The sequence below is a fragment of the Quercus robur genome, chromosome 8 (genome assembly GCF_932294415.1).
Source record: "Quercus robur chromosome 8, dhQueRobu3.1, whole genome shotgun sequence".
Lineage (NCBI taxonomy): Eukaryota > Viridiplantae > Streptophyta > Magnoliopsida > Fagales > Fagaceae > Quercus > Quercus robur.
In genome coordinates this window covers 60244450-60388628 of record NC_065541.1, presented here as the reverse complement: position 1 = coordinate 60388628, position 144179 = coordinate 60244450, and the positions used below count along the sequence as shown (strand labels likewise).

Here is a 144179-nt window from a genome sequence, read left to right as displayed (position 1 = left end):
TCTTCACACATACTTAGGGTTTCCAAGATTCAAGATTATGTCAAAAACTTGGTGATCATTCAGTTGCTGCATTCAAGAAGCTTAAAGATACACAAGCGGGTGTGCTTGTACTTGCTGGGAATCCAAAGAAAGAAGAAATCTGTGGACTCGGAGTTATCATGGGGTCAAGGTAGTAAGTTTCCTACTTGAGGTAGCAATAGGATGTTAGTGGTCTAAGTCGCTATTCTGTAAACTTCAATTCTTTCTAGTGGATTTGTTTTTTACTTTGAGGCTAGCTAGATTAAATCCTCCCCAGATTTTTTACCGATTTGGTTTTCCTGGGTTATCATATCGTTGTGTTCTTTATTTTCCGCACTTGTCAATGATATGATTTATATGTGTTAACCTAGATCTGCATAATTTACCTAAGTTAATCACTTAGCTAAATAACTAGGTTAATCTGATTGTATTTTAAGGGGTCTAAAAACAAACAAAAGTAAAAAAGAAAAAATAAACACAGAAAGTAATTAATGGACTCATGCACAGAAACCAAAGAATGATTGACTGACTTACCTCATCGATGCCCAAATCGACCACTTTCTCTTCAAGAACCCCTACATCCTTGACATTAAACCTGTTAAGCAGAGTGACACAAGAGATGGTGGACATGGGTTTCACCACTAGGTCATCCATCACCATGTATGTAACCACTCCTTTCACGTACCCTTCCTCACTGGAGGAAGAGCCCACATTCGTTGCGCGTGGTGGGTCTACGAAATTTACATCGTCATTCATAGAGCGCAGGCACGAAGGACACTTTGCGCTGGAGTCATTACTCACATATGAGTAACAGCTATAGTTTCTAGAGCACCTATACCAGTACCTGGAAGTGGAAGGTGATTTAACCTTTGGCAATAGGAGAGTGACTCCAGTACCACCACCAGAGATATGTACTTTGGACTTCAGGAGAGTCTCTTTGTTCAAGTTTGGTTGAAGGCAAGTAATATTTATATTTTCAATGCTTTCGTAAATGTTTCCCAAGCTCCCCACCATTCCTTGCTTTGTGAGAATCGTAATGAAAGTTCCGACGGGCAGGGACAAAATGTGAAAGAGGAAGTCGATGAAGCTCTTGTCTGCTTCAGCAAAAAGCACTCTTTGGCTTTCTGTGTTTATCAGAAGTCTCAAACTCACATTGGTTTCTTCCATGGACTTTGTTCGAAGATTATCGGACAAATGATATGGCATCACCGTGATTCAATGGACAGCTTATATATGTACATGTTGCTTGGCGGATCAACTTAAGAAATTCTGAATAGGCACTGGCTCCTATTGGGTGAAACCACAGTTCATTGTCGGTCACGAATTATCTCTTAGGCTCTTAGCTTTTCCTTTTCTTCTTTTACCTTTAAAACTTGGGTTCGTTTGCTAAAGCAATTATGTACAAGAAGAATTTCATAAGCACTGCACTGCATGTACGTACCCTTTAATTTGTAACCCTTGGGAATTTTTCTTTTTCTCTTTGTCAAAAGGAAAGAAAGCAATACTTCATATGAGAAAGCTTATATTTATTGCAATAAGATAAGATTCTCTTCTATTAAATCTTTCAATTTTTTCACATTTTTATTTAGATTTAAGTCATGTTTTAAAAATCAAATAAATACTACATGCATGTCAAACATCTAGTTAAAAATGAAAGGTAATTGAAGGATTCTATTATAGGGGATCCTTTCCCAAATTGTGAAGCAACTTAAGGATGTGGTGCCATATTTGCCACATTATCAAGTTATATTTGGTGATATTATTGTTCATGTCATCAAAAACAGATTCCGATAGTTTCCATACACCACATCAATAAACTATATCGAAATTTTATTGTAAAGAAAAATTGAAATAAAATCAAAATCAAAAGGATTAAAGTAATAAAAAAAAATTGTCACAAGACGAAAATCTAGCTTAAATGTATATATTGGCACCAAAAAACCTATTTTAGTCATTAAAAAAACACATAATAGATATGGCAACACCACTATTGAACAACCGCACCTATAGGTCATACTTAGACGGTGTAAGTTAGACCTACTCCACAAAACCACTTCAAGCCTAAGCCATGTGAACAAACTATACCACACGTTAGCGTTGTCCAAAAAACCCACCTGGATGACTCGACCCAAACCGAAAGGTCATCAAGGATTTTGGCCTAATTATTCGAGCAGAATTGGGTGCAGTTTTCAGGTTTTTACGGGTTTGAATCAATTGGTGGGTTTGGCGATTTTGACACATTGAAATCGACCTAACCAACAAAATGTAATACGCGTTTTTTTTTTTTTTTTTTTTTTTTTTTTTAACACAAGGCGTGCTATTACTTGTGTGAAATATCACCTCTCCCCCTTTTCTCAATTTAAACTTAACTCTCTCTCTTTCTCTCTCTCTCTCAAACACACGGCCACAAATTGAGAACTTATGAAATGTTCTAATTAATTGTAATTATCTCTTTGCTTTTTTTTCCCCTTCAAAACTTCTCCTAGGGTTCATTTGCTAAAGCAATTATGTACGAGAAGATTTCATACTCTGAAACCTCATTTCTTTTACTTTTGTAAAGAAAGAGTAATCATCACATTCCCTTTGTTTAACCTTGACTCAATTCGAGCAGGGAATTTTCTTTTTTCTCTTTATCAAAATGAAAATAAAGCAATATTCATATGAAAAAAGCTTATATCTACTGTGATAAGACCCTCTTCTATTGAATTTTCCACTTTCCTCTCATTTTTAATTGCATATAAGACATATAACATTTAAAAATCAAATAAATATTACGTGTCTCACATCCAAGTAAAAATAAAAGGGAATAAGACATGGACACCCCTAGTTGTTGCCTTCCTACACATTCATCTCCATGAACAATCAAGCTTTACCCAATCTCTAAAACCTCCAAAACCAACCCACTGAAACAATCCAAAGCATGCACAAATCACCCCTCTCAAATCCCCAAATTGCAGTGGTTCCCTTCAAAAGTTCAGCCACCATACCCATAATATATAAGACCTATTCACCTATGAGAATCATAAACCCTCAACCCATCAAAATTTCCAAATCAATTCTAAAGCCATCGCATAAACCCAAATTACACGACTTGAGGTCCCTCAACTCCAAATCAAGTGTACACTTTGTCATTTGTCACCCCCTTCTCCTTACTTTTCTTTCCGTTCAAAATCAGCTAGTGCTTCTGGGTTGGATTAGTCCTTGAGGGTTGATGGGGCACAAACTTAGATAACATGATATCATGCCATCAAATTAAATTGTCCATATTAGGTAAATTAATGTGTGAGCTAATTTCTATGTCAGTAAGCAAATTCCATCCAAAATTTAACAATAAGAGTAATATTGGAATCAAATACAAATGAAAAGAACTGAAATGGCACCTAGACTTGACAAGATGTGGCCAAATAGTAGTCATTTTGTACACCTAGGTTCTTGAACTCCTTTGAGATTTGACCCCCACAATGAAAATTTTCATGTAGCTTCCAACATATTTATCAAATCTACTAGCACCTATTCCTAAAGCTTGGTACATATACTAATCATCAAACATATAAAAATATTTTGAAAAATTAACCAACATGAATCTTCGAAAGCTACAATAATTTTCCGTTTCCAACAAAAGAAAAACAAAACATAAAAGACAATTAAAGATTGAAGGAGAGAGAATTTTGAGATTAAGAGGCCGATCTCTACCAAATTTTTAAACACCATGAAAAAGAAACCACATCAATACTCCATTAACCAAGTAAGCAAGCAATACTATGAAGGAAATTGAAGAACGGACTGGATAGAAATTTTTTGTTAAATTAAACGAGAACTTTTATATTTCAGGACTAAGACAGATTCAAGGGCAACAAATATTTTTCCAAGATGTTTACCTTATCTGGAACAAGGTGATGCATTGTTATTGTTAAGAAAAGTTGTAATTTAATTTTCAATTTTGATTTTGGTGTTAAGAAAAGGATAGAGATTGTTTGATGTGTGGTCATATGAGATTTTTTTGTTTTTTGTTTTGAGAAGATGGTCATATGGGAAATTAGGTGGCTAATGTTGACGATTCACTATGTAGGATATTGGTTTAAAAAAATTAAAGCCTCAAAACATTTTTTTTCTGCCCAAAATATTTATGATTTTCAATTGAGTTGGGCTTTTATTGGTCTAATATTTTGGAGACAATTTTAGAGATAAGAAAAACAACGTACAACCCTTTTTTGTTTTTTATTATCACACAGTACTATAAAATACTAAATATACTACAAATTTCATTACATAATAAAGAGTACAAATAGATGCGTCAATAAATGTGATTGGTGGGATTAGACTACATAATAAATAAAGGATTTTATTAATGGATGGCTTAAAAGTATTCGTTTAGGAATACTTTTAGAAATATTTTATGAAAAATTAAAAAAACTAACTGATTTTTTAACAGTTTTTTTATTTCTCATAGCAGTGACATCTAAAATTTTTTAAAATAGTTCATTATTAAATGTTCTAAAAGCACTCATTAACTAGACCCTAAAATAAAAACACAAAAAAGAACAAGGAACAGAAGATCGGGTGCAGAAGTTTGCGAATGGCTCCCATTGTATATTAGGATTTTAATTTTGTTTTAGTATAAGCTATTGTCTTTGATTAAAACAAAAAACACAAAAAAGTACGAAGAACAGAAGCTTCTGTAACTTTTAGTCTTTTACACAGCCAGCTTCGAAAAGCAAAAAAGGAAAAGAGAAGTAGAGAATAGTGATAAAGCATGCATGCTAAGAAGATGGTATCATGATATATATATATATATATTTTTTTTTTTTGAGAAAAATAGTGGTATCATGATATAACCAATTAATTAAGGTAACACATCCCTCTCATACCTTAGGACCCAATGCCCACTCCACTGACTTCACCACCACTCACGGCTATATCAATTATAAAACCACACATGCCTTCAAAAGATATATTTAACTACAATAAAATATCTAGCTATCAAAGTATCCTTTTGTCACTTCAAAAAGATCCAAGTGATAATATGAAAGTTATTTTGGATAGAATTAAACTATAATAATTTGAGTGAATTACATTACCTTCTCCAATTAAATTCAAACACAATGGTATATTGATTGATTAATAAAACGTCAATGTTGTTATCATTTTTAATGACATTTAAATTTAATGCAACAAGCATGCAGTTGAATTTAATTAAAGAACGCAATGTATTACATCTAAAAAAACTGTACATAATATGGTAAAAGAATGTGATTAAATGATTAAACTTACTATTTTTCAATAACATAAGTTTTGGGGAGAATTGGTAATTTAACATAGTATCAGAGCTGACTCTGAGTTCAACTCTTACCTCTTCTACTATACCTCCTATTTAAAATCTCAAGTGTTAGGCCTTGCCTATTAATTAGTAGGGAGTTTAAGCCCATTCATGTGGGGAAATGTTAAAAGTGTGTGGTTAAGTAATTAAATTTACCAGTTTCCAATACTTTAAATTTTTGGGATAATCAGTAATTTAATAAAATTTTGTCCGAAGTAAAGAGTGTTCAGGAGAGATAGACCTAATTTTGGTATGTATCGAGGCCTTATTATTAATTACAACAATGGGGAGGGAGAATTTGAATCCTGGATTTCCCTCTTAGAACTACCTAGAGGTACAAAATAAGCTACAAAACTTTTGGCCATATCTTTATTGTGCGTGCCAAGAAGTGGAAGGAATAGGATAAAAACAAGGAACAGTGAAACCATCCCTTAATCTATCTCCGTCCCATATTATTGGTTTGCCACTTTGCAACATAAAGTAACTCTTTTTACCCCATATGATGTTTATATAACCAAAAAGGTGTTCATGTTTAATTGGCAACACTTCGCATATGAGTGCAATTCTTACATCTTTGATTCCCATTGTCGATAGGTAAGTCCCCTTCGGTGACACACATTGTTTGTCAACTTAAACATGGATGTATCTATTTAAAAATGGGTTGGATATAAATTTATTTTGTTGCATTTAATCTTTTTTTCAAGGATCACATAATTTGTTACAATTTTTGCCATAATTTGATAAATTGTTCGATTATAAGTGGTGGACAATCATTTTCACATAAACTCATAATCCACAATCAACCACTTTAGAGTGGTGGTAAAATTGTGACAAAATATAATTATGTCCCTACAATATTTCCTAAACAAATCTGAAGAGAGTTGTTTTTTTTTTGGGGGGGGGGGGGGGGGGGGGGGGGGGTTGCCTTCAAGGAGGTGAATGAAGATGGAGGGGCTTCAAGGAGGTGAATGAAGAGAAGGAAGCAGGGGGTAGCCTTTATTATGGGCATTGGTCACGTTGGGACCGATAGAGCATAAGGTCAACAAACTTGTGCCTTAGTCATCGTCAAACATCTCATTATACCAAGCAGCTGATAATTAACAAAAACTTCATATACTTGCAGCTCAATTTTTTATGATACATAATGCTTCTTAACCAAGCTTCCAATAAAACATGCAGAGAGAGAGAGAGAGAGCATATTGCCCTTTACATTTCCACACCAGAGTTGACGTATATTTAAAACATATATGTAACGAAAAAAAAACACACACACACACAACACATTGGCAATGGCATAGAACTCTTGCACTTACATTTCACTGACTCTCACATTGCAGGACTTCTTGTTTCAACATTGGTAGGAAAACATCAGTCAAAACACTCTTTGACCATATAGAAGCCTTGAGTAGTTTCACTCCCTAGTAACAAACCACATAAATTAATGAGCAAAATAATTATTAATTACATTTAGATTCATGAAATACTAAATCTTTACTTGAAATTGACACATTTCAAAGGCAGATGAAGATCCTTTTTCCAAAAGAAGAAAAATGAAATTTTCACAATATTACATTTCTTTGTAACTTTCTTTTTTCTTTACTCTTTTAAAAGATGAACAAGCAAGTGACCTTAAGGGGAAAGAGTAGGAATGAACACAATATTAATTTTCCAATATGGAAATTAAAGTTAAATGATAGCATTTGAATTTTGAACATACTGATCGACTCCGAATTTCGCCTCTTTCTCATATCATGGTTTCGGAATTACGATTTAGGACACGAAAAGCTTCAATCTTTTATACCTCAGTTTAAGCATCTTATTTTGCAATAAATTTCACCTTAACAAAAGAAGTACGCTAATTAAAAGAAAGGAAAAATAGACAAAAAAGAAGTAACAGACTCATGATCAGAAAGCAAAGAACGACCTACATACCTCATTGATGCCCAAATTGACAACTTTCTCCTCAAGAACACATACATTCTTGACATTAAACCTGTTAAGCACAGTGATGCTAGAGATGGTGGACATGGGTTTCACCACTAGATCATCCATCACCATGTATGTAATCACTCCTTTCACGTACCCTCCCTCACTGGAGGAAGAGCCCGCATTCGTTACGCTTGGTGGATCTACGAAATTTACTTTGTCATTCATATAACTCTGGCACGAAGGACACTTTGCGCTAGTGTCATCAGCCACATAGTTGTGACTGTAGTAATTAGAGCACCTATACAAATTCCTGGATGATGTAGAAGATGATTCAACGTTTGGCAATAGGAGAGGGACTCCTGGAACAGTACTACCACTAGAGATTTGTACTTTGGGCTTCAGGAGAGTCTCTTTGTTCACGTTTGGTTGAAGATAAGTAGTACTTAAATTTTCAATGCTCTCGTAAATATTCCCCAAGCTGCCCACCATTCCTTGCTTTGTGAGAAGGGCAATGAAAGTTCCGACGGGCAAGGCCAGAATGTGAAAGAGGAAGTCGATGAAGTTCTTGTCCGCTTCAGCAAAAAGCACTTTTTGGCTTTTTGTGTCTATCAGAAGTCTCAAACTCACATTGGTTTCTTCCATGGACTCTGTTCAAAAATTTTCGGACAAACAATATGGCATAACCTTGATAAAATGGACAACTTATATACATGTTGCTTGTGCGGATCAACCTAAGAAATTCCGAATAGGCACTGGCTCCTATTGGGTGAAACCACAGTTCATTGTCGGCCACGAATTGAGGACTTATGAGAAGTTGTAACTGTAATTATCTCTTAGCTTTTCCTTTTCTTCTTTTACCTTTAAAACTTGGGTTCGTTTGCTAAAGCAATTACGTACAAGAAGAATTTCATATCCTGAAACCTTATTTCTTTTACTTTTGTAAAGAAGAAGTAATCAGCACTGCACGTACGTACCCTTTTGTAACGCTTTTTTTTGGGGAAGTTTTCTTTTTTTATTTGCCAAAAGAAAAGAAAGCAATAGTTCATATGCAAAAAACTAATATATATTGCTATAAGATTCTCTCCTATTGAATATTTCAATTTCTTCATATTTTCATTTAAATTTACAACATGTGATTCTTAAAAATCAAATAAATACTAGATGCATGTTTCACATCCAGTTAAAAATGAAAGGGAATTGAAAGATTTTATCATAGTTGATCCTTTCCTAAATTGTAAAGCAACTTAAATGATCTGGTGCCATTTTTGCCACATTATCAAGTTAGGACTTGGCATGGGCTAGGCAATGGACTTGTTACTGTCAATTTTCTCTATTTTAGTTGCAATGGACTTGTTACTGTCAATTTTCTCTATTTTAGTTTTGTTTCAAACTTTCAATTTAGACTTAACTCTCTCTCTCTCTCTCTCTCTCTCTCTCTCTCTCTCTCTCTCTCTCTCTCTCTCTCTCTCTCTCTCTCTCTCTCTCTCTCTCTCAACGTTACCATTAAAATCATCATCGTCTTGCTTGACAGACCATACTTAGAATGTAAGTCCCGGATAGTTACTGGCTTCTGTTGATGAACAGTAGTTCATTGTCAGCCATTAGTAGAGGACTTATATGAGAAGTTCTAATTGTAAATATTTCTTTGCTTCTCTTTTTATTCTTTTAACCTTCAAAACTTTTCCTAGGGTTCGTTTGCTAAAGCGATTACGTACGAGAAGGATTTCATATTCTGAAAACTCATTTCTTTTACTTTCGTAAAGAAAAAGTAATCATCACCTTCTCTTTTGTAAGCTTTCTTTAATCTCTACTCAATTCTATCTGGGAATTTTCTTCTTTTTTTTTTCTTTGTCAAAAAAGGCAAATAAAGCAATAGTACATATGAAATGGCTTATATTAATTTACTTGTAACCGTTTGTTTTGATAATAGTGGATTCTCGGGAGTGATAACCTTAAATTCACCCGTTGAGTTTTGCCTCGATAGTTTTCCCTATTTGTAAACAAATCACCTGTATCATTTAATTTTCACTGCATTTAGTTATTTAATGATTTATTTGTGCTACCAAGCGCTTATTACATGCAAATTGAATTAATTAATTAACTTGACTAATTAATTGGTTAATTTATCACAAGAGGTCAATACATTCTTGGCCTATCACATATGTATGGGATTACAAGCTAGTTTATTTAAATATAAAACACGTGACATATAAAATCAAATAAATTTTATGTGTCTCACATCCACATAAAAATGAAAGATAATAAGACATGGACACCCGTAGTAGTTGTTGTCTTCCTACACACTCATCACCATGAGCAGTCAAGCTTACCCAACCTCTTAAACCTCAAAAACCAACCCATTGAAACAATTCAAAGCACACACAAATCACCGCTTTCTAATCCACAAACCACCGGCGTCCCCTTCAAAAGTTCAACCACCATATCCATAAGTCCCATTCACCTATGAGAATCATAAACCCTCAACCTAGTAAAATTTCCAGTCAATTCCAAAGCCATCACATAAACCCAATTACGCAACTTAAGGTCCCTCAACTCCAAATTGAGAGAACCCTTTGTTGTTTGTCACCTCCTTCTCCTTATGTTTCTTCCATTCATGCTTTGGGGTTGGGTTAGTCCTTGAGGTTTAATGTGACACAAACTTAGGTGACATGACACCATGCCATCAAGTAAAATTGTCCATATTAGGTAAATTAATATGTGAGTTTCAATGTCATATAAGCAAATTTCATCCAAATTTTAACAATAAGAGTAACATTGAAATCAAATACAAATTAAAAAGAACTAAAGTGACACCTAGACTCAACAAGATGTGGCCAAATAGTAGTCATTTTGTACACCTGGGATCATGAACTCCTTTGAGTTTTGAACCCCCACAACGAAAATTTTCATCTAGCTTCCAACAGATTTATCAAATTTACTAGCACCTATTCCTAAAGCTTGGTACATATACAAATCATCAAGATATAAAAATATTTTGAAAAATGAACCAACATGAATCTTCAAAAGCTACAATAATTTTCCATATCCAACAAAAGAAAAACAAAATATAAAAAATAATTAAAGATTAATGGAGAGAGACTTTTGAGATTAAGAGATCAATCTATCTCTACTAAATTTTTAAAGACCATGTAAAAGAAACTAACAGTTTTTAGACCCCTTAAACAATTGATTAAACCTAGGTAATTAGCCAAGTTGTTACTTAGTCCAATTAAACAAGTCTAGGTTATCACAATAATAAAAATCAAATCATGCAAAACAGCGGAAAATAAATAACACAAGATATGATCACCCAGGAAATCAAACCGGTAAAAACCTGGGGAGGATTTAACCTAGCTATCCTCAAGGTAAACTTGAATCTACTATCTTGAAAGAATCGAAGTTCATACAATAAAACTTACAAGCCCCCACGCTCGACTTCTTATTGCTACCAACCAGTAGAACTTACTGACACGACCACGTGCAAGCTCCGAATCCACAGACTCCTTTTTTCTTGGATTCCCACCAGCTACAAGCACACCTGCTTGTGTATTCTTTAAGCTACAATGGCAGCAACTGAATTGATCATCAAGGTGTAGAAAATATCTCCTCCTTGAAAACCCTAAGTTTGTGTAAAGGAAAACTCCTCTAGATCTCACAAGAGATTTACACAAACCGCAAATATGAGCAACACTAAAACGTGGTTAGAGTTTGCCTTTTATACTTAGGACAAATAAGAAACCCTAAAAACGTTTTAAAACAAATAGGGCTGAGTTGGACGAATCTACAGAAAAGCGATCTGCCCGAGCTTCGATCGGTCGAGCCTAAGCTTCGATCGATCGAGCCAGGCTGAAAGTCACAGTGCTTCCTGCTTTAAACTCGATTCCAACTTTACATTGACATACAACTTTGAGCTAGCTTTAAACACTTCTAAACACATTGTTTTGATCATGGTTTGCCAACAATACAAATTAGAGTTCTAAATACATAAAATCCTAAATTTTAGAACCTAACAGAAACCACATCAATACTCCATTAAACAAGTCAGCAAGCAATACTATGTGAAAGAAATTGAAGAACGGACTTGATAGAAATTTTTTGTTAAAAGAGAACTTTTTAAATTTCAGGCTAAAACAAATTCAAGCCCAACTGATATTTTTCCATGAAAAAAACAACCTAAAGTTTCAAGGAAGTTATATATCATGCAACACCAGATTTAAAACTTTGGAGTCAATACATTCTTCGAGAGTGCATGTATTTTGCCCAGTATCTGTTCCAATACATTTTAGCCCATTAATCATCACACTTAAAACAATAATAAAGTTTATCTCATTTTCAATGTGGAATTAAACATTTCACTAACTACTCATCTTTCATATTAACTCTCATATCTTTTCATTTATGTTGTCATAATTATTCATTTAAACTGTTAAATATTAAAATGCCAAAACACAATTGTCGAGGTGGTGTTTTTTTCATTGCCATATGATATTTGGGAAGCCAAGGCTGAGACTCGACTTTGGGCTTGGAATATGACCCAAAAGCTATCGGTGAAGTGTGGAAAGCCCATTTTTGCTCAAGGTCCGGGTCGCATCCAAAAAAGATTATAATAAGACCCCAAAAATACCTCCTACAAAGATAAGCTAGCACAAAGGATGACCCACCACATTAAGTGCTTAAATAATGTTTGTTTTTAGACCCTTTAAAAGACAACCAGATTAACTTAGTTAATTAGCCAAGTTATTACTTAGTCAAATTATCAAATCTAGGTTAACGCAAATATACCATATCATTGTAAAGTGCGGAAGATAAAGAACACAACAATATGATAATCCAGGAAAACCAAATCAGTATAAAACCTGAGGAGAATTTAACCTAAATATCCTCAAGGTAAAACGAATCTACTATGAAAGAATTGAAGTTTACATAATAGCGACTTAGACCACTAACATCCTATTGCTATCTTGAGTAGAAAATTTACTACCATGATCACGTGACAGCTCCGAGTCCACGGACTACTTCTTTCTTGAATTCCCAGTAAGCACAAGCACTCCCGCTTGTATATCTTTAAGCTCTTGAAATAGCAATTGAATTGATCATCAAGTTCTTGACATAATCTTGATTCTTGATAACCCTAAGTGTATGTGAAGGTAAACACCTCTAGATCTCACAAAAGATTCAAACACACAGCAAAAAAAGCAATATCTAAATGGGGCTAGAGTTTTCCCTTTTATATTTAAGACAAAACATAAAACCTTACACGTCAAATGGGCTTGGGTTGAGTTGGAAAATTATGTAGAAAAACAATCTGCACAAGTTTCGATCAATCGAGTCTAATTCTTGATCGATTGAGCCAGGCAGATTTACACAATAAATCCTGCAGAACACTCGATTTCAACTTTATATATTAACACACTTTGAGCAAATCTAAAACAAGACTAAAAACGTTTTGATTATGGTTTGCCAACATTATAAATTGAAGTTCTAATACATTAGTTCCTAATTCCTTAGAACCTAACAAATAATAGTCCAACGATAAACAAGAGAAACATCCAGCAGTAGATGTCTAGAAAATTAATAAATGTATTTGCATAGTGAAAATTATGCATTTCCTCCATAGTTATTTAATATAAAGATGGGCCCGTTATAACAAGTACACAAGAGGAAAATGATCCAATAGTGAATATGACAGACTTCTAGTGGTAACTTCTGATTAGTTAATAAATGTGTTTACATGATAAAAATCATATATTTCCTCTTTATTATCAAGTCAACATGAGGGAAAAATTCCTTAATATCAAAGGCATCATGGCCTTCATTATAATAGCAATAAACAAGGATAAAAGTCTTCATAATTACAAGTAAAAGAGAAAAAATTAGGACGGAATGAAATGAGAGAAAGAGTGTCCATCTAGTGCATCAAATGTTTGAATAAGATCTCTATGTGCCATATCATGCCCATAATGATGAATATATGTGTATAGTAAATGATAGGAATGACTTTATGGAAAGTATGAGTGAATATATGGAAATATGAAAGAGAGATGAAGTAGTGGTTAACCATTTTCGAGTATGGTGTATGGCTATTTTAAGGTGCTGGGATTTTCTGAGAAGATGGAATGAGATGTTTATAGGTAGGTGTACATGGTTATTTATGGACTACAGGCTATTTTATGAACTAAATGACTAATTTATGAGCTGAAAATAGCATGATATGTGAAGAATTTCATAAGGAGATCTTGTTCCCTTAATGAGTTAATGGTAGTTTCTTTTATAGTGAAGCTTAAATGATTGATAAGCAAAATTTAGAAGGGATCGAGTCTAATAGTAGCAAAATCCCAGAATATCTCCTCTAAAATTTGACCCAAAATGGTGAGACTTGCTTTTAGAGTATTTTGCTTCTTTAGGTAGTTTCAACTGGAGACTAAGATGCTCATAATCTAGGTATTAAATGCTGGGATTTGGAGATTAATTTCGTCCAATGGGACTAGGGCATGTATAAAGACTAGAGATCTTGCTTGCTGCAACTCGGATTGGAGTTCAAGAGGGTTGGTTGATACTCCTAGCCAGGTGTCAACCATTGATGCCTCTATTGGAAGCTTCTGCTGGACACCCCCTTATGCCCTCCTAACCACTTTTCCTTAATTTTCTCATTTTGAGATTCATGAGCTTAGTTCATGAATCAATTACATACGTTGTTAGTAATAAAATAAACTATTTAATTGAGAATTTCATAAGCTTGGAGGTATTGGTTATGGCTTCCTTGAGTTGTGACCAAAACTTGGAGAAGAAGAGTATTTATTGCCCATGAGCTTTTAGGTGTCAGCCTAGCCTCTAGTACTGTTCACATCAGAGTTGGCAGTGGCAGAGAGGCTAATGGGATAGGCGGCCAGCTCCTAATTTGGTTTGGGAGCTTGGTTGTTTCTTGAGGTGCTCTCCAGCGGAAGGCAAAACTGAAGGGAGTTCTCTAACTAGGTTAGTTTACACACATGGGTTGTTTTGGCTAAGATTCATGTTGGGCTTAATCATGAGGGTTGAGTATTTCAGTGGGCGTTTGACCTGGTGGTTCTCTCCACTTGGGCCTATCCTTTTACTTTCTCATTATGAGCCCTACAAAATGGACAAAACTACCATATATTACCATGGATTTTTATTCCACATGGGCTTTAGTTATTAGTCAAAATGAAATATATTCATAAATTTTGGAAGTAAATATTATGAATGTTGTGATATAAAATAAATGGTGACCATGGGTTCTTATTATATAAATTCCATGGGTTTATAACATGGTATGAAATAAATAAATGTCATGGGTCGAAAATAATTAATCATAACTTTCCATGAGCTTTTATAAGATGATTGCCAAGAGTTTTGAAAATAGATAATTGTCATACATTCTATGGGCTTGTAATATTATAGTAATAGGTTTAAGAACTTAAAACATTGTTCATCATTGGACTTTAAGTGAAATACTTATGATATAATATTTACCAAGTATTGATAACCTTGGGTTTTTTACTAAATAGTGCCAAATAGCTAGTTTGAGTTTTTAATATTGTCAACGTGAATTGAGTTTTTGATATTGCCAATGTGAATTGGGCTTTTGATATTGCTAATGATAATTAGGTTTTTGATATATTGTCAATGAACATTGGGCTTTTAATATATTGTCAATGTGAACTAGGCTTTTGATCTTGCCATTGAGAATTTGGCTTTTGATATTGCCAATGTGAATTAGGATTTTGATAAATAAATTGTCACGGGTTTAAACCATGGACTTTGATTATGAATTTAAATTTCATTGATAAAATAGTTTTGCCATAGACTTGAATCATGGGCTTTTAAAATATTACCAAGGATAAGTAGTCTTAGGCTTTAAAAACAATGAGATGTGTGCATTGGGCTCATAGAGTTGGTTTTGGGCTTATCTAAATAATGATAAGATATGAGTTTTTGGGCTTTTTGTGGTAGTTTATATCGTGGCCCAATTTAGATAATGAGATATGAAATATTTGTGAGCCAATGGAATGTGAAATATTCATGGAGACCCAAAATAATTTATGGGTGATATTTTGGTTTTTTTTAGTGAATAAATAAATGTGATTAAATAGGGTTGGAGTACGTGGCATAAGTGAAAAAATTGTACCTCAACAACTATTACACCTATAGAATATTTGAAACTTTGACTGGTCATTTTGATTTTTTGTGCAGATATGACTAGCACTACCTCAAGTTGTGACATGATAGTATCAAAGCTAACATGATAATGCCATGTGGCTTAAGAGATTGTGTTAGGTTCTAAAAACTTAGGTTTTTATGTATTTAGAACTCTAATTTGTATTGTTGGCAAACCATGATCAAAACAATGTGTTTAGAAGTGTTTTAGTCTTGCTTGAAGTTGTGCATTTATGTAAAGTTGGAATCGAGCTAATGCAGGAAAGATTAATGCATTTCGGCCTTGCTTAATCGATCGAAGCTTAGGCTCGATCGATCGAAACTCGGGCAGAATGTTTTTTCTACAGATTTTCCAACTCAGCCCTAGTTGTTTTAAAACGTTTTAGGGTTTCTAATTTGTCCTAAGTATAAAAGGAAAACCCTAACCACGTTTTAGTGTTGCTCATATTGCGATTTGTGAAATCTCTTGTGAGATCTAGAGAATCTTTCCTTTACACAAACTTAGGATTTTCAAGGAGAAGATTTATCTACACCTTGATGATCAACTCAGTTGCTGCCATTGAAGCTTAAAGAAAACACAAGCGGGTGTGCTTGTATCTGGTGGTGAATCCAAGAAAGAAGGAGTCCGTGGATTCAAAACTTGCACGTGGTCGTGTCATTAAGTTCTACTGGTTGGTAGCAATAAGAAGTCGAGCGTGGGGGCTTGTAAGTCTTATTCTATGAATTTCGATTCTTTCAAGATAGTGGATTTAAGTTTACTTTAAAGATAGTTAGGTCAAATCCTCCCTAGGTTTTTACCAGTTTGGTTTCCTAGGTGATCATATCTTGTGTTATTTATCTTTCCACTACTTTGCATGATATGATCTTTGTTATTGTGATAACCTAGATTTGTTAAATTGTACTAAGTAACAACTTGGCTAATTACCTAGGTTAAATAAATTGTTTTAAGGGGTCTAAAAACCATCAGACTGCAATGATCTAATCTCTATTCAATTCTAGCAAGGAATTTTCTTTTTTCTCTTTGTCAAAAGGAAAATAAAGCAATAGTTTATATGAAAAAGCATATATCTACTGTGATAAGACTCTATCTTATTTGTTGAGTTAAGATAGCTTGACCCCAGTTAATTAATTCAATTACACAAGTTGATTAATTTAGTTCAATTGCATGCAAAATGTGAAGGCACCAACAAATCACCAAAAATACTAAATGCATCGGAAAATAAATTAGACATGGTGATTTGTTGACAAATGGGAAAACCTCACAAGCAAAAAAACCCCATTGGATGATTTTAAGGTCACCACTCCTAAGAATCGACTAATCAACAATCAAGTGGTTACAAGTATAAGGAATCTTATCAACTACCCTTAGCCTATCCCGAAATACCAACATATAGTTGAACCTTCGCTCCAATACCCAATTAGACTTTATCTTGTAGTAGCCTTCCTTCCCTTGATACACAAACCTCCAATTTATGACAAACCCTTTGTATGGATCCCAAGTACGTGACTAATTCCAGCAACTTGAACAGATGTTGTTGGCTGCAAAGTTCTTCACTTCATCAACAATAAAAATCTGGAAGCACTCGGTTATAAAACGCTATGGCGTACAAACACAATAGCTTCACGCAGAGAAAATAAGTGTCTTGGTCTTTATATCTGTATATGAAGACCTTTAAAATAAGCCTTATATATCTCTAGGGTTGTGAGAAAAGAAATCTCAAACAAATATACAAGACTAGGCCAAATTTCAAATTTGGAAATTCTAAAATCGTAATTCTTGATAGATCTAGCTACTGTTGAGCTATCTATCGAGCTTCACATTAAGTCTTGATAGCAGGTATTTGTTGAGCTATCTATCGAGACTTAATGAACAGCCAACATATTTCTTGAAGTACTAAACCCATCTTAGATCTACCCAATTACAAGTAAAGTGCAATTTTATCAAAAGTATAGCCAATTACAACAAAATATGACCCTAACACTATTGAATCTTCCAATTTCCTCTTATTTTTATTTAGATATAAGACATTTAACATTTAAAAATCAAATAAATATTACGTGTCTCACATCCAGGTAAAAATAAAAGGGAATAAGACATGGACACCCCTAGTTGCTGCTACATTCATCTGCATAAACAATCAAGCTTTACCCAATCTCTAAAACCTCCAAAACCAACCCAAACAATCCAAAGCATACACAAATCGCCCCTCTCATATCCCCAACTGCGGTGGTCCCCTTCAAAAGTTCAGCCACCATACCCATAATATATCAGAATCCCTTAACCCATCAAAATTTCCAAGTCAATTCCAAAGCCATGGTATAAACCCAAATTATGCGACTTGAGGTCCCTCAACTCCAAATCAAGTGCACACTTTGTCGTTAGTCACCCCCTTCTCCTTACTTTTCTTCCGTTGAAAATCAGCTAGTGCTTCCGAGTTGGGTTAGTCCTTGAGGATTGATGGCTGATGGGGCACAAACTTAGGTAACATGGTACCATGCCATCAAATTAAATTGTCCATATTAGGTAAATTAATGTGTGAGCTAATTTCTATGTCAATAAGCAAATTCCATCCAAATTTTAACAAAAAGATTAATATTCGAATCAAATACAAATTAAAAAATCAAAATGACCCCTAGACTCGACAAGATGTGGCCAAATAGTAGTCATTTTGTACACCTAGGTTATTGAACTCCTTTTTGAGTTTTGACGCCCACAACGAAAATTTTCATCTAGCTCCCAACATATTTATCAAATTTACTAGCACCTATTCCTAAAGCTTGGTACGTACACAAATCATCAAAGATATAAAAATATTTTGAAAAATTAACCAACATGAATCTATAAAAATGTTTTGAAAAATGAACCAACATGAATCTTCGAAAGCGACAATAATTTTTCCATTTCCAACAAAACATAAAAGATAATTAAAGATTGATGGAGAGAGAATTTTGAGATTAAGAGGTCAATCTCTACCAAATTTTTAAAGACCATGTAAAAGAAACCACATCAATACTCCATTAACCAAGTAAGCAAGCAATACTACGAAGGAAATTAAAGAACGGATTGGATAGAAATTTTTTGTTAAATAGAAACTTTTTATATTTTAGGACTAAGACATATTCAAGACCAACAAATATTTTTCCAAGATGTTTACCTTATATAGGACAAGGCGATGCATTGTTATTGTTAAGAAAATTTGTAATTTAATTTTCAATTTTGATTTTGGTGTTAAGATAAGGATAGAGATTGTTTGATGTGTGGTCATATGAGATTTTATTTTATTTTATTTTATTTTTTCCTGAGAAGATGGTCATGTGGGAAATTAGGTGGCTAATTTTGATGATTCACCATGTAAGAAATTGGTTTACAAAAATTAAAACCTCATAACATTTTTCTTTTTTTTTGGCCCAAACTATTTGTTAGGACATATGTGATTCACTTGTTAGGAACATATGTCACTATTTTTTGTAATTGGCTAATGTTTTAACAAAACGCACTTTACTTGTAATTAGGTAGATCTAGGTGTTTTTAATATTTCAAGAAACAAGGTTTCAAGATCAAGTGTTGAAGTTATTCAAGTTTATCCAAGAAACAAGCTGAATAGTGCAAATTCATTAAAGGTCAACAGCTGCATCTATCAAGTTTAAGAAAGCTGTTTCAGCTCATGTGCTCGACACCTTCTCGACAGCTGCTCGACAGCTCCTATCTGTCGAGATTTAAGAAAAACAGATTTTATGTTCTGTTTTCTTAGGATCCGTGAATGTATCTTTGGGCCTTCTTTTCTCACAACCCTAGACATATAAAAGAATTATTTTAAGGGCCGTCAAAGAGTTCACAAGTTGCACAAGTGTTGAGCAAAGTTTGTTTAAGCAAATTGTGACCGGAGACAGAATTTGTCCTAGTTCATCGTTCTTGAAGAAGTTGCTGTGTATGTGCACCGTAAGGTTTTGTGACCAAGCATCTTCTTGATCTTCATAATTAGGATGAACTGAAGAATTTTGCAACCAACAACCTTTTCTAGTTGGTGATTGAAGTCGCGTACTGGGATCCGCGCAATTGGTTAGTCACGTACTTGGGAGCCGTGCATCGAAAGTAGAAATTGTCACTACAGAACAAGTCCAATTGGGTATTGGGATAAGGGTTCAACTGTAGGTTGGTATAAGGTACTAAGATTCTTTTACTTGTAACCGCTTGTTGTGATAATAGTGGAATTTCGAGAGTGGTGACCTAAAAATCACTCCGTGAGGTTTTTGCCACGTAAGTTTTCCCCATTCGTAAACAAATCACCGTGTCAATTTATTTTCCATTGCATACTTAGTTTATTTGTGATTTGTTTGTGCTACCATGCGTTTGCATGTTAATTAACTTAATTAATTCACTTGACTAAATTAATTGGTTAATTTATCATAAGGGGTCAATTCATTTTTGGCCTATCACTATTTATGGTTTTCAATTGGGTTGAGCTTTTATTGGTCTAATATTTTAGAGACATTTTTGGAGATAAGAAAACAATGTACAACCCTTTTTTGTTTTTTTTTTTAACAACCACTTATTATCACACAATTTTATAAAATACTAAATATACTACAAATTTTATTACATAAAGAATACAAATAGATGCATCAATAAATTTGATTGGTGGGATTAAACTACCTAATAAATGAAGGATTTTGTTAACGAATGCCCTTAAAGATTCCTTTAAGAAATACTTTGAGAAATATTTTATGAAAAATTAAAAAAAAAAAAAAAAAAAGAACTGATATTTTAATAGTTTATACTTCTCATAATAGTGATATTAAAAATTTTCTAAAATAATTCATTATTAAATGCTCTAAGAGCATCCATTGACCAAACCCTATAACAAAAACACAAAAAAAGTACAAGGAACAGATGATCGGGTGCAGAAGCTTCCGAATGGCTCTCATTGTATATTAGGATTTTATTTTTGTTTTAATATAAGCTATTGCCTTTGATTAAAACAAATAACACAAAAAAGTACGAGTAACAGAAGCTTCTATAACTTTTAGTCTTTTACACAACCAGCTTCGAAAAGCAAAAAAGGAAAAGAGAAGTATAAATAGTGATAAAGCATGCGAAGAATATGGTATCATGACATAACCAATAATGCTAGCAAGTAGCAACCCTAATGCAGATTGGAGACTCAAAAACAAAACCCAATTAATTACGGTAACACATCCCTCTCATACCCTAACACCCAATTGATTAATAAAACGTCAATGTTGTTATCATTTTTAATGACATTTAAATTTAAGGCAAAAAGTATGGCATCACTGTGATACAATGGACAACTTATGTACATGTTGCTTGTGCGGATCAACTTAAGAAATTCCGAATAGGCACTGGCTCCTATTGGGTGAAACCAAAGTTCATTGTCGGCCACGAATTGAGGACTTATGAAAAGTTGTAACTGTAATTATCTCTTAGCTTTTCCTTTTCTTCTTTTACCTTTAAAACTTGGGTTCGTTTGCTAAAGCAATTATGTACAAGAAGAATTTCATATTCTGAAACCTTATTTCTTTGACTTTTGTAAAGAAGAAGTAATCAGCACTGCGAGTACGTACCATTTTATAACCCTTTTTTTTGGGAATTTTTCTTTTTTTATTTGCCAAAAGGAAAGAAAGCAATAGTTCATATGAAAAAACTTATATCTATTGCTATAAGATTCTTTCCTATTGAATCTATCAATTTTTTCATATTTTCATTTGAATTTACAATATGTGATATTTAAAAATCAAATATGTACTAAATGCATGTCTCACATCCGGTTAAAAATGAAAGGGAATTGAAAGATTCTATTGTAGTTGATCCTTTCCCAAATTGTAAAGCAACTTAAGTGATGTGGTGCCATTCTTGCCACATTATCAAGTTAGGACTTGGCGTGGGCTAGGCAATAGACCTGCCAAAATAAGGATACATGTCCAAAATTTAAAAGGGAATTAAAGGATTCTATCGTACCAGGGGATCATTTTCTTTATTTTAGTTTTGTTTCAAACTTTCAATTTAGACTTATCTCTCTCTCTCTCTCAATGCTACCATTAAAATCATTGTCATCTTTCTTGGCGGAAAAGTTAGAATGTAAGAAGTCCCGGATAGTTCTTGGCTTCTATTGATGACCAGTAGTTCATTGTCAGCCATAAGTTGCGGACTTATAATATGAGAGGTTCTAAATTCTTATTTTAAATATTTCTTTGCTTCTCTTTTTATTCTTTTAACCTTTAAAACTTCTCCTGGGGTTTGTTTGCTAAAGCAATTATGTACGAGAAGGATTTCATATTCTGAAAACTTATCTCTTGTACTTCCGTAAAGAAAAAGTAATCATCACCTTCTCTTTTGTAAGCTTTCTTTAATCTCTACTCAATTCTATCTGGGAATTTTCTTTTTCTTTTTTTCTTTGACAAAAATGGCAAATAAAGCAATAGTTCATATGAAATGGCTTATATTTATTGCAATAAGATCGTCTCACATTGAATCTCTTAATTTTCTCACATATTTATTTAAATATAAGACACGTGACATATAAAATCAAATAAATTTTATGTATCTCACATCCACATAAAAATGAAAGATAATAAGACATGGACACCCGTAGTAATTATTGTCTTCCTACACATTCATCGCCATGAACAGTCAAGCTTACCCAACCTCTTAAACCTCAAAAACCAACCCATTGAAACAATCCAAGGCACACACAAATCACCCCTGTTGAATCCACAAACCACCGGCGTCCCTTTCAAAAGTTCAACCACCATATCCTTAAGTCTCATTCACCTATGAGAATCATAAACCCTCAACCCAGTAAAATTTCCAGTCAATTTCAAAGCCATCACATAAACCTAATTACGCGACTTATGGTCCCTCAACTCTGAATTGAGAGAACCCTTTGTTGTTTGTCACCTCCTTCTCCTTGCGCTTCTTCCATTCAAAATCAGCTAATGCTTCAGGGTTGGATTAGTCCTTGAGGGTTGATGTGGCACAAACTTAGGTGACATGACACCATGCCATCAAGTAAAATTGTCCATATTAGGAGTCTGTTTGGAATTTGCTTATTTTGTTGAAATTGAAAACTTTTTGTTGAAAGTACTGTAGATAAAGGTAAAAGTTAGTTGAAATAATACAATAAGATCCATGAATAATACCAAAAAGTGCAATTGGACCTATGAATAGTAGCAAAAATAATTTGTATAGTAAAATAAGTTGGCAAAAATAATTTTTGCCAAACAGACAATAGGTAAATTAATATGTGAGTTTCTATGTCATATATAAGCAAATTATCCAAATTTTAACAATAAGAGTAACATTGAAATCAAATACAAACTAAAAGAACTAAAGTAACACCTAAACCTGACAAGATGTGGCCAAATATATAGCAGTCATTTTGTACACCTGGGATCATGAACTCCTTTGAGTTTTGACCCCCCCACAATGAAAATTTTAATTAGCTTCCAACAAATATATCAAATTTACTAGCACCTATTCCTAAAGCTTGGTACATATTCAAATCATCAAAGATATAAAAATATTTTGAAAAGTGAATCAATATGAATCTTCAACAGCTACAATAATTTTCTATTTCCAAAAAAAAGAAAAACAAAATATGAAAAATAATTAAAGATTAATGGAGAGAGACTTTTGACATTAAGAGATCGATCTCTACTAAATTTTTAAAGACCAAGTAAAAGAAACCACATCAATACTCCATTAAACAAGTTAGCAAGCAATACTATGTGAAGGAAATTGAAGGACGGGCTTGATAGAAATTTTTTGTTAAAAGAGAACTTTTTTAAATTTTAGGCTAAAACAGATTCAAGCCCAGCAGATATTTTTCCAAGAAAAAAACAGCCTGAAGTTTCAAGGAAGTTATATATCATGCAACACCATATTTAACACTTTGGGGTCAATACATTCTTCGAGAGTGCACATATTTTGCCCAGTATCTATTCCAATACATTTTAGCCTATTAATCACCACACTTAAAAAACAACAAAAAAAGTTTTATCTCATTTTCAATGTGGAATTAAATACTCACTCCGTCTCACTTTTTTTGTCCTCTATTCCATTTTGAGATGTCCCAAAATATTGTCCTGTTTTTAAAAATAAAAGTCATTAATTTACTAATGTTCCTATTATACCCTTATTAATTTACTAATTCAATTTTTTGATAAATTTTTTAAGGGTAGTTTTGGAAACTTATACATTTTCAAAAGGTAGACAAAACAATAAATGATATTCCCTTAAAAAGTTTGACTTTTCAAACAGGACAAAAAAAGTAGGACGGAGGGAGTATTTCACTAACTACTCATCTTTTGTATTAACTTTTGTATCTTTTCATTTATGTTGTAATAATTATTCATTTAAACTGTATAATATTAAAATGCTACAACACTATTACACTAAAAGAATTTCCTCACCCATTTCAAAGATGTATACTATGTGCTTCAATACTATCATATAGGTTTCCAATAATATGTCCACTGTTACTTGCTTTTTAGATGAGGAATTGTTAGGTTCTAAATGTTTAGAACAATTGGCAAATTGTGAACACAAGCTTGTCTAGATACAGATCTTAGAGTCTATAGGTTTTATTAGACAATGCTCGATGTGATTCAAGTCAAGATTCAAGAACATACAAGCTGCAGGAAGAAGATTTCATAATCTGTCTGGTTCGATCGATCGAATGAAAGACAGGCTCGATCGATCGAAAGTCGTATCTGCAGAATTTTAATTAAGCCCAAACAGCAGTTCAAGCCTATTTAGGATTAGGGTTTCTAATCTACTTCTCCCAGTATATAAAGGAAACCCTAAGCACGTTTTTGTGTGGCTTTTCAGAGAGAAAATAGTGTGCCTCTTTTGTATTTAGGGTTTTGTTCCTAAAAAGCTCTCTTAGGTCTTCTACCGGTATTATTCCTTGAAGAATCTCAAGATCCGGTATTGTAGAAGTTGCTGCCTTCTCTAGTCATCAAAGGTGTTGATGATCTAAACCTTCAAGGGTGGTCTTGGAGTCACAAACAGGAGAGTTTGTGTTGCTAAACCTTTGAGTGGGATCTCAAAGTCACAAACGGGGGTGTTTGTGTTTTGCAAAGGCCAAAGAAAGAAGGAGTCCATGGATTCGGAGCTTGCATGTGGTCGTGTCAGTAAATTCTACTGGTTGGTAGGAATAAGAAGTCGAGCGTGGGGGCTTGTAAGTCTTATTGTATGAACTTCGATTCTTTCTAGTAGATTTGCTTTTTACCTTGAGGATAGTTAGGTTAAATCCTCCCCAGGTTTTTACCAATTTGGTTTTCCTGGGTGATCATATCTTCTGTTATTTATTTTTCACTGCTTTGCATGATTTGATCTTTGATATTGTGATAACCTAGACTTGTTTAATTGGACTAAGTAATAACTTGGTTAATTACTTAGGTTAAATCAATTGTTTAAGGGGTCTAAAAACTAACAGAAATGATAGTTCCAAGCAGCTGGCGGTGAATGTGAAAGAAGTCGATGAATTCTGACTGCTTCAGCAAAAAGAACTTTCTGTTTCTATCAGGATTGTTACTGGATTGGATATGAGCGTAGATTATGCACGTGTGTACTAAGTCTCACATTAGAAGTTTATTAATAAGTAGATATTAAAGGTATAAGTGATCACAATGAACACTATTTGTAACTTTGACCGGTCATTATGATTTTTTGTGTAGATATGACTAGCACTACCTCAAGTTGTGACATGATAGTATCAAAGCTAACATGATAATGCCATGTGGCTTGAGAGACTGCAATGCTCTAAGTCATTTGTATGGTCCTCAGAAATTAGTGATGCTAAGCAATATCAGAGATAATCAACAGAAACTTACGACACATTTTGATGAAACATAATGTTGCTTAACTAAGCTTCCAATAAAGACTAAAGAGAGAGATAGAGAGAGGAGAGCAAGCATATTGTCCTATACATTGACTAGCATTTAAAACCAAATTGCAGCCAGAAGGAAAGGGTAAAAAAAACATTTTGGCAATGGCACAGAACTCGTGCACTCATGTCTCCCATTTGACTTCTTGTTTCAACTTCGGGAGAAAGACATCAGTTAGAACACTCTTAGACTGCAGAGAAGCCTTGAACAATTTCACACCCTAGCAATTAACCAAATAAATTAAGAAACAAAATAATTATTAATTATATTTAGATCAGTAAAATATCACTTCTTCACATTGAAATAGGCACATTTCAAAAGCAAATAGATGAAATCCTTCTTCAGAAAAGAAATAGGACAGTCATTTCTTGTTTCCTTTTCATTTCGTTTAGATGAACGAGTGGCCTTAAGGGGAAAGAGAGGGAATACAATATTATATTTTTTTCAATATGAAATTAGAGTTCATTGAAAGCATTTGAACATACTGATTCCATAGCAATCGTACAAATATTTAATGATAGCTGGTACGCAAAACATGTATGGAACAGCTAGAATTAATGGCCCTTAGATGATTCGTGGTAGACATCATGAAACATTGAGGTACAATGGTACACGAACTTTGGATTGGGACAGATCAGCTATCAATTCCAAAATTCGTTTCTTTCATATATATTCATACCCAGTTTTAAGCATATTATTTTGCAATAATTTTCACCATAATGAAAGAAGGGAGTAAAAGAAGTAATAAATAAAATAGAAGCAGTGGATTCATTCAAAGAAAGCAAAAGAATGACTGACATATATAATTAACATACCTCATCCATGCCCAAATCGACCACTTTCTCCTCAAGAACTTCCAATTCCTTGACATTAAACTTGTTAAGCAGAGTAAAAGTTGAGGTGGTGCACATGGGTTTCACCTCCAGATCATCCATCACCATGTATGTAACTACTTCTTTCACATACCCTCCTTTAGTGCTTGGTGGGTCTACAAAATTTAGCTCCATGTTCATAGACCAATGGCAGGAAGGACAGGTACTGAAGTCATGATAAGCCACATGAAGATTACAACTTGTAGATGGGCGATATTTGTTGACATCTTCTGTAGAACATCTATACAATTTCCTGGATTTCGCAGATGATGCGAAGTCTGGCGATTTGAGTGGGACTCCAGAACCACCACCACCACCACCAGAGATGTGTAGTTTGGGTTTCAGGAGAGTCTCTTTGTTCACGTTTGGTTGAAGGTAAACAGTACCTAAGTTGTCAATGCTGTGGTAAATGTTTCCGAAGCTGCCCACCATTCCTTGCTTTTCGAAAAGCGGAATGAAAGTTCCGAGCGGCAGTTCCAGAATGCTAAGGAGGAAGTCGATGAATTCCTTGCCCGCTTCTGCAAAAAGCACTCTTTCTCTTTCTGTGTCTATCAGAAGTTTCAAACTCACATATTTAGTTTCTTCCATGAACTCACTGTCCAGCTCTTTTTAGTTTTTTACAAGTTTTTGGGACAAATGATATTTATCCGTACAGTACTGGTAATCTTATGTACATGTAACATGTTGCTTGGCGAACACGTATTGAGGACTTGGAAATAGGGACGGAACCAGGATTTGAATCTAGGGAACCAAAGTTTAAAACAATTTTTTTTTTAATGAAAATAAAAATTAATATCTATTTCATATTTAACAAAAATACTACATATAAAATAAGTGTTTCTTAAATATTTGATATTATAAAAATGTCAACAAAGTATAATATACAAAATAAGTATTTTTTAAACATTTCAACACATTTATCAAAATGGAAATTGATGCTCTTTTAAGTCTCGAAAGTCGTCTATGATTGATTCTATACCAAATTTTGCAGCAATCTCCTTCTCAATGTACAAAATCATAGAGTCCATTAGATAATCATCAGATTCTTTTTTTTTTTTTTTTGAAAAAATTTAATATTGTAGTGGACTTACTCATGATCTACAAATTATAAAAAATGTTTCATTATTTTCATATTTCGTAGTTCTATACACCAACTAAAAAAAAAGGGACTTCTCAACAATAATAATAATAATAATAATAAAATCTAAAACCAAAATAATCACAAACAAACAAGCACAAGTTTATATATATACTAATATTAGTCACATCACACAAAGTGACAAAGACAAAGTTCATAAGTTCATATATATTTCTAATATTAACCACATCACACAAAGTGATAAAGTCATAAGGACAAAATTTTTTATAAAACCAAAACAACCAGACCAAAGACTTTGGTCAATTGGTCTCACAATAAAAGTCACAAATGACTTACCAAACACTAGTCTCACAGATTCACAAAACTAGTCACGTCCTTGTCCTAGCGGTCCCCCTTTATTTCTTTATAGATAAAAGTAAAACCAAAAAAAAAAAAAAAAAAAAGAAGAAGAAGTTACAATTTACTAACACTGAAACCGGTCCACACAAAAGCCACAATTACAAAGTGGTTGAGAGGAGGTATTGTGCAAATCAGATTCGTTCAACCATTCAAATTAGTTAGTTAGGCACGTTTTCAAACAATTTAGAAAACTAACATCTCGAGTTTTTGAAACTCGAGATTCAACTTAAAAACCGAGTCTCATAAACTCGCTTTCCATTAGTTCTGCACTGCTGAGGTGGCAAAAGTTGCCACGCGGATCTCGAGTCTTAAAGACTCGAGTTTTGCTTGGCACAAACCGAGTCTATAAGACTCGAGATTTAATTATAAGAATAGTAATAATTTCAAGGGATCTCGAGTCTTATAGACTCGAGTTTTTCGTGGCGCAAACCGAGTCTATAAGACTCGAGATCTACTTATCCAAACAATGTAGTTAACTTTGAACAGAACTCGAGTCTATAAGACTCGAGTTCTGGTGGAACTATTTTACAACTCTATTCCGTCCACAGTCAAAAACAGATAACAGTAGTTTTGAAAGGTATTTCCTGGGAATAGATTATTCAGTCCACACTCAGTATCTTCAAACTCTCACCCAAAAACAAAGCATCCTCAACTCTCACCCATACACTTAGCCTCACTAACTCTCACACCTCTCACTCTCACTCACCACATTGCCTCTCTCACTGCTCTTCCCTCTCAAGAATTTCATATTTCAGGTATGGGTTTTTTGATTTGATTGTTATTGTAGTTGGGTATTAGTTGTGTATGGGTTTTGCCACTAAGAGAACTTCCCAATGACTTTATGGGTTTTCCAATGACTCCATGTTTTTTCCTAATATAAGATGTTCTTCTTGTAGTATCTTTTTGTTGTTGATTTCAATTCCATTGTTTTTATTGGCTTGCATGTCATTTGAGCTATATATTATTTGTTATATTTTCTTTGATTTATTACTAATTCACCCAACAATAACGTTTAGTACAATTCATACCACCAAATGAGCACTTGTTGTCACCACATCCACCATTACAACCATTACCACTAGAAGCTATTACAACCTCCAATGCTAGAAACTAAAGCAAAAGACTATGGTTGTCTCAATAGAACCTTGGCCTAAGCATGAGCACAATAATGAGAATTAACATTGGCAGCTGAAGTGAGGGTTTCACTAGAAAGAATCTGCTCTTTAAAACCATGTAGATCAGAATCTAAGGCAGACAGTAATGTAGTAATCATATATTCCTCTCAATATCGCTTATGTTGCTTCAAATCATAGCGTGTGTCCAAACTAAATAATTTAAACCATTTAATTTATTTAAGGTAATTGATGTAGGCATTTATTTAAGGTATTTAAGGTAATTGATGTAGTTAGCACTTTAGCCACAATCTTATAGACGCCACCAATAAGGCTGATCGGCCTATAATCTTTAGCATCTGAAGCCCCGATATTTTTTGGAATAAAAGAAACTTCAACAATCAGGCATCCCTCTTCCTCCATTCATTTAGCACCAATAAATGTTTCTTCCATACTGTCACATCTCCAAAAGTCTCCTTACTCCTATTTCTCATATTGTCTTCCAAGGAGTTGAGTTTCGAAGCCAATATATAACTAAGAGACCCATGGTAGTGATAACTCCCCCACCAATTTCTCACTTTATCCACAAAGCCCTCAGTTCTTAACCGCATATTTTCAAATGTAAATAAGCCCTTGCCCTTGTTGATATCATTACCATCAAGTAACATGGGAAAACAATTTGAATATGATCTTTGAAGAAATCTCTGATTCAAATAGTGAAATTGTTCTTCCAAAGCTAGTGAGATCAAACATTTGTCCAACCTGGGCATTGATGGGTGACCATGATCGTTTGACCAAGTTTAAACACCTTCCTCCAATGGTAAGTCCATTAGGCTATGTTCTGAAATAAACTCCAGAAAAATGCCACATCCTTACCATTGTTCTTAAAGCTCATCCTTTTGCTTGGAAAAGGAATTATGTTGAAAGCCTCCCCTATGCACCAACCAACTATATACCCTTGCCCATTCTTCCCAAAGCTGCTATCTATTTGCATCTGCATTAGGATCATACACTCCAAAAAAAGTCCATTCAAAACCATCAACCACATTTTGAAATCAAGAATAAACTGAAAAATCACTTACTGCCTCTTCAAGTTTATCTATGACTCTTGTGTCATTGGAGAATCTATGCGGTATACTGACAAGGTTTTTACATTTCAGATTTTGTTTTTATTATAAATAATTCCAATCATTGAAGACATTTTTCTTCCATAAGGGTATGTTAGAGCGCAATCAGACGATGGGAAATATATATCGTAGGAAAAAGTAGAACATGATCTGATAAAGGTTGAACAAGCCCTGCATGATGAAGAAGCGGTCTGCCTTCTTTTCCTGGACTCTTCACCTTCCAATGCTTCCAGAGGTTTGATATAATAGTGATATCTGTGCCTACAAATAACGCAATCATTCTAATCAAAACCCAATGCAATTGAAATTTTGAATATGTATGTCATAATAGTTTTTTTTTAAAAAACATTGAATCTAATACTTGCCTAAAACGACTATGTTTCTCAATGAAGGAATACAACTGGCTGCAACGTCGTAGTACTAAGTGCACAAAACTTAGTTATATTTGTGGGGTTTTTCAGTGGTTAAGGTTGAACCCACAACCTCTTTTGGTGAAAGGCACTTGTCATTGCAACAAGGCTTGACCAGTAGTGCAACTGCTAATTCTCACTCTTACCATTTTCAAAACGCATTATTAAAAGAAATTAATTTTAAAAGCCAATCAACCATACCTTAACCCTTTTCAAAAGATCTTTTGCATTATTGTCATGCTTGAACTGTTCTCTTACACGCTACAAATAGACAGAACAAAGATGGTAGAGCACAGAGTTAAGGAATTTAGGTGTTGATTTCAGTATCATTATGCTATGCGCAACTAATAAAGAAAACAGTATGTAGCCCCCTATATGGCAATTTGATACCCCTATACATGCACCCTACCTCGTCATCTTCCATAAAAGTTGAAGATAGTGGATCACTTTTCGACATCTTCTCCTGACCTTGTTGTAAACTGGGTAACATGTTTGTCAATTACGAGTAAGCAAAACAAATAAAGACCACACATAAGCACATTGCATGCGTGGGTAGAACATTTGTGCTGCAGTGAACTCGTCCTCATCACTTCGACCCATAATGTGACGACACCTGCAGCAAAATATAATAGAAGTAAAAATAACGACTACATGACCAGCATATTAAAGTAATAATAATAATCATCATACCATAATTCACGTTTTTATCCTTGAAACCGTATTCCTTTGTGCCATATCCATCACAAGAGGCTAGTGCTCATGAGCTTGATTCGGTTTATCGTTCCACGACCGCAGAAACTCCACCTTCCCTCCATCAGTATCCATCCCAACGGCCTTCCAAATCTGAATGAGGTAGCGCCCAACAACATCAATTTTCCTCAACTGACCTCCCATCTTATTGGTTAGCTGGGCAAACCAATCTACAATCCATATTTTCACTCTACACCCAGCAGATCTCAACTTGTTCACATTTATTTATAATAAAAACAAAATATAGTTCGTAAAAACCTTGTTAGTATACCACATAGATTCTCCAATGACACTTTAAGCTTGTTGGCCTTTGCTTCTGCTTCATTCATTTTGACTTGTAGCTTTTCCAGCAACATCTTCTTCTCTTGTACATCCTCTTTGGATTTTCTTGAAAATACTCCAAGGAATATGTGTGTGTGTCCACACAATAATCAATGGAATTATGACTACTGCTGAACGAACTGAGATTTCTTGATGAAGCTCGTCAACATTCGATGCAGAAGATGCATTTGCTTCAGCACCGTATGCATGAGCGCCAGAACATGCATCGACCAGGAAAACAATCATAAAATTTAAAGGACCTTCATAGTCCAGCCCATAACAGACCTACAGAGTCTAGCCCATAAAGGACCTGCATTTGGGAAGTTAAAGGAATAAAGTTTAAAACAAATTTATGCAATAGGTCTTCCATGCAATAAGAAAAATCAAAATAATTTAGTTATTACATAATAATGCAATAAGTATGGAATAAATTTTAGGATTTCAGATTCTCAATAAAAATGGCGTACTAACCAGCACAGTTTCCCATTATTTACAAGTAAAATAAATAAATAAAATGTTTTAGGATTTTAGAATCCTAAATTATCTTTGTGTTTTACATTTATTTTTTAACATTCGTTATTATGTTCCACGGTTGAGATTCAGGATTTTGGAGTTGTGCAATATTGTTAAGGATAAATTGCTATGTTTAAGGATAACAATATCCAATAGAGTTTTGGTGAAAAATAAATGCATTACTTTTATTGTTTCAGTTAATCAATTGTGATCCTTGAACGTTGCGTTGATAATTTTTTTACAATTTCAAGCAAAAAAAAAAAAAAATTTAAAACCCATGTTTAGGTAATTTTATTCCTAAAAGTTTGCCTATTATTTAGAAGCCATTTTTGGATATGATTTTATAATTATAACTTTAAACAGAAGAGGAAAGAAAAACGTTTTTACCCGGTATTTTTATTCCTAAAATTTTGCCTATTATTTACAAGCAATTTTCTCCATGATTTTACTGGGCATATCTTGAAAGGAAAAAAAATTTAAATAAAAAAACCCCCGCGTTTTAGGTTTTTACCCGTAGAAGTTAGTCTATTCTTTAGTAATAATTGTTCCATTTTTATCTACTTCCGGTGTGCCTATTGTGGTGTATTTGGAGGGAGCGTAATTGGCGTACTTTTCAGGATAGGGACAAGTCCGATGACTAGTTGCTCGCTTATTTTAGTGCCTCTCTTATTGATTGGTCTAAGGCTTGGGGACTCACCTCTAGTGATTCTATCCCTATGTTCCGTAGTTATCTTCTCGGTAATTAATATGCTCTTTGTTGTCTCCGTTTGTTTTCTTGTTTCAGTTATCTCATTGTCTCTATTTTTTGTTTGTTTCCAGGATTATTCTCTGTTCTGCCTTGTGTTTTCATGAGGTACCTTTTAATATATATCTTTCTTACTTATAAAAAAAAAACAAAATTTCTTCCATTTTTCTCTCAATCTGTGGCAATTTATTTTTTATTTTTTATTTTTTTTTACAAATCTATTAGTAATATGTATATAATGGTCAATCACTCTCCTTTGCCTATATATTGTATGCTTCGAAATAGAGGTCATTGCAATATAATTAATTGATACGTGATACTTATCCAAATTGCACAATTTGTATTTCTTGTATAGAAGATCATACTCATCCACATTCCACAGTTGTTGTCTCATAATATTGTAATCAAAAAAGTCACAGTAATAACCCAATAAAATTGCATCTCGAAAAGCAATGACTAAGCTTTAACCTACAATAAAAACAGGAAGTAGTTGATTTGGAGGGAACATTACACCTTCGCCCAGGCTCTTCCTGACCAAATTCTTCGCGAAATTCCCTAAACAACTTGTGTTGAATTCTTTTTTGTTTTCAGACTTGGAACCATCACCCATCATGCCGTAGTCGATGAATTTGACTGCACGACTGGTAACATCGTGCTACAATTCGTCCAGATTAGGTTTCTCCATTCTCTTCTTCTGTGCAAGATAAAACCATTAGCGAAGAAAAGTTACCGACCTTAAAATGTGAAATGCTTAAGAGCATAACTAACATAACTAACACAAACGTAGTAGCACATTCTACAAAATTGCATGATAAGGCTATTACAAGTCCAAAACACGTAAGGTAAGAAAACTTAACAATTGTCTAGAAAGGAAATTTAGAAGCTTTGAGAGGTGTGAAGCGAGCACTTTAGATTTCAGATTGGTGTTTTGAGGAACCACAATTGAATGGATGACCAATGACAGCAGCAGGATTATTTTCATTTTCTTCTCTTATTAGATTTTATTGATCATTGAACCTTTAGAGTTACTTATTGTATACTTCCTGTGTACTTGGGCTACATATGTCTATTTCTTAATAAAACTTATCACTTGATAACACCAACGGTTTAGGCTATGTTCGCACATTTTTCTTCAAAGGAGAAATACATCTTCTACACTGTTCTGCAGTGCTCTTATTGCAGTGTTAAATGAAGAAAAGTATGGTATATGTTTGAAGTTTTCTGTAAAAAAAATTAAAATTGAAAGTTTTTGAAAAAATAACATATGAAATTAGAGAGTATCACAAACTATTAATGTTATAGTTGGCAAAAAAGCAATTAGTGCTATGCTTACTGATTAGAGCAATAGAAGGAAACAAATCTTCATAATGTCACTCAGTCACAACAGAATTACGAACGCTTTATGTAAGTGTACAATATTCTAGGCCAATACCAAATGCCATTTCAGAAACAATACAATTAGATCTTGTTAGATACAGGACCTGACCTACGACCCATGGATTGTCCACATGGATTAGAAGACTAAGAAAAGATTGAATTTAAACTAAGGATGACTTGATAAGCAATGTCAAGTAATGGATGAGACGATTATGTAGATAACTCCTCACTAAGTTAAAACTCCTCTTAACAAGAGAAATCAATGAGTGCACAGAAAATCTTATGTAAAGCTTCTAAGAGAAATCAATGAGTGCTCCAAAAATATACTCCTCTCTCTAGTGCCATCTCTTCAGAATCACCATCAACAGTACCCTAGAACTTGGAGTAACAGAATAATTTATTGGAGAGACCCCGGTAGCCTCTCTGGAGGCTCGTAAGAGAAGCTAAAGGTCCAGTTTGTGGTCCCATTTCCCTAGATTTCATTGATCTAATTTTAGAACAAATTCATGTATCGTAAACCAATTAGCTTTAGCTCATATATTACCTCCTCCCAGGAAAAACTGGGAGGATGGCATGGCTGTAGGTTCATGACCCACAGGATGCTGTGACTTACAAAAAAAAAAAAAAAAAAAAAAAAAAAAAAACACATTTTAAGAACAGATTGATGTTTCCTATGTTTATATTTAACATGATGCTTGGAAAGACCTTCTCACAACCCTGATTAAAGACAACTTGGGGTTATTCAGCCCAAACATGTACCCCACCACCGGCCAATTCTGTTTTAGGTAAAAGTAAAACTGAAAAATAATATAGCCAGGATTCTAACTTAGCTAGTCTGGAAAATTGTGAACTCTAGCAAGGATGTATAATGTGCATCTATATAGTGTTTAGGAATGAATAAATTTGCAAGAGGAAAAGACATAAATGGGGAAAAGAAATATTTTTGCTCTTGTAACTATTAGTAATGGCTCAAAACAATCAGATATTTGTGCTCTAGTTTCTCAAAAACAAAATAATAAAGATATATAACTCTATATATTCAAATTCATTTGTAGTTAGCAATATAAAAGGTTTTTTTTTTCTTTTTTTTTATTATTATTGGTGAGTTTACAAATGCACCTAGTAGTGGGTTTGAACCAGCAATCTTACCCTCCACCCTTTCTTATAAGCATTGTAGAATAATTATAAACATTGCTTTCAGTGCACAGTATCAATGCACCTCAGGAGGCAGTGATCCAAGCATGTCCTTCAATATATATGGTTCCAAAAGCTCAAAAAATGTGTCTGAAAAATGTAATGAAACAAAAGGTAAATCACCGAAAGAGTAATGTCTAAGGACTGCTAATATGGAAAAATTATCGCAAGTGAAGGGCTGCTATATATATATATATATATTGCTCTTACTTCACAAGCAATTAGACCACAGCAGACACTAACTCAACCTAATTTTGCACTAGCAAAGTGTCAACACAGAATACATCACTCTCAAGGTGCTAGGAGAGCTGAATAACACTTGCACCCTTCCTAGTAACAAACCCAATCTTAAAAGGCGAAGGTAAAATAGAGTATAGCATTAGAAAAACTTCATCACAAGGAAAGCTCTCTAAGCAAACAGTCTGACCTTCAAAGTTTGTTAAACTTTCTAGCCTCATGTTATGTAGTTACGGCTATCACAAATTGAGTTACCAAGTTTCACTTAAAAAATGAACTTCAACCTGGACATCAAAGATCAAACTGCGTAGTAATTGAAGCATTCAACACAAGAAGACTCAGAGATGTAATGATACCTCTCTGTTGTACCGCCACAAACTTGGAGAAAATTTCATCAAAAAGGATGTCAGTCCTCTTGATATGAACACAGAATTCCACAGCAACTCCACCAACACAAGTGTATTGCTCTTTTATTTCAGAGTGCACAGAACTGCTTCTACTATTTGGGTTGTCCAGTGGTTCCATTTTCTCAACTTGGTTGCAAAATGCCACCAAAATATAAGAAAATACTTCATCTACATATGACAAAAGCAACTCCACAAGGTAGGGCATTATGGCCTCCTGTACAGCATCCAAGGTTCTAGGAAGGTCAATAACACCATGCGCCTGGCCATCATAAAGTGTCATTGACATGTTCAGTGCACCCATCCAATCACCCGCTTTCCACAGAACCTGAATCTGTTCCTTCCATGGGAGAAGGCGAGAAACAGCAAGATGCATAGGACCAAGGATGTATACTGAAGCTCCTCTTACAGCTATGCAATTGTGAAAAGCTTTCTCAGGATTTCCATAGATATTAATAAAGTGGGTATGGTATGCAACAAGATCATCTCCACCATAACCATCCAGAGAAAAACTTGTTTGGTGAATCATAGTTCCATCCTTAGCAAACAGACAGAGTTGTCCAGTTGATGTAAGAACAACCAGTATCTGGTCAAGTACAAAAATCTCATTACATGCAAAGCATTTACAATTATTTACTAGGCACCCAACCTAAATAACACTATTTAAATACAACAAAAGACAAATCAACAATATATGAATAACTAAATACGTACCTGATCATCCAACCAAGCCACACCTATAGCTGCACTGTCAAGAGACCATTTCCCATATACTTTTAGCTCTGATTTGATTAACTTTGCAACCTGAACTTTTCGGTCCCAAGCAATTGCGAGCAAGTAGACTCTCTCTGATGCTTCTACAGGTACGTTTTCTGTAACAAATTCATATCTTAGAAAGATGAAATGCAAATGTGGCTTTAACACATTTTGAACAAGATATAACCACTAAGAAGAACAACATCAATTCACAAGACAAAAGGTACATGGAATTTGTGCAATCATTTGAGGGCTTCATACCACCAGAGCAGTTTGATGGGTGACAAATATGACCACACCTTCTTCAGCTAAAGAAGAACCTTCATTAAAGAGTTTCCAGCCAGCATCTCCACCTACTACACCTCCCATCATACTACCAAGACTGCTGGATGAAACTGCATTGTTTCCCTGAGAGGACAGGGAAGCACCTCCAGAGAATTCATCAAAAAGGACCGGTGAAGCTGATAGCACAATTCCCGTTTTTTGTCCATCAAGAAGACACTATTTCAAGTAACAATATGATCATTAGTTTGGAGATGATGTCAACTCACAAGCATATTATACATAGTGCCACAATCATAAATCACATATTGATGCATACTAACGTTTTACCTAGGTTTTGATGGAGAACCTATTGAGCAAGGGAACAACTGAGAAAGCATGCAACAGAACGAGACCCTTACTATCACCAGTAACTGCTTTAAATTGACGAGTAACCTGAGAATCCTGCCCCAGAAATAACTGGGAAAAACTGGTGCTGTATGCTCTCCAGTAATAACTTTTGCTGATGATGATCTCTGCACATCCCAAACAGTTATATGACCATCACCATAACCAGCTAAGAGCAGGTCCCCTTGCTGATTGAAGCGCATGGAAGTTACAGGGGCATGAGACCTATCCCCTTGCAGACCGAGCATCGACATCTGGAACATAAACAGCATGGTTTATTGAGTAAAGTTATTTCTGTCGTAACTACAACGTGGCTCATAGCAAAAGCAAATGTACTTAGAAGCTTCACAATTTAATTAAGCATCCAGATGTTTGCATACTGAAATTACCATAAAAAGCCAAATTCCTCACTTAACATGTTCGATTTCTGTAACAGAAGAAATTTAGATATTACCAATCAATGGTATCTTAACGGATAACCATATACTAAGGGCATATCTGAATAAGGGCATATCCGCATCAAGATCAAAGTATCCTAATGTGGTTGATCCTCTCCGTACGCCCTCAAGCCTCATTGGCTGAGCAGCTGCACCCTCTTCCCAATGCAAACCAGTAGAAGCATGCTTCTTCTCAAGCTCCTCAGCGAACTCCAATGGCTTCATAGAAGCAGCCCAGGATTTATTCTCCGCTCTCTTACTAATCCTCCTGCTCTCCAATTGCCCAATTCTCTCTTCCACAAGTTCAGTAATATCACTCAATGAAGATGCCTTAAACTACAAACTCAAGAGGTGGACCACTACCAAACAGAATGTCTATTCTGCTTCATACATTTACAAAGGGGAAGATCCATATCAACTACACTGACCTAATAGAATGTCTAAACCTTTGAACTAGATTGACAACACATAATTATAGGTCAACAAGCTTGAAATAAGTAATGTGCATAATAGTTGAGACTTACCCACAAACTCTCGACAAACTTGAAGATCTAAGAAATTTTCAAACTCAAAAATGTAACTTCCACCCTGGAATAACACATAAATAGAAATTTGCATACATCATCAAATGAGGGAAAATAACATTTACTACAATGGTAATGTATTGAAAGTCAATTAAAATCCTAAAGTTTCTAATATGTAAAGTATGAAACATAATTTTCAAGGCACTTACTCAAGGTTCACCAATTTTGTGTTTTTTAGCCCTCGTGTAATGTTTGTGTGGGGGAGGAGGCTGCGGGGCATCAACCTTAGGGTCATCATCGTGCTGCAAATTCCATTACATGCATGCAATCAATATTCTCCATAATGGTAAGAGTAAAGTGAAGTAGAAAATATATTATTACATTCAAATTAAAGTTATCATACCATAGCGGGGCCTCGGTGTCCTATTTTGTGTCCACCTGTCCCACACGTGGGTGCTCTTCTACTGCGTTGCGGTCTACCTCGTGGGGGTGAGGCCTGATGAGGGGGATTAAGGTCCGGTACATCAATATGTGGCTCTACAGTGTCAATCCCAACCGGAGATCCTAGAGGGTCAGATGAGGATGTGGTAGGTGGGTAATCCTGCTCTATGTAGAGGCCAGGAGTGGGTGCACTAGAGCCAGTGTGTGGGTATGAGGGTGTCTCGGGGAGTATAGGAGGGGTCACATTTTGGTCAATACTGACATCGAAATTGGGCTGCGAAGGTGGGCTGGGTGAAGGGACCTCGGGCTGAGGAGATGCATATGGGATGGGTGAAGGGACCTCATGCTGAGGAGATGCTTGCGGGATGGGTGGAGGCATCTCAAGAGTAGTTACAACCCGAGGGGTTGTTGCACGCCGACCACGGCCCCTAACTGCACTTGTGCTTGGGGTTGCTGTAGCAGGCCGAAGACGACCCCTAGCTGCGCTTGTGCTTGGGCTTGTAGTAGCACGATGACCACGGGTCGGTGTACTTACGGGTGCTGCACTTGTGCTTGGGGTTGCAGCAGCTGCTAGTTCAGTCTCATCCCCATTGTTTGCATGCTCATTTACTGCAGGACCACCACCAAGGCCAGCCACATTATTTAGGATACGCCGGACATGGTTGTGAGCTTGGCTGCCTTCAGGAAGCATCGCCAACAGCGCTAAATGGCTTTGAATCTGAAACGGAGAAAGAACCAACATCATTTATGTATCAATTAATGAATGAATAATATAAGACTTATGAATCTACTCAAAACTAACAGTTCTATTAGAATACTATATGTATCAAAAACTATTTCATTACATGTCAGTCAAAGCAAACCAGATTTGCTGAGAAATTCATAGAAATTGATTTTATGTTCATACATGTACTCAAGTAAAACGAAGTAGGCAATCAAATGTAAGTAGAACACATTACCATAATATCTAATTTAGCGCTGTTGCGGTCGACATACTTTCGAGTGACCGGACGGTACCAGACGTAATAGGCATGATTGCGGGGCATCTCACCAATCTGAGGAGGTGCACGACAAACTTGTTGTCGTCTCATTTCCCAAGAAATGATATACGGTCCATGCTCCTCCCTCCAATTCCTTTCCACCTTCCCACGTAAGTCGATTTTATGCAGCCTATCATCGTAGACAACATGGTCAGGCCGCTCCTGCGCCAAGCCAAACTGTCGAAGGACACGGTCTGGGTGGTGTCTCTCTACTATGCAAAAACACAGAAGCGGCACCCTTGCTGTCCACATATCCCTCCCTGCAACGCAGAACTCAGGAAGGTGGCTGAAGTGTGCCTCGTATGGCTGCCACACAATCTACGATAGAAAAAAAAAAAACAATTATCATAGCATCTTCAAATATGAAACAAGGGAAAATACATATATAAAGGGTAAAAAAACTAAAATTATAACAAAAGATATGTTAAAGGATGAAGCAATCATATTATTAACGAAAATGATCATAACCAAACAAATTTTTTGAATATTATTACCTGTTCTGGTTGCATTGTAACTAATAGCTCGCGATAGTGGACCAAGGCCATGCCGGATGGTCTACTCTTCGAGCTTGGCACCCGCACCCACCTACAATTACAAGCAAGCAAAAAACATAAGAACAATAATACAATTTAGTTACACAAAAATGTACATTGCAGAAGACACTTGGTATGAAGAAAAGACTTACTTAAATGCAAGTGGAGCATATGGCCATGGGCCATAATCACATCCAGGTGGGGGCTCTATCCTCGGGCACAAGAATGGCAACCTTGCCCATGCCCAATACTGGACCAAGGTGCACGCCCCACCAATCTGCGATGCCCCTTTCTCGCTTGCCCGACACAACTCCCTATATAACCAGGCCAGGCAACCACTACCCCAACTATAATGTGGCGGATCACGAAGGTTACGCATGAAGTCCAGGAACATCAAATGCACCCTATCTCCTGACTTGTCCATGAAAAGTTTGTCCCCTATTAGCGCTAACATATAGCACCGGGCATACCGGTGTATCTGCATCTCCGTTGCGTCATGAGGCAATGGCGCTGCAACGGCCTCAACAAGTCGGCTGATGAGAATTCTTTGCCCCACCAATGTTTTATTGTCATTCGGCGGAGTAAAACCCAGCAACTCCGTACACAATCGCCTCCAACCCCCATCATCCACCACAGCAGTCGGCCCAACCAAGACGTCACCGTCTATCGGAAGTCCAAAAATTACCTCCACATCTTCTAGGGTGATTGTCATCTCACCATGTGGAAGATGGAAAGAATGAGTCTCCGGCCGCCATCGCTCAACTAGGGCCGATATTAGGCAATTGTCTATCTCTCTTGAAGGGGCTCTAAACAATCCTTCTAGCCTTAGCAATTTGATAATATCAATGACTCGATTATCTTGCATCTGAATGTTTGCCATCTCCTTAGTGCGACCACGGCACGTAAGTGGGCCCGAGTCCTACAAAATCGATCAAAATGATAGCGGTTGTTAGAACTAGAAATACAACATTGAAAGAACTTGCTAACTAACAATCAAAGACAACGTAAATATTAAAGCAGTTGTTAGAACTAGAAATTTCACCTCGCCATTCCAAATGGCCTCTGATCGATGATATGGCTGTCGTGTCAACAATGACCTCTCACGCGGACCGGGGTCCAAGACCTCTAACTCCTCATCAATCCGAGGCTCCATACTGCAAACAATGCAACTGTGAGATCATTAATAGTGTAGGGGCAAAGGAGTGCTACTGTAAAATAGAATTTTCTTCAAAAAACGTAAGTTCGCAATCATACCAAAAAACATGCAAATCGATGATGTTTACGCAATCAAAGAAATTAGAATTGGTAAGTTAGAAAAAAACATAATGAATTTTTTGGAGTTGGAATAATTTTGTAAACTTTTACAATTAAAAGAAATTGAATTCTGTACCAAATAAAATGACTACTTTCATTAATTCTGCTTTGTGTTGGTTATGAACTTTTAGCATGCTTATTTATCAATTGGTTGAACATATATGGACTGTGTGAGTATCATGTTTCCTGCCACTTATCAATTGGTTGAACAATGGTTCAGAATGATTCTTCCCCTTATTGAATTGTAATAACTAGATTGAAGTCCATAAATGGATATTTAGACGTCTAAAATAGTTGAATTTTGCATATCTATGGTGTTGCCACCACACAAATAAGAATCTGGTTTTTGTAGTACATTTTAGCTTTAGTTGTACGTGGCTTACTGGCTTTTGCCATTGACTGAAAGGAACTTGGTTACTTGATTCCCCCTTGATCTTATGTTCACTAAAGTAGTCAAAACAACAATGAAGGCCCTATCTAAGCCCTATTGCTGTAAAGAGACAGCTTGAGAGTTGGCCGGACTTTCTATGTAATTAGTAAATGACTTTCTTAATTCTACAGGACTCTTCCTCATAGGCGTATGATTGTACTTCTCCCATGTAATGCTTCCTCTTATTAATTAAGGATATCTACTCAGAGTTCCCAGTCTGTGTACTTTTTAAATAATAAATATTGTCATTCAGATTAAATTTGAGTTCAGAATCACTAAATAGAGTGGCTGGGTATATTATTTTGATAAATGAAGGCTCTTTACTGAACTGCATGGTCTACATTCCACTTTCTAAAATTTAATGCACACTTCTTTACTGGTTCTGCTTAATGGTCAATCACTGAGAGAAGGCACCTTTGATGAAAATTTGAGTAAAGCTGCTTCGTTATATAAATTATACATCCTGTAAAGGGACTTTGTTTAGGTGTCTGTAGCATCTTATGTCAAACTGAAGCAGTCTTGATACAGAAAATTTCAAGGGGATGGGAGAAATTTTTTGTCGGTGTAATTAGTTCTGGGGGGCTCAGGTACACAAACATTGAAATGGTGCCCCCTTGTATGTCTGTCCTTGAGAGGCTTAACTTCATTTTATTATCTCTAATGTGTTATTTAAAGGAGGAGATTGCACTTATTTAGCTTGCTATGAGATTGGTAAGATTGAAGAGCATGAGAGTTTCAAGTCTTAAGTTTTAGTTATCATTGAATGATATATCAACTTATCATATTGCATAATCTTTGTCATGCAAAATAAATGACCATTGGGCATGGGGCATGGGGGATGAAAACTGCAGTGGTTTTGGCTGATATTTTATTGAATATTTGGGGTGATTTGGTGATATTATTAATTGCCCATATGCAACTTAAAAATCAAGAGGAATCTAATTTGTTATTATTATAATGTTTTCATGAGAAAATCTAATGCCTGTTTTATTTAATCTATTGGTGACAGAGTACTAATTTTATGATTTTTTTTGGGCAGAACATTTGTTAGTGAAGTAGTTACAGGATACCTTCCCAGTCTTATTCTTCAGTTGTTTCTGAAAATAGTGCCTCCTATAATGGAGTTGCTTTCATCTATTCAAGGATATGTTTCTCATAGTGATATAGAAAAGAGTGCATGTAACAAAGTCCTTTGGTTTACAATATGGAACATTTTCTTTGCAACGGTATTTTCTGGATCAGTTTTATATCAGCTTTCCCTCATCCTTGATCCCAAGAATATTCCTGCAAGGCTAGCTGTTGCGGTCCCAGCACAGGTGAGACTAATTTTCCACCTTTGAAAATTCTACCTTAGTGTTTTATATATATATATATATATATATATATATATATATATAAAATAAAGGCTAGCACAAATAATTCCAGAAAGTGAAACTTACAGAAGAATGATATTTTCTATTTATGGATTTTTTGTTTGACAGATAGTTCTTAATATATTTCCACCCATCTGGCTATGCCTTTTTGGCTAATATATGAAGGGATAATGATAAAACTGGCTGCATGCTTTAGGCAATAATCTGTTGTGTTTTTTTCTTGGATTTTATTGCTTTTTTAAATTTTCAAATGTGATCATTTTATAGGATGTAGAAATTACATGCTATTTGCTGAATTCGTTTCTGTTCTAGACAAATTTCTTAATTTGTCAAGAAAAGAAAAGAGAGATACTTATCAAAGAAAGAGAAAAAGAAAGGATAGTGGTAACATTTTACAACTCTGGTTACTTAACGGGTAATCCGACTACCCTACCTTTTGAATCTTGCCAAGTTTTTGTCCCCTATGCCCATTTTGATAGATACTTATAGTGTGTGTGTGTGTCCAATATAGTTTTAATTCTTTCCCGAATGAAGTAGTGAGTTATAGCATTGTATTTAAAATATGTGGAGTAGGGGGCGGAATAAAGAGTTTCAGATGAAGGGTTGGAGCATAATGGACTTTAAATATTTATATAGATCAAGAAAATGTTTTCAGTGATTATGTAGGCCAGTGAAAATGTATTTCAGTTATTTCTTTTCTTTGCAGATACAATGATGTTAGAAAAATCTTGACAATCATCTCCTAGTTCAGGTGGTTAAAACTTCCTACTTATTTTAGCATTTTCCTATTGCAGGAGCATGCTGCTATGGCTCTGCAGTATTTCCTTGGAAATCAAGCTGAAACAGCTCTACATTCTCTTCTGGTACCATCTCTTTGAGTTTATTGGGCTAATTATATTGTCTACTATTATTTTTTTGTACAATCTTATCATACATATTTAAGATTTATAACTTTCTGCTTTTGTTTTTGTAGCATTGGATCTGTAGTTATCAAACTTTATTTTCAAAAGTCTGCAGGTGTGACTCTGTTTCCCACTTTTTAAGATTTCTTTGATGGTGTTTGACTTCTAAATTTTATGTTGTTGGTGGTGCAGTAAGTGTGGACAGCTAACTTCTAACTTCTAACTTCTAACTTCTAATTTCAGCTTAGTGTTACCTCTGCACAATCACCCGAATGCATCAACTTCTTAATGTTTAGTTACACATGAGGTTCCTAACCTTTGGGTGGTTAAGAATTGAAAAAGACTTTTTTATAATCCTCGTCCTCTTCTTCTTTTTTTCCCTCCCTTCCCCCAGATAAGTAAATATAAATTAAAATTAAAAATGTAATTGCAGAAAACAGATTTGTGGACCAATGTTATATAAGATCCATAGGTTCCGGTTCATCCTGAGATGCAAAACACAGAATCGCTCTTGGTCCAAACACTCCAAACACAGGTATAATCCTCTTCTTCAACTAATATTTTTTTATCTTTCGTTCCTTGGCTTGATTTGAGTATTTTTAACCCAATAAAAAAAAATTCTTAGATGTATTGTTGACTCCATTTCCTTCCATTATTTTTCAGGTGTAAGTTCTCATTTTTTTCAAATGAATATTCTCACTTATTACTTCACAACTCATACACCGTTCATAGAACCATTTCATCAAACCCATAATTTGCTTTACAAACCCACAAACGAAAATACAATCAGAAAATTAAAACAAACCCAAAACAAATCAGTGAAAATACCATGAAACAAGATACACAAACAAATCAAACAAAACCCACAAACAAATCAAACAAAACCCACAAACAAATCAAATGAAACCCCAACAAACTAGATTAAATATCAATGTAATCCAGATATTAACACTTTTTAAACTAATGAAACCCAATCAAATGCTCAATCAGTTTTGCTAACATTAATTTCCCAAACAACCAAACAGAATAATATACATGCATTCACTGAAATGACATGAACAACCAAAACCCAGAAAGATCCGAAATTGAAAAACGAAATAGGAAACATCATGAAACTCCAAAACCTAAGATTGGAGTTCGAGAAAGAGAGAGTACCTTAGGCGCACGGTGGTTCAATGGGAGCAGTACTGACTTTGAGTGCCTCACTGTCAATGGGAGCAGAACTCAGTTTCGGTGGCTGAGTCTCAATGGGAGAACCACCTTCGGCACGGCGAGTTTGACAGAGTTTGAGAGAGTTTGAGAGAGTTTGAGAGAGTGAGTTGATTTTGAAATTTCCACAGTGAGGGGAAGAGTTTGAGAGAGTTTGAGAGAGTTTGAGAGAGCGGTGTCTGAGATTGAGAGATTTTGAACGGGTCTCTGTAGATTGTTTTAAGTGGGAAGGGAAAAAAGCGTTAAAGCGAAAGCGAGTTTATAAAACTCGATTTCCAAAATCGAGTTTTATAAACTCGCTATCCAAGTGGAAACTTTCGCCATGTCAGCAACTGAAAAACAACAAAAACGAGTCTTAAAAGCTCGATTTTTAAATTGGATCTCGAGTTTAAGAAACTCGAGATGCTATTATTACAAATTGTTTCGTAACAGGACAACTAACGAAATACTTAGAATTTTAGGGTTATTTAGCAACGAAAATCTGGTTGAGAGACACAACACACCATTTAAAAAGCCACAAACACAACAGTCAAACCCCATAGTTCATGAAAAAAAAAAACTCATAGGGCAGAGGGCTAACCGGCTAAGGCTTATAGCAAAGGATATGAGGAGTAGTAGCAACAACAGTCCGGATCTAAGGAGGAGCAGCAGCAGCAGCAATAGTCCAGATCTGATTTGAGAAGGAGCAGAACAGCAGCAACAGTGGTGAAGGTTGGAGGCGTTGATGAGGTTGAGTGGAGGAAGAGTGAGGTTAGGGTAAAAATTTGAGAATTGTAATTTAAGCTTCCAGTCTATATTTATTTTTTATTTTGTAGTTTTTAGTTTGTCATTTTTTTTTTTTGGATGAGAGTTTGTGGGTTATTTTTTCAGATTGCATTCGGGTATACCAGTTTTTTATTTATTTTTATTAATTGGGGGGGCTATTAGGACGAACATTTAAAATTTCAACCCATATGTATATACTAGGTTTTTTTTTGGGGGGGGGGGGGGGGGGGGGGGGGAATCCCCCTGCCTTACTGTAGGTCCGTCCTTGCTTGGAAATGTACTGATTGTGACTAATTTGCTTTTCTTTCTTTATTACAAGAAGAATTTAGTAAAGAGAGTCTATGGACAGCCACAACATTCATGGTTTTATGACTCTTGTCTTTGGACTCTGAACAAAAATTCTAATACCACGTACAATTTTTGTTTTAATTATTCAATACATGCACATGCCTTTTCATAAACTTATTTTTTTTTGTGAAACCCTTTTACTTCCTCTGTCTTATTAGTCACAGTTTTTACTACTCCCTTACATGAATGATTGTGATTAGTGGAGAAAGAATGGAGAATTTATTGACACGTAATCAATTACAGTTTAACTTATATGAGAGTTTTGGAACAAAAGTTGTGACTTTATTTGTAATAGAAGAAGAACTCAATAGATAATGCTTATCTCCAAAATGTACAAAAAATGACAATGTTTGGTAATTTATTGCAAAAAATTTTACATGTTTTTATTCCTCTCTCTCTCTCTCTCTCTGGGGTTTGGTTACAATTTTTTTTTTCTTTTGTTGCTTGTGAGTATAATAAAATATTATTTTAATATGTTAAAATGCAAATAAAAAATGAGATGTAAAATGTTTTGTAAAAATGGTTATGTAAAATAAATAAAGTGGTTTTTTTTTTTTTTTTTTTTGGGTAGTACCAAATCTAATAAATGCTCTAAAGTTAGAACATGGCCTCTGAAAAGCTACCAAAATGCTTTAGCACCAATTTTCGAATAAGTTATAAGCAAACTAATGGCTACATTTCAACCAACCTTTGCAGCCAGTGGAGAGGTTAGGAAACAGAAACAAAATACATATGCTTCAAGATGATAAGTCTTGAATCTACAAGGGGTTGCTTGAATTCAAAAGAAAAATTATAAAATTCACCAAAAAATAAATGCGAGAACACTCTAAAAATATTATTGATCAAAAATTGAATTTCCCAAGAGGATATAACGTGTTTAAATATAAAAAGAAAACCAAGAAAATTAACCCTAACTACGTATTCCTATGGCAACAAGGAGCGACTAAAAAATCCTAATTTGTGTTTAGTATGAAATTAGGCTGAAAATATATAAAAATTTACCAAAAATGAAAATTTTGAGAAAATTATAAAATCAAATCCTATGGTTTCCTAGGAGACATCCTAAATTGGAAGTTATAACAAAATAAAAATTCCTTAAATAGCAAAATTGACTAACTAAATGCCTAGACGAAGGAATTTGCTCAAAATACAACATAGAGCTTGGCCATAAGGTGATGGGTTTTAATTCTCATGACAACGTTTGCTTTTGTTGATACTCATTTTCATGACACATTCTCTATAAGCCCAACTCATTCAAGCCCGATCTCATTATGGGCCCAATTTATGTATTGTATTATTATTTTTATTCTTTTAAGCATGGCCCAAGCTCATGCAACATATTAGAGAAATTGAAAGAGTGTGGTTTGGAGGGTATGGGTCAGTTCCTTTTAGACCTTTTGCATGAGACCAGCCCATGCATGCTACCAAGTGGGTAAAGGACACTAGTAGCACCTCTGGCTTATGGAGGAGGTCTTATACCCGAAAATTTCACCCCAAAATAGCTTTTATACTCTGATTGACTATGACTCAAAGTTTCTGCCTAAATGCTTTTGTCCCTTTAAAAATAGTTGGCTCTCATTAGCCAACTCTAGCTTTTAGCCCTCACTTAGGTGAGCCTACCAAGAGTCTGAAGCAACTAAAAATGAGGAGCCAATGGGGGCTTAGTCAAATATTTCTCAAATTATGCATAAAGTAAGTTAACTCTTTTATCCAATTAAAGCAAATTTGAACCAAACATCAATTTAACACCTGGGAGGTCCAAAGCCTCATCTTTAGCCTAAAGACCAATCATTAAGGACACCTAAAAGCTGCTATAAAACTGCTCCTTCAGTTCAAAACAAAGCCAACTACGTTTTCCCCTTAGAGCTGAAACTTGAGAGCAAAAGCCCACTCAGCCAGCTAACATCCTCACAATTCTAAAGCTTGGGGTGAAAATATGGGTACAGGGGAACCTTCTTTCTCTTCCTCATAACCTCTCTCAATTTTCTCTTCTCACTAACTGTGGTTCGAAGTTTTGGGCCTATGTTGTTTTTATACATTTTTCAACATTTTTGTTATTGGCATTTTGATTTCTCTCTTGTTAAAGCACCATTAGCCTTTTGTTCATTATACATTTGAAATTTTGGACTTGATTCTCGACAAATAAATACTTCTAAAGAACCCAAGGGGAGATTTGGGCTAAGCTTGCCTTTTTAGATTTTTAGCCCTTGTCGCAAACATCACTGAGACCTTTCAAGTCACCAAGTTTCACATGAATGGTTTTTGCTAGTATTTTTCTTCTTCCTAAACTTCTTGCATTTCAATTTTTAATAGTCTCTCTATTCAAGGAAAATTTGTGATGTTTGTTCAACATTAGGTAAACAAGTTGTGCCTTGTATCCATTTTTCCAAGTCTATTATTTAACTTAGCTCTGCTTATAATTAAATTTCTAGCTCAGCCCCTCCTCCTATCCCTAGTCATCTTCCATCACCTCATTGTTGAGGTCATCATAAAATGATATCAAAGAATTAATATCTAACAGAAACTTACATATACTTGCATTGGATCTCATTTTGATGAAACATAATGTTGCTTAACTCACACAGAGAGAGAGAGAGAGAGTATTACCCTTTACATGCCACACAAGAATATGAGTAATAGTAACTAACATTTAAAACATATTTGCAACAATAATAATATAAAAAAATAAAATAAAAAATAACATTGTTTTTGCAATGCCACAGAACTCCTGTCATGCACTTAGGTTGCTATTTGACTTCCTGTTTCAGCTTCCATTCTCAGGAGAAAAACATCAGTCAGAACAGTCTTTGACTGCAGAGAAGCATTGAGCAATTTCACACCCTAGCAATAAACCACATAAATTAAGGAGCAAAATAATTATTAATTATATTTAGATCTTTGAAATATTAAATCTCCACTTTGAAATAGACATATTTCAAACTGAAAATTCAACATAGAAAAACAAAAGTCTTTATTTTTTTAGATGAACGGGTGTTAAGGGGAAAAACAGAGGCAATGAAATATTTAATATTTCAATATAAATTAAACTATAATAAGTTAAGATCAAATGAGAATTGACACACAAAACATGCATGTACCAGCTAGAATTAAAGACCCTTTGATAATTAAGTAGTTCACAGTAGACATCACGAAACATTATTTCAAAATTTCGTTTCTCTTAATATCATGGTTTAGAACGGAAAGTAATAAAAGAAGGAAACAAAGAAAATAGAATTAATTACATACTGTAAGTTCAAAAACGTGTACAAAAACACTTTTGAACGTTTAGACCCCCAAAAACCAATTTAATCAACACACGCAATATGTTAAACAACTAGTGTGCGAAAACTTAACATATGCTATAACATGATATTGATTAAACAACTATCTAAGCCACAACAAAATAAACCACAGCAGATAATGTAAAGACAGAGATAGAGAGGAAGGAAGATGCAAACACAGCGATAACACCAGATATGTTATCGAAGAGGAAACCGAAGACCTCGGCGAAAAACCTCTCCGCCGCCCTCCAAGCGGTAATCAATCCACTAGAAAATACAGTTGGGATACAAGGACAGCAATAGACCCTCCAAGCCTAATCTACCCAATGCACCTAAGCCCTCCAAGCTTCTTGCTCCAACGAGGTTGCGCCGAACCTTTTTCTTTTCTAGCTTTCTGGATTCCGCTACTACACCGTAGCATCAACCAATAAAGATTGGCTCCTTCCTAACTGCTTCCCAGAACTCCAAACGACTGTCTCACAGAGATGATAATGGTGAGAACCAGGTTTGGTATAATGGCCTCTCAAGGATTTGACAATGGAGAGGAAGAGAGTGAGGGATTTTGATGAGACTCTAAGGTAGAGATTGTGGGTGAAACAATCTGGTTTTTCTTTAGGGTTTCTCTCTCAAAATTCTCTCTGGAAGCTCTCTTTCAATCGTGGGTTAAAAGGGTATTTATACTGAAGTGGAGTGGAATGCGAAACGTCAGGTTTTTCCAAAACAGGGGTGGCTCGCGGCTTGACCTCGCGGCTTGACTAAGTCGCGAGTTCCAGTCGCGAGTTAACCGTATGGCCAGTTGTCCTGTTTTGTCCTGTAGTGCTCCAGCTAGCATGACTGTTCATCTTCCAGCATGCTTGGCACGTGTGCATCTTCTGGCGGGTTGAAGCCGCGAGTCCAGTCGCGAGTCCCAGCCGCGACACTCTGTTTTCTTGCACACTCTTGAGCAATCTTCACACTATCTCACTCACTACCCTTACAACAATCCCACCTAAATACAGGGTTACTAAATGCTGAATTACAAGCAAATTTGGCACGGAATAAAGCCAATTAGATGGTTGAATAAATTCAACCTTACAATCTCCCCCTTTGGCTATTCCGTGACAAAACCCTAAAACAGACTCTAGACTTAACATGTGAGTTGGGAATAGTTGATCAAAACTCACTCACACCTAATTCTAGAAGCTGTGAAGGACTTGAATCATATGAACATAAACTCCTGAAACACAACAATACACCATGATCATTGTAAGCAGAAAATTATAAATGCATATGAAACAGGCAATATAAGATCAAGCATAAGATGGAGTTAATGAACAAACCATGGCTTGATCAACCAAGTGAACACCACAAGGTAGTGATCACAGTGTTCATTCACACTTGGAATGAACACAAGGACATACAAGTTAACAAGCCAAGGCAAGACACTTGTATGTACAACACTCAACCAATGCATAGCACACAAGGCATATGCATCTAGGAACAATCCTACAAGGGCACAAGAGTGACAGTACATAAACCACAATGCAGAACATTTAGATTTAAAATACTGATTTCACATAGCATAAAGGCTGCACTTAAGCATGGTACATACCACAAGGCCTACAAACTATGCATAAAACATAAACCCTCAAAGCTTACAAAAGCATATGGGTACAAACTAACCAATACCTGAATAACATCATCCAAATATATTTAAAGAATAAACCAAGAGTATATGAAAAGAGTTAGAAACAGTTATACACCAAAACACAGTGTATCAAAACCAAAAGAACCATAAGTTTAGAAGATAAGACGAAAAACAAAAACAAAAGTATGTGTGTGTGTGTACTCCCCCTATCGCTATGCACACTTCCCTTTGAACTTTTCTCCCCCTTACTGAATGCTCTCCCCCTTTTTGTCACGAATAGCTAAAGACTCTCGTCCAACTTTCGTTGAATCTCATCTAGCTGATTCTCCATAGTCTCGAGTCGCATTTGGACATGGTTGTTTGTGGAGTAGAGAAGTGCCACAAGCTCATCAATCCGTTTCTGAATATGCTCAAGAACACTGCCGACTCTGTCAGTAGGAGAAGCAGTTTGTGCTTGCGGAATACCAGCCGGTGAAGCTTCAGGAACATCACGAGATGCAGATGTGGTATGTGCAGGTGTCTCTGAGTCAGGGGCAAATGAAGGACCCGGAGAGATGTGAGCATGTCTTGGTGATTTGGAGGAGTGACTTCTGCTCGCTTGAAGAGTGAACAAAGAAATAGGACGTTGACGAGTCAACATTTTACCATCTGCAGGAGGAGTAATGCCAGCACTTAGGATGAGTTTCATGACGAGACTGCAAAATGGAATGATTCCTCGAGCTGTAGATCGACATGCGGTCTTCCTCAAGTTGTAGTAGATGTGAGCACAGATATCAATGGGGGCTCCGGTAATGAGATCACACAGAAATATAGCTCTCCCAAGATTGATGAATGTAGTGTTGGACAGTGGGTAGAGATTGGTGAACAAGATCAATTTCAGTGTGGTCAACTCAGGTGCAAACTTTGCGGTGCTGATGGAAGTTCCTGCACTAGACACCTCATGATCGTGTCCTAGGATTTGTAGAATTTCCCCAACCTCTGGATTTCGTTCATCATAGGGAGTTAAATTCACATTCTGAGGTCTGGTGATGCGGAGAAGATCTGCGATGGAGTCTGGGGTAACACTAAACTCTGTTCCTCTGACCCAGAAAACGAGGACAGGTCCAAGATCAGATGCATTGGAGAAGCATTCTTTGACCAGTTCATCCATTGGATCATCAAAGTTTCCGAACAGGTTTGCCCAGTCTCGTTTCTCAAAGATTCGAGGGATGAATGTAGTCCCTAAGGTGTTGAACTCTACTACCCGCTCCACTATAGTTGTTGACATGTCAAACACATTTGAGTAGGCGTGTGAGTTCAGGGGAACTCTGAATCTATCCTCATTGGGATCTTGAGATGCTTGAGATGATAGACGAGTCCTTTTAGCAACTGGGGATGCTGATTCGTCAGCAACAATGTCTTTACCCCTGGAAGATCGACGAGACATCTGCAAGAGAACAGACCAACAGAAAAGAACCAAGCAACAATACCCCACAAAAGATTGTCAACAAGATTCAGTAAAACCAATATTTCAATGTAGAAACCCAGACAAAAAAAAAACAGACCCAACCAAACCTTCCAACAATACACAGAAACACAAACTAATCCGTGCATCAAATTTGGTAAAAGTGCACCAAGACGAAGAAATACATCACAACTGTCAATGAGACAGGTTAACATGACCATGATATGCAATAGGAAACAGCATTTGAAACATGTTGAACAGATAACATAAAACACTCCAACAGAGACATGAGTATGGGGAAAATATTGCAATCATGAAGAAACCAAACATCCACACATCAATATTCAGGAAAGAGTAATGAGTAAGTCACATGGACACCAAACCCATTTCAGAAAAGATTCTCAGATTCAATAATCAGCAAAAAATCAGAACAATAAAAAAAAACACATTGACTGCTCAGCATGAAAACAGGTTAGAACAATATCAAAACAGGATACTCCATACCCATTACACATAGAGATAAGAATAACGAACACAATACCAGTCCAAACAGTAACAGACATATGCAGGAAAAAGAAACTGAGATTTGAGAAAGCAAAACCCATACCTTTTCTTGATGATTTGGAGAAGAAACGAAGCACCAAAAGGGTTTGAAAAATGGATTCACGACGAGTTTTGGGAGAAAACAGCAGTTTTAAGAGACGATGAACAGTTACAAAAGTTCGAGGGAAAACTGAAAGAGGTTTAAAAACTGCTCCTGTTTCTGCAAAACACGCGATTTTCGCGACTGGTTCAAGTCGCCACACAGTCGCCAGCTCAAGCCGCCAAAACACTCAAGAGGAAAATTTTGAAAAATTTTTCTAAGTGTTTTTCGCGACTGGAAGGTCTACCCGCGAGTGAGTCGCGAGCTGAGCCGCGAAAATCTCTGAGTGAATCTCGCGACTGGACCTTCCACTCGCGAACAAGTCGCCAAAACTGACCAGCGAAGATGCGGCTGAGGCTCGCGACTTGACATACCCGCGACTGAGCCGCCAAAACAGGGCAAAACTGTATTTTTGAAATTTTCAGATTTTTCCAGCAAAATACTTTCCAAAAACACCTAAAACACTCAAAAATCTTTTTGTGCTTGAATTAACAAAGATTGAGCATGTGAAAACACATTTTATCAAGTACAATCACACAAATGAATATGGCATTTATCAAACATAAACTTGTGTGTTGTGTGTGGATATCAACAATGAAATAGTCCTTTGTCTAATGTGAAGCTTCAATGATCAATTCAACCAAGGCATACACAATTAGCACTAGATCATGTGACCAATCTCAATTATAGAAATATGAATATATGACTTCCCACACAACTTGATAACATAACTTGGAGCCTTTCATTTGACTCCACTTTCAGCCATAACCTTTGATCTTTTGAGGCAATCATCTCTCATTGTGAGAGGTATAGACAACATTTTTCTTTGAAGAACAGGCCTTTGGCCTTTTTGAAAGAAATTTCACTTTTGATATAAGGTCGCTTACCCTTTTTCCTAGTCAAATACTAGAATGTGCGACAGGCTTTTGCAGCTCAATATCTCTTTTCATTTGGAGATTTACATTTAGTGAGCTCTTTTTAGCAAAAAAAATAAAAAATGGGAAGAGATATAGACACAAGTCTATGCATGTTTCAAGATCAACATAACCATTCACTAATCATTCATGACAAGTTTGAAGATCTATTTACAACAATCACATAGATTTCAAGATTTTTCCCATAGTGATATGAGTGCATGAAAACAAGCAATGCTCGAAAATGCACAAAGCCATTAGCACAAAGGTACAAGGCAAAACGAGTTTTAAGACAAAACTCAACAAAGTCAATCAAGCCTTTTTGATTTTCAAATTTTTATGTAATTTTTGGATTTTTGACTCAAGAAACAAAAAGATTGATAAAACACAATTAAGAAAAATTCACAAACAAACAAACAAAATCAAAAGCAACAAGCATACCGAACAAACATAGTCACAAAGCATAGGAAGTATTAATGCATGGACATGTTGTAATGCTTATGCATGAGTACCCCTTTTCACCCACACGGCACTTGCGTTTGGGGTGATTTCCTTAAAGGATTGGGTACGGGAGTTAGGGCTTTCAAACCTTCGTGAGAAGCTTTCCAAGCAGTTGGTGAATGCACCAATCATCTTCATCACGTCCATCATTCCGGGATCTCCATTTTGCTCTCTAGGTTGATCCCCTGCCCAAGTTCTCCTATCAGTTCTTGGTCCTCCTGACCTTTGAGGAGTAGCACTGTTCTTTGCTCTCAGCTTTTGGCAATTCGGTCGAGTGTGCCCTTGAAGTCCGCAATAATGGCACACATACATTCCTCTAGGACCTCTTTGTGGTCGAGGACGTGACTTGGCACGAGACTCAGACCTGCCCACATACTGATTACGATGATTCAGCATCCGTTGGTCCACCACATTCTTCTTCTCCTCCACCTCGAGCTTCACATCAATAGGGTCAGCTGCAACTGGATCTTTGGCTTTGACAAACTTTACTTCTTTGGTGACATTTCCAGTTGAACTACTTCCTCCACTATATCCCAGTCCGGATTTGTCTGAGAAGCTCTTTTGAGAAGATATAACATCGTCAAGCTTCTTGGTGGTGACCCTCTCTATTTTTGCATTTGCTTGAACAACCTCACTTTCAAGAAATCTAACTTTAGTGTAAGCTTCGGAGAGCTCACCATTCAAAGTTTCAATCTCGCATTTGGCCTCCCTATACCGGATTAGGAGACTTTTGTAGTCCTCCTCAGCCTTCTTCATCTTTCTCACAGCAGCCTTGGCCACCCTTGTGTATTCACCAGATTTCTCCAAAAGTGAGTTGTAATTTTCTTGAAGAGTAGCTGTGCTTTCTTCTTCTTCAGCTTCCGATTCTTCAACAATTTCTAGTGAGTCATCCTCACTATGTTCTCCAAGGTCTTGAACAAGCAAATTCAATTCATCCGAAGACTCAACATGAGCAATAGTCATGAAAGCTGAATAGTTCCCTTCTCCATCACAGCTCTCTTCAGATTCTGAGTCGGATGAGTCTGAATCACTCAAGGTCGTGGCATACACCTTGCCTTTTGATTTCAAATAGTTAGGACATTCCCTCTTGAAGTGTCCATGCCCGTTGCATTCAAAACAAGTAACACCTTGTGTGGATTGGGATTCTTTTCCATCTTTCCTTTGGAAATCCCTCTTCTCCCTTCCTGAATTTTGGAATTTTCTCTTATCATCAAATTTTCCATTGTTTTTGAATTTCAAAAACTTCTTGAAATTTTTAACAAGATAGGCTACATCCTTGTCCACCATATCTTCTCCCGAAGAGCCTTGATCTTCCACCTTCTCATTAACGGTCTTTAGAGCAATGGATTTACCCTTCCGTTGATTTGGCAGCGACATTTCATAGGTCTGTAGAGAACCAACCAGCTCCTGCACCTTGATGTCGTCAAGATCCTTGCTCTCTTCAATAGCAGTCACTTTGGCACGGAAGCTTTCCGGCAATGATCGAAGGATCTTCCTTACAATCTTAGAGTCCTCCATCTTCTCCCCCAAGTTAAACTTGCTGACAACTACTTCATTTAACTTCCCATAGAACGAGTCGAAGGACTCATCCTCACTCATCTTGAGTTCCTCAAACCGAGTGGTCAGCATTTGTAACTTGGTATCTTTCACCTTCTTCGTGCCTTCATAAGTTGTTTCCAGAATCTCCCATGCATCTTTGGCAATAATAATGTGTGAAATCCTGTGAAATTCATCTGGAGACACACCACAGAAAATAGCATTTAGTGCTTTACTGTTAGCATTAGATGCAGTAAGTGCTGCCTTATCCCATGTGGATTTGGCTGCTTCAGGTTTGGTCCAACCCATCTCAACAGCATCCCACACGGATTCATCAATAGAGCATAAAAAGGCTCTCATACGAACCTTCCAAAATGCATAATTACTTCCATCAAAATATGGAGGTGCATTAAGTGATTGAGACCTATCCATCTCAAAAAGAAAGGGAGTCAAGGTTCACACAATGGCAATGAAACCAAACAGCTGTGTACCCGCTCTGATACCAATTGTAAGTTCAAAAACGTGTACAAAAACACTTTTGAACGTTTAGACCCCCAAAAACCAATTTAATCAACACACGCAATATATTAAACAACTAGTGTGCGGAAACTTAACATATGCTATAACATGATATTGATTAAACAACTATCTAAGCCACAACAAAATAAACCACAGCAGATAATGTAAAGACAGAGATAGAGAGGAAGGAAGATGCAAACACAGCGATAACACCAGATATGTTATCGAAGAGGAAACCGAAGACCTCGGCGAAAAACCTCTCCGCCGCCCTCCAAGCGGTAATCAATCCACTAGAAAATACAATTGGGATACAAGGACAGCAATAGACCCTCCAAGCCTAATCTACCCAATGCACCTAAGCCCTCCAAGCTTCTTGCTCCAACGAGGTTGCGCCGAACCTTTTTCTTTTCTAGCTTTCCGGATTCCGCTACTACACCGTAGTATCAACCAATAAAGATTGGCTCCTTCCTAACTGCTTCCTAGAACTCCAAACGACTGTCTCACAGAGATGATAATGGTGAGAACCAGGTTTGGTATAATGGCCTCTCAAGGATTTGACAATGGAGAGGAAGAGAGTGAGGGATTTTGATGAGACTCTAAGGTAGAGATTGTGGGTGAAACAATCTGGTTTTTCTTTAGGGTTTCTCTCTCAAAATTCTCTCTGGAAGCTCTCTTTCAATCGTGGGTTAAAAGGGTATTTATACTGAAGTGGAGTGGAATGCGAAACGTCAGGTTTTTCCAAAACAGGGGTGGCTCGCGGCTTGACTAAGTCGCGAGTTCCAGTCGCGAGTTAACCGTATGGCCAGTTGTCCTGTTTTGTCCTGTAGTGCTCCAGCTAGCATGACTGTTCATCTTCCAGCATGCTTGGCACGTGTGCATCTTTTGGCGGGTTGAAGCCGCGAGTCCAGTCGCGAGTCCCAGCCGCGACACTCTGTTTTCTTGCACACTCTTGAGCAATCTTCACACTATCTCACTCACTACCCTTACAACAATCCCACCTAAATACAGGGTTACTAAATGCTGAATTACAAGCAAATTTGGCACGGAATAAAGCCAATTAGATGGTTGAATAAATTCAACCTTACACATACCTCATCCATGCCCAAATTGGCAACTTTCTCCTCAAGAGCCCCTATTTCCTTGACATTGAAAGTGTTAAGCAGAGTGATAGTACTAGAGATAATGGACATGGGTTTAATCTCCAGATCATCCATCACCATGTATGAAACCAGGCCTTTCACGTAGCCTCCCCCACTGGAGGACTCCATATTTGTTGCGCTTGGTTGGTCTACGAAACTTAACTCTCTGCTCATAGCAAGCTTGCACGAAGGACAGATTGAGCTTAAATCATAGGCCACATATTTACCACATTTTCGGCTGTAATCATTAGAACACCGGTAGAATTTAGTGGATATGGATGATTCAATGTTTGGTAATAGGCGAGGGACACTACCAGCAGTACTATCATAGATGTGTATTTTGGGGTTTAGGATAGTCTCTTTCTTCGCGTATGGTTTAAGGTAAGAACTACTCAAATTTTCAATGCTCTCATAAATGTTATGGAAGCTGCCCACCATTTCTGGCTTTTTGAGAAGCGGCATGTAAGAACCGACCGGAAGGACCAGAATGTGAAAGAGGAAGTCGATGAAATCTTTGCCCGCTTCTGCATAAAGTACTCTCTGGTTTTCTCTGTCTATTAGAAGTTTCAAACTCACTTTGGTTTCTTCCATGGACGCTGTCTAACCTTGGTTTTTTTCGAATACACTGACTGGACAGCTTATGTTCATGTTGTTTGGCGGACCATATTAAGAAATCCCGGATTATGATTAGCTATGGTACGGGCTGAGATCCTTGAAAAAAAAAAAAAGAGGAATACTGAAAAAATCTGACTATTGGTGAACCACGGTTCATTGTCAATCACGGGTTGAGGACTAGGAAAAGTACTGATTGTGAATTTGTGAATAAATCTCTTTGCTTTTCTTATTCTTCCATGTACAAGAAGGGTTTCGCAAATTCCGAAACCTTTCTTTTTCTTTTGTAAAGATAAAGTAATCAGCACATACCCTTTTGTAAGCCTTAATCTTTCAGTCAATTTATAAGCAAAAAAAAAAAAAAAAAAAAAAAAAAATCTTTCAGTCAATTTAGTGAAAAATATATTAAAGAAAGAGAAAAAAGCTTTCCTGTAGTCAAGAGGCAAATAAAGCAATAGTCTGTATATATGTATGAGGAAAATATTTATATTCAAATAAAACATGTAACATTTTCATTATCTTTACATTTTTATTTAAATATAAAACATGTAACATATAAAATCAAATAAATATTACGTGTCTCACTTCCACGTAAAAATGAAAGATAATAAGATATGGACACCCGTAGTAATTACTGTCTTCCCACACATTCATCTCCATAAACAATCAAGCTTACCCAATCTCTGAAACTTGCAAAACCCATTGAAGCAATCCAAAGCAGCCACCATTTCCATAGGGCCCATTCACCTATGAGAATCATAGCCCCTTAAACCATCAAAATTTCTAGTCCATTCCAAAGCCAATGCAAAAACCCAATTAGGCGACTTGAAATTTGGGAGAATTACAATTTATCATCCTAAATTATACTCCAGATTACACTTTGCACCCTAAACATTTCGAATGCACATTTTACATCTTAAACTATGACCCTTGTAACACTTTGCATCCCGACGTTAAGTTCGCTGTTAACTTGGCTGGAAAAATATGATATCATGTGAAAAAACCCAATTACTCCCCTTCTCAATCCCTTAAAAACAAAGAATAAATCACACTTTACCACCATAAACTATATTCTTAATTACACTTTACACTCTAAACTTTGGATTTCCATCCAAATTAACAATAAATTTAATGTTAGGGTGCAAAGTGTTAGAAGAATTATAGTTTAGGGTGCAAAATTTGCATTCAAAAAGTTTAGAAAGCAAAGTGTAATAAGGGTATAGTTTAGGGTTATAAAGTGTAATTTCTCCCTTGAGGTCCCTCAACTCCAAATTGTGCGAACACTTTGTCATTTGTCACCTCCTTCTTCTTACTTTTCTTCCATTCAAAATTAGCTGTGCTTCAGGATTGGGTTAGTCCTTGAGAGTTGATGTGGCACAAACTTAGGTAAAATGACACCATGCCATCAAGTAAAATTGTTCAAATTAGGTAAATTAATGTGTGAACTAATTTCTATGCCATGTAAGCAAATTCCATTTAAATTTTAACAATAAGAGTAACATTTAAATCAAATACAAATTAAATGAACTAAAGTGACACCTAGAATTGACAAGATGTGGCCAAATAGTAGTCATTTTGTACACCCGGCTTCTTGAACTACTTGAGTTTTGACCCCCCACAATGAAAATTTTCACCTAACTATCAACATATTTATTGAATTTACTAGCACCTATTCCTATAGCTTGGTTTATACATATACAAATCATCAAAGATATTAAAAAAAAAAAATGAAAAAATAACCAACATGAATCTTCAAAAGCTACAGTAATTTTCCATTTCCAACCCAAAAAAAAAAAAAAATTGAAAGATTGATGGAGAGAGAATTTTGAGATTAAGAGATCGATCTCTCTACCAAATTTTTAAAGACCAGGTAATAGAAATCACATCTATACTCCATTTACCAAGTCAGCAAGCATTACTGTGTGAAGGAAATTGAAGAACGGACTTTATTGAAATTTTTTAATAAACGAGAACTTTTTAAATTTCGGGACTAAAACAGATTCAAGCTTAACAAATATTTTTCCAAGGAAAAAACAACCTAAGGTTTCAAGAAAGTTATATATCATGCAACACCAGATTTAACTGACATTTAAAACTTCTTCGCAACAAAATAACCAAGTTTTGGCAACCCTATACAAATTTGGCACCTAGAAATTAAATTTCAATATTGACTTCTCGTTCCAACTTTGGGAGAAATATCCAAACTTACATTACAGGTCATAGAACCGTGGCACAAAGGATAGATTGCTCTGTTGTCAGTAGACATGTATGGATTACAATTGTTGGAGCCGTAGCTACTATTACACCTATAAATTTCCTGGATTTTTATTATGATCTGGCAATAGGAGAGGGACATCACCAGTTTCAAAGATGTATACTTTGTGCTTCAAGTGACTCTCTTTGGTCACGTTTGGTTGAAGGTAAGTAGCACTTAAATATTCAATACTACCGTTCATCTGGTGGAAAGCAAAAAATACATAAGCCCTTAAATTTTCAATACCACATCACTTAATTGCATAATAATTTTATGTTCTGTTCTCAATTCTTTCTGAGAACAGATTGAGCTGAAATCATAAGCCACATATATATCACAGTTTCGGTTGGAATTAGAACACCAGTAGAATTTAGTGGATGTGGATGATTCAATGTTTGGTAATAGGTGAGGGACGCCACCACCAGTACCATCAGAGGTGTACTTTGGGGTTTAGGATAGTCTCTTTCTTCACGTTTGGTTTGAGGTAAGCACTACTCAAATTTTCAATGCTCTCGGAAATGTTATGGAAGCTGCCAACCATTTCTTGCTTTTTGAGATGCAGAATGTAAGATCCAACCGGAAGGACCAGAATGTGAAAGAGGAAGTCCATGAAATCCTTGCCCGCTTCTGCATAAAGTACTCTTTGGTTTTCTCTGTCTATTAGAAGCTTCAAACTCACATTGGTTTCTTCCATGGACTCTTTAACCTTGGTTTTTTCCGAATACACTGACTGGATAGCTTATGTTCATGCTGCTTGGCGGACCATACTTGGAGCTTAAGAAATCCCGGGTTTTGATCAGCTATGGTATGGGCTAAGATCCTTGAATAAAAAAAAGAGGAATAGTGAAAAAATCTTACTATTGGTGAGCCACGGTTCATTGTCAGTCACAAATTGTGTTTGTGTATAAATCTCTTTGCTTTTCTTTTTCTTCCATGTACTTCCGAAACCTTTCTTTTTCTTTTGTAAAGGTAAAGTAATCAGCACATACCCTTTTGTAAACCTCAATCTTTCAGTCAATTTTAGTGAAAAATATAAAAAGAAAGAGAAAAATGTTTTCCTGCATTCAAGAGGTGATGTGTCACGCCCCAAACCTCAACAAGTCCAAAGCATGAGAAATACGTCTCAAAGTACCTGTAGATTTTTTTTTTCCTTCCCTTTTGACAATTCAATCCACAAAAATCATATCAAGTACTAACATAAAAAATTATCATAATAATTTCATTGAATATACTCTCAAAGTAAATCAGAGCTCTAAGCAATAATTACAAGGACCATTGGCCACAAAAGAATAGAAGTCTGAATAATTAATTACATACCATTAGCTTGTCCCATCAGTGGAAATAACGTAACAACCACTATAATATACAAAAGAATAAGTCAAGCCTATTCTAAGATGTACACCATCTAATAACCCATTACAAAAGTTCAGCCTACATCAATAGTTAGTCTAACTACTGTTAGCCACCAAAAAGCTGTCTCAAAAGATTGTTGCCCACTCTGAAAAGTTTATAAAATAATAGGATGAGACAGAGACCAGTAAGTAGCATAATTAATGGGAGTGGGGAAAATACAAGTTTCATAACAATGAACATTTTACAGACATGTTAAAATTTGGGAATTTCCATTTGGATTCTGTAAAATAAATTTCTTTAACATCATGATAAGAATGATAGACATATTGTAGCACTAAGCTTCCCAAAGTAATTATGAAACTACATATTATTCATTGTGAGCCATAAAATATCCAATACCATTTCAAATCTAGAAATCTCACCCAAGGCCACATGACAAGGTTGTCACACAGACCAGTCGTCACAAAGACGAGTCGTCACACAGACGAGATCGTCACATAGACGGGGTCATCACACAGACGAGGTCATCACACAAACAGTGGGTTGTCACACAAACGGGGTAATCACCAATATCATGGCACAATAACAAAACCATGTCAAAAGCTCACAAGTTAATGTATTTGAAATACACAATTCACTTCCAAGTAGTTTCATAAAATATTTCAATAACCAAATAGCCACAATATTCTCAAAGTCCTCTAAACTATTTCTTGTCATAAATATTTTGCTTAAATTTCCCAAATAATACAAGCTAAGATAAAGCATCTTTAGAATTTACAAATAATGCAGTGAATCCATAAAACGCATTCTTAAGAATTCAATCAAAGATGCTAGTCTTTTCCATGCTAACAAATCATGCAATTCCCCATATGCAATAAAAATATGCACTTTCATATATAATCATATATAGTAGGGTTACAACATAACACTTTTTAGAAAATCATAGTTCCACCATTAATTTTCTAAAATGTGTTTGACCCGAAAACAATGTTTATACAACATGGTTATTTTCCAAAAATCTCATTAAAAGCTACTTACCTTGCAACCCGCAAGAAGCTTAGTTCCAAAACTCCAAAGGAGATTAGTTAGAACCTAAACAATACCAAACAAACCCATCACAATAAGCATAAAGCTTGACATTTTATCTAGCTACGAATTATAAATCGCTAGATAAGAAATTAATTAGGCAAGCCTAAGTACTTATCCTCACAAATAATGTATTTCACTTCCAAAGTTTATCATTCAAAGCCTTTTCTTTACCATAAGAGATCCCAACACTTTATGAATTTCTTCCTCAACATACATGTCATTTTCAAGAGACCCACAAAACAACAACATATATAACCATATCCACCATTACAAACTCCAAATGTAAATCCTCCAGTAGCTCCAAATAAATTATAAAAAATAGATTCATCAATTGTTTCACATTAGAAAGTCAAAACCCCCAAATCTTTACTATGGGTAAATATCAAATGGCTACCATTGTACAAAATCCACAACCATTCACCCAAATAGGTCCACCAAAGCAAAACCCATAAACATTATCACAAGAATATCACTTTCAAAACTTAGATTACAAAAACCTCTAGCAAAATATGAAAACCCACAAAAAGTATAAAAGCTCTTACCTTAAATAAGATGAGATGTAGGAGCTTAAGAGGTTTTTATGGAGCTTTTTCGCCGGAAGATAATGATGGAGGCGGTGGAGTGATGCACCGGTGGGAGAGTGAGGGAGTGTGAGAGAGGATCGTGGGTGTTTGAGACAAAATGAAAAAGAAAAAGAGAGCAAAGTGAGAAGAGAGGAGAGCCAGCAGGCCAAAAGGGAGAAATTTTGAGAGAAAATGAGTGGTGGGGAATTAAGGGGTAGGTGGGTGGGGCTCACGTGAGTCAAAAATCTGACCACGTTTTTTTTTACTTGGGCTAGGGCGTTACATGATGTCATAGAAGTAAGAAGAAAGTACACATGATGCTTAATTTCCTGATGGAACAGAAATTAAACTATTAGTTTCTGATAGTAAATCTTGAATCCACGAGGTGTTCCTTGAATTTACAATGTGATAAACTAGAATCTACTAGAGAAAAAATTGAGAAAAACTCTGTATTTTTATTGATAATAATCTGATTTGCCTTTGGAAGCTACAAAACATATAAATATTGAGAAAGTAAAAGTGTAAAACCCTAGAACGATTAGGAAACGTCTAAAACCCTAATTCGCACTAATTACGAGATTAGGTGACAAAAAGTTATTAAGGAAACATAAATTACTAAAAAGGCAAAATCATGGTTTTCAGAGGCTAAACAAAGGAATTTGCCAAATCAGGATACACCTCGTGGCAAAACAATGATTATTGCTCAGAAGACCATTTCTCTTCAGCTTACCGAATTTCTTATGATTTTGACTCCATCGTCGAAATGATTTTTACTGGTGCCTTTTTGCCTAGCGCATTTTCAGGCCTGCTTGAGAGTCCAAGAACGCTATGACAATCAGTTCTACATCAAGAAGCAAATAAAGCAATAGACTATATTAAAAAAAAAAAAAAAAAAAAAAAAAAACCTTATGTATTGGGAAAAATTTATATTCAAACCAATAAAATTCATCAAACTTTGTGGCAATGGATATAGTTACTAGTTATTATTGGTGGGTAAAAAAATAATTTGTGGTAAACTCAAATTAGAACAATAACAATTTGCTATTTAAAATTTGTTGTGAACATAACATTACTCTTTGGTTTTGTATCAGTTCAAACTTGGAAAAGTCCTAATTTTGACTAATCTCTTTGCTTTTCTTTTTCTTCCATGTATGAGAAGGGTTTTCTTCCACAGGCAAGTGTTACAAGGTAACAATTTAGGGGGGAGCCTGCATTCTCATAATTTAAGGGAGTAGGTATAAAATGGGATATAGTTTAAGGGAGTAAAATGTAATTTTTCCATTAAATTTAATCATATGGTTGCACTAAGAAATAAGTCACATAATGAATTAATTATTCTTTGGAGAGATAACATATTTTGTGTTGGATTACTACAAACTTGACTGAAAATGTTGATGATCTGATCATCAGAGACACTGCTTTGACAGTGGTCACTATCAGTTCAGTTGTTGGAGCCACTGTTCCAGTTGCCGATTCCGACGATCAAGTCATTGGCCCTCTAGTCACTAGTAACTTCGATGGCTCAGCCACTGATTTTTGTGGTTTGCTTGAAAATTTTTACTCGTCATACCAAACACTTAAAAATATTATACTGAAAATGATTTACATGTAAAGTATTTTTTGTTTAAAAATATTTATTTCAAAACAAATGGAGCGTACAATGCAACGTTGGTCCAGCAGTAGGTATCAACAATTAAAACGTGGCATATTATGGTACCCAAATTGATTTGATAGTAGATAAATCAAATAACTATGTATTGTACAAACATATGTTGAAACACCTCATTATTAAGGTCATCATAACTCAGTGATAGCAAGCAATATCAATAATAATTAACAGAAACTTACAATTTTTTTTTTAATGAAACATAATACTGCTTAAAAATAATAAGCTTCCAGTAAAGAGAGAGAGAAGAGCAAGAATAATACCCTTTATGACCAACATTTAAAACCTAATTTGAAACCCAAAAAAAAAAAAAAGAACAACATCTTGGCAAAGGCATTAAACTCTTGCACTCAATTCTCATAATTGACTTCTTGTTTAACCATCGGGAGGAAGACATCAGTTAGAACACTCTTGGAATACAAAGAAGCCTTGAGCAATTTTACCCCCTAACAACAAACCACATAAATTAAGGAACAAAATAATTAATAATTATATTTAGATCAGTGAAATATCACACCTTCACATTGAAATAGGCACATTCCAAAATCAAATAGATTTTCAGAAAAGAAATAAAACAAAACATGTACGTGCCAACCAGAAATTAGGACATGAAATAGCTAAAACTAAAAACTCAATTTGAGTATTATTTTGCAATAGCTTTCACCATTAACGTACTCAGGGAAAGTAAAAGAAGAAATTAATAAAATAGAAGTAATGGATTCATTCACAGAAAGCAAAAGAATGAGTGACATAACATACCTCATCCATGCCAAAATTGACCACCTTCTCCTCAAGAGCCCTTATTCCCTTGACATTAAACTTGTTAATTAGCAGAGTGATACTAGAGATGGTGGACATAAGTTTCACCTCTAGATCATCCATCACCATGTATGTAACCAGCCCTTTCACGTACCCTCTCTCAGTACATGAGGAACTCGTTTTCGTTGCGCTTGGACTTGGTCGGTCTACCATATGTTGCTCGCAGTTCATAACCCGGGAACACGAAGGACAGATTGCTCTAATGTCATAAGCTACATATGGGTCACAGCTACTGCTGACATTTTAGAATTTCGTGGATCTCGAAGATGATGATGATTGTGATGATTCAACGTTTTGCAATAGGGGAGGGAGCCCAGAACCACCACCGCCAGAGATGCGGACTTTGGGCTTCAGGAGAATCTCTTTGTTCACGCTTGGTTGAAGGTAAATACTACCTAAATTTTCAATGCTCTCGAAAATATTCCCGAAGCTGCCCTGCATTCCTTGCTTTTCGAAAAGTGGAATGAAAGTTCCGACGGGTAGGGCCAGAATTTGAAAGAGAAAATCGATGAATTCCTTGCCCGCTTCAACAAAAAGCACTCTCTCTGTCTATCATAAGTTTCAAACTCACGTTGGTTTCTTCCATGGACTCTAGCTTCTTCTTCTTCTTCCTTTTTTTTTTTTTTCTTTTTGGGAGGGGGACACACTGGATAGCTCAATGAGCTCATGTAATAAATCAGTACATGGCTTGGAAAGTCAAGAGTCTCCCACGGCTCATTGTCGGCCACTGATTGAGGACTTGAAAAAGTTATGAATATTGTAAAAAAGTTCACCCATTTGAAGTTGAAAACTATTTAGAAAATTAATGTTTTGGTGCGTCGCGGCAATTGCTACATACAAGACTACGTGGGAGAAAAAAAAAAAAATATATATATATATATATATATATATATATATATATGTGTGTTCAAGGATTATATGCAATGCATATGAAGATAAATCTTAAACACTTGTCATTTTTTTTTTTTTATTTGCTGTCAGATACTCTTTTATGCAACAATTGATACATATAAATATACAGATAAACCTTAAAAAAAAAAAAAAAAAAAAAAAAAAAAAATTACAACCTCCTTCCAAACAAGTACTTATTCTTTTATTCTTTTCTTTTCTTTCAAAAGTTGTAAGCTTTTTCTTTTTATAATTTCTTTTTTGTTTTTTTAATCAAGTTGTAAGCCTTCCTAGTCTAAAAGCAAAGAAAGCAATTTTCTAAGCTTTTTCTCCAAAAAGAAGAAAAAGAAAAAGAAGAATCATCGACGAGGTTTTACCTTTCTAAACAAATTATGAGTCTCTTTTCTTTTAAGCCTTTTAATAAGGCTAATAAGAGTAAAGCAAGGATTACATAGAATGCATGGTATAATTTGTGTCATAACTCGCTTATATGATAAGTTGTAAGTGGTAAAAGTATATCTTTACATAAACCTATCATCATACCTGCTACTCACAATCTGTCACATGGACAAACTATAATATAAATTGTGTTATTTTATGTGTTTTTAACATTAATCTGCTAATAAAGCTGGTGCAAAATAAATAATGGTCACAAACATTTTCACCAAGTTTAGATAGGACAGGAGCTTTCGCACCAGAGGAGTGGGAGCAGGGCCACTAGAACAACGGTAAAGTTTCACGCACCATGAAGACAAAGAAAAGAGAAAAGTTAAAGAGCACAACTTCCAATGTGATAATGGTGTGTGTTAAGTCCTGACGCATCATTCTTTGAATGGAAATTATGTATAGAAAATATTTTAAAAAAAAATTATTACAATTTTTTATATTTTTCATAAAAATAGTTTATTAATAAATTTTTTAAGAGTATTTGTTAATAGAGCAAAACTTAGGTACAATACTTAGATATTATTCTTTAAGTTCTCATCTTAAGATTCTACCATCTGAATTTTTTCTCATGGAATAGAAGTGTATTTTTTAGTTAAGTAACCACATGGCTGAATCTTAAATGGGAAATCTAAACAACAACACTTAAGATACTGTACTTAAGTTTTGTCATTGTTAATAAGACTCTTGTTTGAATAATAAAAAAGGAAATGTTAACAAATACCGCACGGTGCTTGTTAAAAGAGTTGTCAAAAGTGCAAAAAAAATGCAAAAAATTATTAAAAAGGTTGTCAAAAAGAATAAAAATATGTTAAAAACGACAAAAAGTAGACAAAAATCTACACAAAAGTGGTTGTTAACGGGCACCGTAAGGTGCCCGTTAACACAACCCTAATAAAAAAGTACCACATTTTAACCAATTAAGTCCAAAATTCATCTACATTATGTCATGCAAAGTTGTGTAAAAAACAAAAAAAAAATATATATACATAATTGTTATAGTAATTATGTAAATTGATGCATTTAATTTTTTAATTTTTTCTTTTTATATGTCAAAGACGAAGGAAAAAAGTGAATATAGGTTATTGTATGTGAAGAAATTAAGAGTGACAATTAAAAAAATTGATATTTTAAGTAAATATTGTGTAAAATAAATAATTTGATAAAGAACATTTTGAAAAGTGAAAAAATAAATAAATAAAAGTGTATTTTTATACTAAAATAGACCCAAAAAAAAAAAAAATTTGCACAAAATGATACAGAATGCTCTAATTCCTTTGAATTAGTATTAAGATTTTGTTCAGATAATTGTGACAAACTATCATTGTGATATTTGGCAATTAAACAAATCACAAATTAGTTGCTGAAAAAATAAAACACATACAATATAAGTATAAAAGCATATGACAAATAAAATATTTTTGAAAAGTCTTCAATCTGTGGTCGACAGTGAACTGTGGTTCATCAGGAGACTCTGACTTTCCAACCAACATCTACTAATTTACATGAGAGCTATGAGGTGTATCGTTTGTCCCAAAAACTTCTGAAAAAAAAAATAAATAAATAAATAATAAAAAGAAAAAGAAAGAAAGAAATAGCTAGAGAGAGTCCATGGAAGAAAACAATGTTAGTTTGAAACTTCTGATAGACAGAGAGAGCCAAAGAGTGCTTTTTGCTGAAGCAGGCAAGGAATTCATCGATTTCCTCTTTCACAGTCTGGCCCTACCCATCGGAACTTTCGTTCCGCTTTTCGAAAAGCAAGGAATACAGGGCAGCTTCGGCAATATTTACGAGAGCATTGAAAATTTAGGCAGTATTTACCTTCAACCAGGCGTGAGCAAAGACAATCTCCTGAAGCCCGAAGTACACATATCTGGTGGTGGCGCTGGACTCCCTCTTCTATTGCAAAACATTGAATCATCATCGACATTCATGAAATTGTATAGTTGTTCTAGAAAAAGATGCGTCTGTGACTCATATCTGGCTTATGACTTAAGCGCAATCTGTCCTTCGTGCGGAAATGTTATGAACCACGAGAAAAATATGGTAGACCCACCAACTCCAAGCGCAAGTACTGAGAGAGGGTACGTGACAGGGCTGGTTACATACATGGTGATGGATGATCTAGTGGTGAAACCCATGTCAACCACCTCTACTATCACTCTGCTTAACAAGTTCAATGTCCAGGAATTTGGGGCTCTAGAGGAGAAAGTTGTCAATTTGGGCATGGATGAGGTATGTGATGTGATCATTCTTTTGCTTTCTGTGCATTTTAGTCCATTACTTTTAGTTTCTGTCCTTATATTATAGTGAAAGTTACTGCAAAATAAGATGCTTTAACTGAGATAATAGTTGTTCAATTATAGAGTCCTAATTTCTAAACAATGATATTGGTATAAGAAAGAGACGAAATTTTTGGAATTGATCGCTGATCCGTCTCAATCCCAAGTTTATGTACCTCAATATGTCATTATGTCTGCCTCCAACAACTTAAATTTTTTTTTTTTTTTTTTTTTTTTTATGAGAGAAAAACGAAATTACAAAGGCAAAGAAAACAGCACCAGCAGGGAAAGGAGCAGCCAACCGACTAAGAACTATCCATTTGGATTAGGTGTCGGACCATCGGGGGGGAACATCCCTTCCACACTTGACTAGCAGCACTACATCTAGCATGATGAGCAAGCATATGGGCCACCCTATTGTGCTCTCTTCTCAGGTGGCATAGCTTCCAACACCTAAAAAACTTAAGGAGGTCCTCATTTCAGGTGGCATAGCTTCCAACAACTTAAATTTTCAGAGGTCACTAATTCTCATTTCAAATGCTATCATTTAACTCTAATCTCATATTGTAAAATAAAATATTGCATCCCCCTCTCTTTCCCCTTAATGTCACTTGTTATTAGTCTTTGAAAAGGGAATAACAAAACAAAAAACTGACATACCGTGTGAGTGTCATTTCTCTTTGGAAAATGATCTTTCTCTGTCTGCCTTTGAAACGTGTTAATTTCAAAATAAAGATTTCGGTATTTCCCAATTCTAAATGTAATTAATCATTATTTTGCTCATTGATTTATGTGGTCTGTTGCTACTTGCTAGGGAGCGAAGATATTGAAGGCTTCTCTATACTCAAAGACTGTTCTAACTGATGTCTTCCTCTCGAAGTTGAAACAGGAAGTCAAACGTGAGATACCTTTATTTTGTTGATGTTTGATGAATGGAGGCTGGGTTTCTCTGGTTTCGTGGGTTCCTCCATCTCTATGTTGATGGTTGATTTATGCGGTAGTTTTTGGCTAATTTGGATTTTTGACAGTGGTTGTGGGGGGTTGTTTTGGGCTTGCTAGTTGTTGTTGGGTGATTGTTCTTGGTTGGAAGTGGATGTGGATTGTGCCTTTGATAGGTTTTTTTTTTTTTTTTTTTTTTTTTTTTTTTTTTTTTTTTTAAAAGGGAGATATATTATTTTATGTTGATGGTTGATTTATGCGGTAGTTTTTGCCTAATTTGGATTTTTGACCATGGTTGTGGGTGGTTGTTTTGGGCTTGCTAGTTGTTGTTGGGTGATTGTTCTTGGTTGGAAGTGGATGTGGATTGTGCCTTTGATAGGTTTGTGGTTTTTTTTTTTTTTTTTTTTTTTTTTAAGGGAGATATATTATTTTATTATAGTAAATATCTGTATATATTAAGAGAATTCGAAAAGTTAGTTATTGTCTTTTTTTACTTACAAAAATACCCCTAATTTAATTAATTTATCCTTATTCCTAAAAAATAAGAAATAGGGTTAAAACTATAAATTGACAAAAATTAATAACAAAAAGTGAAAAAAAAAAAAAAAACAAACAAACTCTCCACAATCCCCACCTTCTCCTAAAAAATACCATCCCACGTTCTATAAAATAAAAAAATAAAAATAAAAGCCACCGTACGGTTTTCTATTAAAAAAATCCTATCCCAAGTTCTGTAAGAAATTTATAAAAATAAAAATCTGTCCCATATCACATAAAAAATAATAGTAATAACTTCTTTTTTTTTTATGAAACAATATTAGACTTTATTAATTGAAAAAAATATATATATACACAATGGGGAAGAGAAATAGGGACATATTTCAATGTTATTTTGGTGTTCACTTTTTAGATCTAACCTAATGATACTTTTGGCTATATTAGTGGTTCTAAAAGTGCAATTTTTGTGTGAAAATAAGTGTAAATCTCAAATTGAAATAAGTAAAAAATTATAACACTAATAAAAAAATAAAATAAAAAAAGCCTCATTGCACACAGGTAGAGCACGTGTGATAAGGCTAGTATTATTTTATTGTGATGTTTATATTATTTTATTGTGTTGAAAGTTAAAATAAATCTACTGCTGCTTGATGTTTTGTAAAATGAGTATGTAAAATAAATAAAGTAGCTTTTTGTGGTGCTAAATAGCTAAAAATATAACTTTATTGCTGTGGATGCTCTTATAGATTAGTCTGATACTTTTTTTTTTTTTTCTCTTGCATAATAGTGAGTCTTACTATTCATAGAAAAAAAAAGTATATATCACTAACTAAATTTATGATGGGACCTACAATTCATATGAGAGAGAAGCATGTATTTATGGTACTTTCAAAGTATTTAATAATTTTCCATTCAAGAGTATTGCTAAAATTTACATATATATATATATATATAAATATATATATATAAATTTTTTTTTTTTTGTTGCGAATATGTTTTAAACATTGGTCAAATCTGATGTGGCAATGTTAAGAGCAATATGCTCACTCTTTTCTCTCTCCCTTTTTGTTTTATGAGTAATGATACAACCACAAAATATTTAACAATATTTTTCAAAATGTTGAAGTAGTTAATCTCTTTTTGGTTTTCATCTAGATCTATCATTAATATCACTTTTTTATTTACTAATAATCACTAACCACATCAACTATTTGTTAAAAAATTTATAAAATAATTTGTATCTCTAGCATTATTATTGTTTTATTGGAGGCTTAGTTGAGCATCATTATGTTTATGTTTCATCAAAATGAGATGCAAATATGTTAGGTTCCGTTTGCTAATACTATTGGGATTTCTTTTTTTCAAAACAACGAGAAAACAATTTTTAAAAAAGTGTACTGAAAATGTTTTTATAGTACTTACAATGAAAACGCTAGTTTCGGGTAATTATCAACCACTTTGTATGGTCGAGTTATGATGACCTCAACAATGAGTTGCTTAAGGATGACTGAGGGGCTAAGGCACAACTTGTTTTCTTTACCCCCTATCAGTCCCAACGTGACCAATGGCCATCCTAAAGGTTACCTCTTCTTCCTTCGCCTCATTGAAACCCCCTCCGTCCAACAATAACACCCATCAACAATGGTCTTTGTTGATTTTCTACCATCATTCGATCTGAATGTCATCTTATCCCGTGACACCGTTTACCTAATTCTTTTGCAGTTGATCGTTTGTTCCTTAAGCACATATAATATTTTACAATTGTGGAAATTAATTGTTGTTACTCCTTTTGCAAACTCAGGAACCACTTTTCTTTATCTTTTTTAAAAGAATAAGTAATCTGCACCCGTTTGTAACCTTTCTTTAATCTTTAGTCAATTCTAGCGAGGTAAAAAAAAAGCCTTTAGTTAAAAGCAATAGTCTATATGAAAAAGCTTTATCTATTTTGCGTTTTTTTAGAATAGACTCTTTTTTTTGGGGGGTCTAAATGCCAAAAAAAAAAAAAAAAAAAACTCCCAAGTTTGGGTCAGTTACAAAAATATCATTCGAAGTTCCAATTCTTCGTTACAACTCTTTGAGATATCAATATTTGCCAAAACTTTTGTTAGCTTTTATTATATGGAAAAATCACGAGCGTATCATATAACTATAAGTGTGAATCAAATGATGCATCTTTTTAATATAATAATGTGATTTTCCATTCATAAAAGCTAATGAAGTTAGTTTCAAAGGTCCATTTGGTTGATAAGGAAACCTGAAGGACTTATAAACCTCATAAGTTGTTTTTGCAACTGACCTTGCAACTGACCCAAACTCAAGGAGATGTTTTTACATTTTGACTTTTTTTAATTTGATTTTTTTAGTCAATTGACTAAAATATGTTTTTGTTCGAGTACATTCCTGGTTATTTCAAATTTTCAACCTGTCTTTGTACATTTATTTTTGTTATATATATACACACACATACTAGCTCATGAGTACGCGCTTACGTGCATGCTCAAAGACTCTTTTATTTTTTTTGATAAAGGTTAATAATTTGAATCTATCATGATTTAGAATTTTTTTTTTTCAAACAAATAAAAAGGATAAACTTTAGAGAAAAGCGATAGCCCATAATTTGAATTCAAAATGAAATTTGTTATTTGACATTTATAACACTATTACCATTCATTAATGAGGATATTTTTAACCACAAAGAGTCCTGTTGAAAGAAGAGAAATCTCTCTTTTTATATATACTAGTATTATGCCCGTGCGATACACGGTTTAATCAAAATTCATATGTAAATTATGAAATAGATAATAAAAATAAATGATTATTTTACTTTTAAGTTATATAATGAATGCATATTGTGCAAGACTAATATATTATAAAAGGCATATATATATATATATATATATATAAAATAATTGAATGGAAGATGGTAGATAACTTGTAACAAATATGAAAGGAGATACCTAAAATTTAAGGCTTAAGTAATATTTAAATGGAAAAACCTTAAATTTAGTAATTAAAAACTATCTAAAAAATGATTGAAAGCATATTTAAGTGGAAACATTAATTCAATAATTAAGAACAGTTTAAATTAATAAACATTTAAGAATTTGAAGTTGAGAGACTTACATGAAAATTTAATTTTTGTCCTTGAAAGCATGGGAGAAGTCACCAAAACTTGAGTGATTTTCACCCTACCAAAAAATTATAATAAACAAAGAGGATGTATGTGTGTGTATATATATATATAAACTTCAAGTTTTTTTTTTTTTTGGTTGAGAAAAACTAAGAGTTAAGACATTGGTAATAAGTTTTCATCCACAATTGAAAATATAGCATTGAGATATGATGAGAATTGAGAAGTTATACCTTTCAATAGTAGGTCATTTTTGGCCTGTGAACAATAATCTCTATTATTTGATCTCAACCTCTCTGTGTAATTATTAACAAAACAAAATAAGTAGCACAAACAAAAAAAAACCTGCTTAGTATGATATTTGCTATCTAGTTCACCTAAATAAGTTTTTCAAAGGGATGATAAAGCTTTAACTACGAAGAGATACAATATGCTAAGTGTGGGACACAATAGTTTGTGGGCTCGGCCCGCTCGCTTATGGGGAGTCCACAGGCCCCAAACTGAAGGAGGCCAGGGCCCAAGCTCAAAAATAGTAAGCCCAAAGTGGCCCGAAGATACAGCCGAGGACAGCTTAGTCCTCGGCAGACCCAAAATCCCATTGACAAAAGTGGAATACAAGCAAACTTAAAAGATCAGAAAATATCTCGGGGAAATAGTCTTTAATACCCTTCATTGACATGACATAGCACCTAACAGAACCTGATTTTTAGGCTTTATTAACCATCCCCAACAATTTTGGGATTAGATTGACGGGACAAATATCAGTCCTGGAAAAGTTGACCCTACACGTGGACGAGGGACAGCGAACGTAGGCTAGTATAAAAGAGAAGATAAACTAATTAGAGGGGGGGTCCCATCTCACTTCCTGGGGAAAAACTCCAGGGATGAGAATGACCGGACAATATAAGTGCTCCACCACAAAAAACCCACCTCCGGGTAAACGGAGAAAGGCATTAGTGCTGCTCGGACATGATCCGAGGAGTCCAATCCTTCGAGATACAAAGTTGTAGGGCTTGGATATCCTGACCGTAGTCCTTTCTTACCTGAGTTCCCTAAAATCCAGTTTGGACCAACGCCCTGTGACCAAACGCTAGCCTTTTAAGCCCACTCTCTACAAATTTTATTGTGAGGGATCTTTCGCGTGCGAGTCCAACGTCCTTGTTGGGCCGTTTGAGAAACGTGTCCTTACAATTGGCGCCGTCTGTGGGAAGGCTTGCACGTTGGCACGGGTGGCGCATAAGTCAGCTCTTTAGCAAGCAGAGATTCACAAATCTTTCCCATCTCCGGCGACGTGCAGTTGTTGCTCCGCCATAAGCTTCTGCTAGGGGCTACGCCTTGCACTGCTAACGGCGCAGGCAGCTCTAAGGGCTTCCAGCCTCAAGCCAACTCTCCCCTCCCTGGCCTAGGGGCTGACCTTCGAAAAATAAATAAGTATAGAGAAAAAAGTACAAAAAAGAAATCTTACAAGTTTTGGACAGAACCAAGGCATTGCATAGTCCTCGGACCCAAGCCTATGGGGAAACCAAGTACAAAAAAGAAATCTTACAAGTTTTGGATAGAACCAAGGCATTGCATGGTCCTCGGACCCAAGCCTATGGGGAAACCAAGTACAAAAAAGAAATCTTACAAGTTTTGGATAGAACCAAGGCATTGCATGGTCCTCGGACCCAAGCCTATGGGGAAACCAAGTACAAAAAAGAAATCTTACAAGTTTTGGACAGAACCAAGGCATTGCATAGTCCTCGGACCCAAGCCTATGGGGAAACCAAGTACAAAAAAGAAATCTTACAAGTTTTGGATAGAACCAAGGCATTGCATGGTCCTCGGACCCAAGCCTATGGGGAAACCAAGTACAAAAAAGAAATCTTACAAGTTTTGGACAGAACCAAGGCATTGCATGGTCCTCGGACCCAAGCCTATGGGGAAACCAAGTACAAAAAAGAAATCTCACAAGTTTTGGACAGAACCAAGGCATTGCATGGTCCTCGGACCCAAGCCTATGGGGAAACCAAGTACAAAAAAGAAATCTTACAAGTTTTGGACAGAACCAAGCCATTGCATGGTCCTCGGACCCAAGCCTATGGGGAAACCAAGTACAAAAAAGAAATCTTACAAGTTTTGGACAGAACCAAGGCATTGTATGGTCCTCGGACCCAAGCCTATGGGGAAACCAAGTACAAAAAAGAAATCTCACAAGTTTTGGACAGAACCAAGGCATTGCATGGTCCTCGGACCCAAGCCTATGGGGAAACCAAGTACAAAAAAGAAATCTCACAAGTTTTGGACAGAACCAAGGCATTGCATGGTCCTCGGACCCAAGCTTATGGGGAAACCAAGTACAAAAAAGAAATCTCACAAGTTTAGGACAGAACCAAGGCATTGCATGGTCCTCGGACCCAAGCCTATGGGGAAACCAAGTACAAAAAAGAAATCTCACAAGTTTTGGACAGAACCAAGGCATTGCATGGTCCTCGGACCCAAGCCTATGGGGAAACCAAGTACAAAAAAGAAATCTCACAAGTTTTGGACAGAACCAAGGCATTGCATGGTCCTCGGACCCAAGCTTATGGGGAAACCAAGTACAAAAAAGAAATCTCACAAGTTTAGGACAGAACCAAGGCATTGCATGGTCCTCGGACCCAAGCCTATGGGGAAACCAAGTACAAAAAAGAAATCTCACAAGTTTTGGACAGAACCAAGGCATTGCATGGTCCTCGGACCCAAGCCTATGGGGAAACCAAGTACGAAAAAGAAATCTTACAAGTTTTGGACAGAACCAAGGCATTGCATGGTCCTCGGACCCAAGCCTACGGGGAAACCAAGTACAAAAAAGAAATCTTACAAGTTTTGGACAGAACCAAGGCATTGCATGGTCCTCGGACCCAAGCCTACGGGGAAACCAAGTACAAAAAAGAAATCTTACAAGTTTTGGATAGAACCAAGGCATTGCATGGTCCTCGGACCCAAGCCTATGGGGAAACCAAGTACAAAAAAGAAATCTCACAAGTTTTGGACAGAACCAAGGCATTGCATGGTCCTCGGACCCAAGCCTATGGGGAAACCAAGTACAAAAAAGAAATCTTACAAGTTTTGGACAGAACCAAGGCATTGCATGGTCCTCGGACCCAAGCCTATGGGGAAACCAAGTACAAAAAAGAAGTCTTACAAGTTTTGGACAGAACCAAGGCATTGCATGGTCCTCGGACCCAAGCCTATGGGGAAACCAAGTACACAAAATAAAAACCATAAGTTTTGGACGGAACCTAGGCCTTGTATGGTCCTCGGACTCAAGCCTATGGGGGAACCAAGTACACAAAAGCACCATCAGAGTTCCCTACTTCCCAGTCGATTGCTCGGATGGATTAGTTAGAGATTATCAGCTTTGGACGGTATCCACGCGCTTATCACAGAATATTCAACTGCTATCCCAGTTAGTTTCCTAAGTTTGATTTACTATGAATTATCGATATATTGCCTGGTAGTATTGATAAATTGGAGTTAGTTAGATTATGTTTTAAGCTATTCTGCTCTAAATATTTTTGAAGAAACACACACATGAGGCACACCCATTCACAAAGTAGTGTTGTCAAAGGAACAGTATCCAAAACAAGTAAAGAAATTTCCATTTTTACTAAAACAAAGAAATAGTACAGCGTACAATGAAAAACTGGAATCAATTTGTGTCAAAACTCACTACATAACCAAAAAGAAGGGAAGATACAAGAGAATAAAATAAAGCTGAGGAAGTAGATCGGAGAAGAGGTTGGCTACAGCTCCAAGACCTTGTTCTTCCCCAATGCTTTCACATGCCCACAACTCAAACAGCAAAAGAGACCCAACTTGAGCCTGACACCGCTGAAGGAAAGGTGCAGGGAGTTGGAAGTTGAGGGGTTTTCTCTAAATATTTGCCTGCCACAAGGCAAAGGCGCTGATGGCGGAGAATCTTTCTTCTGACACACCAAAATTCTGGCATGAGCAGAACCTGCTTCGGATTTTGACTAAAAGAGGGAGAGATACCCTTCCCCCTCGGTCGAAATGGAGTATTCTCCTGAACTTATGCTTCCTGTGCCCATACCTTATCATGTTGAGTCTCATGAGGACACGGTGCTTCTGCGGCGGAGAGATTTCTTCCTTCCCAACCTTCGCCTCAAACACGTTATGTTGAGAGAGGATAGCACTGAATGTAGGAATTGTGATTTGGGAGGAAACTGAAGGAGCTGTGTGTATATAAAGCAACTCTTTCTCCCTCATATTTATTTGAAAAGACAAGGTGGTGGCAGTCAACTCACGCAGCGTCCCAAGGATCGCTACAGACAAAATGGCTTTGGCCCAACTTCCAACGTCAACTGCAACCACAAGATTAAAGGAGCCTCGCAGAGACGCACCTCGAACACTGGGACATCAGAAAGTGCCGCGTGGACAGAGATTGCATAAATACCTCTTAATTCGGGGGGTAATTGAATTCGCGGCCCAGGCCCGCTTTGCGTGAGGGCCCAGGTACTGTGGCCCACGCCGAGCAATAGTCGTTGCCGAGGACAACCCCTGCTCGGCACCTTGGGAAATGCCTGATGAAAGGGAGAATTTGAACTCAAAAAGTTTTGGACAGAACCAAGGCATTGTATGGTCCTCGGACCCAAGCCTACGGGGAAACCAAGTACAAAAAAGATATCTTACAAGTTTTGGACAGAACCAAGGCATTGTATGGTCCTCGGACCCAAGCCTATGGGGAAACCAATTACAAAAAAGATATCTTACAAGTTTTGGACAGAACCTAGGACTTGCGTGGTCCTCGGACTCAAGCCTATGGGGAAACCAAGTACTCGGACGGGAAAGTCCTCGGCTCGAGTACTGTAAAATGTTAAGGCCAGTACGTTAAGATGGCAAAATGACCCCCTAATTCAATAGCCTAAGGAAACTGCTCGTTTAGCGGATGACATGTCCTCGGATAGTTATTCCTTACACCATATCGAATACTCAGTCCTCATCTTGGCTAACATTGAGGTAAGTGTCGTCCCTCCCTGGTCGGCATTGTTATGTTAAGTAATTCTGTTAAAGTTATGGTGGAACCTTTTTATTAGCAAATATTTTGGCCTAAGTTGTCGTTGATTCAAATGCTATACTATTGTGCCGAGTAGTGTTTGCAAAGTTATTAAAACATATAAACAGAACATGCGAAGTAGAATAACAATAACTTTTATTAATATGAGAGATTATTACAACGTACAAAGAAGGGCTTAAACAAGCCTATACAAAAAATGAATTGCTAAAAGCAACAATAGCATCCGCAATACAGATCAGTAAACGGTCAGGTGTCTTTTAAACTCGCCTTCAACGTCTCTCCAATCTCTGCCTCAATACTGCTCATATCAGAAGAAGAACCTTCTTTAGAAAAAGATGAAGGAGAAGGAGAAGGAAGAAGAATTGGAACACATGGAAGCACTTCAGCAAGCTCTTGTCAGCAAGGAGCGCAAAGGAAAAAGAAGATGGAGGACATGAGCAGAAGATGGAGGAGATGAATAAAGAAGATGGAGGACATGAGTAAGAAGGAGGAAAAGAAGAGAAAAGAGATGAAAAGAAAAAGAAAGGAGCAAAAGAGGGAGAAGGGGAATCAAAGGATGGCGCCAGTGAACAAAGAGAGGAAGAAGCAAGGGCATTTAGTCCCTGCCTCAATCCTAACTCTTAGCACACTGGAGCCATATTAGGTATGCTCATGAGAGAGCGGGTGGAGATGATAATGGAGGTTTTCGACTCAGTCACACCGAAAGTGGGATGTGACGAGTCCCTGCTTCAGATTTTGGCTAAAAGAATGGGAAGGCAAATCTTGAGTCTCCGCCATCCCTGTCCCGACCGAGCCATCTCAAGTTTTGTTAGGACATGGCGTTTCTGGGAGAGGAAGGGTTTATTCATGGCAGACTGCTATGGTGGATGTATCATTGGATAGGGAATAACCAGATGGAAGAAGCGAACTCTGAGAAGGGCCTGAGGGATTCAGATATGAGAAAATCGCCTTTTGTCTTCTCTCTTTATATAGGGAACGAAGAAAAGGATATACACCGCGTTCAGATTCCCAGGGAAATCTATAAAGAAGAACGTGCCGTTTCGTTCTCCCACGCCATCAGTAACCGTTAGATCTGGGAGGTCTCGTAAATGGGAAGATATTAAAGGCACGCTTCAGATAACCAAACGGCATAATGGCAACGTGCGCAAATTGAGGGAAACGTCTTGTAGACCGGCGCATTCCTCGGGGAGGTGAAGAGTCACCAACGTTGATCAAGGGCTGAATTGAATGAACCGCAATAAAAGCTTGATATTACCAAAACCCACCTTTCCAACCAAGACGTTGGACAGCAGGGTTTTGAGGGACTAATGTGGGACACAATAGTTTGTGGGCTCGGCCCGCTCGCTTATGGGGAGTCCACAGGCCCCAAACTGAAGGAGGCCAGGGCCCAAGCTCAAAAATAGTAAGCCCAAAGTGGCCCGAAGATACAACCGAGGACAGCTTAGTCCTCGGCAGACCCAAAATCCCATTGACAAAAGTGGAATACAAGCAAACTTAAAAGATCAGAAAATATCTCGGGGAAATAGTCTTTAATACCCTTCATTGACATGACATAGCACCTAACAGAACCTGATTTTTAGGCTTTATTAACCATCCCCAACAATTCTGGGATTAGATTGACGGGACAAATATCAGTCCTGGAAAAGTTGACCCCACACGTGGACGAGGGACAGCGAACGTAGGCTAGTATAAAAGAGAAGATAAACTAATCAGAGGGGGGGTCCCATCTCACTTCTTGGGGAAAAACTCCAGGGATGAGAATGACCGGACAATATAAGTGCTCCACCACAAAAAACCCACCTCCGGGTAAACGGAGAAAGGCATTAGTGCTGCTCGGACATGATCCGAGGAGTCCAATCCTTCGAGATACAAAGTTGTAGGGCTTGGATATCCTGACCGTAGTCCTTTCTTACCTGAGTTCCCTAAAATCCAGTTTGGACCAACGCCCTGTGACCAAACGCTAGCCTTTTAAGCCCACTCTCTACAAATTTTATTGTGAGGGATCTTTCGCGTGCGAGTCCAACGTCCTTGTTGGGCCGTTTGAGAAACGTGTCCTTACACTAAGCAATAGAGATTAAAACTTAAACTACAAAGAGAATGGTACACCGTTAAAACAAATGCAGTAGCTTCCTAGTTAACAATATGGGAAATACAATCTATTATATCTTTTAATTAAGCTCTAAAACAATCCAAGTGTTATGAATACTGTGCAAGAATGTCTGTTGAAAACTCCAATCTATCTAACTTGTTACAACCATCTTTGCATCTTCACTGATGTGCCCCATCTGTGATATGTTTTCTAGGACTTCACAGTGCATATATAAAAAAGTTGATAATAACAATTAAAATTTGTGACTATCTAAAACATTGCCAAAGCATTAGGGTAAACTTTTAGAATTGATTTAATAGCTGGAATTAAAAAAAAAAAAAATCCTTGTAATGAGCACCACATATAAAGAAAATAAATCTAAAGTTTCTAACCACAAAATTAAACATTAATTTTATGCATGCTTGCATGGGATCCATATAAAGAGTATAAAAGAAGTGACCAAGGGAAAAAAAAATCAACAATATATGCACAAACTTCAAAAGATTAGGCAGAGTACAAAAGGCTTTGAAAAAACTGCAACAAAATACATATAATAGATGACTGAAGCTAAGCAAGTTCATGTGCCACCTGATTGTTTTCTAAGATTGAAACCATGGCAAGCCATGAAAGATGTTCTGTATCATGTGTACAAGAGGCCCAATTGATTCGTTGGTTTGACCACTTGAAAAAGCAATGTGCTCCTTGCTCTTGGGCGAAATAGATTTCTACTTCTAGTGCAAAAGCCTCCTTTTGTTTTCTAAATAGAAATAGATAACTTGGTTTTCTAGTTTCAGAATAATTCTAGCAATAGAAGAGTTCTAGATATATTTGGAGATATTTATGATTTTAACATTTCAGATTGGTTAGCCTTCATTGAATTGTTCTTGGAGATAAATATGATTTTAGCATTTCAAATTGATAAGCCTCCATCAAATAATTCTTTATGATCTAATCTAAAGTTGTTGATAAACTTGGAGACGGAAAGAAGAGTAAAAATTATTGATAATTCATAAAAATTAAAATTTTTATCAACTTAGAAATTAAAGGAGAAAAAGATAAGGACAAAAAAAAATATATCTATTTTTTGATTTTAGGGTTTATTGATAACATTTTAAATAGACATAACTGTTACAGTTGTAAATCAAATACAACTTTTTTTCATTACTTAATTTGTCATATTTATCCAAAAAATATGTATATATCTATTCTTAAAATCTAAAAATTTAAAAAAATTTCTGCAATTTGGAGCCACCATTTGGCGCAATCACGGTATCCAAATCCAACTTTTATTATATACAATATGATATGATATGATATATATAATCTACTTCTGATTTTATCTGATTTTAATGTTTTCTTTTTTGTTAAAATTCGGATAGAATTTATTAATGTCATAAATGGAATTTATTGGACCCATAATTTTGATGACATGGACAATTATATCACCAAATTTAACTAGATAATGTGGCAAATATGGAACCACATCACTTAAATTGCATCATAATTTTCTGTTCTATTCTCAATTCTTTCCTCCCTCTCATGCCTCGCCAACACCCAACACTATCGGTTGCACCATCGGTCATACTGCCACTCCCCACCCATCAAAGAACCGCTAACCATGCAACAAAATTGTGGTAGCTAAAGAGAGAGTGAATCAATGTTAGCTCAAGCCATCCTAAACCACAGTTCTATAGCAAATTGATCCCCAACTTTATGACCCTAGTCCTACACACATTGAAACAAGAAAAAATATCTTCTCACAAGTAAAAGAATAATTCAAACTAAAATTATATGTGAGCTAATTTCAATGGCACGTAAGTAACTTCCATAAAAATTTTAACAATAAGAGTAACATTTAAATCAAATACAAATTAGGACTAAAGTGACTTCTAGCCTTGACAAGACGTGGCCAAATAGTAGTCATCGGATAAAATTTAGATATTGTACATTAAGTGCACTACATTAAATTCCTTAATTAAAACCCTTGATTGCATTGACAAAATGTTTGAATTCAATGAGAATCTAATACTCCACTTACCTAAGTTTTAGGTTATCATAAGCCTCCAATATATATGTCAAATTTGCCAGCACCGATCACTAAAGCTTGGTACAAACACAAATCTTTGAAGATAAAAAAAAATCTTTTGAAAAAAACAAAAAAACAACAGGAATCATCGAAAGCTACAATAATTTTCCATTTCCAACAAAAGAAAAACAAAACATAAAAATATAATTACAGACTGATCCAGGGAGAATTTTGATCTTTTACATCAGATTGAGAAGTCGATCTCTGTAAAAATTTAAAGACCATTTGAAAAAAACCACATCAATACTCCCATTAACCAAGTAAGCAAGCAGTATAAAGGAAAATGAAGAATGAACTTGATCCATATTTTTTTGATAAAAGAGAACTTTTTTAAATTTAAGAACTAAAACAGATTCAAGACCAGCTAATATTTTTCCAAGAAAAGAAAGACCTAGAGGGTCAAGAAAGCAACACCAGATTTAACAGACATTTAAAATGACAACGTTATGGCAATCCTACACAACTCTTGCACCTTGAAATTAACTCTCTAGTCAGCTTCAGCAAAAAGCACTATACGGTTTTCTGTGTCTATCAGAAGTTTCAATCTCATATTGGTTATGGCCGTGATTGACGTAACAAAAATCTCAGCAACTCTGAAAAACAAAAAGGTTTTTTTAATAAGACGGCACAGAATAACAATCAATGAGTTTTTTATCCTTAGGCCCCTGCATCTTTTTATAATAGCAACTCACATTGATTTCTAATTAAACCAGGAAGCAAAATAACGATAGTAACAAACAAGTAACTAAATTAATTATGACAAGTAATTATTAGTTAAGATAACAGATTTAGTTAGAGAGATGTACGTGAAGTGGTTCTTAGTCTAGCTGTTGCCTGTTAGTGTATAAAACTTTGTATAAATAGGCTGCTTATGCCTCAGTTAGAAAATTTATCTACTCACTCAGATATTTTTATATCCTTTTCTCACTGTTCCTTTTTTTTTTTTTTTTTTTTCTCAAACAATATTTGGTAAAACCTTGAAAAATAGTGTGGTTTCTGTCAATTGAGTGTTTGGACAACACTGGTTTAAAATTGCGATTTTGGTTACGAAATACCAAAATGGACTTAACCATGCTGTCATGGTTATCTCGTCTTTTTTAATGCAATCAATAATAATAATAATACTCAGAGATTCACAGAAAGAACTACATTAATATGAACCGGAAAGAAAATATATATTATAATGTTCAAAACCACAATATCCGTACTAACTTGAAAACATAAATAATAAAAATATTGTTTACAATCCACAAATGGACCAAGCTATGTCACAAATAACTTTCATTATCTCATCATGTACATTCTCTATGTTTTCTTGACTGCTATTGCTATAGCATTGCTTCCCAATTTACCTAAGTTACACTCATCCCACCCAAAGCCCACATCCTCCCTTTCATGTATTCTAATAAAATTATGTAAGACACAGGTAGCAACTACAATATTTCTTCGGTCCTTAATGTCATATAATGGCATTTAATTCAAAACTCTCCATCTATTCTTCCACACCCTAAAAGTTCACTCAATCACACTTCTAAGTAGTAAGTGAACTTAACCAAACCTCTCTTTCTATCGCATTTCCTCAGCCACCTCACTGGAAATAAATACGGTATATCTTCCCCTCATAGGGTGTCAAATATCAATTCATTATGGGGTATCCAACATCAACCAAATAAGTTTTTTCTTCAATGTATCCCACTTATGCATGTGACATTTCAGCGTGCAACACTATATGCTAGCAGGTGACATTTCTACTGCTCAAGTGCATATGCCCTATGGTTAAAAATTATTTTCCCATGACTCCACATAACAAGGAAATGTTAACTGGTCCAACTTTAACCAACACAGAGATAACAAAAAAAGAAATAATTCAGAATTGGTTTTGATACTTTCTAACTATAATGTTGTTACTTATGCACAGACACGGGTATGGTACAACGGCACGAGCAATTACCCCATATAAGATGAAGTTTGAGAAGTTTGATCTTGGTTAGCCATTGACAGAAACACAAAGCTCCGATACCATATAAGAAAAACAGAGAGCTAGGGAAGAGAGAAGATAAGCTAGAGAGAAAAGATTGAAGAATGAATTTCTGTAATTGCATTGATTCATCAAAAACTAATTGTACAATGTATATATACTAGAACTCACACGAGGAAGCAAAATATCTAACTCTTAACTAACTCCACATTATACGGATCCACTCTAAACAACCAATCCAACCAATTCCAGTATTACACGTGACCATCTTTACATCTTCTAATTAACTTAAAGCTAAACTACAAGTCGTATACTAGCACTCAGGTATCTCAGTCGTTTAGCAAGCCTCATGTATATTCTTCCAATACTCTGTTCCATTGCTCTGCCTCTCTGCCTCTCTGCCTGAGCTAATTCTTCAAACATTCTTCACTTCAATGCTTGCATCTGTCTTCTTCTTCTTGTTCTTAACTGTGCCTTTATCCTAACTTTGACTTCTTGATTCAAGATTGGGAGGAAGACATCAGTTAGAACACTCTTAGACTGGAGAGAAGCCTTGAGCAATTTTACACCCTAACAATAAACCACACAAATTAAGGAACAAATAATTATTAATTATATTTAGATCAGCAAAATATCACATCTTCACATTGAAATAGGCACAATTCAAAAGCAAATAGATGAAATCCTTCATTCCTTCTTCAGAAAAGAAATAGTAGAAGTAGAGTCATTTTTTTGGTTTATTTGTCATTTATTTTAGTCTTCAATTGTGGAAAGTAAAACATACTTTCCACTGGATCAACGAGTGGCCTTTAAGGGGAAAGAGATCGAGGGAATACAGTTTCACATTTTTTTTTTCCTAAAAAAACATAATAGACCCTTTGACTTGACTTATAATTAAGTAGTTCACGGTAGACATCATGAACCATTGAGCTACATGGACTTATAATAATTGAACTCTTTCTTATACAGTATTATGAAAATTGGAACATATATGGTTTAGAAATTGGGAAACGAATATATAGCTAAAACTAATACCTCAGTAAACTCAGTTTCAGAATCTTATTTTGTTTCTCTCAAAAAAAGAAAACATCTTTATTTCGCAATAATTCAATTCTCACCATAACTAAAACGAAGAAATAAATAAAATAGAAGTAATGGATTCATTCACAGAAAATTAACATACCTCATCCATGCCAAAAACGATTACTTTCTCCTCAAGAGCCCCCATTTCCTTGACATTAAACTTGTTAAGCAGAGTGAAAGTAGAGGTGGTGGACATGGGTTTCACCTCCAGATCATCCATCACCATGTATTTAACCCCTTCTTTCACATACCCTCTCATTTTGCTCGGTGGGTCTACGAAGCATAGCTCGTGTACCATTACTTTCTGGCACAAGGGACAGATTGCTGTGGAGTCATAAGCCACTTGTAGGTCACATCCTGAGGAGGCTCTAGGACACCTATACAATTTCCTGGATGTCGCAGATGATAAAACGTTTGGCATTTCGAGTTGGAGAGGGACTCCAGAGATGTCTACTTTGGCTTTCAGGAGAGTCTCCTTGTCCACGTTTGGTTGAAGGTAATCATCAATACAACGTAAATTGTCAATGCTCTCGTAAATGTTTCCGAAGCTGCCCAACATTCCTTGCTTTTCAAAAAGCGGAATGAAAGTGCCGAGCGGCAGTGCCAGAATGTGAAGGAGGAAATCGATGAATTCCTTGCCCGCTTCTGCAAAAAGCACTCTTTGGCTTTCTGTATCTATCAGAAGTTTCAAACTCACACAATTAGTTTCTTCCATGGAGACTCAGACTCTGTATAGCTCTCTTTAATTTTTTTTACAAGTTTTTGGGACAAATGATATAATATGTCATCACCAACATACAGTAATGGAGAGCTTATGTACATGTTGCTTGGCAGACCATACTTAGACCTTAAGAAATCTCGAATAGTACAATGTATAAAGGAAAAGTAGACTAATCACTTTGCTTTTCTTTACGAGAAGAATTTAGGAAAGAGAATCTGTGGACAGCCACACATTCATCGTAATTATGTGTTGATTGTGAATAGAAAAACAAAAAACAAAAAATGTAGCATCATATACAAAATGTGAAATAGCTTGTGACTAAAGCATTTTTTTTTAAAGAATCACAATTTCTACTATTGTTATTCACGTCACAAATTATTAACCTCGGAGAGAAAGTAATGAGTTTTTGTGTCAATCTACCGCAGAGTATAGTTGTATTAAAAATTGTGATTTTTTTTTTCGTGTTACAGAATTAAATCAATTATTGTAAAGAAATTGCGGTTTAACATGATCTCAGTCATGATCCAACATCACAACTCACAACATGTCAAGTTGTGATAAAAGAAAATTGACAAAAAATTTCGTATATTGTGAAAGACTAACCTTTGTTCTTTTTCTTTTATAAAGTCATAACTTTTTTTTTTTCTTTTGTAAAACCTTTTATACCTTTAACCCTTTCCTTAGTTTTAGTGCTATTTTCTTTTTTTGGGGTCATTAGTGTGGACTCATCCACTAATCAATCCTATGACACGTGATGACTTGTATTATCGGAGCCTTGATGGGGTTATCATTGTGGGCACAATATATTCATTGAAGCATCACTGCTCGAATTGCTTAATTCCTGTCAAGTATCATGTGAAGCAATATAAGAAATTTTACCACCAATGCATACCCCCGCAATGGTAGTTTTATCCCTTTTGTTGAAATATTGAATTTCATTCTTGATAATGCATATCCCTTTACAAATGCAAAATAGTAGGCTAATGTGCAACTATACCCCCTAAAATTTGGAGGTTTTTGAATTTTATATTCTGAAATTTCAAAATTTGGATTTTACCCCTGACGCTATATTCTGTTTGCATCAGTATCCACTCCATCTATATTTTCCGTTAAGTGCCACAAAAAATATTGCCATGTAATATAATGAAAATGACATAACATCATTTTATTGGATAAACTAAAAACATGTGACAAGCTTATGTGAAAAAAAAAAAAAAAAAAAAAAAAAAAAAAAAAAAAGGGAACGATGGAGTGACTATTAATGCAAACTGAATATAACTTTAGAGTACTATAAAATAATTCTGAAATTTCAGAATGTAAAATTCAAATACTTCAAAATTTAAGGGTGTAGTTTGCGGTTTAGCCAAATAGATAATATTATTCACACAAAAAAATACAATATCCAGTAATTTATTGCAAAAAAATTTAAATGTTTTTTCCCATTTCTTTCTCTCTGTCCTCTTTGTTGTTTGACACTCTCTTGCTTTAGTTGCTTTTCTTTTTTCTTTTGTCGCTTGTATGTATAAAATAATATTATTTTAATATGATAAAATGGAAATGAAACATGAGACGATGTTAATTTTGTAAAAATGATTATATAAAATAGATACAGTAATTTTTTAGTGATGCAAAAAGTTTTTTTATTTTTTTTTTATTTTTTGCATTTCCAAATCTAAATGCTCTAAAGTTAGCATTTGCCCTCTGAAAAGCTACCAAATGCACTTTAGCACCAATTTTGATATAAGTAATAAGAGCATTCACAATAGTGTTGCCAAAATAACTTAAAAGTTATTTTAGCACACAACACCTTAAAAAGTGCTACTACAACAAAGGTGTCAAACTCAAAAAATTTTAACACTCAACTATTATACCATCTCTAGTATCTTATTGTTGCTGAAAGTTATAAAAATAATGTTAATTTATTGGTTCTCTCATGCGTGCCTCATGTCTTTTTCTCTCTCCCTTTTGCTTTCTCCTTTGTTTCTTCAATTTTATCACCCATGATCTGAAGCCCAGCCCTTCTCCCCTTCTCCCTCTTGACCCGTTTGGTAGCCCATTTCAAGCGACCTTTTGAGCATTTTAAATACACTTACACACATTTCCACTTACTTTTTCACCCACACGTATATCAAAAACACCCAAACAACATTACTCAAACTCCTCTACCAAACACCCCCAGACTCTCAACCCAAATGGCTTTCTTATCCATCTTGCATCCTAACCAAAGCCTCTCTCTTCTCATCGTCTCTCAAAAATTTCATACCAATTTCTATACTCTCATCTCTCTCCAACTGAAGTCACCGAACTCAAAGCCTCTATCTTCTCATCGTTGTTCTTGTGTTTTGGATTTGTGGGATTGGTGGGTGGTGGAGGTTTGCTGGGTTGTGGGTTTTATAGGTTGTGGGTTGCTGGGTTTCGAGGGATGTTTGGTGGAGATGGTGGTGGTGGTGGGTTATAGGAGTTGGTCATTTTGTTGGTGGTGCGATTGTGACTGGTGGTGGTGGTGGATTATAGTTGTGGTTGATGCAGGTGGCAGTGGCTTGTTGTGGTTGGTGGTGGCTATGGGTTGCAATGGTGGCAGTGGATTGAGGTGGCTGGCGGTGGCAATGGATTGTGATAATTACAAATGAGAAAAGATAATGATAAACTCTAATCTTTTGCTATGGCATGCAATCTAGTGTTGGTTGTGATCTTAGCTTCATCATCATTTTTAATTACTTTGAATTTATCTTCATCTCCATCTATTGACTTGGAAACCTAAAGTGTAGCAATAGTAGTTATGCTAACAGCTTGTATGGGGGTGTGTGAGAGAGACAGAGGGAGGGATAGAGGAGGTGGAGAGGATGAGAGATGAGAGAGATTTTAGGGTGAAATAAAATTGTTGGGTTTATTATACTTATTTTATTGGGTTTTTTATATTATTTTAATTTGTCGTGTGTTAAAATAGAAACTTTGATGTTGAATATATTGTAAAGTGAAGTGTTAAAATAGATAAAATAACTTTTTGAATTGCTAAAAGCTAATTTTTTTTTAACTCTTTTGCTATGAATGCTCTAAGGAAACTAATGGCTACTATTCCACCAACCAATGTGATATGTGGAGGAGAATTTAGGGAAACACCACAAAACTACAATGCGGAATGACTTAAGAAACAAAATACATATACTTCGAGATGATAACTCTTGAATTTACAAGGGTTGCTTGAATTCAAAAGAAGAATTTTGAAATCCACCAAAAATATAAAGAGCAAACTCTCTCTAAAAGTATTATTGATAAAAAACTGAATTTCCTAGGAGGATATAATGTGTTTAAATATAAAAAGAAAACCTAGAAAATTAACCCTAATTTATTCCTATGGCGACTTGGAGCGCCAAAAAAACCCTAATTTGTGTTAAGCACAAAATTAGGCTAAAAATAGAAAAATTTAACAAAAAAAAGGAAAATTTAAGAAAATTATAAAATCAAATCCTATAGTTTGTAGGAGACTTCCCAAAACAAACAAGATCTTATCTTGTCTTTTAAACTAGAAGTTATAACAAAATAAAAATACCTTAAAAAAATGGAAAAAAAAAAAAAAAAAAAAAAAGACTAATTAAATGCCTAAATGAAGGAATTTACTCTAAAAGCAGAGTAGATCGTAGCCATAAGGTGATGAATTTTGATCCTCACGATGTTTCCTTTTGAGTCACCAAATTTCACATGATTTCGTCATTGGCTCCAATAAATTTTACTAGTATTATTCTACTTCCTAACCTTTTTGCATGTTAATTTATGACAGTCTCTATTCAAGGAAAATTTGGGATGTTCCTACATTAGGTAAAAAGTTGTGCCTTGTATCCATTTTCCAGTCTATTATTTAGCTTAGCTCCGATTAAAATTAAATTTCTAACTCAGCCACTCCAATCTATAGTCATCTTCCAGCACCTCATTGATGAGGTCATCATAACTCGATGATATCAAAAAGGTGATAATTAACAGAAACTTACATATACTTGCATCTCATTTTGATGAAACATAATGCTGCTTAACTAAGCCAAGTGAGTGAGAGAAAGAGAAAGAGAGAGAGAGCATATTACCCTTTACATGCCACACAAGACATGACTAACATTTAAAACTCCTTTTTTTTTTTTTTTTGTGGTAATTCAGCTTAAATTCATTGGAAAAAAAAAAAAAAAAAAAAAAAAAAAAAAAAAAAAACCCAGAGCACATAGGAAAAATCCCAAAACCGAAGAAGCGAAAAACTAGCGTAGGGAACCTCCTTGCTACAGCAACCAAATTACAAATCTAACTACAATAATAATAATAATAACAACATTATATTTGCAATGCCACAGAACACTTGTCATGCACTTAGGTCCTATATTTGACTTCCTGTTTCAACTTTCATTCTCAAGAGAAAAACATCATTCAGAACCGTATGTTTCAACTCCCATTCTTGGGAGAAAAACATCTGTCAGAACAGTCTTTGACTGTAGAGAAGCCTTGAGCAATTTCACACCCTAGCAATAAACCACATCAATTAAGGAGCAAAACAATAGTTAATTATATTTAAATCTTTGAAATATTAAATTTTCACTTTGAAATAGACATATTTCAAACTGAAAATTCAAAATAGAAAACAATGACACTTTTTTTTTTTTAAGATGAATGGGTGTTAAGGGGAAAAACATAGGCGATGCAATATTTAATATTTCAATATAAAATAGAGTTTTTTTTTTTAAGAAGAATATATAAAATAGAGTTAGATGATAGCATTTGAACATATTGATTCCATAACAATTGAACTAATATTTAATTGGTTACCCCACTAAAGTTTAGGGGTTTTTGAATTTTAGAATTTAGATTTTACTTCCTAAATTTATATTCGTTTGTGTCGGCATCTCTTTAGTCCATATTTTTCATTAAGTGTCACATAAACTTATCACATGTGTTTAGTTAGTCAAATAAAATGATGTCACGTGGCATAATGAAAATGATGTGGCATAATGACAATGATGTGACATCATTTTACTGGACAAACTAAACAAGCGTGATAAACTTATGTGACACTTAATGAAAAATATAGATAAAATTCAAATTCTGAAACTTTATGGTTTATGGTATAAAACTCAAAGACCTTTGCTTTAGGATGGTAGTTTTCACTATAGAATATTTAATATACTATAATAAGTTAAGATCAAATGAGAATTGACACACAAAACATGTATGTACCGGCTAGAATTAGACCCTTTGATAATTAAGTAGTTCACAGTAGACATACATCATGAAACATTGAGGAACATGGACTTGGGACTGAGACGGATCAGCAATCAATTCAAAATTTTCGTTTGTTTCTTAATATCATGGTTTAGAATTAATGAATTCAAAGAAAGCCTTTAATGACTAACAAAATTAACAAGATTGAGACTAACAAAATTAACAAAATTGAAGATTATCAACAAAATAATTATAATAAATAAATTAATAACATACCTCATCCATGCCCAAATAGACCACTTTCTCCTCAAGAGCCGCTGTTTCCTTGACATTGAACCTGTTAAGCAGAGTGATAGTACTAGAGACGATGGACATGGGTTTCACCTCCAGATCATCCATCACCATGTACGAAACCAGACCTTTCACGTAGCCACTCTCACTGAAGGAGTATTTATTCGTTGCGCTTGGTAAGTCTACGAAACTTACCTCGCAGTTCATAACACTCTCGCACCAAGGACAGATTGCGCTGAAGTCATAAGCCACATATTCGTCACAGCCAAGGCTGGAACTCGCACACCTATAGAATTTAGTGGATGTGGATGATTCAATGTTTGGCAATAGGAGAGGGACATCATCACCAGTAACATCAGCGATGTGTACTTTGGGGTTTAGGATAGTCTCTTTCTTCACGTTTGGTTGAAGGTAAGCACTACTTAAATTTTCAATGCTCTTGTAAATGTTATGGAAGCTGCCCACAATTTCTTGCTTTTTGAGAAGCGGAATGTAGGATCCGACCGGAAAGACCAGAATGTGAAAGAGGAAGTCGATGAAATCCTTGCTCGCTTCTGCATAAAGTACTCTTCGGCTTTCTCTGTTTATTAGAAGTTTCAAACTCACATTGGTTTCTTCCATGGACTCTGTCTAACCTTGTTTTTTTTCGAATACACTGACTGGACAACTTATGTTCATGTTGCTTGGCGGAACATACTTAGAGCTTAAGAAATCCAGGGTTGAGATCCTTGAAAAAAAAAAAAAAAGCGAGGAATAGTGAACCACGGTTCATTGTCAGCGAGGACTTGGAAAAGTGCTGATTGTGAATTTGTGACTAATCTCTTTGCTTTTCTTTTTCTTCCATGTACGAAAAGGGTTTCGCAAATTCTGTAACTTTTTTTTTCCGTTTCTTTTGCAAATATAAAGTATCAGCACGTAGATCCTTTTGTAAACCTCTTTAATCTTTTAGCCAATTTTAGAGAAAAATATTAAAAAGAAAGAGAAAAAAGCTTCCTTTTAGTGGAGAGGGGCTGTTATTGCATGCTCTAGGAGCGTACTCAAATATGACTGAACACCCACCTCTCATGAGGCTTACCCCTCTCTGAGTGGGAATAATTTTCCATAGTGAAGAGGCAAATAAAGCAATAGTCTAAAAACTATTATAATATATATATATAATATTAGGAAAAAGTTTATATCAAAACCAGGAAAAATTCAACAAACTGTGTGGCAGTTACTAGTGGGAAGAAAGTAATTTTAGAGTGAGCTCATATTAGAATCGGTACTACCTAAAATTTGTTGTGAAATTGTTATGAAAATTTTGTGGAGCTAAGTTACATAGCATTTACTCCTTAGTTTTGTATCAGTTCAGACGCCTCTCTCTGTCTCTCTCTCTCTCTCTCTCATTAAAATCCTTATCTTTTTTCGGTTTGAGCTTCATCACCACTGCTTTATCGCACCATCACCGTCCTGATAAAAATAAAGATTAATCGAGATAGAATTTTGATCTTTTACAACTACCTCTTTCTTTCTCCCTCCAACCAAGATTGAGACGTCGATCTCCATGAATGTTTTAAAGACCATGTAAAAAAAAACCACATCAATACTCCCGCTAACCAAGCAAGCAAGCAATATAATGTAAAGGAAATTAAGAACGAACTTGATAAATTTTTTTATTTTGTTAAACGAGAACTTTTTAAATTTCAGGACTAAAGTCTAAAACAGATTCAAGACCAACAGATATTTTCCCAAGAAAGAAACAACCTAGAGTTTCAAGAAAGTTACATATATCATGCAACACCAGATTTTACTGACATTTAAAACTTCTTTGCAACAAAATAACAAAGTTTTGGCAATCCTGCACAAATTTGGCACCTAGAAATTAAATCTCTAGGTTGACTTCTCGTTCAGACTTCAGGAGGAAAACATCAGTCAGGACACTCTCTGACTGCAGAGAAGCCTTGAGCAATTTCACACCCTAACCAAAAAAAAAATCCGACAGTTGGCCAAGATAATTGTTTTCCAAAAAACGTAATAGAATATGCACAGAGAAAGAAAGAGAGCAAGTAAAGACCAACATACCTCATCCATGCCCAATTCAACCACTTTTTCCTCAAGATCCCCTAATTGCTTGACATTAAACTTTTTAAGCAGTGTGATACTAGAAATGGTGGACATGGGTTTCACCTCTAGATCATCCATGATCATGTATGTAACCACCCCTTTCACGTACCCTCCCCCACTAGAGACAGTATTATCAGAGGTTGGTGGATCAACGAAACTTACATCGCGGGTCATAGAACCCTGGCACGAAGGACATAATGCACTAACATCATCAGCCACATATCTGTAACAGTTGTTGTTTTGGTGCCTAGAACACCTAAAGAATTTCCTGGATGTCGATGATGATTCAATGTCAGGCAATAGGAGAGGGACCTCACCAGTACCACCAGAGATGTGTACTTTGTGCTTCAAGAGAGTCTCTTTGTTCACATTTGGTTGAAGGTAAGTAGTACTTAAATTTTCAATGCTATCATAAATGTTTCCAAAGCTGCCCACCGTTCCCTGCTTTTTCAGAAGAGGAATGATAGTTCCAAGCGGCAGGCGGAGAATGTGAAAAAGGAAGTCGACGAAGTCCTTGTCAGCTTCAGCAAAAAGCACTTTGTGGTTTTCTGTGTCTATCAGAAGTTTCAATGTCATATTGGTTACGGCCATGATTGACATAGAAAAAACCTCAGCAACTCTGAAAAACAAAAAGGTTTTTTTAATAAGACGGCACAGAATAACAATCAATGAGTTTTTTATCCTTAGGCCCCTGCATCTTTTTATAATAGCAACTCACATTGATTTCTAATTAAACCAGGAAGCAAAATAACGATAGTAACAAACAAGTAACTAAATTAATTATGACATGATTATTAGTTAAGATAACAAATTTAGTTAGAGAGATGTGAAGTGGTTCTTAGTCTAGCTGTTAGTGAATAAAACTTTGTATAAATAGGCTGCTTATGCCTCAGTTAGAAAATTGAGCTACTCACTCAGATATTTTTATATCCTTTTCTCACTGTTCTTTTCTTTTGTCTCTCAATATCTTCTTTTCTCTCAAACAGTATTTGGTAAAACCTTGAAAAATAGTGTGGTTTCTGTCAATTGAGCGTTTGGACAACATTGGTGTAAAATTGCAGTTTTGGTTACAAAATACTAAAATGGACTTAAGCATGCTGTCAAGGTTATCTTGTATTTTTTAATGCAATCAATAATAATAATAATCATAGATTCACAGAGAGAACTACATTAATATGAACAGGAAAGAAAATATATATTATAATGTTCAAAACCACAATATCCATACTAACTTTAAAACAGAAATAATAAAAATAATGTTTACAATTGACAAATGGACCAAGCTATGTCACAAATAACTTTCATTTTCTCATCATGTACATTCTCTATGTTTTTTTGACTGCTATTGCTACAGCATTGCTTCCCAATTTACCTAAGTTACACTCATCCCACCCAAATCCCACATCCTCCCTGTCATGTATTCTAATAAAATTATGTAAGACACAGCTAGCAACTACAATATTTCTTTGGTCCTTAATGTCATATAATGGCATTTAATTCAAAACTCTCCATCTATTCTTCCACACTCTAAAAGTTCACTCAATCACACTTCTAAGTAGTAAGTGAACATAATTAAACCTCTCTTTCTATTGCATTTCCTCAACCACCTCACTGGAAATCTTAAATATGGTATATCTTCCCCCATAAGGTGTCAAATATCAATTCATTATGGGGTATCCAACATCAACCAAATAAGTTTATTCTTCAATGTATCCCACTTATGCTTATACTTCATCCAACAATATTCCTCACCAGTAATCTTTTTGAAAGCTGCTTCAATATTCCTCCAACCCACTTTATTAAAGTGGAAGTGTACATCGATTACCCTTAAAAAGCTCATCCACACAGGCTTCACAAAAGATTGTAGTCTATTGTGGTGTCCATTGAGCTCAGCGTTTGAGTTATTTTGGGATGGGATTCAAAGTCCCCTTTTTCTTAACCATCTGTTAATGTTGTAGCATGATGCTGGTAGTAAAAAAACTTGTAATCTGATAAATAATAAACTTGTAGTATGATATATCAAGGTTCTGTTTATCCTTTTAGCTCTATATGTTGACAAGATCAAAATGCACCTAGACAATATCTGTTATTAAAGTCTTAGTAATGGCCTAATGGGATAGTGTGATTCAAATATTCTCACACGCTGTGACAGCAATCATTATACTGAAATATATCACTCATTTGGAATAGCTATAAATCTAAGCATCACCCACATCCTAGAATCCAAATGAAATATTTTTCATTATTCAAAATTCTGTTAAGGTCCTCAGCAGGAATGAGTAGTTTTATTCAACTTCTCCATTCAAGAATCGGTGTTCAAGTAAAAAAAAAAAAACATGCAACACTATATACTAGCAAGTGACATTCTACTGCTCAACTCAAGTGCATATGCCCTATGGTTAAAAATTATTTTCCCATGACTCCACATAACAAGGAAATGTAACTGTTCCAACTTTAACCAACACAGAGAAAACAAAAAAACAAATAATTCAGAATTGGTTTTGACACTTTCCAACTATAATGTTGTTACTTATGCACAGACACGGGTACAGTACAACGGCATGAGCACTTTTTGAAAATTATAACACCATTTCGACATGGGTACGGTACAACGGAGACGAGCAATTTTTGAAAAATTATAGCACCATTTCAACGTGAATACGGCACCCTAAATGAAGTGTCTATAAATTATGACATTAATGACGAGAAGAATCTTTTAATATGGTTACAACCTCAAATTCAATTGAAACATGTAAAAATCCCCAAATCAATTGAAGAAAAAAAAACCCTAAACTATAAATTTCAAACAAAGAAACAAACAAATCATATGATATAAATACAAAAACTAAGAAATAATGGACACAAAGAACACATGAAAGCCACAGCGCATTAGCTCATTCACGAAAATTCATGGATTAATTGATCAATTTTTTATAGAAAGTTGATGAGGATCTTCAAAGTGAGATACATACTTACAAAAGCTTTGGAGTGTGAAGCAGAGAGAGAGAGAGAGAGAGAGAGAGAGAGAGAGAGGCTAAAAGCTAAACGGTGAATCTGCGTACTGTGCTACTCACTAAGCACACGGAGGAAACAAATAAGTGAGAGAGCAAAATAATGAGGGAGGGTTCAGGTTTATATAGTAATTGGGTATTTTGTTATTTTGTAGTTCGGTGAGGGTATTTGTGGCAAATCACACTTATATAATCCGCTTAATTTTTTTATTCCTCTTTCATTCACTCTCTCTCCTCTCTACTGTTTGACACTCTAGTCTCTAGCTTTGGTTGTTTTTTTTCTTTTTTTCTTTTGTTGCTTGTGTCAATTGTGTGTATAAAATAATATTATTTTAATATAATAAAATGCTAAAAGATGTAGGATGTTTTGTAAAATAGATTGAAAAGTTATGAATACAATCTCTTTCATGGAAAAATGTTTATTTCTTTTTTTTTAATATTTTTAAAAAACACTTACATCATATTATCTATTATATACTCTGTTTTATTAAAATATTAGTTTTTTTAAAAAAATTAATTGTTTATCTTTCTTTACATACAACAACCAGTCTCTACTCTCTTCCTTCACCCTTGTAATATTTAAAATAATAATAAAAAAATAAATTCAAAAGAAATAATGCAGGTGTAAATTTATACCATTATTGTAATAAGTTTGCAAATTTACACATATTTAACTTGATTAATATAAGTGATTTTGGAACTAAAACAAATAAAATTAAGCATTTTTTCTACTTTGCATTGACAGATGCAATTAGTCTCAAACAAGAGAGTAGGATACTGAATTATTGCGCCCCATTTTTCTTTCACAAAAGTTTTTTAGCACTCACACTTTTAAATTTTAAATTTTTTTCTTTCATTTTTCAATGATTAAAATTAAAAGATACTTTTTTTTTTTGGTGGGTGGGTACTGCACTTAATCTCAATTCTCTCTTTTTTTCTTTTTTTCTTTTTATAAAAAATTTTAGGCTTTTTTTTAATAATAGTTTTTTGTAATCAAGTTGTAAGCTTTCCTATTCTAGAAGCAAAGAAAGCATTTCTAACCTTTTTCTCCAAAAAGAAAAAAAAGAAGAAGCAATCATCACGAGGATTTATTTTTCTAAAAACAAATTATAAAGCCTCTTTACTTTTAATCCTTTTATAGAGGCCAATAAAGCTAGTCCACAATAAAATCACAAACAGACGGGAAAGCTTTTGTGCCAGTGGTATTGAAATCAGATGCAGTATGCAATTACTCAACAGTTCAATCTCAACTATTAATTAAAAAAATGTTAAGAGAAAAATTAAAAGTAAAAAAAAAAAAGTAAAAAGCGAAAAAATTTTGTGAGAGAAAGTAGGTGATATGCACCCACCGGACCCTAATCCGCGCTAGAGTGGGAGAGGGCCCCGCTAATACGTCAGAGCATGCACGATAAAGAAAAAAAAAAGAAGAAAAGTTAAAAGAGCACAACTTTTAATGCATAATGGTGTCTGTTAAGCCATAAGAGCAATCCCATCATTTTTTTTTTTTTTTTTTTTTTTTTGGATATACGAAAATAAGGGTTAGCTAACTTATATTATTTTTTCCTAAAAAAAAAAAAAAAAAAAAAAGCTAACTTATATTAGCCTCAGGCAAGACGCTTAGAAATAAGACTTAAAATTAATTTTTGTAGATTCCAATGAATGATTGCTGGCTGTAGGAGTCGAACTTAGACGGGTTAGGCAAAGGGAAAATTGGATGGATGCATGGGTAATGCTAGCACATATAAAATGTCACAATTTGCTACAATTTATTATGTGTTGAGATGTGAATGATAAATGTGTGTTCTCATATGGATCCCACATGGATTCACCATCATACTTTTACCGTTTACAATTCACCCTATAGTAAGTACTGACAAAATTTATGTCATTTTAAGTGTCCATATAGGTGCATAGATTTAAAACATATTTTAATTATAAAAATGGCAATAAATTTTTTCTAAAATGGTATCATAATGATACCCATCAATAGGATCATTGTACGAATAAATAAATAAATTACATTTTGACCAATTAAGTCTAAAATTCATTTACATCAGGTCATGTAAAATTATGTAAAAATATATGGCATTATTTTTTTTTTTCCCTATTTTAAGTATGAAGGAAGAGAAAGCATGATAATTGTTGTATATGAAAGCCATAAAGCATCAGTCGGTTCATTCACAAAAAATTCATGGATTAATCTATTTTTATAAGACTTTGATGTGGATCACATGAGATACTCACAGGAGATTTGGAGTCGAGTCACTGTGAAGCAGAGGCACACAAAGGAAAAATAAGAGATAAAGATGGAGGGTAGGTTTAAACATGTTGAGGATTCTAATGATCTCATTCATCAAACCAGTATGAATTCAAAATCTGTAGAAGTCTATCCTTATCCTTAGTTTGATAAGTTAAATTGTTCCTGATAATCAGATCGTATCTTTGGTGATGAAGTTGTTACAACTTACAAGTCTTCAATTTTCAAATGTGTGATACATGTAAACATGATGTTACTACAATTGATAAGGCAGAACATAATCCTTTATCATCTATCATGGTATGCCACGTGTTTGATTTTTTTTTTTTTTTTTTTTTGTGATAATCCATAATAAAGGCCAAGTAATAATCAGTAACGTTTTGGCTCCCAAAGTCAAATTCTTGATTCCATTCCTGAATCTAATGCGAAGGAGAATGAAGAAAAAAATTCAATACATATTTTTTTTTTATTAAGAGAGAACTTTTTAAATTTCAGGACTAAAACAGATTCAAGACCAACAAACATTTTTCCAGGGAAAAAAAAAAAAAGAGTTTCAAGATAAATAGGAGTATTATGCAACACCAGATATAACAGAGATCTAAAACTTCTTTCCAACAGAATAACCAACGTTTTGGCAAATTCCACACAACTCTTGCCCCCAATAAATTAAGGGTCTGTTTGTATTCAGCTTCTGCGTTTGAAGCTGCGTTTTGTTCCTTTTTTTTTTTTTTTTTTTTTTTTGGTTTTCACGCGTTTTGGTTTTCACGCGTTTTGCGGTTACTGTTCATTGAACAGTAACCGCAAATATTGACTTTCTGCAGTGAACAGTGCATATATGTACTGTTCACGGACCCACAAATTTCATTTTTTATCAATTTTTTCATTAAAAATGGGTCCCACAGCACTATTCACACATTTAAAATTTATTTTGCTACAGTGTTTTCAGTTTTCAGTTTTCAGTTTCAGCAAAATAAGTTCTATCCAAACACACACTAAATCTCTATGTTGACTTCTTGTTACAACTACGGGAGGAAGACATCAGTCAGGACACACTTCGACTGTAGAGAAGCCTTGAGCAATTTCACACCAAAAAAAAAAACATGGATAAAATGTAATTGTTTTCCAAAAATCCATTTCCATTAAATAAATAAAAGAAAAAATTTTATTAACATTGTACCAGCAATGTAAGATTTACATCGTAAACTAAACAAATAAGTATAGTGTTGTACACATTTGTTTAATCTACTATGTAAGATTTAGAATATGCACAGAAAGAAAGAAAGAAAGAAATTAAAGAAATGAAGTAATGACCATCATACCTCATCCATGCCCAATTCCACCACTTGCTCCTCTAGAGCCCCTATATGCTTGACATTAAGCTTGTTAAGCAGAGTGATACTAGATATAGTGGACATGGGTTTCACCTCCAAATCATCCATAATCATGTATGTAACCACTCCTTTCACGTACCCTCCACCACCAGAGAGGAGCCCGTATTCGTTGCGCTTACCTTCTTTCTCATAGAAGCCTAACACGAAGGACACTTTGTGTTGGAGTCATCAACCACATATGAGTAACAACTATAGTTATAGATTCTAGAACGCCTACACAATGTCTTGGATGTCGATGGTTCAATGTTTGGCAATAGGAAAGGCGCCTCACCAGTACCACCAGAGACGTGTACTTTTGTGCTTCAAGAGTCTCTTTGCTCACGTTTGGTACATAAATTTTCAATGCTATCGTAAATGTTTCCAAAGCTGCCCACCGTTCCTTGCTTTTTGAGAAGAGGAATAATAGTTCCGAGTGGAAAGCAGAGAATGTGATAGAGGAAGTCGATGAATTCCTCGTCTGTTTCAGCAAAAAGCACTCTATGGCTTTCTGTGTCTATTAGAAGTTTCAAACTCATATTGGTTACTGCCATGATTGACCTAGTGAAAACTTCAGCAACTCTGAAATCCAAAAGGGTTTGATTAATAAGATGAAAAAACACGTATTCGCATCCTAAAGTATCCATTTGAGTCATAATAAACTAGTATTTCAAAGGTTGGTTTGGTTGAGACTTGGAAGGATAGAAAAGTGAGAGCATAAAAAAATGTAAAAATTATAGAATATGTTTTGATTTTCTACCTATTTCGTAGAGAAGATGGAAAAGTAAAATTATATGATTTGAAATTTTGAATAAATTTTGCTAGTAAACCCCTTTGGAACAAGAGTAATTCCTGCGTGAGTATGCTTCCGTAAACCCTAGCCTTTTGATCCGTTTTATGTTATATTTTTTAATTAAAATGTGTTTTTTAATGGAAAAGCCAAAGTTGAGTTCCAGGAAAGGTTTGTTATATAAGCACTAAGGCAAGAATTAAATAATTAGGCAGATTTTGCAACACTTTTAAGTTTGATAGGCATTTGTATGGACATTGGTAATGTTGGCGTTAGCACTTGGCTCAAACAAGTTTGCCTCAATTTATCAGTCATCCTCAGGACCGAACTTGGGAGGTCATCACAACTCAGCGACAACAAGCAACATCCGGAGATAATTAATTAGTAGCAACTTACATATATACTTATATCTCATCTCTTGAAACATTGAGCACTCAGAAAAAGAAAAAAAATTAAGAAGAGCAAGCATGTTTCCCTTTACATTGCCAAACCAGTTTTGACTAACATAGTAATATTTATAACATATATATTTGAAACTAAAACACCTCCTTGCTATTTAAATTTTAACTTGCCTTATAGCCAATTAACTTCCTCTTGGAAGTTCTTCTCAAATAAAAAAACTTGCTCTTGGAGGTGCAGTGACAAAACATTCCACTTTCCTTATTTTTGGAGAATCAACTTCCTCTTAAAAAACGGGGAGGAAGACATCAGTGAGAACACTCTTTGAAAGCAGAGAAGCTTTGAGCAATTTCAGAACCTAGCGACAAACCAGATAAAGGAGAAAATTAAAGGCAATTACAAGAATTAGCAATCGTATAGCCACAATCAATTAGTACCCTCAATCTCTGTTTAAACGAGCATATTTAGCAATATTTTTCAGGACAAAAATATAAAAGAAGAAAAGAAATAAAATTCTAGTCATGCACAGAAAACAAAGAATGTGACTGACACACACCTCATCCACGCCCAAATCGACCACTTTCTCTTGAAGAACCCCTGTATCCTTGACATTGAACTTGTTAAGCACTGTGGCAAGAGAAGTTGTGGACAATGGTTTCACTGCCAGATCATCCATCACCATGTATGTAACCTCTCCTTTCACATAATCTCCCACATTACTTGAGTAGGGATTGTTTGCGCTTGGTGGGCCTATATATTTTGACTCTTGGCTCATAGGAGACCCGCACCCACAGATTGCTTTCCTCTCAAACACGTTTAGGCAGCACTTATACAATTTCCTGGATGATTCAACGTTTGGCAATTGGAGAGGAAATCCTGCTGTACCACTGGAGAAGTATGCTTTGGGCTTGAGAAGAGAGTCCTTGTTCACGTTTGGTCGAAGGTAAGTAGTACTTAAATTTGCAATGCTGTCGTAAATGTTTCCCAAGCTGCCCACCATTTCTTGATTGAGAAGCGGAATGAAAGTTCCGACCGGCAGGGCAAGAATGTAAAAGAGGAAATCCACAAATTCCTTGCCGGCTTCGGCATAAAGCACTCTGCCGCCGCCTTTTGGTTCTATCATAAGTTTCAAACTCACTTTGGACGTAGCAGATCCCATGGATGAAATGTCTAGCTTGGTTTCTCTAGAACTTTTTTGGGGCAAGCAATATACAATCAGCACGATCGTCGGGACAGTTTATAAACTGGTTGCTTAGATCTATGATTCAAACTTTTTTTTTCAGAAGGATTAATTTGAGTTTTTATTAATGGAGCAACATAACTCTTACATCACAATATCAACTATTGTAAAGACGTTATCATGTTGTGAAAATAAAAATAAGGCTAAAATACAAAACTATGTTTCTAAGTTTCACTAAATTCATTTCGAGTCTCTAAGTTTCAAGTTTATTTAAATAATGCATTTCCGTCAATTTCTATTAAATGTTGAGGTTAATTTTCCAAATTTTTAATTTTTTTCTCAAATTTTTTAAATTTAAAATATCCAATTAATGATTGAAAAATATTTTCCAAATTTTTATTTTAAATTTTAACCAAAGTTGAGAGAGAAACCTTAATTGAATGAACTTCAAACTTGAAAAACCAAAATGAATTCTTATAAAACTTAATGAGTGTGCTTTGCATTTTAGGCTTAAAGAAAAAAAAAAAAAAAAAGTAATGTTGTACATAAAACTTTTTCACAATAAATATTAAAATTGTTAAAATGATTGACCATAAACTGTGGCAGACACAATTCACACTCAAGTATCTATCATTTCTTCTCTTGTGGAAGTTTATGGAACAAAAAGTTTGACAAAAGATTCCATACTTGGTTGATGTGTCAAATTGACAATGGTAGATATATAATTATATTAATGTTGGGTCCATATAAATACTAATAAAAAGTTGTCAACACAACTATTATGGAAGATATTGTAAAATTTTTTGTGTCTATATCATTGCTTTTTTTTTTCTATTATTACTAATAGAGAAATCTTGACAAAAGTAAAGAAGAATAAATCTTACCAAGTAAAATTTGGTATCCGAGGCATTATCAATATTTTTTTTCTTCTTTTGACTAGCTAGAATTATCAAATTTGTTATTAAAAAATTTTTGTCAGTGGTTGGAAAAATGACGGTTCATTGTCAGCCACTTATTACGAATTTATGCAGGTTCTGATATGATTTGATTTTCCTTCTTTTGTGAAAAAGAAATTTACCACTACGAAATTATAACTTTTCTTAGTCAAAAAGCAAAGAAAGCAATAATTGAGGAGTTTTGCAACTTTTGAAACCTTTTTATTTTTTAACTAAAAAAAAAAACAAATATTTTCATTGCTTTTTTCTTTTGGTAAATAAAAATTTAATGAGAGAGAAACCTTAATTGAATGAACTTCAAACTTAAAAAACCGAAATGAATTCTTATAAAACTTAATGAGTGCGCTTTGCGTTTTAGGCTTAAAGAAAAAAAAAGTAATGTTGTACATATAACTTTTTCACAATAAATATTATAATTGTTAAAACGATTGACCATAAACTGTGGTGGACACAATTCACACTCAAGTATCTATCATTTCTTCTCTTGAGGAAGTTTATGGAACAAAAAGTTTGACAAAAGATTCCATACTTGGTTGATGTGTCAAATTGACAATGGTAGATATATAATTATATTAATGTTGGGTCCATATAAAAACTAATAAAAAGTTGTCAACTCAACTATTATGAAAGATATTATAAAATTTTTTGTGTCTATATCATTGCTCTTTATCTCTATTATTACTAATAGAGAAATCTTGCCAAAAGTAAAAAAGAATAAATCTTGCCAAGTGAAATTTGGTATCCGAGGCATTATCAATATTTTTTTTCTTCTTTTGACTAGCTAGAATTATCAAATTTATTATTAAAAAAATTTTATCAGTAGTTGGAAAAATGACAGTTCATTGTCGGCCACTTACCACGGATTTAAGCAAGTTCTGATATGATTTGATTTTCCTTCTTTTGTGAAAAAGAAATTTACCACTACAAAATTATAACCTTTCTTAGTCAAAAAGCAAAGAAAGCAATAATTGAGGAGTTTTGCAACTTTTGAAACCTTTTTATTTTTTAACTAAAAAAAAAAAAACAAATATTTTCATTGCTTTTTTTCTTTTGGTAAATAAAAATTTAATGTGAGAGAAACCTTAATTGAATGAACTTCAAACTTAAAAAACTGAAATGAATTCTTATAAAACTTAACGAGTGTGCTTTGCGTTTTAGGCTTAAAGAAAAAAAAAAAGTAATGTTGTACATATAACTTTTTCACAATAAATATTATAATTGTTAAAATGATTGGCCATAAACTGTGGTGGACACAATTCACACTCAAGTATCTATCATTTTTGAGGAAGTTTATGGAACAAAAAGTTTGACAAAAGATTCCATACTTGGTTTCTTTTTTGAGAAAGAGATTCCATACTTGGTTGATGTGTCAAATTGACAATGGTAGATATATAATTATATTAATGTTGGGTCCATATAAAAACTAATAAAAAGTTGTCAACTCAACTATTATGAAAGATATTGTAAAATTTTTTGTGTCTATGTCATTGTTCTTTTTCTCTATTATTACTAATAGAGAAATCTTGCCAAAAGTAAAAAAGAATAAATCTTGCCAAGTAAAATTTGGTATCGGAGGCATTATCAATATTTTTTTTCTTCTTTTGACTAGCTAGAGTTATCAAAATTATTATTAAAAAAATTTTGTCAGTAGTTGGAAAAATGACGGTTCAGTGTCGGCCACTTACCACGGATTTAAGCAAGTTCTAATATGATTTGATTTTCCTTCTTTTGTGAAAAAGAAATTTACCACTACAAAATTATAACCTTTCTTAGTCAAAAAGCAAAGAAAGCAATAATTGAGGAGTTTTGCAACTTTTGAAACCTTTTTATTTTTTAACTAAAAAAAAACCAATATTTTCATTGCTTTTTTCTTTGGTAAATAAAAATTTATTCATGCACCTATCCTTTAGTAACTTTCTTAGGGTATGAAAATCCAACCACCTATAAAATCCAAGCTCATTATATTATCTTAGTAAATAAAAATTTATTCATGCACCTGTCCTTTAGTAACTTTCTTAGGGTACGAAAATCCAACTACCTATAAAATCCAAGCTCATTATATTATCTTAATTAAAGATCAACTTTACATCTCATTAATATTCATTATGAATCCCTTTAATAATTTTTAGACATTACTACAATATAGATACAACAAAATTTCAACTAAAAGTATCCGCTCCATAATATTTACTCTTTATAATAGGTCTAAAACGTCAATTAGTTTTTGTGTATAAGGTTTATATGTTTGGTGAGCTAAAATGCTTTTTTTTTCTTTTTTTCTTTTTTGGATAAGCAGATGGAAATGCTCAAGTTCTAATTGTAACTAATCTATTTGATCTGCTTTTCCTTCTTTTGTGAAAAAGAAATTTACCACTACGAATCTTAATTATAACCTATATTAGTCAAAAAGCAAAGAAAGCAATAATCTACGGAAAAGCTTCGTCTATATAAATTTTTAATTAGCTAGGCAAGTAATTGAGGAGGTTTGCAACTTCTTAAACCTTTTTTTTTTTTTACTCAATATATATATATATATATATATATATAATAAAATAAAAACCTTGGCTGTCACTAGAACCCGGAGATACAAAGCCATTTCAGTTGATTTTATCTTTTTTTCTTTTTGGTTATCATCTAAAGCAATTTCAGATTATTTTAATAACAAATCTTACATACTTTCATCTCATTTTGGCATAATACTAATAACTAACCAAACCCAGAGAGAGAGAGAACGCCCATCATTGGACATACATTGCCACACCAAATTTAACTACATTTAAAACATATTTGCAACAAAAAAAATCTTAGCAATCCCACAGACTTCTTCATTTAGAAATGAAAACACCAATAAGATGTAACAGTGCCATCATTCTACTTCTGCATCAATGCCTTGATTTCTCTGTTTCAAGTTCTAACATTGGGAGGAGGAAGACATCAGTGAGAACACTCTTCGATAGTAGTGAAGTCTGAAGCAATTTCACACCCTTGCAATAAACCAAAAAAAGTAGCTAAGCTGTTAGTTATTATATGTAGCAAGTAAAAGAGACATTTTTGCAATAAGGCATCTGGAATAGACCTAGTAAACAGGTTGATTTGGATGGGTACGGGTCAAACTAGCTTGTATTATCACGGGTTATAAAACCTATGACCCTTTCTTGGTATTTGACGGGTCGGTCTATCCAATAAAATGAGATAATTATGGTAGGATTATGCATGGATTGCATAGGACAATCTTTATTTACCCAAGTAATTGAAAGAAGTTTGAGTTTTTTTAAAAAAATAATAATATCTATAAATAAATTAAAAAATTAATTAACACTAAAAACATATTACACAAATTTTATAAAAATAAATGTGTCATCATATTTAATATTTTTATAATAAATTTTTTTCATGTACTATCAATGACTAAAGGAATTTTGATATAAAAATAAATAAAAGAGTAATTGAATCATCTTGCTATTTCTTTTTCATAAATTTTCTTTTGTTAGCAAAGTTAGAAAATTATTTTATAAAAATGGATTTTTTTTCCCCAAAAAATGGTCAATTTTTATTTTTATTATACACCAATCATAAGATCACTTATTAAATACAAGTTTTTTTTTTCCATTTTATTTTATTTAAAATAGAACAAGTTTATTTCGCATATTAAATGATGTGGCTTGAACACAAATTTAGATTTGCAATATTAATTTATTCTATGGGATAAATGCAATTCAAATGGAAATAGTTGTAAGAACCTGAATACAAATTCTTTATTTCACTTTCTGTGTTCTAGCTCCACTAATGATCATGGGATGTTATGTGTTTTTTTTTTTTCGATTTTAAAATTTACTTTTGCAAAAATTTTGAAAATGAAATAACAGACAGTAATAAAAGATGTAAATAGAAGTCATGCTCAAATAGCTAAAGAATGGGTGACATACCTCATCCATGCCCAATTCAACCACTTTCTCCTCAAGAGTTCCCATATTTTTGACATTAAACTTGTCAAGAAGACTGATAATAGAAGATGTACTGGACAATGGTTCCACAGCCAGATCATCCATCACCATGTACGTAACCAACTCTTCCACGTACCCTCCATCAGTTTGACCCCTGGAGAAGTATGGATTGTTTGAGCTTGGTGTGCCTCTATATTTTAACACAGAATCGGTGAATCTTCTATGGATCCAACAGATTGTTTCGGAATCATCGGACATGGAGAAGCAGCTACTACTACACCCATACAATTTCCTGTGTGTTGACTTTATAACGTTTGGCAATTGGAGAAGCCCTCCAGTATCACCAGAGATGTATACTTTGGGCGTCAGGAGAGAGTCTTTCACGTTTGGTTTGAGGTAAGTGGGACTTATATTTTGAATGCTATCGTAAATGTTTCCCAAGCTGCCCTCCATTTCTTGATTGAGAAGTGGAATGAAAGTCCCGACCGGCAGGGCCAGAATGTTAAAGAGGAAGTCCACGAACTCCTTGCCCGCTTCAGCATATAGCACTTTGCTTTTTTCTGTGCTAATCACGAGTTTCAAACTCACCATGTTCACTGCTGCCACGGACTCTGTCTAGCTAGCTTAGAAGTTTTATGCGTATCAATGTGAGTCTGTGATCGGCCTGGACAGTTTATGCATAGTCGTTTGCTTGGCAGACCTATAATATTTTGCAAATTGCTGATATGATTTATTGTGTGAAAATTAAAAATTATGAGACTTGGAGGAATTTTGTACGAGTAATTTTAATAACACAAAATTTATAATTGGTTACTTGTCACTTTCATATGGACCCACTATTTTATTCCTACCGCTTACAATTCGATACATAATAATTTTGAGTCACAAATTATAGAATTTTATATAATCTTAAAATTTTTGATATGGTGTACCTAAAATTTGGCTTTTCCCATGTAAGAGCATTTGCAGCAGTGTAGCTATAATGCTATAATGCTAAAATTTAGCTCCACAAACACAAAAACCTTGCTGCAGCAGTGGAGCTAAATCTAAAAAATTTAGCTTCATTGCTACAGTGCACATCTATAAATAGATGTGCACTGTTCATAACATCTAAAAGAAAAAAATATTATTTTATTAAATTTCTCTCTCTTCTTTTATTAAAAAAATATTTTTTCCTTTTTCTTTCTATTCTCTCTCTCTCTCTTCGGCTTCTCTTCTTTCTTCCTCTTTCCTTCTCATTTTTTTTTTCTCTCCCTCATCTAATCTCTGCTTCGCCGTCGCCGATCTTCATCATCGATCTTCATCATCGTCGATCTTCACCATCGATCTTCATCGTCGTCGCCCAGTTGCCGTCCCACGCTGCTGACCCATCTCGCCTTCATCGAACTCAAGCGCGCCATGGACCCATCGAAGCTCTATGCTCAGTCAATATCTTTGGGTTCATGGGTTTGTGGGTTCACGGACCCATCGAACTCAAGCGCGCCACGAACCCGGACCCATGATCGGCGACGGCGGGAATTCTGGGTTTCTGGGTTTTTGAGTGTTTGGTTTTTTTTTTTTTTTTGTTGGGTTTGGTTGTGATTGTGGATTGTGGTTGAAATGGCGGTTTGGTGGCTGTGTTGGTGGTGGTTTGGTAGCTGTGGTTATGGTTGCCGTGGGCTATGTTGGTGGTGGTTTGATTTTTTTTTTTTTTTCCTTGCCGTGGGCTGTGTTGGGTTATGGTTGTGGCTGTGTTGGTGGTGGTCACATGAAGGTTGTTGCTGGTGAAGTGTGTGGCTGTGATAATTGTGTGTTGTGAATATATTATTTTATTGTAGTGAGATGGATTATTTTATTGTAGTAGTTATATTATTTTATTGTGATGTTTATATTATTTTATTGTGTTGAAAGCTAAAATAGATCCACTGCTGCAGCATATGTGTAGGTAAAATAGATAAAGTAACTTTTGGTGGAGCTAAAAAGCTAAATTATTAGCTCTACTGCTGTAGATGCTCTAACAACAGTTAATTGTCGGCCATAGATCAAGGACTTGGTTATGCTTTTTCTTCTTTTTGTAAAAAGAATTTAATCCGTACGTAACCCTTAATTTATAACTTTAATTTCTTTAGTGGACATAGCTTTATCTATTATGTACTTTTTAATTAATCAGCATATACCCTTTTCCCCTCTCAGGATATGAACAAGCCTTTTTGTATTATGTATTTCTTAAGTATCCGATTCACCTAAATGGATTGCTTCCTTTTTTGGCTGAATAAAATGCTTCTTGTTCTTCCTTTGATAATTACATATAAGGCTTAAAACACAAGCCTAGAATCCAGTTTGAGGTAATACTTAAATTGAAGAAAAAGCTTAGAATTCATATTACCTCGAACAAGAATATAGTGCCCGTTTGGATCGGGCTTATTGTGCGTCTGCGTTTGCACATGGATTCACTGTGCAAGAGACAAAGTGCACTGTTCACGCACTATTCATGGAACCCACAACCACTTTATTCAGAAAAAAATATATATATATTTAAAATGGGTCCCACGGCACTATTCACATATTTAAAAATTATTTTGCTACAGTGTTTTCAGTTTCAATTTTCAGCAAAATAAGCTATATCCAAACGGACCCATAAACTCTTAAAATTTCTTGGGTTAATACTTTGACCCCTAAAGTCATATTCTTGGTTCCGTCTCAGGATATAATCAATGATATATCTTTATCAAATGAAAGTCTTAGAATTCATATTACCTCGAATTGAATATAAGCTTTTAAAACTTCTTGAATAATGGTTTCATCCCTGAACATAAGATGGTAAATATTTATCCAATGAAAATTGAAAACACATTTTCTTTAAAAAATAGAGATCATCTCTTTATTGATGCTACAGATTATAATTGGTATGAACTGAAAGACTACCCTTCTAAATGAAATCTTTGAACATTAAAATCAAATACAACTTAGAAGAACTAAAGCGACACCTGGACTCAACAAGATGTGACCAAATGGTAATCATCTAGTACACATGGGTTCACAAGGAGCCATGTAACTCAATTAGTTGACACTTCCTAATATTTTCAAATGATACATCTAAATTTCAGATTCCTTCCAACCATCATTATTAAATAAATAAATAAAAGTAGACGGTGAATTCCTTAACTTTTTAAAACTAGAAAACACAACAGAAATTTTCAATTGAAAACACATAAAATGATCATAAACATAAAGCACATTTGTCAAATGTGTTAACACCTATCCCTAAAGCTTGGTACAGATACAAATCTTCCAAGATATAGAAATCTTTTGAAAAAAATAACAACATGAATCATCGAACACAACAATAATTTTCCATTTCCAACAAAAGAAAACAAAACATAAACCTAAAAGGGAAAAAAATTTAAAAATATATATATAATTAAAGATTGCAGGTTGATCTCTATGAAATTTTTAAAGACCGTGTAAAAAAAATCACATCAATTAAAATAGATTCAAGACCAACGAATATTTTTCCAAAGACAAAAAAAAAAAAAAAATATATATATATATATATATACCTTGAGTTTCAAGAAAGTTATATATTATGCACATTGGCTTCAAAAAAGAGGGAGTGGGGGAGGCAGTTTAGTTGCGTTATGCCCTCAGTCATCTTCAGGCAATTAGGCTGAGATTTAAAACTTCTTTGCAACGAATAACAACATTTTGGATTCTACACAACTTTTGCACCTAGAAATTCAGTCTCTATGTTAACTTCTCGTTCCAGCTTTGATATAATTTTTGTCATAACTATTCTACGTGTCAAAATATAATTGACTACTTGTCACTTTAATATTGTGTCCCTAAAATTTGGCTTTTCCCATGTAACAACAGTTCATTGACGGCCATAGATGGAGGTCATGGGTCACGCTTTTTCTTCTTTTTGTAAAAATAATTTAATCCGTACGTAACCCTTCATAACTTTTCTTTAGGGGACATAGCTTTATCTATTATGTACTTTTTAATTAGCCCAGCAATAGAAGACTTTTGCAAATTCTGAAACTTCTTTGCTTTGCTTTATTGATAAAACAAAAAACAAAAATAAGAAGCATCTTTTCTTTTCTTTTCTTTTTTCCTTTTTTTTTTTTAAAGATTTGGTAAAGAATTTAATTAAGCAGCACGTACCCTTTTCCCCTCTCAGGATATGAACAAGCCCTTTGTATCATGTATTTCGTAAGTATCCGCATAACCTAAATGGATTGCTACCTTTTTTGGCTGAATAAAATGCTTCTTGTTCTTCCTTTTAAGAAGTTGTGATATCAAGCTTTATAAAATACTGTTTGGACCCCTACAATAAATTGATTGAGCTGAATATTGTAATTGGAATTCATTCAATTGAAGTCAGGTTCAATTCTCCCTCAAAAAAAAAGAAGTTAAGTTCAATTCATTTAATTGGAACCTTATAAATCCAGTGGATGTGTTAGGAATTAAAAATAATAATAACCAATTCTTCATGTGTTTCAAAGCATAAATAAGTAATAACATGAATTGAATAGAAAAACGCCCCTATATATGCTCGCAGGGTGTGAAACGCTAACAAGTTGGTTTTTGATTGCTTGTCAATATTTGAGTTGGAGCTTAATGATTTGTTGGATTAGTGGATTGATAATGCCCAATATCAGAATACGAAATATTTCCACACCATCTTGTGGATTCTGCGGAAGAAACGAAATGACGTGCGTAAGGTGCAAAAGAACAAGGTCTTCTGACTTTGGTTCGAAGAGCAAAGGAGCTTACTCAAAGTAGATATGACATAATGCCAGCAAGCCAATTGTAGACTTGGTCAGGTGGCCTCCTCCAAGGAATAATTGGTTCGAAGTAAATGTTCAAAGGCCACTCTAATTTTTTTTAAGAGATCTTTCTTTTTTCTTTTTTTTTTATGTAACTGGATATTTGGAAGTAAGATGATTTGAATCATAGATATCCATATTAGAAATATCATGATATATTTCTTGGCCAAACATATATATATATATATATATATATAATTAATAGAAACTTACATAATACATACATCTATCCGGAGATAATTAATAGAAACTTACGTGCTTACATGTCATGTCTTGAAACACAGAGCACTCCCTCTCCCACAACAGCCCAAAAAAGGAAAAAAAAAAATTTAAGAGAAGAGCAAGCATGGTTCCCTCTACATTGCCACACCAGTTTTGACTAACAAAGTAACATTTATGACATATTTGAAACAAAAAACACTTCTTGACAATCCCACAAAATTCGTGCACTTACATATTAAAATTTCCCTTCTACCTCCTGTTGGCAATTAACTTCCTCTTTCAAAACAGGGAGGAAGACATCAGTGAGAATACTCTTTGTCAGCAGAGAAGCTTTGAGCAGTTTCAAAACCTAGCAACAAACCAGATAAAGGAGCAAAATCAGTAACAAGAATTAGCACTCGTATAGGGTACAGCCACAATTAGTACCCTGATCACCCTCAGTTTAAACGAGCTTATTTTGAAACCTTTTTTTTTCCAACATAAATAATGAAGGAATAAAAAGTAAAATAAGAAATAAATAAACTTCTAGTCATTCACAGAAAGCGAAGAATGACTGACACACCTCATCCCTGCCGAAATCGACCACTTTCTCCTCAAAAGTCCCTATTTCCTTGATATTGAGCTTGTTAAGCGGTGTAGTAAGAGAAGTTGTGGACAACGGTTTCACCACGAAGTTTTTTTGGACAAGTGAGATACATTCAGCATGATCATCTGGACAGTTTATACACTTGTTGCTTAGATTACCATTCTTAGAAGTAGCTTTAATTAGGGCTAAGCAGGGACCCGACCAACCCGATCTGATCCGACATGTTTTGGGTGGGTCTGAGTTTGTTCAATTCCAGGGGTCGGGTCTCACAGTCGGGTTAGTTGCGGGTTGGATTCGGGTGACCCAACTGGTTGACCCGATTTTTTTCTCTCTCTAAAAAAAATTCCGATATCTCTCTGGCTCTTTTTTTCAATGAAAATTTGCGTTTTCATTTTCTTTATTCAGAGGGTGAATAAATTCTCATGCAAAATGTCTATGCAATAAGTCCTAGTTATAACTAATTAGTAGATAGTAGATACCGGCATACCGCTGTTAATTAATGTTCAAAGAATTTACGAAGCTTGCATAGGTCATAAACATCAAATCATAAGCTAGTGTGAATTGTTAGTGAGATGGGCATGTCAATTATTAAGCCCCAGAAAAGAAAAGAAACGAAAAGAAGAGCTAGTTGTGTGAAATGGACTTCACAAACCTTTCATAGATTGAATAAATGAAAAATTAATTCAGAATGGCATGGTTGCATTTTTTGAATGCTAATAATTATTTTTGCCTTGATCGACTTCTCATAGCTGTTGCTTTCCTTTTGTGTTTGATTTTCTCATCACATGGAATAATTTTCTGATTTGTTTGATGAATTTTTTTAAGAGTCTGTTTGGTTGGAATGGTAAAAAAGTAGGGAAATATAAAAGATTTAGATTATGTCTAGTAACAATTTTTGTTTTCTATTTTCAAAAACTTGTTTTTGGGAATATAAAGAAAAAACAATTTTCTTGTATTTTTTAAATAAAAAACATGTTTGGTTAGTTGAAATTAAAAAAATAGTTTTTTGAAAAAAAAATAGATAATACTAAAATATATTGTTACTACTAGGATTTGAACTCTAATGTTAATTCATTAAATGAGACAAATTTATTAAATTAAATGCGTGTTTTCATTGATTTTTGAAAATTAAAAACTAAAAATTGTCTTTTGCATGTTTTGAGTTTTCTTCACAAATTGAGTTTTGAGAACAGTTTTTATTTTCTATCCATTTTGAGTTGCCAAACAATTTTTTTAGTGTCAAAAATAAAAAATTGTTTTTTAAAACAGAAAATAATAGAAAAAATAATTATTAAACATACCCTTAGTTTTCCTTTGTGTGCTTGGATGGAGGGTTAGAAAAGTAAGAGGGTGGAAAACTCTTTTATTTGGTTGATGAGAAAAATGGGAGGATAGAAAATATAGTTTATATAAATTGGCTATTATACCCTTATTATATAATGTGTAAAAAATAGGTTTATTTGTACTCATTAAATAATATAAAATTAACACATCATACATATAAATTTATATTTTTTTCTTTATTACTATATATAATATAAATTTGCTGGGTAACAAACATTGTATGATACATATCAAAAAAAAAAAAAAAAGCCAAATAAAAATTGTCGGATGTGTCTTTGCTAGGAAGAAAAACTAGGCAACAAAAGCCATCCATATAAGTTCAACAAAAGAAATTGTTGAATATGCAATTGAGAAAGAAGGCATGAAGACAAAGAAAGAAGAACGACACAGCTGCAGTGATGATCTAAACGACAGAGTCCACAAGAAAAAGAAGAAAGGAAAGATGAAGGCAAAACGACATCACTTGGCTTAAGTGATTGGCACGTGGGACAGCAAGCACGTGAGAAGATTAAGAAGTGTACAGCTGTATTATTAGAGTTAGTTAGTCTATTAAGAGTTAGTTAGATTGTTTTGATTTCCTTTTAGCTCTGTAAACACGTATATAAAGGCAGAGCATCAGTGTAAAATTAATTAATTCATTTTTCTCATTCTAATCAATTCAAGAATAGATTTTCTCTCAAAATAGTTTCCAGAAGCTTTCTTTAATAGAAATCCATGTAAGTTTATATAAAAATTGTAGGATGCGTCTTTGATGTGAAGAGGCTTGTGACTTGTGAAGAGGCTGAAGAGAGAATTGATGATGAGTGCTAGGAAAGTGAGAATTAGGTGGGACAGGTGAGAGCAAAAAGTCAAGGTTATTTTTGAGCCAGCATTTTCATCCCTCGTTTCTCTCCATTTTGGAGAGAAAAGTTTTGTGTGGACCTGGGTGAAAAATGTTTGGACTCCACCTAAAAATTTTGTTTTCTCCCTCCCAATCAAAAAACATACAAACTCATTTTCCACCCTATTTTCTCTCCATTATTTTCTATCCACCATATTCCACCTCCAACCAAACACACCTTAAAAGTTTGGTCTTCCTCAACGGATATATTAGGTGGTCTTTCCTTATTAAAAATTTTTAATGTTTATTTGGTAATATCATAAGTATTAATAGTCAATAAATGAATTTAATTACTACTAAAAATTAAGGAAAAAATTTGGCTACAAATTCGGTTGTAGCCTAAAGCTACAACTTCCACTAATTGGATTATGAGTTAAAAAGGTTAAAGTCTATGTTGTATATCCAAAAGTTAGACCATTTTGAATATACATCACTGTCAGTTTTTTTATAACATTCTCCCCTCTTCTTATGTGTGAAAGTTAAAAATACTTAATATTCGTAATAATAAATAAATAATAAATAAATAAATAAAACTATATGATTTGTTGTTATTGGAACAATACTTTTATAATATATAAGGACAGGCGTGCTAGAAAAAAATTTATAATACAGTTTAAAATCTTTATTTATTTATTCTATTTTTTAACATTGATGAGACCCTTTTGACCTTCTTATTGAGTGCCACAACTTTGTCCAAGCTCTAACGTGATCCATGAAAAAAAAGAGATAAAACTCACAGCCAAAAGGCATAACATTCCATTCATAATGACCAAAAGGAACTGTAAAAGCAGTTTTATATCTATCTGTCTCATCTATCTGTATCTGCCAAAATCCACTTTTCATGTCAAATTTAGAAAATATGGTTGCTTCATGAAGTCTGTCAAGAAGATCTTTCTTATTGGGAATAGGGTATCTTATCCATTGTAATGCTTTATTTAGAGGTTTATAGTTTATAACTAATCTTGGAACTCCTCGCTCCAATTCTGCCTGTTTATTAACATAAAAAGCAGCACAACTCCAAGGAGACTTGCTCTTTCTGATTAATCCTTTAGTTAAGAGATCTTCAATTTCTTTCTTACAATGTTCTAATAATTCATTATTCATTTGTATTGGCCTAGCTTTAGTAGGTATCTGTCTTTCATTAAAATCTTTCTCATAAGGTAACTGCACTATATGTCGATGCCTGTGCCAAAAGGCAATAGGTAGACTAGAACAAATCTCTGTCTCAATCTGTTGTCTAAATAAATTTATTTTATTATTTAGTATAGGGTCAGTTAATTGATCAGTTATTCTTTTATATCTTATTTCTGTCTTTAAAGACTCCAAATGTCTATTCTTTCTGTCAATTCTTTCTCTATCAATTTCCTTTACTATGGTATTAAGTGAATAAATATCTTTTGGAATCGGTGGTAAAATAAATTTAAAAATTATATCTTTCCCTAGCACATTAGTTTTAATACCTTCTTCTGTCGTTAAAAAGGGGTAAAGTAAAGTCATAAAGGGGTTTCCTAGAATGATTTTAGAAGAAAGGTCTTTAATTAAAACAAAAACTGTTTCAAAGCAAACTCCATCATTACATATGTGAACACTAGGTATTTTATAATTAATTATTAATTTTTCTCCATTAGCTTGAGCTAGTCTTTCAGATGATTTTTCATAATACTTTAAAGGTATTAGTCCTTCTTGTATACAGTTCATGTCAGCACCTGAATCTATCAAAGCAATTTCTGTCAAAGAAAACTCTTTATTAATTACCAAAGTAATTTCTGTATACCATTTTTGGAAAATCACTCTATCAATTAAACTTAAGAAATTCTGTCTACTGTCATTATTATTAAATTTTCTGTCTGTGGGATTAGAAAATTCTTTTAAGTTTATTAATTCTGCAATATTTCGCTCATTTATGTCTGTGGAGTTTTCTTCCTTAATTTCTTTAATTTCCTCTTTTACCATTTTTGCTTCTGTCATTAAGTCTTGTAGATTTACTTGTTTTATTTTCATTTTTATCTTTTCTTTCTTGTCTTTTTCTTTCTTTCTATAATCCGTAACTTGGTGTCCATATTTTTTACAAATAGTATTGCTAACATGTCTGTCAATTTTCTCATTATCTGATGACTCAGTTGTATTTAAAACTGTTATATCTCTATTTCTGTCTGTCTGTAAGGGTGTATTTAGAATTTTCATTTTTTTAGTTAATTCTGTCAAACTATCATTTTGGGTTTCTATTATAGATCTTTCAATTAATTTTAATCTTTCATCTACCATCTCTTTTAAACTATTACATTTTTTGTCTTTTACTTCCACTTTTACTACACTATCATTATTTTCTTTTAAATTACCATTATCATTTTTCCTACCTTTGTGGACTTTGACTTTTTCTCTTTCATGTCTCATCTTTTCTTCAATTTCTATCTTCATACGTAGAGATTCTTTACTACTATTTGTTTTTGGTTTTTGCATGTCCTTTACTTTCCCTACACCTTTACTATTTTGTCTTTCATGTAATTCTTTCAAACTATCATCATAATTTCTAGGACTATCATCTTTCTTTAGATTGTCTATTTGTTTTCCTATATCTAATCCTTTACGTAGAGTTCCATTTTTTAATTCACAATTCTGTCTTTCAAACATTTCTTTCGTTCTGTCTTGTACTATAGTATTAGTCTTTTCATCTTTTAACTTCTGACTTAGAGATTCTTTAAGGGAGTTATTTTCTTTACTGTTTTGTCTTTCTATGTTTTCTATCATTTCTTTTACTATGCCTTTCCTTATCTTACTTCTTTCTTTATCTTCATTTATTATATCTCTGACACTTTCTATAGTATCTTTTATATGTGTTGCTTTTTCCTTAATAGGGCTAATTTCTGTATCAGCTCTTCTGTCAGTTGTTTTTATCATCTGTAAATTCTTAGTACTATTTATATACCAATTATCTGTCACGGTTTCTGTAAAAGATGATCTATGATGGGGTCCAAATTCTATATTTTTTTTAGAATGTGAATTTAAAGCTTTCATTCTTTCATAGAGGTCCAAAAAGCTATCATTTTTCTTTTCAACTTTAGTAGATATAGTAGATCTGTCAATATTCTCCAAGGACTCCAATTTTCTATTAATTCTGTCTAAAAAACTATTATTGTGTTTATTAGTCTGTCGGTTGATTTTATCTCCTGTTAAATTACACCAATTATTTGTGTTACCATTATAGTTGTAATTATCCATTTCACTGTCAAAATCAGAATCTGTTTTATATTCCATATCACTATTTGACCAATTATCATCTATATCTTTCATGCTATAACCTTCATCATAATCTATATCATCATAGGCCATATTTCAATTAGTGTGTGCCTAGCCTAAGTGTGAACAAGCAAACAGATGATGAGCTGATAAATGTATTTATTCTCTTTCTAAGCAATTAATAATTACTGGCGGAACTATTACTAACCACTGGTATCCTTGCTATCGGGACCACCTCCTCGGGAAACTCCATTGCGGGACCACCCAAACAACGCCTGTCCGTCGGCTACAACAAAGGGGCTGACCAACGCGAAACTATGGTTTGCCAACGAGTCTCTAGGCTGACCAACGCTAACAAGGAGCAAGTAGTGGCTATGTAGTAATATAAGTTCCTAGTAACTTCTTAATTGCAAAGAAATAAAACTCATACACCTACCATCCATGGCTCTGATACCATGACTACCCAGGAGTGAGCACAGCAGTAATATAGAAGCATAAACAATGATAAAATAGTTGATAAAGAAGAGAATAGCAAAGTAGATATAGTCAAAATAGATTAAAACAGAGTATGGAACATAAAACTGAAACAAATAAAATCTTACTTGAAAATACTTCTGTCTTTGATTATACTTGAAAACAAACTGTCTTTCTTACAAGCTTTGAAAATAAGAGCTGTCTGAAGAATTACAAGATTACAAAGTAAAATAAAATCTGTAAAGGGTTACAAGATTGTCTGTCTGGAAAGGTAAGGTTACAAGATTATCTGTCTGAAGGAAAGGTTACAAGATTACAAAAGAAAAAGTAAAGTACAAAAGGGAGAGTACAAAAGTCTTTCAGGGAAAGGGAAAGGAAAACTAAAAGTCTTTCTGAGGATTGGACCTTGGAATGGAAACTTAAACTGGACCTTAGAAATGGACCTTGCTTCTGTCTTCGGAGTCTGTCTATTTATAGATAAAGTAGACCATGGTAAGTCTTCAAAAGTAACCTGAGTTAAGTGAAGTGAACTCAAGTTAATCTGTCGGTAGAATCTTGAACAGTAAAAATCTATCTTGAACAGTAATAGTCTATCTGTCGGTAGAATCTTGAACAGTAAAAAGTCTATCTGGCAGTCTATCCAGGTACGCATGCTGGTGAACAGTAACTTTTCTATCTGTGAGAATCTGTGTACAAAAATATTCTGCTAAAATATCTTTCTGGTCTGTCTGCATTCTATCATTTTATCTTTTGGTCTGTCGGTCTGTCTTTTGTCTTCTTTTGCATCTTTCTGTCTCTCGTCTTCTTTCTGTCTTATCTGTCACATGTCATAGGGGTCTTGGGAATCTTGAAATGCTTCTGGATGAGTTCTGTAGTTTGGAGAAGAGGATTCCATTACTGTGTCATCTTCATCATCTGATATTTGTGATGCAGCTTCAAGCAGTTGCTTTTTGAGCTGTCTTCTGTCTGAAACAGAGGCAAGCTGGCACTGAACTTGACTCTTTTCTAAAAAGAAATTAGAACTTTCTGTCTGGGAGGAAGAGGTCTTTTTCTGTAATTCTTGTCAAATATGATCAAAATTAAACTTATTCCACCATTTTAATTTAAACTTTCTGGCGAGCATAGGAAAAGGATACTGGGGATGCTTTTCTATCTTGTATTCCCATCTGATGATCCATGGGAGATCTGGAAACCTGTAAAAGAACTGTAAAAGATGTGGGAAATCCCTAAGATGCAGTATGTTAGGTTCTTTCTTGAAAGTCTCATAAGCTTTTAAAAGATCAGGAGGAAGAATCATAGCTTCAGGACCATAGGAATTCCACCAGTCAATGAACCATCTTGGAATCATCATGTCTTTCTTTCTGCCTTTTGGTTTAAAGAATGCACCCAGTGAATTTCAAAATATAATGAATGACATATTTACACCTTTCACAGACTTTTCCATTGTTTATATAGATGACGTTCTAATCTTTTCTAAAACAATAGATGACCATTGGAAACATTTGAATATATTTGTTAGAGTAATTAAACAAAACGGTTTAGTTGTTTCAGCCTCTAAAATAAGTCTTTTTCAAGATAAAATTCGATTTTTAGGCCATAATATTTATAAGGGAACTTTAAGCCCTATTGATAGAGCTATTCAATTTGCAGATAAATTCCCAGATGAGATAAAAGATAAAAATCAATTACAGAGATTTCTTGGCAGTTTAAATTATGTTTCAGATTATTTTCAAGGATTAAGAAAAATATGCAGACCCTTGTATAAAAGATTAGAAAAGAATCCTCCACCTTGGACAGACAGACATACTATGATAGTCAGACAGATTAAAAAATATGTTAAGCAACTTCCTTGTATTGTTATTCCCTCTCCTAATACTTTTAAAATTGTTGAGACAGATGCTTCTGACATAGGTTACGGTGGAATCCTAAAACAGGTAGCAAAAAATGATGCTAAAGAACAAATTGTTAGATTTCATTCTGGCTCTTGGACAGCTACCCAGCAGAATTACAGCACTATTAAGAAAGAAATTTTATCTATCATACTATGTATTTCAAAATTCCAAAATGATCTTTTTAATCAAAAGTTTTTAATTAGAGTTGATTGTAAAAGTGCTAAAGAAGTTTTACAGAAAGATGTTCAAAATCTTGTTTCCAAACAGAGTTTTGCTCGATGGCAGGCTATTTTAAGTGTTTTTGACTTTGACATTGAATATATTAAAGGAGAAACTAATTCAATTCCTGATTTTTTAACCCGTGAATTTCTACAGGGAAGATGAGCTCCCCTGCAGATAAGAGCAAATCCCCAAAACCCAGAACCAGACAGTCTTATGCTGCTCCCCCAATTCCTCCTCCCCCTAGCAGATTCCTCCCTTGCCCCTCTTTCACTTCACCCACTTTCTCTTCAAATAAATCTCTAGACAGATCCCCATTAATCTGTAGCCCAAACCCTTTCCAACCACTCTCCCCCAGCCCCAATCCAACATCCAAACAGACTTATGCCATACCCTCAACCTCCTCAACCCCTCCTTTAAAGAAACCATTTAATGTAGTTGCATCTTCTTTTCCCCCTTTGGCCTCTCCTTCCAACCAACCAAAATACAGATCCTCTACCTCTCCAGAAACTCAGACCCAAATCCCAAAAGAAGATCACAGTATTGAGATCCCAAAAGACTCATGGAATTTTATTTTGTGGATTGAACCAGAATACCAGCACATAAAAGACACCCTTTCCCTTGTCCGACAGCTCATACCCCCAGGATGGGAACATCCTAAGACAGAAACTTTTAAGACCCAGACATTTTATGAGCATATTTTAGTAGATACAGACTCAATTTTAGTTACACATATGCCTTGTTCCCAGGAACCAAACATAATTGGTTATTCTAAAGTTGTTATAAAACAGATTCTCACCCCTTCTCAGTGGAAAGCACAACCCTGGATCACAAGGAACTTTTCTGTACCTTTTGAGCCCCAGTTTTATAATTATTATGACTATATGGAAGCTTGGGACAGATTCCTTTTATTCCAAAATAATATTAACAGGCATACTTGGTTTTTCCGGTTTGATATGTACAGAAAGAAAGACATGATGATTCCAAGATGGTTCATTGACTGGTGGAATTATTAATTGCTTAGAAAGAGAATAAATACATTTATCAGCTCATCATCTGTTTGCTTGTTCACACTTAGGCTAGGCACACACTAATTGAAACATGGACTATGATGATATAGATTATGATGAAGGTTATAGCATGAAAGATATAGATGATAATTGGTCTAATAGTGATATGGATTATGAAATTGATTCTGATTCTGACAGTGAAATGGATAATTATAATTATAATGGTAACACAAATAATTGGAGTAATTTAACAGAAGATAAAATCAACCGACAGACTAATAAATACAATAATAGTTTTTTAGACAGAATTAATAGAAAATTAGAATCTTTAGAAAATATGGACAAATCTGCTATATATACTAAAGTTGAAAAGAAAAATGATAGTTTTTTGGACCTTTATGAAAGAAAGAAAAATGATAGTTTTTTGGACCTCTATGAAAGAATGAAAGCTTTAAATTCACATTTTGAAAAAGATATAGAATTTGAACCCCATCATAGATCATCTTTTACAGAAACTATGACAGATAATTGGTTTATAAATAGTAATTCAAAAGAAGTTATAGATAAGAATTTACAGATGTTAAAAGCAACTGACAGATTAGATATTGGCCCTATTAAGGAAAGAGCAACACGTATAAAAGATAAAAGTACTATAGAAAATGACAGACTAAAAGAAATTTCTAGTTTGGTACTAGACACAAATAGAGAAAAGAACCTATTAAAGATAGACAAGAAAGAATCTCTACATGAGAAGTTGATAGATAATGAGAAAGAAATAATAAAAAAAGGAATGGTAAAAGAGATGAAAGAAATGTTTGAAAGACAGAATAGTGAAGATGTAGGGAAAAAAGGACAAAGAAGCCTAATAGAGACAAATGATAGAAGAAGAATTGAAAGACATAAAGATGAAGGTGTTATACGTAGAAAGATAGAAAAAGAAATAGGAAAAGATGATAGCCCTAGATATAATGATAGCTTGAAAGAATTATATGAAAGACAAAACAATGAAATGGTACGTGGGAATTTAGATACAAAAGAGATAGAAGTAGAAGAAAAGATAAAACATGAAAGAGAAATAGTCAACAATGGTAGGAAAAATAATAATGATAATTTAAAAGAAAAAGCAAATAGTGATAGTGTAGTAAAAGTAAAAATGGAAGTAAAAGACAGAAAGAGTAATAGTTTTAAAGAAGAAATTGATGAGAGACTTAAAACAATTGACAGAACTGAAAACCACAGTTTAATAGAATTGGCTAAAAAGATAGAACTTTTAAGATTACCAATAGAGACAGACAGAAAAAGAGACATAACAGTTTTAAATACTACAGAGTCATCAGATAATGAGAAAGCTGATAGACATGTTAATAGTACTATTTGTCATAAATGCAAAGGATATGGACATACTAAAAAACAATGTGATAGACATAACAGAATTACTAAACAAATTAGTAAATTAGAATTTGAAAAAGATATTATAAAAGAATTGATGGAAATATTTAATGTTAAACAAAAAGAAATAGATCAACTAAAGAAAGAGTTAAAATCAACCAACCCACTTAAAATTAATAAGAGAAAAAGAAAACAAAAAGACATAATAATAAAACTGATAGAAAATCTACCAAATCATTATAAAGATAAAAAAGAATATTTATTAAAATTGAAAGACACTATAGAAATACCTATTGCTTGCATTAAGTGCAGGAAATATGGTCATCATATTACGGATTGTAGAAAGAAAGAAAAAGACAAGAAAGAAAAGGAAATTAAAGAAATTAAAGAAGAAAATCTGACAGACATAAATGAACATAATATTGTAGAAATAATAAAAGAATTTTCTAATCCCATGATAGACCCCGTTATAAATATTAATGTTTCAAACAATAATAATAAATTTGATAGACAGAATCTCTTAAGTTTAATTGACAGAGTAATTCCCCAAAGATGTCATACAGATACTACTAAACAGTTTTCTTTGACAGAAATTGCTTTAACAGCTGATATGGATTATATACAAGAAAGATTAATACCCTTAAAATATTATAAAAAATCATCTGAAAGATTAATTCAGGCCAATAGAGAAAAACTGATAATTAATGTTCATATATGCCATGACAGAATATATTTTGAGACAGCCAAGACAGCCTTTGTTTTAATTAAAGATTTTCCTTTTAAAATTATTTTAGCAACTCCTTTTATGGCTTTAATTTATCCCTTTTTAGTGACAGATGAAGGAATTAAAACTAATATATGGGAAAAAGATATATTCTTTAAATTGATTTTACCACTTGTCTTGACAGAAATACACTCTTCCCAAAAGATTACTATTTTAATAGATATCAACGAAAGAGGAATCTATAGAACTGAAAGAAGTTTGTCATCTTTAAAGACAGAAATGCTACTTGTTAATCAATTAACAGAAAATGACAGAAAAGAATATAAACAAGACAGAAAGACAGAGATATATTTTTATTCTCCTTGTTTTTATTTTCCTTGTTTTTGTTCTCCTTTCTTACATAAAGTCCAATCTACAGAAGAATTCATAGATGACGGAAATATGAATGCAATCTTTTGTAATCAATATGCATGGACTAATAGTATATGGACTGACAGATGGCAATTTGAGACTATTGCCCCCACACAAAATATATATGGTAAAATTATTATTTCTTTTAATAATAATGACAGACATATTGATAGACTGATAAAAGTACTAAATGACAGATGTACACCCTTTATAGCATTTTTAAATATTCATATAACAAATATTTTAATAAAAGAAGCTTTGACAGACTCTCTTTTATTAAGCATTAAAGAAAACATTAATTTCTTGAATAATGACAGATTTAATTTCCTAACAGGTAGAATTAATCCCTTGACAGATTGTCCTATTAAAGAAAGACTTCACGAAGATAGAATCATACTAGATTTAAGAAATACTCTGAATCTCATTTACCTTGACAGATCCCATTCTGACTGCTCTAATATTGTTGCTACTCAGCAAGGGCACAAAAGTGTACAAAGAAAAGTTTGTTTTATAAATTTTGTTTGTTTTATAAATGTTTTTATTATTTTTCTTATAAAATATTTCAAAAGAATTTCACAGAAAGACATTGACAGAAGAATTTCAAAAGAAGTTTTTATTTGTTCCAAATATAATCCTTTTCCAAAAACCCAATTGCAGACTACCATGAGTAAAAGATTCTCTCAGAAAGACAAGGGCAAGGCACCAGCGGTGCAACCCAGAGGTTTCCGAAAGCCCTCAGTCAAAATTTCGGATATGCATGAAGGCGTCTCGATAGAGACAATATCCCTTCAGGATACGTTGCTAGCAGAGGCAATGTATTCATGTGGTAATAAAAGTGTAATCTTGCAAAAAGTGCTCGACAGCAATCTTATGTTTCAAGACAGAGAATTTACAGACCTTCCTCTTCATATTAAACTACTTCTTGATAATTTACAGGCAGCATTCACCCTCAGACAGAAACCCTTATTCCAAATGACCCTTCAGGCTTTGGAATTACATCTTGTTAGCACCGGGGCATTTATTGAAGCACTCGGTTGTCAACTCCCTGGCAAGGAGGATGGAGATTCAAGCTCCATAAAGACAGAACTACAGTCTCTAAAAAGCTATCTTATGGGAACAAGTTTTTCAAAGCTCCACCCTAAGATTCAGCAAAAAACGAGACTTGCTATTAGAACCTTACCCCCTGAAATCCAACAGAATATATTTACTCATAAAGCTATAACAAGCTCTTATGACAGATGGATGTATCTTTTTAAATTATTAGTCTCTACAGCATTTATCAGAACAGAAGACATGACAGGTGATATATGGTTATCTCATAAGGCTAAATGGTATGACAGTTTTGGAAATTCAGACAGAGTTTATGAAAGAACAGGAGACAGATTTGATCCCTACCCGGGATTACTTATCAACACAGAGACAGAAGATCCAGTAATCTGTGATCCCTTATGGTTATCTAAAATGCTAGAAGCAGGGTTTATCATAAAATTAACCATTACTTCTGCAAATCAGATTAGTTTATTTCCCAGAGTCATCCAAGAAGCAGCAGCACAGATTGGAGGACTTAATTATATGAAGATAGAAATCTGGAGTACTCTTCCAGTTTGGGACACTAGCTATTATATGGAAGCTCAGCCAGCACACATTCTAGTCCTTATCCATGATTGGTGTGGTATCCTTGAATATGACTGGTATACAGGAGATACTTACTTATCACTTGAGGATCCAGGTGCTTTGGCTCAAGAATGGTCTAATTTCATGAGTAATAAGATTTATGAAGAACAGAAAAAATTAGATAGAGGTTTTCATTTATATGGCTACACCGACAGGATAGCTGTGTATGGCCCAAGACCTTCAGCAGGAAGGCTCATTGGGAAAAGAAGGATTGTTAAAGATCCCAGATTGATGACAGCCAAAGATCATGTTCCTGTTTTCGTTCCTATTTCATACTGTGCCCTATGTAATGACTATGGAGTGCTCCACGAGCATGAGCAGTATGAGGATAACACTGATCCGCTAGATTATGATAACTACGCGGATACAGATTGATAGACAGATAGACAGAAGGCACAGACAGACAGAATACTCTTCCGACAGACAGCGGCGACAGATCACTATTCACCAGCGACAGATCACTATTCACTGGAAACAGATCACTATTCACTGGAAACAGATCACTATTCACCGACATGCATGAATAAGCTTCCAGACAGATCCATTACAGTCCAGACAAATACAGATAGATCCAGAAAGATATTTTGAAAGATATTTTGACAGAATATTATTCACATGCAAGACAGACTTTTACTGTTCAAGATTCTACCGACAGATTAACTTGAGTTCACTTTACTTAACTCAGGTTACTGTTCAAGATAGACTTTTACTGTTCAAGATTCTACCGACAGATTAACTTGAGTTCACTTTACTTAACTCAGGTTACTTTTAAAGACTTACCATGGTTCACTTCATCTATAAAAGGACAGACTCTGAAGACAGAAGACAGGTCCATTTCTAAGGTCCAGTTTAAGTTTCCATTCCAAGGTCCAATCCTCAGAAAGACTTTTAGTTTTCCTTTCCCTTTCCCCGAAAGACTTTTGTACTCTCCCTTTTGTACTTTACTTTTTCTTTTGTAATCTTGTAACCTTTCCTTCAGACAGATAATCTTGTAACCTTACCTTTCCAGACAGACAATCTTGTAACCCTTTACAGATTTTATTTTACTTTGTAATCTTGTAATTCTTCAGACAGCTCTTATTTTCAAAGCTTGTAAGAAAGACAGTTTGTTTTCAAGTATAATCAAAGACAGAAGTATTTTCAAGTAAGATTTTATTTGTTTCAGTTTTATGTTCCATACTCTGTTTTAATCTATTTTTGACTATATCTATTTTGCTATTTTCTTCCTTATCAACTATTTTATCATTGTTTATGCTTCTATATTACTGCTGTGCTTTTGAGCTGACTGTTAAAATGGAAACATTAACACTGGTAGTCAACTCAAAAAAAGAGAAAATTCTTAAATACTCCCGGGTTTAGTAAAATGGTGCCAAAAAACATTTTTAAACAAAATTTTAAGACAATTTTTGTGATATTTAAAACAATTTTTTTTTCTTTTATAAGATAGGATATAATATTAACTTATGATGTTCACTCATTCCATGATAATTACTCTTATTATCAAGTTAAGACAATGATTTTAACTATAAGTGGGATTTAAATCTCACATCAAGCTTATTGAAAAATCTTTTAGACTTCTTAAAAAAAAAAAAAAAAAAATCATTTAGGCTACAATTGTTATTATTGGACAATAAACTATCCAAACAAGGTTTTTTATATTGCCACTTATTATTATGCGAGAATAAGGTAGTATTTGCAGCACTCAAGTTTCAATTTTGATACCCATTTGTATGGACATTGGTCTTGTTGGTGTAAGCACTTAGCAGTTGACTCAAAACAACTTTGCCTCAAGTCATCAGTCACATCCTCAAGACCGAACTGGGGAGGTCACAACTCGGCAATACCAAACAATATCCTTAGATAATTAATAGAAACTTTACATACTTACATCTCATCTCTTGAAACATTGAGCACTCTGAAAAAGAAAAAAGAAAAAAAAAAAAATAAGAAGAGCAAGCATGCTTCGATCCCCTTTACATTTTCACACCAGTTTTGACTAACATAGCAATATTTTTATAACATATTTGAAACTAAAACACCTCCTTGCAATCCCACAGAATTGTTGCACTTAAATTTTAAGTTGCTTTCACCGATCATCTTCCTCTTTCCCTTTTTTTGAAAAATCAACTTCCTCTTTCAAAACCGAGAGGAAGACATCAGTGAGAATACTCTTAGTCAGCAGAGAAGTTTTGAGCAATTTCACAACCTAGAAACAAACCAGATAAAGGAGCAAATTAAAAGAATTAGCACTCGTACGTAAAGCCACGATTGGTACCCTCACATAAAGCAGAAAGCAAAGAATGACATACATAATTAACATACCTCATCCATGCCCACATCGACCACTTTCTCCTCAAGAGCCCCTATTTCCTTGATATTAAACTTGTTAAACAGTGTGAGAACAGAAATTGTGGATAATGGTTTCACGGCCAGATCATCCGTCACCATATATGTTACCTTTCCTTTCACATAATCTCCCACACTGGAATAGGGATTGTTTGCGCTTGGTGTGCCAATATATTTTGTCTCTTCGCCCATAGATCTCCCGCACACACATATTGTGTTGAACTCATCAGAAACGTGCAGGCACTTGCAGGACATATACAATTTCCTGGATGATTCAACGTTTGGCAAATGGAGAGGGAGTCCAGTACCACCAGAGAAGTATGCCATGGGCTTCAGGAGAGACTCCTTGTTCACGTTTGGTCGAAGGTAAGTTGTACTTACATTTGCAATGCTGTCGTAGATGTTTCCCAAGCTGCCCACCATTTCTTGATTGAGAAGCGGAATGAAAGTTCCAATGGGCAGGGCAAGAATGTAAAAGAGGAAGTCCACGAAATCCTTGCCTGCTTCAGCATAAACCACTCTCCGTCTTTCTGTGTCTATCATAAGTTTTAAACTCACTTTGGTTACAGCTGCCATGGACAGTGTCTAGCTTGGTTTCTCTGGAACTTTGCTGGGAAAAACGATGCACAATAATTACTGTGAGTCTGTGACCATCTTGACGGTTTATACATTTGTTGTTGAATACAAATCCTTTATACCTCGTTTTGTTTTCATTTTATATCCCACTACTCACAGTTTATTTTTTTTCCCACTTTAAACTTTAATTATTTTATTAAAAAAAATAAATAAATACATAGTAAGTTATGATTAATAGAACACAAAAAATAGTATAAAAGACTTGTATTCCTTGTGGTTGAGATGACCGAGTAAATCCCAGTTGGGACACAATTCTTACATGGCATATCTTGATTGGATTAAAATCAATTTCAACGGGCCTACCATTAGCACTATTATCATGCATCAATTGAAAATATGTTGTGTCCTTTATAATCCTAAAATTTAGGTTTTTTTTTTTTTTTTTTTTTTTTTGGAACTCGGTTAGATTCTCAGGTGAAAATAGCTAAATAGTCCTTAATTTTTAAATTATGTAGTCAAACGGCCATCTTTTCAAATTATCTAACAAAACACCACTCTTTTGAAACTTGATATTAATAATTTAATATATATTAACAATATTGAGTTTTATGCATATTTATAAGTAGAACTTGACATTTCTACTCAAAATTTTCAAAAAAAAAAAATCTAAGTAGTAAAAAAAAAATTTTTTTTTTTTTTTTTTGAAAAATATCTAAGTAGTAAAATATGATTGCTAATGTCAAGTTCCAAAACAATGGTATTTTACTACATAGTTTGAAAATGGGCTGTTTCACTACATAGTTTAAAAATTAAAGCTATTTAGACATTTTTACCTAGATACTCTAATTAAATTCAACCGATGCATTGAATTTAATTGTAATTCTTTGCAGAGAAGGCAATATATTTTGTGTTTTACTAAAAAAGAAAGTTTGTTTCTACAAGTTTTTTTTTCTTTTCTTTAATTGTTACTCAGTTTTCACTCTTGCTACAAATTCCGAAAAGCCATTGGCTTTCCAAGAAATGAAATCTCATTGTCGGCCACAGACTGAGGACTTACGCAAGTGGGCAAAGCTTGGGTCCATTGCTGTGTCCTATGCTAATGCGAGGTATGATTGCATGTACTCTCTTTGAATTTTATTTTTTTCCTTTTCCTTTTCCTTTTTTTTTTTTTAATTTTTTTGCTTTTCCATCTCTTGTGAAAATGAATTTTGCCCCCTACCAAACCTTTGATTAACCTTTCTTAGTCAAAAGGCAAAGAAAACAACAATATATTAACCTTTCTTAGTCAAAAGGCAAAGAAAACAACAATTAAATGGAAAGCTTTGTCTTTAATGTTTAGGGTAAATTATAAATTACACTCTTAAAATTTGGATGTTTGAATTTTACACCTTAAAATTTCAAAATTTAGATTTTACTCCCTAAAATTTTGGGGTATTTTAATTTTACACTCTAACGTTTCAAAATTTGGAATTCACCTCTTAAATTTTAAGGGTGTTTGGATTTTACTGCCTAAAATTTAAGGGGTGTTTATATTTTACACCTTAAAGTTTCAGATTTTGGGGTGTAAAATCCAAACACTCAAATTTTTGGGAGTAAAATCCAAATTCAAAAACATTAAGGTGTAAAATCTAAATATCCCCAAATTTCAATGGATAAAATCTAAATTCTGAAACATTAAAGTGTAAAATCCAAATACCCCAAACTTCAAGGGGTAAATTCTAAATTTTGAAACTTCTAGGTGTAAAATTCAAATACCTCCAAACTTTAAGGATGTAATTTACAATTTACCTTACCCAATCTTTGTACATTTTTAATTAGGCAAGTAACTGAGGAATTTTCCTTTTCTTTTACTGAGGAGGGAATATATATATTAAATGCATACAATTTTTTTTAATAAAAAACAATGTTACGGACACAATTTTTTGTCTATATATTCATTTTTACTTTTACGGACATAATTTTTTCACAATAAATTTAACAATTGTTAAAGTAGTTGATCATAGATGGCAGGAATAATTAATACTTTTTAGTTGATACACCGACCGTCAAACCTATATATTGGTCACTTCAAGGCATCTGGAAGATTTTGCTTGACTCTCTGATTTCTACTCAGCACTCCAACACACCATAGATTATCTTTGTGTTTGGGTGGTAAACTCCTCTCAAGAAAATGGCAATTGGAGTGGTTGAAAGATGTTTTGGCTTTGGCAAGGTTTTCTCAATAGAATCTATGATCGTCTTTTTCTCGGTAGAATATTATGAGGGTTAGGGTCTGTTTGGGTAAGGATTTTTCATCACTCAATTTCCGTCACTCAATTTTCATCACTCATTACTCATCACTCATCACTCATTTTTTCACACTCATTTGGCAACATCACTTTTATTTTCATCACTCAATTTTTTCACACTATTCATGGGTCCCACACTTGTCAGCCAGTACAGTTTTTTTTTTTTTTTTTTTTTAGCACCCAACTCACCGAAACTAATATATATATAAAAATAATAATAAATAAAAAAAAAAAAAAAAAACCAAACCGAACAGCCAACCCAGGAAAAGAAAAAGAAAAAGAAAAAAAAAAAAAAAGAACAACGCCAACCCAGAAAAAGAAAAAAAAAAAAAAGAACAACGCCAACCCAGAAAAAAAAAAAAAAAAAAAAAAAAAAAAAAAAAAAAAAAAAAAAAAAAAAAAAAAAAAAAAAAAAAAAAAACTGAATGGCCAACCCAGGAAAAGAAAAAAAAAAACAAAAAAAAAAAACAAAACAAAAACAAAAACAAAAAACAAAAAAACAAAAAAAAAAGTCAAAAGGTGGTCAAAAGTTGCGGCTGTGGGTCCCTCATGTGTGTTTATTTACGGAAATGCCATTGAGTTATGAGTTATGAAAACTGAAAACAGCCTTTTGTTGTTTTCAGTTTCCATAACTCATAACTCAAAAATCAGAGAATTGAGTGATAGAAACAGAGTTATCGTTTGGCCAAACAACCTTTTTACTATGGGTCCCACCGTTTTTGAGTTATGAGTTATGGAAACAGAGAATTGAGTTATCAAAAAACTCAATCCAAACAACCTCTTAATTTCCGTTCTTATATGGTGTAGAGTTTGAGGTTTGAATGGCTACAAAAAGCCAAGGCACCTGAAATCCATATAAGTCGGTGGTTTTCCTTAATAATTTCACTCGATCGAGTGTTGCATAAATGCCAAGCAAAACTTTATGTCCAACAACTTCAATTATGCTTGATTTTGCTCAACCGATCTTTAGTTCACTCAACCGAAATTTCTTAAGAGTTGTAGAACGAGTAGTTTTCTTCTTACTTCAACCTCACTTACACTAGATAATTACAAGTAAACTTAATTAAAATTACAATGTAATTTTCTAATAATTATAACCAAATTTTTTATAGAATTAGCTAACCTCTAACAAACCTTACAAAATTTCATTTCAGAGAGAGAGAGAGAGAGGAGGGGAGCAACCATTGTCCACTATATTGCCACACCAGATTTTACTACATTCGAAACATATTTGCAACCAAAAAAAAAAAAAAAAATTGGTAATCCCACAGAATTCTTCACTTAGAAATTGAAACACCACCAAGATACAACAGAGCCATCATTCTGCTTTTACATCCTCTTGAAAATTGACTTCCTCTTTCAACATTGGGAGGAAGACATCAGTGAGGACACTCTTTGATAGTAGTGAAGCTCTGAGCAATTTTATACCCTAGCAATAAACGAGAAAAAGTAGCAAAGTGGTTAGTAAATGCAGGAAAGAATAGAGACAATTTTACACGAAGGCATTAGGGATAAACCTAGCAAAAATGTTGGGTATGATGGGTTCGGATTTGATCATCTGGGTATGGATCAAATCATATTCTGGTCAGGAACTTTTATTATAGCGGGTTATAAAACCTCTATGATCCTTAACCGATCTTTGATAGGTTGGATATACCCAAAAAGAAATAATTATGGTAAGATTACACAAGGACTCCATAGGACAATCTTTATTTAACACAAATAATTTAAAGAAGTTTTAAAAACAGTTTTAAAAAAAGACATCAGTTTCAATTCTCAAAAAAAAAAAAAAAAAAAAAAACATCAGTTATCTCATAGAAAATAATCAACACTAAAAGCAATTACAAAAATTATATAAAAATATAACTTTGTCATTTTTTTATAATTAATGTATTTACATAGTACTTTTTAGTGATTTTTATGTAATATAGATAACTAAAGAACATTGGACATTATAATTGAAAATGAATGAGTAATTTCTAATGTGAACCTTCTTACTACTTTTCTTTTACATAAATTTTCTCTACTTTTGTTAGTAAAGTTATAATATAATTAAAAACGAAAAATGAATATTTTTTTTTTCTTCCTAAAATGGATCAATCAACTCAACCTAATTTTCTGCAAGTAGGGTCGGGTTGACTCATTTTTCAAGAATTCAAAAAAAACTTTTACACACCGTCTATTTTTATTTTTCAGGTTCAAATGAATTAGGGTGTGTTTGGATATCGTTTATTTGTGAAAAACTAAAAACAAAAAACACTATAGTAAAATAAATTTTAAATGTGTGAATAATACTGTGAAACCCAAATTTATATTAAAATTTGTGTTTGGATGACTTTTGTGAGTTCGTGAACAATGTCATGGGACCCACATTTTTTCAGCAAAATGCACAAACGCAGCAAAATAATGCTTCCCAAACTCACCATAAATAGGTCTTGGTCCAATTGTATCAAGTCTATAATTGTAAATAACAAAATAATGACAGTAGTAGGCACATATAAGAACTAATAAATAATATTATGAAAAATATTTTGTATTTGCCTTTTTTAGAAGAGAAAATTATTCTATATCCAAAACTAAATTAGCAAGACGCCAAAAACTTTGTATCTTAACTACTATTTCTTAATGTTTTTAATGAAAACATACATGATTTAGATTCTCCCTCTTCGTGACTTTCAAATAAAAATATATATATCAAACCTAGGAAAACACGGTGCCTCTTTTTTTTTTTTTTTTTTTTTTTTGGGCAGAGAAAAAAGTCGATGCACATGTTTTTATGTTGATATCTGGGCATGGCATCAACGAACATCCCGCAACAGTTAGAACTTAATTTTTTTTTCTGAATAACAAAATTTCATTAAAAAACATAACTAAACAATGCAAATCCAGACGGTACCAATCCATCTCAATGCCTCATAACGAAGGAAAGATAGGGATGGCCGCCATGGCCCCCCAGGTTGCACAATTCCATGCCTTCATTTATTGAAAAATATTGTTTCACACTGTTGTACACTGTTGTAAACTTTGTATGCACAATGTCCACAATTCCACGCACAATACACACATTTTTTAATGATCATGTATAAAACATGAAATGAGTGTGTATGAAAGATGCACATACACTTATCATTATGAGAGAATTAATGCCTTTCATCTATTGTAAATTGTAATCTGTTTATTGGTTGAGAAAAAAGTCCATATGTACATTTGCTTTTAAGCGATAAAAATGTTATATATAGACCACAAAAAATTACTCCACTTGTTAACCTGACAAATATGATTGAAACAATATCATTTCACACAACTTACAAGAAATATCATTCTAATTTATACATCAATTACAACAAATCTTATCAATAGTATTTTTTATATAATTATTAGGAATTTATGATTCTATACCAGTTTAACTTTAACCAACTTATTTTGCACCAAAAAAAAATCATCAGTAAATGAAGTAAATGCACAAAAATACAAAGAATGAACATACCTCATCTATCTCCAAAAAAAAAAAAAACAACATACCTCATCCATGCCAAAATTGACTACTTTCTCCACAAGAGTTCCTATTTCCTTGAGATTAAACTTGTCAAGAAGAGTGATCATAGAAAGTGTGGACAATGGTTTCACCTCCAGATCATCCATCACCATGTACGTAACGGCCTCTTCCACATACCCTCCCTCCATCTCAGTGGAGGAGTAGGGATTGTTTAGCCTTTGTGGGCCTTGATAACTTGCCTCGGAAGTCCCACACATATGGAACGGGCAGCGTGTGTCGCGAACGTCCCACATTCTTTGACAAGAAGTAATAGACTTACACCTATACAATTTCCTGGATGTTGAGGTTACAACGTTTGGCAATTGGAGAAGGCCGAGAGTACCAACACTACCAGAGATGAACGCTTTGTACTTCAGGAGAGTGTATTTGTTCACGTTTGGTTGAAGGTAAGTAGTACCGAAATTTTCAATGCTCTCGTAAATGTTTCCCAAGCCGCCCAACATTTCTTGATTCAGAAGCGGAACGAAAGCCCCGACCGGCAGGGCGATTATGTCAATTAGGAAGTCCACGAATTCCTTGCCTGCTTCGGCATAAAGCACTCTCTGGCTTTCTGTGTCCACCACAAGTTTTAAACTCACTGTTTTGTTCACAGCTGCCATGGACTCTGTCTAGCTTTGAAGTTTTTGGGAGACAAGCAATCAATATATGGGAAAACTAAAATAATCTTTCATAGAATGTCTATATTTAAAATAAAAAGCGTGTGAGAATCAAAAACCCTCAATATGTCATGACTCATGCATCACATACTAACTAGTAACTAGCATAAAAAGACAAAAGTAATTTTAAACAAATAGGAAAACAAAAGCACTCTCTGTGCCAAAAGCACTAATGTATTGTTGTTTGCCTGATTAATATTTAGAACTTAATGGCTTATTTGGATTGATGGAAAATATAGTAAGTTGGCCAAAAATTAGAAAATTAGACTAATTTTTGGTCAACTCTATTCTACTTCCTTCAATCCAAACAAGTCTTAAGAAATCTCGAATACATTAAGTACTAATAAGATAATGATATAATATTTTTCACAACTAATTATATGATTTGTTATTGTTGGAACATCACTTTTATAATATAAGGACAGACGTGCTAAGATAAAAATTTTATGAATAAGATTGAGTGCCACAACTTTGTCCAAGCTCTATTTTGAGAGATGAAAATAAAGAGATAAAACTTGCAGCCAATTAGTGAAAAATGGTCCGATAAAGCAGTAAATATTGTGATTTTAAATATATATATATATATATATAAGACAGCCTGTCATTTGTACGATGTTCCAATCACAACAGTTAGCCCAAAAAGAAAAAAAAAATTGATTCCAATGTAACCACAGTTCATCGTCGACCACGGATGGAGCCATGGAGGACATGCTTTTTTAGCAAAGAAAGAGTTGGACTGCTTTTTGAGACCTGAATTATTGTATCCCTATAATTTAGCTCTTCCTGCGGACTTTTCTTTTATCCGCATTAACTCGATTCGTAACTTTTCTTTTAAGTGGACAAAGCTATTATATATTAGGGCCCATTGTCACCATCCTGATGGGCCAAGCCTAGTCCTATCTATGACTATGATCGTGATGTTGATTATTATTATTATTATTATTATTATTATTATTATTAGAGCATTCTTATCAAAGGGTGTAAAAATTTTAGTATTTATTATCTAAAAAATTAACTTTATAGCATTTAATATATCACTTTACAATACACCTAAAATCAAAACTTTTATTTTTTTTACCACTTCATTAAAATATTATTTATTTCTCTTTTTTTTTTTTTTTTTTTTTTCTCACCACCCAAGCCACCACAAACCCACACATAAATTCATGGCAACCAGCAGTTGGCCACATTCACCACCACTAGCACCATCATGGCAGCCACAACCCACCACAAAAAAAAACAAAAAAAAAAAACAAAAAACAAAAAACAAAAACAAAAACAAAACAAAACAACCACCATCAGCCACCACTACCACCAATATGGCAACCACAACCCACGGCAACAAAAAACCCAAAACAAAACCACCACCATAACAACCACCATCATCAACAACCCAACATAGAACCCATTAAAATAGACCAACACCACCGGCCAAAACAACTATCATCACAATCACAAGCCACCTCCAAAAAAAAAAAAAGAACTACCCAATCCTAAAACAAATCAAGGAAAAATCAAACCTCATGGAGAAAGGATGGTGAAACAACATAGGGAAAGAAAGAAGAAAAAGAGAGAAAAAAGTGAATTGGTGAGAGAAAAAGAAAGAGGAAAAGTGAGAATAGTCAAAGTAGTAATAAAAAACTTTTTTTTTTTAGATTTGAGCTACAGTAGACCATTATAATTGACAATCTACTGTAGCCTGAGATGCTAAATATTTTAAGAATAGCAAATTTGATGTGGTGTGATTTTTGTGGAATGAGATGCTAAATTTAGCTTTTAACATTTTTCACAACTTTGATGTGAATGCCCTTATTATTATTATTATTATTATTATTATTATTATTATTATTATTATTATTATTATTATTCTTTGATAATTGCAAAGTTGATAAAAATAAAGGAAAGAAATAAAGAGAAAGAGAGACACAAGAGAAAATAATTTGTAAATTTCTAAATGTAAAATTGTATAATGATTTGTCTTTTAATATAAACATGTCTGTGTGTAATACAAATTCTTTGATAATTACAAAGTTGATAAAAATAAAGGAAAGAAATAAAGAGAAAGAGAGACACAAGAGAAAATAATTTGTAAATTTCTAAATGTAAAATTGTATAATGATTTGTCTTTTAATATAAGCATGTCTATGTGTAATACAAATATATGGAGTGCAAAGCAAGTAAATAGTAATTAAGTAGCATGTTAGTCAGGATTAGAATCCTGTATAGGATTAATGAGAATTTTGTGGATCAAATCGAGAATCGTAAGATTCTAGTTTCCGGAAAAAAATAATAATAATAATGAAAATTCATTAGTATTGATAATAAATGTTAAAAAATCATAAGAAAAACAAAAAGTAAATGTGAAACAAATTACTCATAAAAGGTTATAACTAATTAGAACCAAATTAACGATACGTGAATTAGTGACAAAGTTCAAATTTCAAACTTACAAGTTTTAAGTTCCAACAAAAAAAATATACACAAAGTTCCAAATGAGTAAGTGTGTGTTTGTTTGCACTTTTAGGAACTGAAAACGCGCATATTAGAAAAAGCTGAAGAAAAATTGTGTTTGGCTCAGCCCAAAACGCAACTTTTTGATAAAAGTTGCGTTTTGGGCTCAGGCAAAAATAGCGTCCAAAACGCGCAAAATTTATGGACCTCCTGAGGTCCATAAATCAAAATGTGAATTGCACATTTTGATATATCCATTGGGCTCACAAGAAATTACCAAATTACCCTCTATTAAACAATAAATCTAAAATCAAAACAACGGCAACAGCAGATCAAGAAAAAAAAAAAATTAGAACAACAATAAAAGATCAAGAAAAAAAAAATAGAAGCCGATCTGACAAATCTAAAATCAGAAACAACAACTAATCAAGAACAAGGAAAAAAAATAGAAAAAGAAGAAGGAGATCGGGGTCGAAAATTGGCCGATGGCTGCTCAACTATTCTAGCGCAATACAGTGGTGTTTGGTTCGAGCGCAATACAATGGTGGTTGGTTCCGATCATCCAATCTTCCCGATCCAAGCACTTACGGGTACGTTCTGGAGTTGGATGAGTTCTTGCATGGTTGTTATAGACGAAGTGCTAAGAGGGAAAAAAAAAAAAAAGAAGGAGAGCTCTGTCTGTGGAACGTTCTGGACTGAGGAAGTGGTATGGTAGGGAATAAAAGAGGAAAAAAAAAAAGTGTGGGTACGTGTGTGGAGGAGAAACAAAGAGGGAAAAAAAAAAAAAAAAAAAAAAAGGAAGGAGAGCCCACGTGTGTGGAGAGAAAAAAAAAATGCTATCACAATATTTTCACAATAAATCTTAAGGTAGGTTATTATTAGCTAATATTGGTGAGAAAAAAATAATTTTTTTAGAAAGATAATTTTAATAGTATGTTAAAATTAAAATCAGTATCAATTTTTATCACAATATTTTCACAATACATTCACAATAAATCTTAAGTGGTAGATTATTATTAGCTAATATTGGTGAGAAAAAAATAATTTTTTTAGAAAGAGAAAAATTGATTTAAGTATGATGAAGTAGTTGATTTAAGTATGAAATAAACTCACATAAAAAAAATAAAAAATAAAAAGTATGAAATAAACTCTCTTATATATACATTGTCCTTTTTGGTAATTTATCCTTCAAACTGCCACTTTTATAAGCGCTAGCCAAACACTCAGCTTTTTCAAAAAACATTTTTTAACAGCTTTTACCAAACACTCAGTTTTTTGAAAATACACTTTTTTATTATGCACTTTTTGAAAACTCAACTTTTTCATTATGCATTTTTACAAAAAACTGAACCAAACTCACCCTAAGTCTAGTACCACAAATATTTCCACAACTTTGCCACTATCTTGCTACTTGGCGAATTGTAAGTGATGGAAATAAAATAGTGAGTCCATGTGAGTTCATGATTTCACCACTCACGAGTCATAACATAGCAAAGTTGTGGAAATATTTGTGACACTGGACTTACTCATTCCAAATTAACAAATTTGTCATTTACTACAATAAGAAAATCACCCCAAATTCAAAGTTACAAAATTTTTGCAAATGTTTCAACATTATTAAGCTAATGAAAAATGTCAAGCCATTCAAAACCCATTACAATAGAGTTGGACAATTCTAATCTCACCATAGAGAGACGTAACTAAAAATACTTTTAATGGATGTTGATTTTGCTTAAAGGCTGCATAAACGATATTACACGAATCTAAATGATCCATGGGGTAAGATTGTTAGGATTTTATAGAGAATAATTGTAAGATTTTACATTCCATCATTCAGAAGCACGATCCCATTCCGCCCTTATCCCATGAAAGATTAATTCTTGGCTGATCAGGATTGTTTTTGTAGAGTAGAATCTTAGGATTCTAAGATCCAAAATCAGAATTATGACAGCTATCGTAAGCAGTTTAAGACAAGTAAAAGAACCTTGGCCCTAAGCCCTTTGGTAATTACTTTTTAACATTTTTCCCAAACAATGTCAATGCCAATTCATAAACAAACGAGTGAACAACATTAATCATTAATCAAGTAAATGTATATTGCCCTTTATATTTCCAGACATTTGGCTACCATCGAAAGCATACGAATGAAACCCAACAAAATGAAAAAGACGTAACATACTTTCAACAGCACTTTGTCAAAAACCCAGAAACTATTTTCTCTCCAAAATAAGAAAACACATTGTAATGTAATAGTGCAATCATTTAGGCCCCTTCTTCCTTCGCAACATTTATTAGCCACCTAAATTTCTCAATTAGGATTTAAGGAAGATGTCTGTCAGAACATTTTTTGTCAGTAGAGAAGCCTTCAGCAATTTAAGACCCTACAAAATCAAAATAGAGCAAAAAATTGTTATTACACACATATAGCATACTACAAGAAATCAAGTAGAGAAAGCTTAATTGCTATGACAGTCATACCTCTTCCATGCCCAAATCAACCACTTTCTCCTCAAGGGCCCCTACATCCTTGACATTAAAATTGTTAAGCAGAGTGATACTAGAAATAGTTGACATTGGCTTCACCACTAGATCATCCATCACCATGTATGTAACCACACCTTTCACATACCCTCCTTCACTGGAGGAGCCCGAATTGTTTCCACTTCGCGAGTCTACATAAATTAATTCCGAGGTCATAGTAATCGATGATCTCGTGCACGAAGGACAAGATGTGGTGCGATCATCAGATACATATGCATGACCTTGAACACACCTATAGAATTTCCTAGATGTTGATGATTCAATGTTTGGCAATTGGAGAGGGACTACACCACCACCAGAGATGTATACTTTGGGCTTCAACAGAGAGTCTTTGTTTTGTTTGGGCTGAAGATAAGTATCACTCAAACTTTCAATGCTCTCATAGAAGTTTTGCAAGCAGCCTACCATTCCTTGCTTTTTAAGCAGCCTAATGACAGTTCCAATCGGCAGAGCGAGAATGGTAATGAGGAAATCAACAAATTCCTTGCCTGCTTCAGCGAAGAGCACCCGCTGACCCTTACTGTCTATCAAAAGCTTCAAGCTTACCGTTGTAGCTGCCATCTCTATATATATGCCAAGTGACTTCTTTCAGTTCTTTGGCTTGGATAATACCACCCTTTTATATAGTCTTTTGGGCTATATGGAATAATTAATGGGAAATTATAATGAATAGTCTTTTCATTGGCACTCGTGATTCATGAACATTAGGGAATTGAAACGTTGAACTAAACATTTGCTGCATACATGTATGCACAGCATGGGACTCTTGACTTCCTAAATGGGAAGTCCTTTCAGTTTTGTATAAAATTTCAATGATAGAGTTATGAGTGGTAATGACTTCAAGCAATTGAAAAGCCAATTGGAGTTAGTGCACAATCATTTTGGAATGTTTTGAGTACATGTCTGTATTGAGGGTGCCAAGTAATACTCAGTAGCCTTGGAAGACTATGAAGCTGAGGCACCAGTCTGCAACATCAAGTAACTTTCTCTCTTTTTTTCATATGATGTATAAATAATAAATAGCCTAAAAGGGTTCATGCTTCCAGGATTTCAAATATAATTAGCGTAATTCATTCCTCTTTTATCCCAATTGCCAACAGTCGATCAACACAAATATATATGTACCCATAGGTGACAAATATTGTTTGCCAAATGAGAGGCATCGGCTGGCAAGGGAGGCTATATGAAATGGGTGTAAAAAGCTAGTCATTTTGCTTACAATATCAGGTGGTTCCACTTTCTATTAGGAAAATGACGATTAGTAGTTGAGTAATACTTGTTACACACAAGCTGTTACACAGTTTTACACACACTCTATTTATAAACTGAAACTGCTTCAAGTCACGATTTCAATTAAAAATTTGGACATGTGTAAAACTATGAGTAACAATTTGTTTGTTATAAACACAACCTTTATTAGTTTATATGAATAGTACCATGTAAAATTTACATTGTTTTTACATTTCCCTAATGTAGTATATGAATTTTTATGTTATGGCATGATACACGTGAGAGTCGGTGGATGAATTATTGGCCGATTCATGAAGGCACCTAAAGGCTGCAGACAGCTCATGGTGATGCATGGGTTTGCAAATATC

At 34.3% G+C, this 144179-nt stretch overlaps 12 protein-coding genes and 1 long non-coding RNA gene across 29 annotated transcripts in view; 1 reads left to right on the top strand and 12 right to left on the bottom strand.

Moving 5' to 3' along the window:
• LOC126697398 (uncharacterized) overlaps positions 1-1363 on the bottom strand; it is a 4310-nt gene extending 2947 nt beyond the window's left edge. Inside the window, exon 1 of one of the 2 annotated variants that reach the window (XM_050394382.1) lies at positions 553-1363. In XM_050394382.1, coding sequence (XP_050250339.1) covers positions 553-1224 — 672 coding nt within the window. In that variant the 5' untranslated portion in view covers positions 1225-1363. The remainder of the gene's footprint in view (positions 1-552) is intronic. The other variant, XM_050394381.1, reaches the window with a different exon arrangement.
• Positions 1364-6383: 5020 nt separating this feature from the next.
• LOC126697401 (uncharacterized) lies at positions 6384-8060 on the bottom strand. Its single transcript, XM_050394387.1, has 2 exons — positions 7268-8060; positions 6384-6753 (listed from the first exon to the last, which is right to left on the bottom strand). Exons 1-2 carry the CDS (start codon positions 7904-7906, stop codon positions 6652-6654), a joined length of 741 nt encoding a protein of 246 aa, XP_050250344.1. The 5' UTR covers positions 7907-8060; the 3' UTR covers positions 6384-6651.
• Positions 8061-21988: 13928 nt separating this feature from the next.
• Positions 21989-26871, bottom strand: LOC126697402 (uncharacterized). 2 transcript variants are annotated; one of them, XM_050394389.1, is made up of 2 exons: positions 26161-26871; positions 21989-22538 (listed from the first exon to the last, which is right to left on the bottom strand). In XM_050394389.1, the coding sequence occupies exons 1-2, from the start codon at positions 26803-26805 to the stop codon at positions 22479-22481; spliced, it is 705 nt and encodes a 234-aa protein (XP_050250346.1). In that variant the 5' UTR covers positions 26806-26871; the 3' UTR covers positions 21989-22478. The 2 variants fall into 2 exon arrangements, with proteins under 2 accessions (XP_050250346.1, XP_050250345.1); XM_050394388.1 differs by lacking the exon at positions 21989-22538 and adding an exon at positions 25274-25565.
• Positions 26872-35712: 8841 nt separating this feature from the next.
• Positions 35713-36979, bottom strand: LOC126697408 (uncharacterized). Its single transcript, XM_050394404.1, has 3 exons — positions 36923-36979; positions 36620-36777; positions 35713-36491 (listed from the first exon to the last, which is right to left on the bottom strand). The coding sequence occupies exon 3, from the start codon at positions 36432-36434 to the stop codon at positions 35793-35795; it is 642 nt and encodes a 213-aa protein (XP_050250361.1). The 5' UTR covers positions 36435-36491; positions 36620-36777; positions 36923-36979; the 3' UTR covers positions 35713-35792.
• Positions 36980-37430: 451 nt separating this feature from the next.
• On the bottom strand, positions 37431-46007 carry LOC126696562 (serine/threonine-protein phosphatase 7 long form homolog). The gene is made up of 9 exons (XM_050393280.1): positions 45480-46007; positions 41348-41459; positions 40458-41224; positions 40267-40357; positions 39692-40090; positions 38695-39450; positions 38501-38593; positions 38292-38355; positions 37431-37584 (listed from the first exon to the last, which is right to left on the bottom strand). The coding sequence occupies exons 2-7, from the start codon at positions 41456-41458 to the stop codon at positions 38501-38503; spliced, it is 2217 nt and encodes a 738-aa protein (XP_050249237.1). The 5' UTR covers position 41459; positions 45480-46007; the 3' UTR covers positions 37431-37584; positions 38292-38355.
• A 3233-nt stretch (positions 46008-49240) lies between these two features.
• On the bottom strand, positions 49241-110085 carry LOC126697403 (uncharacterized). 9 transcript variants are annotated; one of them, XM_050394394.1, is made up of 3 exons: positions 109280-110085; positions 93276-95247; positions 49364-49487 (listed from the first exon to the last, which is right to left on the bottom strand). In XM_050394394.1, the coding sequence occupies exons 2-3, from the start codon at positions 93909-93911 to the stop codon at positions 49386-49388; spliced, it is 738 nt and encodes a 245-aa protein (XP_050250351.1). In that variant the 5' UTR covers positions 93912-95247; positions 109280-110085; the 3' UTR covers positions 49364-49385. The 9 variants fall into 9 exon arrangements, with proteins under 9 accessions (XP_050250347.1, XP_050250351.1, XP_050250352.1 ...); XM_050394395.1 differs by lacking the exon at positions 109280-110085 and adding an exon at positions 101981-102610; XM_050394396.1 differs by lacking the exon at positions 49364-49487 and adding an exon at positions 92051-92302.
• On the bottom strand, positions 62304-67374 carry LOC126697411 (uncharacterized). Of its 4 annotated transcripts, none has more exons than XR_007646193.1 (5): positions 66547-67283; positions 64852-64962; positions 64101-64450; positions 63508-63561; positions 62304-62614 (listed from the first exon to the last, which is right to left on the bottom strand). XR_007646193.1 is itself a non-coding variant. In XM_050394407.1 (3 exons), the coding sequence occupies exons 1-3, from the start codon at positions 66775-66777 to the stop codon at positions 62543-62545; spliced, it is 357 nt and encodes a 118-aa protein (XP_050250364.1). In that variant the 5' UTR covers positions 66778-67281; the 3' UTR covers positions 62304-62542. The 4 variants fall into 4 exon arrangements, 1 of the variants encoding a protein (XP_050250364.1); XR_007646195.1 differs by having other exon boundaries at positions 64852-64926; positions 66547-67281; XM_050394407.1 differs by lacking the exons at positions 64101-64450; positions 64852-64962 and having other exon boundaries at positions 66547-67281.
• Positions 69372-71330, top strand: LOC126697406 (uncharacterized). Of its 2 annotated transcripts, XR_007646192.1 has the most exons (3): positions 69372-70173; positions 70466-70703; positions 71035-71330. XR_007646192.1 is itself a non-coding variant. In XM_050394402.1 (2 exons), the coding sequence occupies exons 1-2, from the start codon at positions 69550-69552 to the stop codon at positions 71140-71142; spliced, it is 732 nt and encodes a 243-aa protein (XP_050250359.1). In that variant the 5' UTR covers positions 69381-69549; the 3' UTR covers positions 71143-71330. The 2 variants fall into 2 exon arrangements, 1 of the variants encoding a protein (XP_050250359.1); XM_050394402.1 differs by lacking the exon at positions 70466-70703 and having other exon boundaries at positions 69381-70173.
• On the bottom strand, positions 86097-87891 carry LOC126697399 (uncharacterized). Its single transcript, XM_050394383.1, has 2 exons — positions 87183-87891; positions 86097-86569 (listed from the first exon to the last, which is right to left on the bottom strand). The coding sequence occupies exons 1-2, from the start codon at positions 87795-87797 to the stop codon at positions 86426-86428; spliced, it is 759 nt and encodes a 252-aa protein (XP_050250340.1). The 5' UTR covers positions 87798-87891; the 3' UTR covers positions 86097-86425.
• Positions 103175-104600, bottom strand: LOC126697407 (uncharacterized). Its single transcript, XM_050394403.1, has 2 exons — positions 103774-104600; positions 103175-103575 (listed from the first exon to the last, which is right to left on the bottom strand). Exons 1-2 carry the CDS (start codon positions 104374-104376, stop codon positions 103504-103506), a joined length of 675 nt encoding a protein of 224 aa, XP_050250360.1. The 5' UTR covers positions 104377-104600; the 3' UTR covers positions 103175-103503.
• Positions 110086-114322: 4237 nt separating the features above from the next.
• Positions 114323-115313, bottom strand: LOC126697413 (uncharacterized). The gene is made up of 2 exons (XR_007646197.1): positions 114890-115313; positions 114323-114676 (listed from the first exon to the last, which is right to left on the bottom strand). It is a non-coding gene; the product is annotated as an uncharacterized LOC126697413 (long non-coding RNA).
• Positions 115314-130001: 14688 nt separating this feature from the next.
• Positions 130002-137677, bottom strand: LOC126697400 (uncharacterized). 3 transcript variants are annotated; one of them, XM_050394384.1, is made up of 2 exons: positions 136900-137677; positions 130002-130373 (listed from the first exon to the last, which is right to left on the bottom strand). In XM_050394384.1, the coding sequence occupies exons 1-2, from the start codon at positions 137530-137532 to the stop codon at positions 130254-130256; spliced, it is 753 nt and encodes a 250-aa protein (XP_050250341.1). In that variant the 5' UTR covers positions 137533-137677; the 3' UTR covers positions 130002-130253. The 3 variants fall into 3 exon arrangements, with proteins under 3 accessions (XP_050250341.1, XP_050250343.1, XP_050250342.1); XM_050394386.1 differs by lacking the exon at positions 136900-137677 and adding an exon at positions 130490-131204; XM_050394385.1 differs by lacking the exon at positions 130002-130373 and adding an exon at positions 134425-134806 and having other exon boundaries at positions 136900-137671.
• A 4675-nt stretch (positions 137678-142352) lies between these two features.
• LOC126696561 (uncharacterized) lies at positions 142353-143142 on the bottom strand. Its single transcript, XM_050393279.1, has 2 exons — positions 142519-143142; positions 142353-142421 (listed from the first exon to the last, which is right to left on the bottom strand). Exons 1-2 carry the CDS (start codon positions 143140-143142, stop codon positions 142353-142355), a joined length of 693 nt encoding a protein of 230 aa, XP_050249236.1.
• Positions 143143-144179: the final 1037 nt, after the last annotated feature.

Bases quoted from the DNA above. Each gene is read 5' to 3' on its own strand.
- LOC126697401 (XM_050394387.1), bottom strand. From the start codon at position 7,906: ATGGAAGAAACCAATGTGAGTTTGAGACTTCTGATAGACACAAAAAGC. The intron at 6,754-7,267 runs GTATGTAGGTCG...GTTTGTTACTAG, and splicing joins TCAATTTGGGCATCAATGAG to GGAGTGAAACTACTCAAGGC.
- LOC126697402 (XM_050394388.1), bottom strand. From the start codon at position 26,805: ATGGAAGAAACTAAATATGTGAGTTTGAAACTTCTGATAGACACAGAA. The intron at 25,566-26,160 runs GTATGTTAATTA...GTTAATTGCTAG, and splicing joins TCGATTTGGGCATGGATGAG to GGTGTGAAATTGTTCAAGGC.
- LOC126697408 (XM_050394404.1), bottom strand. From the start codon at position 36,434: ATGATTCACCAAACAAGTTTTTCTCTGGATGGTTATGGTGGAGATGAT.
- LOC126696562 (XM_050393280.1), bottom strand. From the start codon at position 41,458: ATGGAGCCTCGGATTGATGAGGAGTTAGAGGTCTTGGACCCCGGTCCG. The intron at 41,225-41,347 runs GTGAAATTTCTA...TCGATTTTGTAG, and splicing joins AGGCCATTTGGAATGGCGAG to GACTCGGGCCCACTTACGTG. The intron at 40,358-40,457 runs GTAAGTCTTTTC...TTGTAATTGTAG, and splicing joins TATGCTCCACTTGCATTTAA to GTGGGTGCGGGTGCCAAGCT.
- LOC126697403 (XM_050394390.1), bottom strand. From the start codon at position 58,841: ATGGAAGAAACCAAAGTGAGTTTGAAACTTCTAATAGACAGAGAAAAC. The intron at 49,488-58,202 runs GTATGTGTAAGG...GTTTATTGCTAG, and splicing joins CCAATTTGGGCATGGATGAG to GGTGTGAAATTGCTCAATGC.
- LOC126697411 (XM_050394407.1), bottom strand. From the start codon at position 66,777: ATGAACTGCGAGCAACATATGGTAGACCGACCAAGTCCAAGCGCAACG. The intron at 63,562-66,546 runs GTATGTTATGTC...GGTATTGTTTAG, and splicing joins TCAATTTTGGCATGGATGAG to GTTCTAACTAATCTCCTTTG. The intron at 62,615-63,507 runs GTAAGTAGCTTT...TAAACTTTTCAG, and splicing joins AGCTTCTTGCGGGTTGCAAG to AGTGGGCAACAATCTTTTGA.
- LOC126697406 (XM_050394402.1), top strand. From the start codon at position 69,550: ATGGAAGAAAACAATGTTAGTTTGAAACTTCTGATAGACAGAGAGAGC. The intron at 70,174-71,034 runs GTATGTGATGTG...GCTACTTGCTAG, and splicing joins TCAATTTGGGCATGGATGAG to GGAGCGAAGATATTGAAGGC.
- LOC126697399 (XM_050394383.1), bottom strand. From the start codon at position 87,797: ATGGAAGAAACTAATTGTGTGAGTTTGAAACTTCTGATAGATACAGAA. The intron at 86,570-87,182 runs GTATGTTAATTT...GTTTATTGTTAG, and splicing joins TCGTTTTTGGCATGGATGAG to GGTGTAAAATTGCTCAAGGC.
- LOC126697407 (XM_050394403.1), bottom strand. From the start codon at position 104,376: ATGGGATCTGCTACGTCCAAAGTGAGTTTGAAACTTATGATAGAACCA. The intron at 103,576-103,773 runs GTGTGTGTCAGT...GTTTGTCGCTAG, and splicing joins TCGATTTGGGCGTGGATGAG to GTTCTGAAATTGCTCAAAGC.
- LOC126697400 (XM_050394384.1), bottom strand. From the start codon at position 137,532: ATGGCAGCTGTGAACAAAACAGTGAGTTTAAAACTTGTGGTGGACACA. The intron at 130,374-136,899 runs GTATGTTGTTTT...GTTTGTTTCTAG, and splicing joins TCAATTTTGGCATGGATGAG to GTTGTGAAATTGCTCAAAAC.
- LOC126696561 (XM_050393279.1), bottom strand. From the start codon at position 143,142: ATGGCAGCTACAACGGTAAGCTTGAAGCTTTTGATAGACAGTAAGGGT. The intron at 142,422-142,518 runs GTATGACTGTCA...TTGATTTTGTAG, and splicing joins TTGATTTGGGCATGGAAGAG to GGTCTTAAATTGCTGAAGGC.